Source organism: Phascolarctos cinereus, unplaced genomic scaffold, assembly GCF_003287225.1.
Source record: "Phascolarctos cinereus isolate Bilbo 61053 unplaced genomic scaffold, phaCin_HiC Scaffold_9;HRSCAF=440, whole genome shotgun sequence".
Classification (NCBI taxonomy): Eukaryota; Metazoa; Chordata; class Mammalia; order Diprotodontia; family Phascolarctidae; genus Phascolarctos; species Phascolarctos cinereus.
In genome coordinates, this window is record NW_027556402.1 from 45,004,945 (window position 1) to 45,123,580 (window position 118,636).

General features: G+C 39.6%; 1 protein-coding gene and 1 pseudogene across 3 annotated transcripts; one reads left to right on the forward strand and one right to left on the reverse strand.

Moving 5' to 3' along the window:
- Window positions 1-424: 424 nt before the first annotated feature.
- On the reverse strand, window positions 425-117,835 carry PPA2 (inorganic pyrophosphatase 2). Of its 3 annotated transcripts, XM_020974745.2 has the most exons (12): window positions 117,622-117,835; window positions 106,278-106,342; window positions 100,937-100,981; window positions 96,319-96,372; window positions 94,322-94,441; window positions 84,859-84,945; window positions 57,737-57,863; window positions 23,449-23,576; window positions 20,255-20,340; window positions 18,751-18,820; window positions 5,761-5,800; window positions 425-4,461 (listed from the first exon to the last, which is right to left on the reverse strand). In XM_020974745.2, the coding sequence occupies exons 1-12, from the start codon at window positions 117,818-117,820 to the stop codon at window positions 4,424-4,426; spliced, it is 1,059 nt and encodes a 352-aa protein (XP_020830404.1). In that variant the 5' UTR covers window positions 117,821-117,835; the 3' UTR covers window positions 425-4,423. The 3 variants fall into 3 exon arrangements, with proteins under 3 accessions (XP_020830404.1, XP_020830405.1, XP_020830406.1); XM_020974746.2 differs by lacking the exon at window positions 100,937-100,981; XM_020974747.2 differs by lacking the exon at window positions 18,751-18,820.
- Window positions 112,823-113,291, forward strand: LOC110199797 (programmed cell death protein 5 pseudogene; annotated as a pseudogene).
- Window positions 117,836-118,636: the final 801 nt, after the last annotated feature.

Here is a 118,636-nt window from a genome sequence, read left to right on the forward strand (position 1 = left end):
AGGAACAAGTTATAATTGGATTCAGGTTTTCACCAGCTTTTATAACTGGTTTGAGTTTCTCTGCTCACAGACACCAATGAATGCTCCTTTGTTACAAAAAGCAGCCATAGTGGGGCTCAGTCACTGAGCATCTAACGCTGAGGAGGCCAACACTTAACACCACACACATAATATACTTCTTGTTAGAAGATGCAAAAAGCTTTTATTGAATGAACAACTGGTCAGAGGGTGACACCATGCCACACAGTATTTAGCCAACATCAATTCCATCACCCACACCACCTGTTTTCCCTAGAATTCTGTCTACATTTTAAAATCATTCATTCAGTGCATGTTAGAAAAAAAAGAATTAAGGAGTGGCAAACCTAATTTGTTGCACTTTTTGTTTTATGCCCCAGAGGGGAAAAAAAACTACACAAACAGATGCTGGTACAAACAAAGACAGTGTCTTTAATGGAAAGAAAGGGTTTATGTTCCATATGCCCATACCGCTGACAAATCACTAACATTTGCTACTGGGCATTTCAGAGCGATAATCATTTTCACTGTCCGCAATCCACAAGCTTTCATTAGTGCAATCAATCACAAATAATGTCTTATTTCTAAATATTAACCCATTCATAACATTTCCTGCTTTTATGTCTCCAATCATCAGGAAGAATTAAACATTTCTAAGACTCTCTATGTGGCATCTATTAATTATAAACAACTCCCAAGTGAACCATATTATCTTGATTAGAAACAATACTTGAAAAAGTTGCCTGCTGGGAATAAATTTATGGCAGTCACAAGTGAATGACGTCTTTATTTTTCTGACTACATCTGACAAAATCTCAACAATTTACCTGTTATCACCCAACACTATTGTATGACAAAATGCACGCCACACAGAGACAGCTAGTGAAGTAAAAGATATTCATGCTCCTGAGAGGTCCTGCCTTGACTTAAAAATGACCCCCTGTGTTTTGTCATGAAATACATCTTTAAAATTCCAGAAAAGAAGGAAAGGATTTCCACTTGATTCAGGCAAACATAATCTAAGGCAATGGTCATTTCTGCATGTTTGTGAATGATTCATTTTTTGGATTTTTTTTAAGTAGATAAGTATATTCTGGAGGCAAAACAGACACTAATCATCTAAGTCCAATGTATCTCAAAGTACTTTTGTCCCCTCTGGGTGAGGGTGGTCATGGTAGGAATAAGATTACAGTTTATTAATGCTTTTTGCAAAGAAGTTTTAAGCATTTGCTTCAGGACAAAAATCTCTAATGTCAAAATAAAGTAAGTTCCAAATGGCTCAAAACAGTTAAAGGAAAAAAATGGGGAAATCAATGTGGGTGAAAGCACGGGATGGAAGACAGAGATAAATGGAAAATAACTGTTTCTAAAAGAAGATCTCCAGTGAAATTTCTGTATTTGGATAATAGAAAATGTTAAGAACCCTAGAATGTATTAGAACTCTCTTTGTTAATGTTAATCAGTTCAACCATTTACTTGAAATAATATATATCCAGCTGTTATCCTGAATATAACACCTATTACTGCTTTGAAAACATTCAGATCTTAAATTCCAACTGTTTATTGTCACATCTATGATGTGGAACCCAGAATGGATTACTTTCACTTTTAAATTAAAATTACTCATGGAGAATCATCATAAGGAATGCTACAACATGCTCTACCATCTTAGACCTGAAACATGAAGACTGCTGATATCAACGCCTGTACCAGCATTTACATTCGAGCCTATTTAGAGATATCAGAAGGTAAATTCTAGCCTTTGAGTTCTGCCTGGGCATATTCTGCTCTCAGAGTTTCTCCCTTCTCTATCACGCTCTACCAACAAGCAAATGAGACCAGATGCTTACAAAGTACTTTATACAAACGTTACCTCATTTGGTCCTCATAACGAGCCTGTGAGATAGGAACCACAAACATCATAAAACCCATTTTACAGATGAGGAAATTAAAGTTTAAAAAGTCTAAGTAGAGCTGGGAAGGGACAGGGTATGAATCCAGCTCTTCCTGACCCTAAGTCCAGTATATGATCCATATCCTTGAATACAAATTAGATACTCTTTGGGATCATTACTTCAGTAAGTTACTACTAGAGTCACATGACATATAAGGCTAACAATAAAGGTAATATTGCTCTCAAATTATCATCTGTACACTTGGAGTATCTATATGAATAACTCAAATAATGATAATTATTTTGAACAATACAAACATTGGACAATGGTCAAATTGCAAAAATGCAAATTTTAAAAATACAAACAGCACCTGGGAAGGAACTTTCCTAAAATGCATAAATGGGAATCTAGAGAATAAAGTAATGATATATTTATATTTGACATCGGTAAGATGCTTGTTGCATTCATGCTGGGGCTCTAGAGCTAAAGAGGGTTAATACTGAGAATCTGGAAAGGATCTAGAGAAAAGTCTCAAAGGGTAGAATCCTAACAAAACTAAAGTGCTTAGAAAATACCTCTGAGGAACAGAAAATCTATGGCCCGAGAAGAGGAAACTGAGAAGAGACTTAATAATGACATTCAGGTGTATGAAGAACTTTCAAGGTATACTCTCCAAATATTTTCCACCTCTGCTAATAATCAGATAAGGAAAATTAAGGTTAAGTTCAACCATTAGAAATTAGGTTATATAACAAATTATGTCTTAGTAATGAGGGATGCTGCATAGATTTTACAGAAAATTGCTCAATTTTTGTTTCCAAAAATCTTAAAAAAAAAAAAGACACGGTTATGATATTTCAGTGATGGTCTAACTCTCACACTAGATTCCTACCAGGTCATTCTTCCCCTACTCTATCCTCCCTCCAAACTGTCTTTCACATCTTTGTCAGCATTATCTTCCCACTGTAAATCTCTTGCCAGGTTATTCCTCTGCTCAAAATGTTTTGATGGGTTCTACTAAGTAACATTCTACCTCCTACCACTGGCAAATCAAATTTGGTGCACAATTGAGTGCCATCATGCCTTTCCATACAAATCCCTTCCATATACTCAGTGTTCCAACCAGACTGAATTCAGTTTCCTCTGGCCAGACTCAACACTTTCTCACCTCTCTACTTTTGCACTAAGCTCTTCCCCGGCCTAAATTGCCACCCCATAGCATACAGTATACACCTTGTTCAGTTTCTAACTATTCCTTAAATGCCAAGTCAACTATAGCTACCTCAAGAAGTGTTCATTGATCTCTGTGATCAGTCGTGGCTAGTCTTTCCAAAAATGTTATGTGACAATATGCTTATATCTTTCTGATGAATTTATAATGTATTATTTTATAGTTATTTGTGTTTTGCATCACACACACACCCCATAATAACAACAACCTAACATTTAGAGAGAGTCTGAATGATTCTAAAACACTTTCTTTTCAGCAACCCTGTGAGTAACTAATGAAAGTAGATTTAGTCCCATCTTATGGGTAAGAAAACTGAGGCTCAGAGAGTAAAGAGAGCGGTCCAGGTTCATGTGTCTGTCAGAGCTGTAATCTTGAGCTCAGATTTGTTGACTTCAAGACCAGAGCTCTTTCTACGACTATACTACATCATTCTCCTAGACTGCAAGCCCCATGAGGCCAGGAATTCTGCCCTCTTCTATAAACTTTACATCTCCCCTATTTTTTTAACACACAGCTGCAGTTTAATAGATGTTTGTTGAACTGAACAGGTTAGATGTGGCCTTACCTGATAATCTAGAGGACTACTCAATTTCTCTTTAATTGTAGTAGAAAGAGAAAGGAGCCAAGAGTCTGAAAACCTGGAACCTGGATCTTGATCTACTTATCCACTAGTTGTGTGACCTTGGGCAAATCATTTCAAGTGAGCCAGTTTCTTCATCTTTAAAATGGTGGTAATGAATGCCCTATATAATCCTCTTGTAAGAATCACACGAAATGATGAGTATGAAAGCACTCTGTGTTCTGTATGTGTATGGGACATAGCATTATTAGTATAAACTTGCAAGTCCTCAGATATGATCAGAATTTAGTGTGAGACATAGGACAGATGCAGGCTAAATGAGGCCCTCACCTGTTTTGGAACTGACATTTTAATCCACTCTGAAAAGAGAACAATAGTCTTTACCAGCACCTAGCTAACATATTAAATTTAGGATTCTACATTCACGCGAAGAAACAGCCATAATATCCATGGGTTTCCTTTTATGCTAATGGTTCAAGACATGTTGCTTCCAAGCTTTCCCTACAAAATCAAAATAACAACAACAAGTTTGTATTTTGAGTAAATATGAAAAGAGAGAACAATTGGGAAATCCAGTGTTTATTTGTATACTGCCTATCTCAAGAGGTGAAAAAGTGAAGCTTCATGAGGGAGGCAGCAACTGTTGCCTGAACTTGTCTGTTGTGGCCCTTGCAGATGAAGGATGATTGGAGACTTCCATCACTTCTTAATAAAATGCCACGTGTGGGTATCTTCATCTGTGGAGAAGAAGAGGGGGGGGGGAGAGAGAGAGAGAGAGAGAGAGAGAGAGAGAGAGAGAGAGAGAGAGAGAGAAATTGCAATCTAGTTCAGTTTGATACAACAAACACAGACTGTCTACTACATTCTAGGCACTGGGGATACAAAGACTAAAAATAAATAGTCCCTGACTTCAAGGAGTTTATATTCTACCAGAATGTTAAGACAGATGCAAAAATATATGAACATAGAACCTTCTCAATTTTATATTTAAACTTCCTTTTCCTTCCCATCTCCATGGCAAAACACAAGTTTTTAGTTTCTCACATTTTCACAAAATTTAAGTCAAGCCATGTCAGGAAAGCAAAAGCTCCCCTATTTTGTCCGGTGACCTTTCCAGACTATAATATCATTACCCAGTGAGAGCCCTAATGTTACCATTCAAACATTGGCATGAAAGGATTAGAAAGGCTGCGACTGCCTGTCAAATAACCCAAATGGGCTACTTTTATAGAGCAGCTATTTTGTTAGCACACCATATAAGGACCGCTGCTTGCTTTCCCATGAAATCATGTCTGTGGATGTGTTCCTTTATAAACATCTTGGAACCCATGGTAAGTAGTTCTCATTTTTAACAATTTGCAAGTTGCAGGCCATTCCCACATCTTATAGGAGCTAATGAACTAATGTGTGTGAAATCATTTAATACCTGTAAAGTATTAAAACACATATTAAGCATTATATAAATGTAAAGTATTATTATTACCAGGTAATAATATTCAATAAAAAGCAAAAAATCAGAACTGGCACATATTCTGATAAATGCTGGACATATAAGCTTATACTTTTCACTTCTTACTAGAACCTGTATTTCTCAAAATACTTTAAATACAATATTTTTCCAAAGAAAATATATTAAACATTTTCAAAAATCCAGTATAGACTTTGGTCCTTCAGTTAAAACTACTTTGTGGGTGACTTGTAGAAAAATACAAGGAAGACAAAGAAAACTTCCCCAGAGTACTGGGTATCAACGTAAATTCGTCATAATTTACTAAAACTTGTCAGTGCTTGGAAACAAAAGTCATGATATAACGCAAGCATTATTACCTTGCTTAAAAACAGTAAATGTATCTTATGGTGTTGTTGGGTTGTTTTTTTTAATGAAGGACAATGACCAAGACAGCTCATCTAGACAATTTCATAAATATCTTACAGCTCATTGCTTAGCTTCTAGAAACTTCTGAATCAATGATTTTTGGTTTTTGCTTCCACAAGTACAAACAGTTAAGTATGGGTAGGCCCTCTGGATAACATACCTTCTTTGGAATTTAAATCTTCATTCATTGCAGTCGGTGCCTATGAGATAAAAAGAAAGAGCCTATTTTTAGTGAAAACTTTCCATATGGAATCCAGAGCTAGGGCTATTCGATTGGGAAACTGTCTAACAGATAGTATAAACACATTTCCCTGACTCAAGAAAGAGGATACTATTCCCCACCATTCTACTCTACTTAAGGAATTCTCATTCTCCTGGAGCAAGGGTTCTTAATCTAGGGTCTGTGAACTTTGTTTTTTCATTCTGATAACTGTATTTCAATAAAATTGGTTTCTTTTGCAATTCTTTGTATTTTATGCACTTAACAACGTTATTTAGAAGGGTTTCATAGGCTTCGCCAGATTGCCAAACATACAAAAACGGTTCAGTATCCCTACGTTACAGGCATTGTGATGATTGATCAAGAGATTTACATTAAAGATAAAAAACCAGTTCAGAAGTTTTGTTTTAATTAGTCACAAGGAGTAACTAAGGTGTTTGCTTCTGAGCGCTGGACACAAATGGCTCTTTTTCTCCCTGTTCAGTTGCGTCCTCTGGTGAGGCACTTGAAAAACTAACTAAGTTCACAAATCGAGGTCATTTACACAGGTAATTTCTAAGAAATGGTTTCAGATGCTGGGACCGGCCAAGGTTCTCAGAGCTAATTTAATCTGCTCCAGGAGAGGCAAGTGTAAGCACAGAAAAGTTTCCTGAGAGGATTTTTCCCCCTACTTAAGTCTCTTGCATAAAAAGGGCTCTTTCATTGAACAGAGCAGCACAGATTCCTAGCAGTCTGATCTTGCTGACCCCCAATGGAGAGTGACTCAGCAGGAAGACCTAGGCCAGCCAATGTCAGCACCGTTAAAAAAAAAAAAAAGATCCATCGAAATCAGGAGAGTTCTCAAAGGTCCCCCCCCCCACTGCTCCTTTGGAGAAACAGACAGTACAGGGAAAGCCTGTTCTTTCTCCTTAAATCACGCTACAGGGAAGAACGTGACTGCACGCAAAAAAAAGCTCACTCTACAAATTACGTGCAATTCATCTCGGAGGTTTGCCCAGGGCTCGAAAGAGAAGCAGCTTTATTAAGCTTCCCTGAAGAGCAAGTTGGCCATTTGGGGGACTAACGTCAAAGAGGCGCTTGGCTGTCCTTAATTTTGCAGGTGGCAGCATTCAAAAATACGAGTGAAATAAACATCCTGTTACATGCCAGCCACTGACTGAGCCTGGAGTCACAACGGAACATATCTGACTTGGCCTGCTCCCTCCTTCTTTTTAACGAGGGGCAAGAAGAGCAGACCAAACCATATGAAGACTGGTTTGATCTCAGAGGCACGGTGCTGGGAATCCTGCCATACCAGGCTTTTTAGATAGCCATAGGGGAATTAGGGGATTCCTCTACAGCTGGGACTCTCAGGCCTGGGCAGAAGCTCACATGCCTGGCTGGGAATCACACGCCAATTCAGAATTCCCACGTGGTAAGGGTTATTTCAGGCCACAAACAACAAATGTTCATTCAGCCTTCCACATGCACTGAGATGGCCATGGGGTCCGTGTGCAAAATTCCCAGTGGGCATGAAGCTCACTACCTCAGACACAAAGAAGGCACTGGAAATGATGGAAGAATTGTTCATCTAATACCGTTTTTCTGTTGAAACAACCAATGACTTTTAAAAATAGCACTTTTCATAAACAACAGTGCTGATCCGGTGAGATCAGATTCAAAGGGACTCATTGTTTTGTAACCCACTGGAATAATGTGGGGTGTCCCATATCTTTCATGGAAGAGAGAAGGGTTTAAAAATGAGTATAAGACCATCAAGGTACACACTGGGAGTTTAAAGGAAATAACAAAGAAATTCTGTAAGAACAGGACAAAAACAAATTTCCGTATAATGTGAACTGGTATGCTGGATAACTCCTTGAACGCAGGGACTGTTTCAGTTTGTCTTTGTATTCTCAGCACCTAACTTAGTGCCTTAAACTTAGCTGTACCTGATAAATGTGTATTGATTGGGTGAATTATTTATTTCCCCCAAAGTAAATTCTACAGGAGAATTTAATCTCTCTGACTACAGGTCCAACTGTAACATCTCAATTTGCAAGTTTAGACATATTCAACACATAATTACTAAACTTGATGCCTTCAATTTATTTCCTATAACATCAAAGCTTACATTTTCAAACTTTGAAAAGAAAACAGCTTAACTTTTCAATCTTTTAAGCTTTGACAAGGGAATTACACTGGGAATTTTGCATTCTGAGGTATTTGAAAGTCTCTTGAAAAAAGATATTTCTAAATCTCTTAGTGGGTGGTGTCAAAGGATTTGAAATAAGTGGATGAGCGGAAAAGCTTAGAGAAAGTTTTTCTTCCCAGTTCTACTTCTCCTAAAAACCCTAAGAATTCTCAAGCATAAAATGTGTGAAGAAAAAAGAAGTTTTGAAGTGGTGTTTTAGGTGGGGAAGGCCTATATTCAAATCAATTCAACTACTATGTGAAAAGTTACTGAGGATATGCAAAAATGAAAAATGAAGGACTCTTTCTCCAAAGTGGCTTATAACTTAGTGGCAGTGAGACAAATATACAAGTCACTATAACACAAAACAGAATTGGAAAAGTATAAAAAAGAGGTCTAACAAAGGCAAAACCAATTAAGGAGAGGGGGGTCCAAGGAAAGGACTCACAAAGGAGATGGAACCTGAACTTGGCCTTGAAAAGAAGAGAAAAACTTCAACAGGAGGAGGTAGACAAAATGTGCCAACACATGCAAGTGGGAGCCTAGTTTTTCTAAGACATGGGGATATGAAGAGAACTGAGGATAAGGCAGGTTTGAGGCATATGAATAATAATATATATGAGAGTCAGCAGGGAGCTGAGGATCCTAAAATAGCCTTGGAGTCAGGAAGACCTGGGTTCAAGCCTCACCTCTGATAGACGATGGCTATCTGGCACTACTAGTAAGGTAATATAGGGTACAGGAGCTAGGAGTCAGGAAGACTCGGACACTGCACGAGTCTTTCTGCCTCAGTTTTGTTGTCTATAAAATGGGGATAATAACAGCACCTGTGTCATAGGGTTGTTCTGAGGATATAAAATGAGGTAACATGTAAAATACTGAGCAAATCTCAGAAAGCTCTATGAATGAAAATGAGGATTATTTTAACTTCACCTCAGTGACTCAGGTAACTCACTAAGACTTTAAGTCACCGAGTAGGTGCTGATCTGCTTTGGGAGCTGGGAGTTCCCTCTGCCAGAATTCTCTACACCACTGAAATCACAGATCTGATCTTCCCCCTGCCCCCACCTCCAATCAGTACAGATGAACCCAGCTGCTGGAGAAATATAATTTGAGAAGCTGCAGCGGAGACCACATCTGGCCAAACACAGGTAGTAAATAATAATTCTACTAGGAATAGGCAGCTTATGAAGATGAAACTTGGCCAGCGGCGCTTTAATAATGAATGCTTACTCTTTTATGTGCTGACAAAGAACTGAAAACCGAGGATGCCCATCATCAGGGGAATGGCTGACCACAGTATGGCGCATGAAAGAGATGCAATATTATTACGTTGTAAGAAATGATGCAGGGTTGGGGCAGCTGGGTGGTGCAGTGAATAGAGCTCTGGCCTTGGAGTCAGAAGGATCTGAGTTCAAAGCTAGCCTCAGACACTCACTAGCTGTGTGACCCTGGGCAAGTCACTTAACCCTGATCGCCTCACCAAAAAGTAAAACAAAAAACAAACCAAAAAAAAAAAAAAAAGAAATGATGCAGGGGACGGTTTCAGGAAGACTTGTGGGAAAGCGTAACCCAACTGATGCAAAGTAAAATGTGAAGAACCAAGAAAACAATCTACGTGGTAACAGCTATATTGTGAAGATGACCAGCTAGGAAGACTCAGTAACTCTGCTAAGCACAACGATCCTACGTAATTCCAAAGGAGTCATGGAGAAACATGCTATTCACCTCCAGACAGAGGTGATGGACTCAGAGCACAGATTAAAGCATAATTTTTTCTCTTTCTTGACTTTTTTTTTAAACATGGCCAATACACAAATGTTTTAAATGATCATACATATTTGTAATAGTTTTTATTTTTTTATTTTTATTTTTTGCCTTCTCAATGGGTGACGGAAAGGGAAGGAGGGAAAAAATTTGAAACTAAAAAAAAAGGAATAAAAACATGTTTGCTTTAAAAAATAATGTAGAAAACTAATCACAAGAAAAAAAGTTATTCATTAAATGTTCATGTGTAAAAAACAGTGAATGAATGCTTCAATGTATACATATATACATATGCATGTATGTTGTGGAGTCATTTCAGTCATGTCTAGCTCTTTGAGACCACTTTTGGGGTTTTCCTGGCAAAGATACTGGAGTGGTTTGCCATTTCCTTCTCCAGTTCATTTTATATAGGAGGAAACTGAGGCAACCAGTATAAAGTGATTTGCCCAGGGTCATATAGCTGGTAAGTGTCTGAGGCCAGACTTGAACTCAGGAAGATGAGTCTTTCTGACTCCAGGCCCAGAATGCTATTCACTGCACCACCTAGCTGCCCCCTTATCGATGGTACCTTTCAGCATAATCACATGTGTGTGTATATGTGTATGTATACACAAGTTTTCGTACAATAAACACGTATTATCTCTCTAAATAAGAGAAGGCCCAGAGCCATTCCTGCTTTTTCTAAATAAAAATATAAAATGCAACTCAAGTGCTGTACCAGACTTACCCATATCCTGGTCCCTTTGAATTATGCAGGTCTCCTATTACAAAGCCTGATGGAAAGTTAGCCTATTTAAATTTCCTGTTTAAAACCAGCAGCTGCTGGTTGCTAGAGCTGCCAAATATTTCAAAGAGGCTATATAGTGTATAAAAATAGAGTGAGAGACTTCTCATTAGCTTAAAAAGAATTACAAAAACCAAGGGACAAGCTATTACTGTATCTACAAAAACATTACGTAGCACTGTAATTTTCTTTTAAGAGGAAGAACTTTGGGATTACCTCTCTTAAAACATCTGCCTTGTTAGGAACAGAGGGCACGCATTTTCCTCATCTTTAACCCACTGAGCATCTACCCTATCTTACTCACATAATCATGTTCTTACTCCCTTTCAAACAAACTCAGAATTGTAGAGTAGGAAGAGTAAAATGGCCCTGAAGGAATTCTACCCAGCTCTGTCATTTAATAGCAACTGACAACCTGTCCCCCCACCCCCTCAGTTACCTAATCTGTGAAATCTGAAGAATGATTCCTATGTTCCCTGCTTCATAAGGATACTGTGAAGATAACACGATATGTATAAGCGCTTGGACCAAGGAGTTCCAAGGTAGGTCCTGGGCATTACCACACAATGACTATAATAAGGAACACTTTGGCATTCTTATCAATGTACATTTTAAATCAGTGACAAGCATTCCCTTAAAATTAGTGACAAGTATTTCCTTATCAGGGAACGCACAAATGCATACACACACATCCATATCACGTCTCTAAACAAAAGATGTTACAGATGCACTGCTGCTTTTTCTAAATAAAACATAAATCCAATCCCCACAGCTTCAGTCCCTCCTGGTCTACCAGCTGCTTCCCAGCTGCTTGCCAAAAGGCCAATGCCTTTCCCATCTTCAAAACCCCCTCACTTTACTTGTCCATCCCCACCCTTTCGTGGAGAAGGTCATCTACAATCTATACCCTCTCACTCTCTCCCAAACTGTCTGCAGTCTGGCTTCTTACCCACCACTAAAATGAAACTATTTTCTTCAAAGTGACCAAATTTGCCAAATCAAATGATATTTTCTCAGTCCTCAACTTTCTTGACCTCTCTGCAATCTTTGACACTGTCAATAACCCTTTTCTGCGTGATACTCACTTCTCTCCAGTTTTTTTTTTTTGTGACTCTGCTCTTACCTGGTTCTCCTTCTACTTACGTGATTGCTCAGGAAGCTAGGTGACAGTGAATAGAGTGCTGGGCCTAGAGTCAGGAAGACCTGAGTTCAAATCCAGCCTCAGACAATTACTAGCTGTGTGACCCTGGACAAGTCACTTAACCTATTTGCCTCAGTGACTGATGACATAACTCAGTAAAACATCAGTACATGTCTTTATTTCACAATCTACATCTTTTATATTCAGAACCCTGGCTCTCCCCAGAAAACATTAAACCCTTGTCCACTCTCTTCAGGAGAGGGTGCACTTCAAATGGCCCCCAAAGCACTTGGCCAAGAGGAAGCACAGGCAGATTCGTTGGTCTCCACATGCTCCCATTATCAGACAATAGATCCTTCACTGGAGCCATCATCACTCAGAGAAACCATTATGTTGTGTTCCATCATCTCAATAATCAAAGAGGTTGAATAATCCAGTCTAAATAATCCAATCCTGACTAATGAAGAGTTGGCTCTAGGGAAACACTTCCTTAAAGAGAAACCCAGCAGTGGCACTTGTAAGTAACCCAAAACTGGGGCCCCACACAAATGGTGCACGGGAATTCACGTGGAACTTCACAAACTGGGGTAGGCTAAAGGAAACGAAGAAGCCACAGCACCAACGTGGACTGCATGCCGATTCACACTGGCTTCTTCATGTCAAAGGCCCCTCTCTTTAGTGGGTCGGGTTTCAAGTTTTAAAGTTTCAAGTTCTAAAAAGAAGCAGTATCGACTTCATGACACAAAAGAAAAAATGCATCCAAGTCAACTTTTCCACAAAAAATACCTCAAAAATGTGTCAATAACATTTTATGTCCCCTTCCCCAATTCACCTGGGGATGCAACAGATATACGGAAGGGTCTTTGTTTCCTCTCCTATGAAATTGTTTTTGCGTCTCCCTCCCCCCAGTGAATTCCTAAATTAAAAATGAAAGCTTTAGGTATATTTGCACAAACATAACTACAGGTAAAATTCCACTTTAAGAAAATAAAACTTTTGTCACAGTCAAAATGGAAGCCTAGTGCTAGAGTCTAGAGAAGGAATATAGCATATGGGTTCTTGTTGTGTTTTAAATTTTAGTAATATCATCTGTTTTTACTTGACCTACATTTCCCAAAGGAAGCCCTTCTCATGCCTGAAAAGCCATCCCCCATTAACAAAAAAATAGAAAGGAGGGAGAAAAAATTAGAGCAAAAGCAAGTATTGTAACAAAAATGTTTGATATTATATTCAAATGTTCCACATCTTCAGAGAAGCAAGAGAAGGTGTCTTCTCATATCTCTCCTTTAGGACAAAGCTTGGTCATTATGATTTTGCAGTCTTAAATTTACTGTTTTGTTCAGGTGAGTTTTTCATTTGTTTACCCCCTACTACCAAATTAGGTATAATGGGCATATTTGTAGATAATAACAAATGGGGAAGGGGAGGGGAAGAAGAAAATTGTGGAAAAGGGGATATTTTGTCTCTTTCAAAAAAGCAGTTATCTGAAAGTACAGAGTTAAATACCCACCTTCCAAAACCATATGAAAATTAGCTTGTTTTTAATAAAACTTCATGTTTTAAAAATATTGTGTTGGTATGTTTTAGGCTGCAAAGTGACATTTAAACTAAACAAGGCTGGTCACTCAGGGAGTGTTTTGCAGACGCTTTGGCAAGTTGTTAAACTGTGAGGTTAAAGGTCTCAACAAAGGAACGCAGAGACACTTCTTCGTATTCGTCTCCACTCAAACCTACCATTTTATTGACTCTCAAATACCAATAACAAAGTAGAAGTCTTTACCAAAAATAACCAGTGATTTATGAAATCCTGAAAGAGGATTAGTTGTTCTCTCTTCTACCTCTTAAAGCCATAATACTATGAATGGCACTATTGTAACACTTCCAAAAGTACTTCCTTTTTTTTTTTTTGAAAAATTATTAATATCATGTGGGGATTCACATTATGTAAGAGACATAAACACTATGACCAAGGGGCCTTGTCACTAGGCAGTTTCCTTCTATGTATTGGTATTGCCAGAACCTGCCACCGTCCTTGGCACTTAATAAACACAAGTGTTAACTCATTAATTGACTTGATTAAATAGACCAATATACAGAAATGGCCTTGGGAATGCACTTGTTACTCAAGAATTCACACTGGAACAGAATTTGTTACATCCATATTAGCAGAGTAGCAACTAGGATGGTTTTCTGTTATACAGAACCATAAAGGTATTAGTTGAAAAGGGAAAAATTCTATCTGTAAGAGAAGATAAAGGGTGATAAAATGTGATTACTTTACAAGAAGGTTGAAGAATAATAATGAAGCTGGCAAATGTTTAGAACTGATAAGAATACCTTCTGAAAAATCTGAACATCAGTCCATCACTGGACCCACAAATCTGTGCATGTGTATTTTAAATTATAAATAACATACAGGAAAAAAAAAATGAAGAACACAATCCTAAGTGAAGAGAACCAAAGAAAATACCAGCCAACCAAGTAATTCATGTCAGATTAGGAGGGCAAATCCTGTACTAGATATACAGGGGTCCTAAAGAGATAGGAAGAGACAGGAAGGAGCTCAGTGTCCATCCAGCACAACTTCTTCATTTTAAAGATGAAGAAACTGAGACTCAAGGCTAATGACTTGCCTAAGATCACACAAATAGTAAGTGGCATTGGGAGGATTGGAACCCAAGCCTTCTGACTCTAAAGTCAACGTTCTTTCTCCTATATTATACATACTCCCAGATATATCCTGGTTCTTTGCTCCCAAGTAAATGTTAATATAAGACAATAAGATTCCAACTGGGACTCAGAAATAACAAGTGAATGTGGATGAGCTACTGTTTATCTGCTACAGAATCAGGCAGAGGTTCCCCCAAACCTACAGAGCCCATGCAAAGACATGTGGTTGACGACTGAGCCGATTCATTCATTTGCTCAATTGGGAAATGTTTATGAAGGCGAAACCAAAACGGTCCTTGCTTTTCAGGGGGCACATATTGGGGTGGGAAGGGTAAACATTATGAATACAGATGAGTCAAATACAGGTTGTGGGGTGAAAAGGCAAAGAAAATATCAGATAAAGTGTTCTAGGGAAAGAGGACTATTAAGTAGGGGGATCAGGAAAGGCTCCGTAGCAGAAAGAACCCTGAGCTGAGCCTAGAAAGAAGATAAGGGTTAGGAAGGGCGAGGTGTTGAAGATCATTCCACGCATGGCAGCTTACTGAGTGCGGGGAAAGGATACAGTACCTCAAGTCTGAAAACCTTCAAGCAGTCCAGTTTGGCTGGAAAACCCATTGCACTGAGGGAAATAAAGCAAAATGAGACTAAAGAGAAAGGCCGAAGAAAGACTATGATGAGATTGAAATGCCTGATGATTTGCAGTTGGCATTTTATCCCAGAGGTAATAGGCAGCCATGGAAGGTTATTGAGTAGCGGGAACAACAGGATCAGACCTGAGCCTTAGGGACATTATGCTAGAGGCCGTAGAGAGGATGGATGGGAGAGGTGGCTGGTGACAGAGAGACCAATGAGGAGGGGATTAGAATAGCTGAAGTTAAGGTGAAGAGAGTCTGACACACACATCCCATTTACAGAGCAAACGCTGTTGCTACTGGCCAATATTACATCCCGGACCCCTAGGACAATATATCGTAGTTCTATTCTGTCACCCAGTTTAAAGCATCCTCGGATTTGGCAAACACTCACTCTACAAGCATTCATTAAGTCCCTACTATGTGCAAAGACGATCACTCCAGCCATTCGTTTCCTTTTCCTATTTTTGTTTCCTTTCATAAATTTCTACAGTTCAGTCACCCATCCTTACACGTAAAGCACTTTGTAGCTGCAAAGCCCAGTGTTTGTCTAGGTGATTCTTCTTCTTCTCCTTGGGCTAAGACTCTCCTCTGAGCTGCCTCCAGATGGCTAGTTTTTCTCAAGATCAAGGAACACCAGGAAGGATTCCACACACTAAGGTACCATGACTTTTCCCAAGGGCAAAAAGTCAAGTCAATCAGCATTTATTAAGCACCTACTACGTGCCAGGCATTGTGCTAAAACACTGAAGATGCAAAGATAAGCAAAAACAATCCCTGTCCTTTCAGAACTCAAGATCTAATGAGGGAGACAGCATGCTAACACTATGTACAAAAAAAGACAGATAAGAGGATAAAGTGGAGATAATCAATGGAGGAAAGGCTCTAAGGGGGTCAGTGAAAACATCCAGGGCTGAGAGACGGAAGAGCAAGGAGGCCAGAGTATATGGGGAGAATGTCAGATGACTGGCAAGGGAAGATGAAAGGGCCTGGGTGAGGAAGGGCTACAAGAGCCCAACAGAGGCAGCGTAACATGTTCTGCCATTTCCAAACAGCGTCCTCATAGTACTCGCATTTTGCTGCCTTTATGGCTATGGTAGCACAAATTATTTTCCTAACAGACCACATTGTTGTAATTCCTTTCTCTAAATTAGGAAACCACATGATGGCTTTCTTCTGGTTCTCCCACTCCTAAAAGAATGTGAAGCCTAATTGTGTTATGATCAGTATTGCATGGTGGTTCACCCACAGATACTTCCCGGATCAGCTCCTGTTCGCCTATTCAGTACCAAGTCCAGCATGTTTCCTTTCATTGTGGGCTCTAAAATAACATCTTCTAGAAAGCAGTAATTTTCCTTATCAAAAAATCTCATCTCCACATCTCATTCTGGTCCTGCCAAGTTGTGGAGATGCAATCTCCCGGTCCCACCACCCAGCTGCCTCATGCATATTCCCAGCCTCAGAAGATATTCCCAGATCAGTGCCTTGATGGTATAACTGGGAAGTAGATACTACTAGTGAATGAGAATTTACTTCTTCTGGGCCAAGCAAGCACCCAGTAAGGCTTAGCATTTATTGTTTCCATATGGGCATAGTACTAAATGGAACCCAGTAAGGCTTGATGCATAATGTAAACATCTTAAGTTGCACTGGGAAACCATCAAACACATTAAACACGAAGGTATCTCCATGACAACAAAAAGCACGATATATGGGAAACAAGGAAGAACCAGATAAAGTTCCTTCATACATCTCAGTATTAAAGAGATGAAATGGGAAGGGCCGCTACGGGATTAAAAATACCAATGCTGCAGGACAGCTCAATGCACCAAATTTTGAAATTGTGGAATGGACGTACTAGACAAAGGTATGTCCATATCACTTATTCTGGTAGCTCTATATTATGTTCCGGAGGGCATTTACCCCAGATACTACTTTCCAACCTTGAATGATCCTATTTTTTACAATAGCGTGATTCCTAGGCAGCTGAGTGGTGCAGTGGATAGAGGGTTAGACACGAGTCTGAATCCCACCTCAGACACTCACTAGCTGGGCGACTCTGAACAAGCTGCCTGACCTGCCTCAGACTCAGTGTTTTCTTCTGTAATACGGAGATAATAACAGCACCTGCCTCATAGGGCTGCTGTGAGGATCAGATGAGACGACACACATAAAGCCCTCAACAAACCACGAAGTTGGCAGCTAAGTGGCAGGGTGCCAGGCCTGGAGTCGGGAAGACTCATCCCCCTGAGTTCAAGTCCAGCCACAGACACTTAGTAGGTGGTGCAGTGGACAGAGTACCAGCCCTGCAATCGGGATGACCTGAGTTCAGTAGAGTCTAGATGTAGAGGGCTGAGTTCAAAACCGACCTCAGACACTTACTTGCTGCGTAACCTAGGCAAGTCACTTCACCTTGTTTGCCTCAGTTTCCTCATGTATAAAATGGTCTGGAGAAGGAAATGGCAAATCATTCCAGTATCTCCACCAAGAAAACCCCAGATGGGGTCACAAAGAGTCAGACACTATTATTAATGCTATTATTATTATTATCATCATTATTAATCACCCTCAAATCCCCTTTCCTGAAGCATGAGGGAGCCAGCAGCCCAGGAATGAGGACCACTTATATTTTTCTCCATTTCACAGGCTGACACAACCAGACGATTCCTCACAGACAAGTGCTTTACCTAGGTCATCTCCTCTGATCCTTATAACAACCCTGGGGAAGGAGGTACTCTTATGATTTCCCACTTTACAGATGAGGAAACTGAGGCTGAAAAAGGTCAAAGGACTTGCTCAGGGTCACACTAAGAGTAAGAAGGCACTATCCATGACTGTCACCATCTTTTTTTAAGTCTAGAAAAATATAACAGCTTATGTTCCACTGGCACAGTCTTCAAGAAACCACGGGCACCTAGATTCCATGACAAAGCATAGGATTAAGACTTTTGTGAAGTAGTTAAAGTTTTTAGAAAATTTTAAATTTACTTGTGGGATCTTCAGCCCTAAAATTTTTCTATTTATCTCCTACAAACATACTTTTAAAAAAATAAAAAGGAAACATCTGATTTTGCCATGATATAGCTTAGTTATCTGAACATTAATCTGCTGCTGAGGGTCCTCCAAATGGAAAACTTTAAATTAATAATAAATGAACATGGACAGTATTTCAGCAGGAAATAAAGAAATCCAAGACAATCTTAAAAGCCTGCAAAAGAAATCTGTGATCTGAATTTTACCCAAATAGGAGACAAATGGCCTTTGTTAAAGAAAAAAAATTAAAATTTAAAAATATTTCACTTTTCTTACACCAAAATACATTTGTAATACACAATTCCAAAATAATAAGAGAAAATAATGGCTCAGCCCTGGTGATTAGATAGTACAGGCAGCCCAACTCAGCCCTAGCATTGGGTGGTAACTCATAGCAACACAGTATCAGAGAAGTGAGTATACACAAATAACAATTCGTCTTCCTACATGGCATTAAGAGAAACAGCATCACAGGAAATCAACTAAAAGCTAATGAGCATTCGGGAAAATACAATTAAGACTTCTCCAAAAGGGTTTGGGAGTTATGTGATTATTGTTCTGCGGATTTTTTTTTTTAGTAGATCTCAATGCTATTTTTTAAACTCAAGCCTTAGAAAAAGCCTGGCTTTCTATGCATTTCACCTCAGTTCCCTGCTGGATTTTCAGAACCTCTGCATTCCTCCCATGATATGTAAGAGGCTAAAATACGCCTAACGTTTCTATCTCTTACCGACTGCACTATGCATCTGGCCTCTTCTTTACTGCAGCAGAAAGGGCTGTCATGCACCTGCACATTAGCACTGAAATATAAAAATGCAGATCTTAAACAAGGACAATAATGAATGCAATAACCAAAAACAAGAGACTGACCCCAAAGAGTCTGCGGAACTACAAACCTTTGGAAGAAGCATGAAACTACGAAGCCGAATAACTGGACAGAGTTAAAATGTCAGTCTGTTTGTTTTAGGCAAGGTTGCAAAGATACTTTATAAGATAAATGTGCACCCCATATTATAGGTTCTTCAGGAACAGCATCTGAAAAAGGCACTAAACTTAGTCTTGTGCTCTTCTATACGTGAAAGGCTCTTACACGACGATGCTCTGTCGCCATTAATAACTGAAAAAAGGAAACTGAGAACAGATAAGCTTCAATGTAGCACAAGAGATGTACACGACTTCTAAGGAAGAATTTCCTGACAACCAGAATTGGCCAACATCATAACAGGCTTCCAAAGGAGGCTTGTACGGTCTCTCTCCAAATCTGCAGGCTGAGAACTAACAATGGTTGGAGGGGAGAACAGATCGCTCCTCCTGGCTCGAGCTCAACAACACACTGACCTGACGACCTTGACAGAAAACATTGTAGCACATTCCATGGTCAGTGACAAATGCAATCCTATTGTTTTAATAACTAAGTGTATTTATGAATGAATAAGAGGATAATCTTGAATATAGATGGTAGCCTTAGTTAGGCACAATTCGGCTGGTTCTGGAGTGCAGGGCCAGCGCACCAAGCCTGGTGCTGTCACTTCCTCCCCACGTGGTTCTGGGTAGGTCACTTGAATTTCCCCGTGAAATAGAAGAGGCATAGCCGAGACAGTCTTTAAAGCCTAGTATAGGTCTCTAATTCATATGATTCCATGACATGACCAAGCTCTTGCTACGTGTCAGGTACAAAGGAGGTCAAACCACACATGCCTGCCCTCGAGCTGCTGACATTCACCTGGGTTAAGATGAGGGTTATTTTTAGAAACCTCCTTCTGTGCACAGAGCATCCTCTAATACTTCTCACAGGATTTTGCTAATAATAAAGGAAGGCCGTGTTTAAGTAAGGAAATGAATGCTTTGCCATAATCCTGACCACCTGCACTTAAACAGACTTGAAAGTGTCACTACGTAAAAGGACAAAAAAAGCTAAATTTTGTTTTCTGAAAGAGGTTCATTTGTCGGAAAATCTGATTCCATTTTCCCCCTAAAAACACTGTCACAATTATTATCCCCACATAAAAGTTCACCAGAAATGAACATACACTTGTAATGACCAGTTATTCTATATTACGTGGCTCAATGTCATTATTATAAAAACTGACTGAATGTTGACATGCTTTTTAAAGAAAAAATATCATAGGCACGTAAGATCTTTAAAAAACAGGGGAAGGAGGGTTCATAACCATTATGCGCTGAGTAAGAAGACAAGATAGATAAAACATAACTCAATTAGGCCAGATTCTTACCAATTTATATCTTCTCCATCAGCCTTTTTATGAAGCAAAGCTTTCCAGCATTTGTGGGTAGATTCAATAACTTCAAGAGCAAAATCCTAGGTTAGCAGCAAAAGAGACATTTTGGTATGGACAGTTATTTTTTGAGCAGTGCACTATATTTATTCTAAAGACAAACACATGAGTGATTCCAAAAAGTTTGTTAAAAACTGTGTTAGCAGCAAAGTTCGTCATGTGCTAATTTTGTAACATTTAAGTCACATCATGGTCATTTTAAATTCTCTTCTACTTTTGGAATTTAATTTTTACTAACATTGGCTAGTATTACATAGTCTAACAATTCTGCAATCATGACATGTGCCATAAAGGCACCAGTAGAAGACATTGAGTCAAAGAGCACTGGAGCTTACAGAGAATTTCTCATTCTTTATTACTCTAAAACAGGAACTTATTTTACTTTTTCTAAAAGTCAAGTAATTTCTATGAAAGAGGTTTTCCATTTTTCAACATCAGTGATTCTGCCACCCTTTCTCCCCTGCTCTTAAAACCTGATATTAAAACCAAGTGAAATTTCTCCGGACGGATTTGGCAGCTCTGTGGTTTTCACAAAAACTGGCCCTTGACCTTTCAAAGGAAGTTTCATCAGGTCTATCTATATTGCCCTAACTGAAGGGGAAAGAAGATCTTTCAGGAAAACCATTTCAGATGTTCATTCTAGGAAATAAAACCCAAGCTTCCCTCAGCACACTGGGAAATTTCAGACAAGAAGCTTTCATATTAATTACCAAACTAACCAACTATTTAGAACTAGCCTTGGCATTCAATGGCATTGCCTATTTTTAAAAGTAGTGAGAATATGGATAAAAGAAAGGAAGCCATCTCTGTGATGACCTTAATTGGACAAATTATATTTTCTCCTCAAGTTTTACAGGGTTTGGAGACCACCGTTTTACACAATAATTTATCTAGAACTTAACTTCAAACAACAACAAATGCAATTAACTTGCATCGAAAATTAGTTCCAATTTTAAAAGTCAGCACGCAAATAACACCTATAACAACCTATCAGTTATTCCTACCTCTGTTCTCTTCCTTTATCCATTCGGTCTTAAGTTTATGTGCATTTTTTCCTTTCATACACTCATAGTATAGAAACATTTTTGAGGGTCTGTTTTTTTTTTCCCTTGAAGTCATTTCACATAAATGCTTCCCTATTTTTGGTCCTCATACTGGTCGTTCTCTATTACATTCCATTTGGCTACATTGATATACCAGTTAGCTCACCCATTACCAAACAATTAGATACTTTGGCTGTTCCTAGTTTTTTACAAATAATGCTGACTTAATCATCTTTAAATGATTCTTCACCAACCCACTCCCCGACACACCCTTTTTTGGGATAATGCCATTAGGATACATTCTCAATACTGGAATTATAAGATCAAACGGTATGATTAATTTTGTAAGCCAGAATACTATGAAAAAAGATTCCACGAATTTGCAAATCCACTGACAATGTAGGAGTGTGACCATTTCTTTACAATTTTCCCAGCATTTAATTAGTCATTTTTTTTATTATTTTGGACAATTTACTAGATACCATGTTATATGGAAGAAGTAGAAAGTAATGCACAAAATTACTGATCTTGCATAAAAATTATGCAAACTACACAATTTTTGCACAAAAGAAATAATGCATTATTGGGCACGTATAAAATTTAGCCTGTACAAAACATTTATGCAGACTGATATGGCCTGGGGCAAAATGGAACCATAAAATTCTCATAGAGGTTAGAGGTACTTCAAACAATGAAACATCATTTGCACCATATGGATTTAGAATTTGTGGTGACTCAAAGCTGGAATACATGTCTTTTGAGGGAAAAGTTGGAAATATTTTCTTCCTCTGAAAAGTACAAAGGTTTTCTTCACAAGTGAGGAGGATCCAGTCTAAAATCAAGGGCTTCTTCCAAACAAAGGATTTAAGAAATTACAGGCTCCTTCAATATGAGACAACTTCTACATCTAGTAATTATTTGTCATGTGGTAAAGAATTTTCAAGAGAGGAAATACAGAGCAGAAAAAAACACTGGTTTGGGAGTCAGGAGACATGAGCTTGAGCTACATCACCAACAGTGACAAGTTGTGTGATCACAGGTAAGACCCTTCACTGATCTGTGTCTCGGTTTCCTCATCTGTAAATTAGAAATGTAATGTTTATACTACTTCACAAGACTGTGAGGAAAGCATTTTATAAGCCCTATGATCCTGTCTAACTGTGAATCACTATATAATCTAGATCTACTTTTAAATGGCTTTTAAAGTGTCTCATTTATTTGTTCTTACCTCTATGTATGATTTCATTGTGGTAGAGAACTTCTGATATGGAAATTCCCTCTGCCAAGCACCTCTTCCTGATACTTGACCATCTTTCTAGTGTTGTCCCTCACCTCATTTATTAGAGCACACAGGTATATTAACTAAGATGTACTCTACTGGAAAAAGTCAAATTTATTTCAAGACATTTTCTAAGGAAAAACTTTTCAAGAATTTACTTGCCTTCCCCAGTTATTTCGAGCCAGTGAAGATGTAATATATTGCTAGGTCTTTTTCTTATGGGTTATATCAAAAAAAATAACAACTGAGGCCAGAAAGCTCAATGTTACTTGCATATCTTTATGCTGCTCAATTCAACTACAGAGGCATAAGGCCTCAGTAGAAAGTTACCTGAAGATACATGTAGGAAATGAACATCAACTCCCTCTTTGCCACACCCAGAGTAGCAAATAGAGGGTCTTTCATTTAAGAGGGTATATTCCTGTGCCATGGGAAATTGGTATGGGCGAATCTGGCTAAACATGAACAAATATATTGAAAATTAAAGAAGCAGATTTTCATGACTATGGCAGAGTTCTCTTTCTTTGAAAGGTTGAAAGAAGGAATGTCATCTCATTTCTTACGTATTTTCTATTAGAATTTTTTTTAAAAGTTCCTCTGACAATTCACTAATGAAAATTCTTTGAAATGATTCTTTAAATAAAATGACAATCAAAATATCTGCTTAAATACATATATGACACCAAAATCAGGAACACATCAAAGAGCTTTATTTGTTCATATCACATGCAGATATTCACATTATTTTAAGGAGCTGCCATCAGTAAGATGCATTATGAAAAGCATGTCAAAATGTATGCCATCTTTACCTTGTCTTTAAACTCTCCATTAAAAGCAAATTTATTTTCTGGTTTTCCATCAGGCACTTTGTATAATCGGAACCAGTCAAGCGTTGCCTCAAGGTAACTTGGTTTATGCTTCCGCACGTCATCGATATCTGTAAATAACAATAAAAGAAAGTTTTGTTTGAAAAACAATTGTCACCTTTTACAAATTCAATAAGGTGGAAATCTGGTATGCAGACCTGAGATTGAGGTCGGGTAGATGAATCATCCAGAGACAGGAGAGCAAGGATTCTTGACTTTTTTCAGCCCCTACACCTCCTGGCTTTCAGCAAATCTTTTCTGTACTGATCAATCAATAATGTATTCCTTACTCAATATGATAGGACATACCTTCTAGAGTTTACCATGCATATGTAAACCAACACAGTGCCTGGTGCAGAGGAAACACTTGCCGACCGATACGCAAGTGAGAAATAAAATGAAAACTAATTTTTCACAAAGAAAACTTGAACTTGCAATTTTTTTAATTGACACTAATACTTTTGGAATATTTCAACAGGACAAATACAGTTACCTCCCAAGTGTTCCCCACAACACCTTGACAACTACTCATATCCACCAGGGCTATACATACCCCAGTTGGGAACCTCTGAAGTAGGACCACCCTGGAATCATTTAGTGGGTCAGCATCAGCCAGGGCAGAGTAAGACCTTTTGCTAACCTTCGAAGAAACTTAAGTTTGAACAAAGTGGTCCACTTCTCTGGGAAAAGCATACTATATTTTTTGGTTGTTGTTTTTTTTTAGCAGATTGCCTTGGATTTTAATTCTGTCTCTCAAACAAATCCATTCAGTTAATCATTCTGGAAATGGACCCACCTGGCTCTCACTCTCAAACCCTAGGTAGGGCCTAGGGCTCTCCCTAATTAGAAACACCACATTATTATCTAAATTCCTAAGACATTGCAGGGGCAGTGGGAGAGCTTCGTGGGTCCTGCTGGCCCCCAACAGGGGGCTCCTGGGATCACAGGAGCTAGGCGGAGTGTGGACAGAGCTCTGGGCTCTCAGACACTTCCTAGCTGTGAGACTCTGGGCAATTCAGTCATCGGTTTGCCTCAGTTTCCTCAAAAGGAAAAAGGGGGTAGTAGCAGCACCCACCTCACAGGGTTATCGTAAAGATCAAAAGAGACAATATAATAAAGCACTTAGCATGATGCCTGGCACACAGCAGGTGTTATGTAAATGGCTTATTTCCCTTCCCCCCATCACAGAACTGTGAGAACAACTGGCTCCAATCTACAAATAACCAGACACTCTGCAAACACCATTTAAGACCTGCAAAGCCACAAATTCTGTCTCAGGCCAAAATGCAAAGCCCAGAAGGCACTTAAGAGTCCTCACTCTTGTTCACTACATAGGGAACTGATCCTGGGCAAGTTATTTGTGTTCATCTACCCTAATGATTCCTCACAAACCAACAGGGACCTTCTTCATATTCCATCTACTTCGCCAAGGCTCTCTGCTGGGCCATACTTGGCCTCATTCTGGCCCTTAGGTGGTGATATGGAAGAATTTCTCTGGAAGGCAGGAGACTTTTGAAGTCCCCTGGTGCTGAGATGGTTTAATAAGAAGATCCAAGGGCTCCAGCCTGGAAAGGAGAAGCTCACTGCAAGTAGAGATAATTTCATTCTTTGCACTTGTATTCTCAGGGCCTGGAAGAGTGCCCAGTACATAGTAGGTCTTCATAAATGCTTGGTGATTCATTAATTAAAAAGCCCAACTGAGAGAAAAGAGCTCCCACAAGGAGGAGACCAAAAGAGCCAATAAAGTGCCTCGGGAAACAAATACTTGATTGCTCTGCAAAATGGAGAGACACAGCAACATTATTTTATAGTATAAGCTCATGTGCAAACAACCAGAGACTGGGATGACTGAAGATTAAGAGCAAAACACTGAAAAACGGAGAGAAGAAAATAAGCTGGAGAAAGCTCAGCACTCTGTCCGGTCAAACAAGATCAGAATGGGAGCATTTATGGCTGACGACGGACGGAGAGGATCGGATATAAAATGACACAGACCTGCCAGTATTTCTAGAGAGATCTGTTCTTATCCTCAACAGCAGTGGAACTACCAAACCCGGACTCCAAAACCTCACTGGCTCAGGGACTATGGGAGACAGGCAGTCCTGCGCAGAAGCAAATGGTGGAAATCCATGCTGAATTCAAAGCCAAAAATATAAGCTATCTCTAATACGGAAAGATAGCTAAAGACTACTATTTATCCCCATCCAAGCCCCCCCCAAAAAAAGTGTGAACAGGAAGCCATTAGCTACTATCAATCCATAGTCTTACTTTCTCATCTCTATAAAAATTTTAAGACAACGGTTTATTTTCATGTTGTGGGTATCCTTTATGAAAACATAAGACAAGGACAAGTAGGCATTAACAGATAATTTTATATAGCTGACTGCTATATTGTCACAAAGTTAACTGAGAGGCATAGAAAATATGTGATCTTATTGGGTTTTCTGTTTCTGGTCTTTTTTTTTTTAAAAAAGCCTTTAACTCATAGGCTCATAGATTTCAACCAAGAAGGAACATCAGAGGTCATAGACCTCTGATCTTTCATTTTACAGATGAGGAAACTGAGGCATGGAAATAAAGTTAAATGATTTACCCAGGATCACATAGCTATTAAGAATCTGAGGCAGGATTTGAACCCAGGTGTTCCTGATTCCAAACCTAGTGCCTTATCCCCTAAGGTATGCTGCCTCTCAGTGGAGGCAAAGGGTGGTCTCTGGAAAATGTCCTCATGCAATGTGTCCCTCAAGCCTATGTTAAGCTCACACAAGTATCTGCGAGAGTTGCAACTGAGATAACTTTGTTCAGTGATCTCTGGAGATTAAACATGAAGCTAGACAAAAACCTGAGAAACAGCAGCTCACAGCATCACAACTGTCACAAAGGATGCCATAGCAAAGTAAACACAGAGAGCATCTATCTCCAGTGCCATGCACCCAAGTACAGCAAAGGTCTGAGTCCTGAGACTACGGCACTGAAAGTTCACTGGACTCAACATCATTTTAGAAAATCTCTCTTTGCACAAGTTCAAGCAACACTCGCTAACGCTAAAATAAGCATAAAGGAAGTGAGAAAAAAAAAAGTCCACTCCATTTGACTCTTATCCTAGGCTCTATCTAGGATTTTCTAGTATCTAGCATTTACTGATAACTCCAGAAGGTAGAGGGTATTGATGGTGTCATGGAAACACTTAGAATCTAGCCCTGTCCCTGCCACCTGGATGACCTCAGGCTTCACTTCACCCCTTCTACACCTATTTCCTCATTTCACAAAGGAGAAGGTTAGACTATCTAAGGTTCCTTTCCAGCTTAATTTAAGAATCCACCCAACCTTAAATTTCTATGATGCTACTTATCCATTATGACTTAATGTCATAACCTTAATGACTCCTGATGTCCTTTGTACCACAGACATAAAGGAAACTGATTAGCTAATGAACTTGCCGTTTATTCTTCTTTTTCTAAGAGGACCAATTATATCACAGGGTGATGTCTTGACTTGCACTGTGAATTAGATTTAAGTGAGGCAGAGTTGCACAGCCATCAGCCTCACTCTCCCTTCCACAGTCAATAAAGTCCCAGCAGCAAGACAAAAGGCGACTGGTGATGGCCCAGCATGCAGTGGATGACCTTGGCGTCTTCGGCGTCTGACCAAGCTCTAAGTGGCGCACAGCACCTGTTTCAGCTGCCTTCATGGCTGTTGGAACAAACTGTTCTCATCCGCCCATTCTGCTGAAGGAAGTCGTCACATCCCTCTAACTCACTGACAGATGTGAGGCCCATCAGTTACCTCAATCTGGTGTAGCCCATCTCTGAGACAGTTTTACCAGGGTGTGGCTATTGTGCATGCTACAGCTTCATAGAGCCCCAGGTGAGAGTTGGGTGACAGGTGAACATCACAGGTGGACAAGTGGCCCTGAAAAGGGTTCAGCAAGCCCTCCCACCAGAGATGCTCAACCTCCCTGAATACCCCATACACTCTAGCTGATAAAGTACTGAATGAGCACACATACCTGAAAGCCAACCATGTAAAATACAGAACTCACCTTCTGAGAAAAACAGAACATTCTTTTTACAGGTATGCTTTTGTTTTCAAAATACTGGAAGAATCATTGTACTTTAGAGATGGAAGGGATATCAGCCTCACCTAGTCCAATTCTCTGTTTTACAGATGACCTACCCAAGGTCATACCAGTGTTTGGTAGAAATGGGACAAAAATCTATTTTTTTTCTATTTCCCAGACCACAACCATCCTGCTTCTCAGAAAATGATGAAACATGGGTCTGCTGACTGAAGGGAAAGGATGACCACTAGATCAAAGCATCTTAAGAAAGCAAGTTCTGGGTGCATAACTTTTTTGGCTATATGATTCAATGACTTTCCTATTAATCTACAAATAGTAGAGAAAACAGAAATAGAATTAGGAACACTCAACCCCTTTGATCAATGATGATCAAAAACAGTTTTTTTTTCCTGTTCAGTGAGAATTCAAATACTAATAACAAATAATGTAAATGAAAGTGACAGAATCATATTGTGGGAAAGCAGCCTTAAGTGTACAGCATGTAGCAAAAGAAAACTGTCTCCATGTGGATATTTATCACTAAGCACTGTGAACAGAATACCTCAAAACACAGCAGAGAGAAAATCTCACACTGTCAACAAAAGCTGTAGTCTGATATGAACACACCCATATGGGGGTTTTAATTTTTCCAACAGATGTTCAGGCAAAATTATACATCAATTTTTTTCAAATGTACCACAAACAAAATCTGTGCATATTTTAGTGCCATTTAGTGGTGTTACAGTCAAGGTAAGGAAATGCCAGGTCTCTGTTCATTTGACAGCGTCCCTTTGAGATGCCTGACAAAACAATGCATTTCCTAAAATGCTCAAATGTATGTTTGGAGTCCAACATTTTGAATGTTTGGAATTTAACAAGCAGTAAATTAAACTCTGAAAACTCAGAAACAGAAGAGAAGGAGGTTTTGATGGTATCTCTAACGAACATGGGCAGCTCCATCTCCTTGTGTTTCAGCGGAGAGGAGCCTGCTAATTAAGAGGGGTGAAAAGCTCTGTCGGGATAGCAGGAGCTGCAAGACTATGTGTGGACACTAATGAAAACAGAAGGTGCATCTTTACATACTACTTTGAAAGTTCACGAATAAAAGAACTTAAAATAAAGCTCCAAGCATTCCCCTAATCACCATGGCCAAAGGCACCAGCCATGATGGGGCAGAAGACTGTTGTCACTGCTTAATAAAAACTCTGGCCCTTTTCCTTTTTATCTAAATTAGCAGAAAGTGCCAGGTTTTTCTCTTTCTTTTCAGCGTTCCTTCTATACTTTCACGAAAACATAAGGACATTACACACAACAGTCTTTCAAAATTCAAGAATAAAACTCGATGGCCATTCAGGCATGGATGCTAAAAGAAAATCAATACTTCAGAACTATTATTAATCGTCTTTTGATAGCTTAATTGTCCTTGTATTAATGCAATAAGTACATGAAAATGAAAACGTACATTGCCTTTTTATTGGCTAGTAATTTATGATAAACAGTCATTTTTTTGTGAGAAAATCTCTTATGGGAAAAAGGCAATTTAAAACCAGAATACAGTTATTGGAAATTTAACTCCAAAAGAAAAAAATAACAGAGAAGAATAAAGATTAGACCAGGATGGACTTAAATTGGATTCAAAGTGTCAAAGATGAAGGGGAAATAACCCTGAAAAAGGATAACCTAATCCAGGGAAAATGTGTTTGTAACACTAAAAGGCAATTTCTACTTTAGTCAGATTCAAAGGGGCCAATGAAACGGGGACCCTTCTGGATTTTTTTTTTAAAGATGGCATTGAAAATTTAAGTCAGAGCCGCCTGAAAATAATGCTGAGCCATAACTTTAAGTCAGAACTGTTAGCAAACTTGGAACTGTTTGTTAAGCGATTGACCAAGGTTATTTGGAGTTTCTTCAAAGGGTTCTTTATATGAAAACTAAGAATATGCCATTTAAAAGTATAATCACATCTCCATAGGAATCCATCCAGAATGTGGGGGCTTTCTGATTTGTTTTGTGAAATGCTGGCTCCAGAGTAAAGCCGATTTAATGGGGATACAAGAACAAAAGACAAACAGATCTTGAAAGTTCAATTTTCTTTTTCAACTCCAGGCTTCTTTTTCTGTTTTTTTTTTCTTCCATCCCGCTTTGATTTCAGAAGATCACAGATCTACAGCTAAAAGGCACCTCAGAAGCCATCTGGCACAGTCTCTTCATTTTACAGATGAGGAAACTGAGTCCCAAAAGGCTAAGGGACTTGCTCAAGGTCACACACAGAGTAGAGGTCAGAGGCAATAACAGTATTTGGACATGGGTCACTACAGCCAGTGTTCTTTCTTCAGCACCACACAAATGACTAATAATAATAATGCCTTATGTAACCCCCATTTCAGGCTCAGAATTCTGCCAAAATGGGCCTTGGTACAAATAGAGATGGTACCTTGGTACAATAAGAGATGATCTCTGACTCATGCCCCTCACAGAGGGTTTCCTCTGGGAACATCAGAATCAGACTCTTATTTTCCCTACGTAAGGCCTCCAGCTCCTCTGCGAGCACTCAGGCTAACAAGCATATTAACCATAGCACAGATAACAAACGGAAAGGACTCACATATGAGCCTATAGCTAAGTAACAGGGAGAGTCTTTTCCTGTCAAAGGAACCCCATTTCTTTCTCCAGAGGCTGAGCACAGTCACAGCATGGCACATAATTAAATCACTGCTTCATGAAGCGAATCATGTGCCCCACTGAATGTCTTTGCTTTGAAATGTCTTCACTCCAAAAACAGACTTAGCACCTTTCTCTTTGTTGCTTTTTTCCCTCAAGTCCCCTGGCTCCTGTGTCCCCTGAGTGGGACACATCTGGACCCATGCTGCCTAGCTGCATGTTAGGTTGGGCTCCTTGATCCACAATCTTTCATTATGTTATCTGTCTGCTGCTGGATGCACCATCTTTCCTACCTGATTCATTACCTTTAGTTGGGTCCTCATTCTACATGCTATCACAACACAGGGATGTCACCTTCTCCGTGCTTCCTACATACATGCATTTGGATGATGCTTTCCCCACGCACAAAGTGGGAGAAAGGAGTTGATCTGATGCCTGGCCCATATCTGCAACCAAGGCTCCTACCTGGTATCAATCTCTGTTCGGCTCTCTTTCCTAGACATGCAGGTCTCTCATCATGCTACAGCCTGCTTTCCACTCTGGTACTGCTGATACTTCTCAGCCATCTCCCACTGTCTCCTTTCTTCTTCTAAGTAAATGTTACAGCTCTCTTACAATGAAATAGTCAGGGCCAATATGGTTCTAGGACAGTTAACACATTTTTAATCAAGGACCATAGCTCTGCACCAAAAAATGGTCACTTTGGCCAGTTATAAAGACCTCCATATTCACCTGCCCATATCCAAGTTAGGACAAATGAATTCCATTATGCCTTTCCCATCTTAGAGTGTGAGCAAGGTTTCTCCTTCCCCTACTCAGTCTGTCTAAAAATGAGGTAAACATTCCAGTTGATCTCTTTTCATCTTGTATCTCACATCAACCCTCCCCTAACCACTACCACAGTCTGACTAGGGTGAGTCCCTATAAATTACCGTAGGGTTCCAAAGAAGCCTCAAGAGACCACTAGAAACACAAGAAGAGGAAGAGGAAAGGCTAGGGCCATCATTAGCAATCCTGTCGAAACAACGATGGACCACGTCCCAGCATGACCTCATTTACTTGGTGCTTTATAATTTACAATTGCTTTTCCGCCCTCTAAACAACCTGTGAGTGAGTTAGGGAAGGCAATATTACATTATCCCTATTGTAGGGATGATGAAATAGAGGCTCAGGGAGCTTAAATGACTTATTTTGCCCAAGGTCCCAAAGTGGAAGAGCTCGAACTTGATCCAAACTTGTCTGACTCCAAGACCAGGATATCCTAGTACGTAAAGTTCCAGCTGATTAAATGTTTTTTATTGTTATTTAAAACGTCATTTCTCTTTATTTCCATTTTGTTGTTAATAATATAAAGAAGTGTCGGTGATTTTGTGTGGATTTGCTTAGTATCCTCCCACTTTACTAAAGCAGTGATTAATAGACCTATGCGTTTATCAATGTGGTTACTCTGTTCTATGAAGCAAATCACAGAATATTTATGCTCTCTTATTTTGTGTGACTTTTTCATTTCCTCCCATAAACCCTTCTGGGGTGGAGGGAAAGGAAAAGAGAAGGCAGGGAAATCCAATCACTATAATGGAGAACTTCCTTCGAATTTGCTGACATTATGTGGGTACCAATAGAGAGTGTGCTTTATCCATCAAGTATCTCCCATACCTGCTATTAGACTGGCCCACCATCTTTTCATATATGTCTTTGATAATATCTTTTAGGCTTCTCCTTCACAATTTCTGTTGGTAATGTGCTGTGGCCTATTTGAGCCCACCATGCACCTAACTCTCTCTGTGGCCTTTTGAGTATTCTGAAATTTTAGTTCTGCAGAGGCTGTGGTATGCCATGAGTCGCAGTCACATGATATCACTGCAAGAATACTGGTGTTAAAAATAATGAGCTTCTTTCAGGGAAACGCTTAGGTCATTAAAAGTACTGTAGAGTTTTCCAAAGGTAATCCAGCTTTCTGACCTATCCGTATCCAATATGTGTGTGCATGTGTACGTGTGTGTGTGTGTGTGAGTTTTGGGGCTGATGCCCAGCTTTACGGGCTATGAGTCCGTCTAATTCCCTTTGTGTGTGTATCCCTACCGCTTAGTACAGTAGCTGGTACGTGTAGGTGCTTAATAAATGCTTATTGACTAACAGACTCATAGTTGCATATGCTAGTTTGGGCAACAGACATTCTTCAACTACTTGCCTTTTCTACTATGAATAGATGAACTCTTCTGAATGATTATGGGCTTTGCTTCCGAGGCTCTGCAATGTTTCAGGGTTTGATGTGATTATATAATGTCATTTGTGAGCAGGAGCATCTAGAGGACCTCATGACTTCTGAATAATTCTCTTTACAGGCTCTCCTGGACATCCTCCAGGCCAGCAGAAACACCAGTGGTAAGCACACATCACTCTATTTCCTGCCTCACTTATCTTATAATCAGAAGGGTGGTAAACAAAGGTTTCCCCGTTGTTTCATCTTTCAATTAATCTTATGTCTTCTTTTCTAAAAACAGAAGGATCGTTACGTTTATATGATAGCTTCCATCCATTTGCCACTGTGCAATTATAATGAGCACATATCCTGCTCTGCAATCCTCACAACAATCCTATGACGTCAACAATATAAATGTTCTAATTTGACAGATGAGGAAATTGAGGCTGAGGTGAAGTGACTTATCAAGAGCACATAGAAAATCAAACAATATGAAGAAGCCAAGAATATCCTTATTCACTGGCTAGATCCCTTTTCAGCTGAGGCAGCTAGATGGCTCAGTGAGCCTGGAGTCAAAAAGATCTGAATTCAAATCCAACCTCACACACTTACTAGCTGTGTGACCCTGGGCAAGTCACTTAACCTCTGTTTGCCTTAATCCACTGGAGAAGGAAAGGGCAAATCACTCCAGTATCTTTGCCAAGAAAAGCCCATGGACAGCACGGTTGGGGTACAGTTCCCTGGGTCATGAAGAGTCAGACGTGACTGAACAACACATTATCTCATTCATTTAGGCTATATTTCAATCATCCATATTTTCTTTCTTTCTAACATGTTACTGATGCTTTATAGTTGTTGTTGCTGTTTTCACATCACTGTCACTTCCCAATAGTACTCCCTTATCCCCACAGAATCATCCCATGTAATAAAAGGTAGCAGCTAAGGAAAACAAACAGACACATCAACTATGTCTAGCAATGCGTTCAGCATTTTAAATTTATAATCCACCACCTTTCTAGTGAGATGAAGGAAATGGGTTTCATCATCACACCTCTAGAGCCAAGAGTGGTCATTAAATTAATCTAAATTCTGATATCTTTTAATATTTTCTCCTACATTTTGCCAGCTAGGTGGCACAGCAGATAAATCACTGGGCCTAGGGTACAGAAGACCTGAGTTCAAATCTAGTCAAACACATATTAGCTGTGTGAGCCAGGACAAGTCACTTGACTACTGACTGCCTCATTTTCCTCATCTGTAAAATGGGAATAATAACACTTACCTCCCAGGGTTGTTGTGAGGATAGAAAACACAGATACCAGGATTCTACTTTTACTGATATGTTTTTTTTTGCCTTTTCTCTCGCTCCAGATGGTAGATGGTTATATAGAGATCACTTTATCTGACCCTTTCCCTTTCCATCACTACAACTCTTTGATAGGTTGTTTTTATTTCAGTGACACTCAAATACAAGGGATACTAATTTTCTTCCTCTACCCCACCCCCTTCCTCTTGAAGGTCTACTCCCCCCTACCCCCCACAAAGAGAATTTCATTCTCAATTTCTATGCAATATTTCCTCAGTGTCCCTCTTACAAGTGCAGACTTTCAAAGAAACAATGGTCTATGCTTTACAATAAATCAGAATCGTGGGTCATTACTGGTTCATTCCTTAATGTTAATTTACAGCTTCTTAGTCATTTTCTGTGCCAAAAGTCCTGCCCAAAGATGGTTTCTTTTGTAAAAAAAAAAAAGGGTTACAGGTCACTGGGGGAGGGGGGGGTTGTTTTGTTTTAGTCAATCTTTTTTTTTAATGAAAGGATATGCTCAGTTTTTCTGGAAAGGGAATTTTGGGGGTGCTGGCCAATACTTCCTTGCATAGGCAATTTTGGTACAGCGGGACCAGCACTGGAGTCATAATGATGGGGTATAGGCCCTGGAAACCCTCTCCCCCCCAACTTCCTTGAACTTTCCCACATAGTCAAGTCTCTGGTATTCGCCTGAGGCATCAACCCATCCCAACTGACCTTTCATTGTGGCCAATGCCCAATCTCCCAATTCTCTGTTTACCTCTAACCTAGCCCATTGTCTGTTACCTCTGGATCACTCCTAGCCACTTCCCACCCTTAATCCCATCTAGACCCCTTACCTCCCAGTCACCCCAGACTACTTGGCCACTCCTAGATCCTTCCCACGGTCTTTCTATATATAAGGTCCATCTTGCTCCCCCATTAAAGTGCTTAGATTCAATCTGACACTCTTGCATTAGTAATACAAATGCTCAGATTCCTTAAGAGTCTGGCCAATATGGCAGATTCGTAAAATCTCACCCATCCCTGATCAGTGTTCTAATAAACCTTGTCTTTGTCTGAAAGAAGGTCTGGGTCAAATTCATTCAACACAGAGCCTGCATTGTTATTTTGGGGTCCCAGCACCCCTAAACCTCAACAATAAGACCTGGGTTCAAATTCCAGTTCTGCAACTTACTAACTATATGACTTTGATTTTTCTGGGTGTGCATCCTCATCTGTAAAATGAGAGAGCCAGGACTAGACAGCCTCTACACTTGCCTCTCCTCTCATCTGTCATCCTGGAGAAATCCTACACAAATCTGAACCGTTGCTTTTTTTGATGCATGATTCATTTCTTTTTGGTTTCTTACAATATTCTCTTTTTGTTGCTGACTCCCTACAATTTGACAACTACATTTCTGGTTCAGTTAATCTTGGGGTTCCTCTATATATACAGGGGATATGGTTGACCACATTTCACATTCTGTCTTCAATATTTTCAGAAATTTTCTTGTATGGTTTTTCTCACATATGGTGTTCACACTCTTATGCTCTTCTTTCTTCTCTCATAGGAACACCAACTTTGTTCTGGGACTCTGGGTTCTGACAGATGAGCTTTTGCCTTATCTTGCCCAGGACTCCGCTGCCAAGTCACTTTCAAATCCTCTCTGGCCATCCTCCTTATCCCCCTCTCATTGGAACATGCAACTCTGGGTTGTTAGTTGAGTTTTTTTTCTTATCTTGCCCAGAACCAGGCTTGCCACACACTTCCTTGTCACTTCCAAACCATACCTTTTTATCCCTTTCTAGATCTCCTTTCTTTATATGCTACCTTTCCCTATTAGAAATAAGCTTCTTGAGGGCAAGAGCTGTCTTGCTTGCTTGTCTTTGTACCTTTGGTACTTAGCACTTAATATGTATCAATGCCTTCCTTCCTTCCTTCTTTGCTTCCTTTTTTTCTGGAAGACTGATAATCCTCTCATTGCCTTTCTGAGTTCTGACCTCTAGAACTATTAGCTTTATTTGCAGCAATCTAAAATCTTCCTGAAATGTTCCTTTTTGTTTTTAATTTATTTTAGGTAATTGGGGTTAAGTGACTTTCCCACACAGCTAGCAAGTGTCAAGTGTTTGGTCTGAGGCCAGATTGATCTCAGGTCCCCCTGACATCAGGGCTAGTACTCTGTCCACCACGAAACATAGCTGCCCTGATGTGCTCCTTTTAAGATTTTAATTTACCTGTTATGTTTTATCTACATTTTTTACTTCCAAAAGGGTGATTCTATTTATCAGAAAATTCAATGATTAAAAAGAGCCTCATGGTGTACCAGAAAAAAATAAAGAAAAAAAAAGTGGAATTGGCATGAGAGGCAAATCATCTGTTGAATCCTGACTAATATTTCCTACCTGTGTGACACTGGGCAAGTCACCACATTTCTGTAGGTCTTATGTTTTGTCATCTATAACTTCGGACTTAAACCACATACACAAACTTTAAGGCATCTTCTAGCTCCAATTCTGCATTTTTATGATTCATTGATGGCTAAAAGCTGTTCTCATATTCGTGGTTTAAATATTCTTTCATGGATTCTATTTCAGCTGTTACAGACACTTGGTCTTTTATTTTTCTCTCTGAATTTATTAACCAGTTTGAAGGTTTTTAAGACAGTACCACTTGTGTTTCTGGGGCTCTGATGCATGGCTCTTTCTTTTTTTCTGGGAAACATTCCTCACTTATACTGACAAAATATTCACCTTTTCCCTTACTCATTTTCTTAGCTACTTTTTTTTTTGTTTTTCCAAATGAGGTGATTTTTTTCCTATATTTCTTTTGAATTATTATTTATTTGGCATATTTACTGCAATGCTGAGGCAATGAAGGGGAAGTGGAATGAGTTATGAGCACCCACTCAGTCACCTTGCTGGAATTCCCATATGATGTTCGTTCCCAATGTTATGCAAGTAGCAAAGCAGGGATTTCAACCCATGTCCCGTAACTCCTTCACTATCCATACGACAGTCAGGACTGACTACTGACTCTCATATTTTTACTTCTCTATGATTAAATAATTATAGTTACCCCACTGAAGCTGATGTGATCAGAATTTGTTACCTATACTCTTCGATAAGTTATTGACTGAAAGATTAAAGACAACCAATTCTAAATTACAAATGTTGAATTTAGAACTGCAGGCTGGTTTCCCTCTCCCTGTTAGATTGTAATTTCCTCGAGGTAGGGCTTTTATTTTTCTTTCCATCTTTGTGTTTCCAGTGCCTAAGCAGGAGTCTGTACCATATAAAGGTTTGGTTTTTTTTTTTAAAGTTTATTAAGTTTAATTAATTTAATGCATCCATTTAGGTAGTTTTCCCCATAGTATACACACACACACACACACACACACACACACACACACACACACACAAACATTTGTGCATGTATGTGCCCATTGCTACACGCCAAGTTATGTGATTTCATTTTAATATTAGCTTAAAGAGAATATGAAGAGTAAGGTAAGCTTACTGCCCAAAAGAGCACAAAATATATCCCAATTATTAAAAAAAAGTGGCTTTGAGACAATCTGCTGTTTCAGATTATCCATGACACTACCCACCACCACTAGTTGACTTAAAGAACAAAGGTGAGGACTAACTTCTGAGGGGTGCCTCAAAAGCTCCATGTAACTAAGCAGCATTTATCCTAAGTACTATACAATTTAGCTCACTGCAGACAATTTTAGTTTACTAACAATTTAGCTTTTTGTAGACTAGAATGTCAAGGGAGCAGCAAATTAGGATGGATGAATATATATTTGCAAGGATAGGGAGAAAAATTCTATATACTGATGTCCTCAGTTCTTACCAAGTTCTCTTTCCTATGGTTAACTAAAACTTCACAGTTACAGAAACTGAGGATTTGGAAAAATAACAAACATCTTTTATTACATTGATTGTTAGACAAACAAAACACCTAAAGGATGCTCTCCCACTAGCACTGGTTAAAGAAATGAACCACATAGGAAGCAGAGGTCCCAATTCAATGAGATTTATCAGGGGAAGCGATTAAAAGACATTAGCACAAAACTACCATTTCTGTGTTACATATGCTGTTCCTCACAGAGCTAAACATGTGTACAACTAGCACTCTAAACAAAGTCTGGGGAAGCAAGGACATATGTTTTTAATAACATCTTATAAACACTTGCAGAAAACAGCCATTTCATTCCATAAAAAGGCATCCACTATATTTTCTGCATCACAAATAGAGGTTCCAGCACAGAAAATTGATTTTCTTTGAATGGTACATGCTTGGGCTCACTAAAAGAATCTCCTATGCTTCCCATAGTGCTCTACATATACAAACACATGCATAATCTACAAGCTAAAGAGCAGGATGTTTCACTTTGGATGTTTCTCTCTCTCTATTCTGTCCCCCTTTCACTCCTCCTCCTGCTACTGTCATCAAGTTAAAGCTTGTACTGAAAAAGGTTTTGAAATCATGAAAATATATTATTTCTAAGCGATAAATTAATTCACTTTCTAAAAGTTACCCAGAGGATTATACAAAGAGGCCAACAGATATTGTAACAGTAAATACCTCTGAAAATGAATTACATAAAAACTTTTATCCTATCCCAAAAATTGTTAGTTTACAAATAGGTCCATAGGTGCCCCCGCACCCAATTTTTAAAAAAAATGTGTCCATGAGAAAAGCTGTAAAGAACTAGTAGTTCACATTTACAGGATGCTTACAAGTTACCTCTTTGTGCCCTTCTGCAGGAACCAAAAGCATCTTCAGTCCTCCCATCCTATTCAAGCCAGCAAATATTTACTGAGAACCGACTGTGGGCAAGCCCTGGTACTAAGCTGGTTTGAATGTGATGGGGAACACTACTGATGTCCTTGCTGCAGAGGAGCTGAGTCACAAACAGCTGACTTGTGAACATTCTATGCATAGCAATGACTGACTCTCTACAGACTCGCTCACCTCATCTACTATGAGAGTCACTCTTGTCTTACTTTCTTTTCGCTCACTTAGGACAGCAACCACACAGTTCTGGGCTCACAGAACAGGAACATCTATGACCTAGAAGTTTTCCCCCTCCTCCTCTTTATACATGTTATACTCCTCCACTACTCTTTCACTGTTTATAATTCAGTTAAGAATACTACTTAATAATCTCTCTCCTCTCTCCCTCTTTCTCTGTCTCTGCCTCTCATTATCTCTCTTTCCTTCTTCCCTTTTCCTTCTCTCCCCACCCTCTTTCCTCTCTTTTCCTCTCTGTCTTTCTCTTTACTCACCTCTTCCCCTCTCTCCTCCTCCTTCACCTCCTTCTTCTCTCTCTCGTCTCTCCCTCCCTCACTCTCCTCTTTCCAGACACAATCCTTTTAACCTGCATTTCTCCTTCCAGTTTCTTTCAACTCTTGCTCAGTTACTTCACAAGAATCTTTATTCCCACTTATTTCACTCCCTCACTTTACTACGAGCCAGAAAATGATCCAAATCATAGCTGCAAAGCCAAAAGCAGTGTTAATGATAAGCTTGTATCACAGAAACGAAAATAATAAGTCCTGAAGTAAAATTAAATGTAATAACCAGAGTCATCAATCTTTAAAACCTTTTAAAGTAACCAGAATTTCCTTCCAGATTCTTTACAAGTCTCCATCTGCCTCTTCATCCTTCCCCATAATCAAACTTGATTTTCAAGAACAAGCATTTAAAATATATTTTGTTCAATTATGTTTTGCTTTTAATTACTCGTATTTTACCAGCACTGTTTCTTACTGTAAAAATATACTATTTGAGCCCTATTACAGATAAATGGGCTAGCCTGGGAACCTAACCACCATTTATAACATCATTTCTCTAGGAAAATGTCTTCCAAGCCCAAACAACTAACTTACAAAGGAACTTTTGGAATGTAGTTCTTTTTAAAAGGTGGGGAAGTGGGGAGGAAGATGTTTCTCTGTTCAATCCCCTTAAAAATGATAGCAAGCACTGTCTCTGGGTTTGACTCCAATGATGCGAGGGCATAAGCCACAACCAGTCTGAGAGAGGAAAGAAGCGTGTCAGAAAGAAGGGTGAAGCAGGCTGAAAATGATAGGTCTTAGTATTCCATTGAATTGGAAGGGAGCTTCACTTAGACTGGCTGCACTTATACTCCCCTCTCATAGCCTGAGCTACAACCTCACCTTATAGGTAACTTTAAAATCCTATGAATACCTCCTTTTATAGAACAGCAAACTGTTAACTCCATGACTTCCCTAGAGCTAATGTAATGGGGCCTAGAACACAGGCCTTTTGATTACTATTAACATTTTTTCCTACCACACCACATATAATCACTAAATATAAATAAAAATACAAATATAACTAAATATAACCTAATAACACTGAGAGATGAAGGAAAGTCCAGAATAAGATAGGTCATAAAACCAAATACCATAATTCAATTCCAATCTTAATCTTGAAAATTTCTTTTCCTCGGCCTAATGTACCTTCCGGTAATCAAAGCAATAAAAAAAAAAATATGTGATCCTTGGAGGAAGAGACTATTTTAAAATTAAGATCTTAATATTCTAAGGATCAGAATCAACAACCAAACAGAACTGAACACTGGGTAATAATAATGACTAAGCCTGGCTCAAAAGAAGAAAGGAGAAAACGCACCTCACGATCACACAAGTCATAAAGAAACATCAGAGCCAGAATATGAACCCACCTCCGCTGGTTCCAAATGCCGTACTCCTTCCACTACCTTGTGTTGTTTCTTCATCTATCTTTAACACGTTTGGTTTCACGTACCGTAAGATGAGATACGTATCTCCACTGATCACAATCCTTCCATGTCTTTTCAACCTGTACAATTCTCGTCCTTACCCTTTCATGAGTCTTCCACAAAGTATCTACCAAATACACATGAGAGGCCTTGCTCTGGGCCTCTTCATATGTTTAATATTTTTTGTATACTGTTGTAACACTATGGCTGTGCATGTCAATGTCCTTCTTACATTATGGGCCCACTTAATTTTCTCAGCATAAATACTCTTGAAGGCATATTCTTTCAAAGGTGTCATTGTAATATACTACAGGCCTCACAAAGCCACCTCATATTTTCCCATTGTCCTTTGTATCACTTGTAATTTTGATTATGGTATGTGGCAGAGGATGGCATCGTAAATTTATTTCCCGCTGTTTTTCTATCCAATTGTCCTAAGATTATTAAATAATCAATCCTTTCTCCAGTTTTGATTTTTCAATAATTTTTATATATTTGACTCTTTCTTCCATTTCTATTCTGTTCCACTTTTTTCTTATTTGATGCTCAATAACAAATAGTTTTGATAATAATTGCCTAATAATGTCATACTACCATTATAATATACTACCAAGTCATATTACCTTTATGACATGTTTTAAACTTTGGCGAACAAGTCATACTACTTCCATCAGCTCATTTTTTTTTCAAAAGTGTCCCAAGATATTCTTGCCTGTTTGATTTTCCATAATGTGCTTTATGATTTATCCAATTATGTTTTTAAAAATCTAATTATTTTTTGGCTGACACTGCCAACAGATCGATGAGTCTCTACAGTTCGCCTAGTGTTCAGACTACAGACAAAATCAATATTAAAATCAAATTTATCAATGAGTTTACCTTTAAAAACAAAACTTTTGTACAGATACTGCTGAAATAAATGGTTTTGTTTATAAATGGAGGGCTTTATCTAGCAAGTAAAAATTCAGGCCAAAGAGATTTAGAGTTTCCACATATTTATCTCTATCTTAAAACAATTTTACACCGAAAAAACCCATGATATGGCCTATTTAGCTTTTATATTTCCATTATTTCAATTTAAAATTGCACATATGTGCAACATATACGAAATGCAAGTCTGGTTTCGTATAGCACTAGCCCAACTACTTTTTTAAAAATATACTTATTCTTAACATAATTTATTTGTTTGAGGGTACAATGATATATCTACAGTAGCTCTGTTTGAGGCTCAGTTTTACTTTATAAGTTTTTTTTTTATTTTCAAATAAGTAAAAGTTATTGCATAGACAAAAAGCATTATTGCTGGACAATAAACAAAAAGTTCAAGACACCTGAAGATGGAAAGAAATCCTGAGTGATTTAAAAATGGAAAAAGCCACGAGGAACCCAAATCACTTCATTTTGACACAAGGTCCTTAGGCACTGCAGCCTGCTCTGAAGAGGATCAAATACCTACTGAATGGAGATTTGAAACACTGTATTTGAAAGAGATTAAATTCAAAACAATATTACAGATGCCTGGGCATTAGATTAGTATAAAAACAGCTTGGAAATGGGGGTAGCTAGGTGGCACAGTGGATAGAGCATTGGCCCTGGAGTCAGCAAGACCTGAGTTTGAATCAGACCTCAGATACTTGACACTTACTAACTATGTGACCCTGGGTAAGTCATTTAACCCCATTGCCTAGCCCCCAAAAAAAAAAAAGCCTTGGAATTTGGCTATTTCATAACTCAGGTTCTAATTTCCCTAGCACCCAGGTAATACCCTGGTAATAATTTCCAAGCTTGGGGAGTCCCTCTTTTTAAGTCATTTAGGAACCATTTAAAGCATAATTTCTCAGAGCCTAATTGCAGAGACCTAAGTGACATCCTAGTGGCCCTAAAGTATTAATGGGCCTCCTTAAGTGTCCAATTTACTCCAAGGGAGGACTGAGGGATAACAGAAAATCTGCCTGCCCATATTTTTAGATTTTCACATTGTCTACTCATCATCTCAGCCATGGAGCCTACAGATCCAACATGCTTTCCCTGTCTTACATAACTGAAAGAATAAGCAGTTGCGTTGTCTTCCAAAATCAGCAACTGGAAATTATAAATTATAAATAACTGAAAAAAAATTCTATTCTAATCAAAGTCTGCACATATTTGTAAGTACAGAAGAGCTTCTTGATCCTAACCTACTATTTACTTTAAAATGCCTGGGACAATATACAGGGTAAATGTGAAAGGAAAGATTGTCTAAAAACTAAAATAGTCATGTTTGTTTACTTTTTTCTTTTCAAGAAAAATTTAACATTCTTTTCTTTTTAAATTTTGAGTTCCAAATTCTCTCCCTCTCTCCCAGTCACTGAGAAGGCAAGCAAAATGCTATCAATTATACATGTGAAATCAAATAAAACGTATTTTCATATTAGCCATATTTCCAAAAGAAAAAGAATAGAAATAATACTTCAGTTTGTGCTTGGAGTTCATCAGTTCTCTCTCTGGAGATGCGCAGCACTTTTTCATCACAAGCCCTCTGGAATTGTCTTTGATCTCTGTACTGGTCAGAGGAGCCAAGTCTTTCACAGGGGGTCATCATTACAACATAGCTGTTACTGGGTACCCTGTCCTCCCAGCTCTTCTCACTTCCTTTCATAGCAGTTCATAGAAGTCTTCACATGCTTTTTTTCTGACACCGCTCCCCTCATCATTTCTTAGATCACAAAAGTACTCCACAATGATATGCCATGACTTGCTCAGCCATTCCCCAGCTGATGAGCGTCTCCTCAATTTCCAATTCTTTGCCACCACAAAAAGAGCTGCTGTAAATATTTTTGTACATATAGGTCCTTTTCCTTTTCCTTTGATGTCTCTGGGGCACAGACCTAGTGGGCGTATTGCTGGGTCAAAGGGGTCACAGCTTGATAACCTTTTAGGGATAGTTCCAAATTGTTCTCCAGAATGACTGGGCCAGTTCACAATTCTACCGACTGCTGCAAGCGCCTGTGTCCACAGCCGTGGTCTGATGCTGGCGGAGTGTGAAGAGCGAAGGAATCATGGGCCAGGTGGGAGCAGTGAAGAACAAACTTCGTTTATTGATCTGAGGGCTCAGGCTTATATAGTACTGGATCAAGCAGCAGTAACATTATTTTCCATGAAAAGCACAAACCTAATTAAGTGATTTCCTTATTTCCTTGTACCTTGTCTGATACTTTCTTTCCTGCGTCCTGTCCTGTAACCTGTCCATTTCCTCCCTGCATCCTATTCTCAAGAGACGGAACAGGGGGTGGTGAGACGACATTCTGAATTTACACAGCTGTCAGGCTTAGTATAATCTACAGGTAAGACCCTGGCTGGCCTAAGTCTTCCAACTCCACAGAGCTAGCCCTCAACAACCAACAATTCATTAATGTACCTATTTTCCCTCATCCCCTCTAGCATTTGTCATTTCTGATAGGAGTGAGGAGGTATCTCAGAATTGTCTTAATTTGTATTTTTCTAATCAATAGTGATTTAGAGCACTTTTTCATATGGCTATAGATAACTTTGATTTCTTCTTCTGAAAACTACCTGTTCACATCCTTTGACCACTTATTAATTGGAGAATGGCTCTTATTTTTATAAATTTGACTTGATTCTCTACATATTTGAGAAATGAGGCTTTTACCAGAGAAACTTATGGCAAATTTTTTTATATTACCTCATTCCTTTTTAGCAAAATGTAGTTTTCCTGATCATCTCTTTTAATCAAGTTGATTTTTGCTAAGCTCATGATTCTAACCTTGCCTTTTTTATTTCAGCTAAGGCATATTAGAGTCTGCTCCTGGCCCTTTATTTTAACTCTGTATGTGTCTGTTTCAAGTGTGTCTCGGGTAAACAACAGATTATTGGATTCTGGTTTGTAATCCATTCTGCTTTTAGCTTCCATTTTATGAGTGAGCTCATCCCATTGACATTCACAGTTACAATTACTGTCTATTTCCCTCCATCCCACTGTCTTCTATTTATTCTTCTCTCTCTCTCTTAATCCTGTCCCTCCTCAAAAGTTGGTTTTGCTTCTAACCTCTGCCTCCCTTAATCCACCCTCCCTTTTATTATCTTCCCTTTAATCTCTTCACCTCCTATTTCCCTATTGGGTAAGATATATTTCTATATGCAACTGAGTGTATGTATGTATGTATGTGTATATATGTGTGTGTGTGTGTGTGTGTGTGTGTGTGTATATACACACACACACACACACACACACACACACACACACATATACGCATATATATTTTTATATTATTTTCTTCTTCCTATGAACCAATTCCAATAAGAGTGAGGTTCAAGCACTGCCTGCCACCACCACTCCCCACTTTCCCCTTTACTGCAAAAGCTCTTCCTTGTGTACCTCTTTTATGTGAGGAAATGTTCCTCATTCTACCTCTCCCTTCCCCCTTCTCCCAGTATATCCCTCTTTCTCACCCCTTCAATTTTTTAGAGATCATTCCAACATAACAGACTCACACCCATGCCCTCTGTCTATGTAAACTCCTTTTTTTTTCTTTTTTGGTGAGGCAATAGGGGTTAAGTGATTTGCCAAAGGTCACACAGGTAGCGTCAAGTGTCTGAGGCTAGATTTGAACTCAGATCCTTTTGACTCCAAGGCCAGAGCTCTATCCACTATACCACCTAGATGCCCTGGTAAACTCCTTTTAAATGCCCTAATAATGATAAAAGTTTTTAGGAGTTACATGAATCCTCTTCTCATATAAGAACGTAAACAGTATGACCACATTAAATTTCATAATATTTCAATTTCATGTTTTGGGTTTTTTTATGCTTTTCTTGAGTCTTGTCAAATGTCAAATGTTTTAGTCTGCTCCGGCCATTTCATCAGGAATGCTTGAAAAGTCCTCTATTTCACTGAATGACCATCTTTCCCCCAAAGGATCATACTCACTTTTGCTGGGTACATGATTCTTGGTTGTAATCCTAGCTCTTTTGCCTTCCAGAGTATCATATTCCAAGCCCTCCACTCCTTAAATGTAGAAGCTGCTAAATCATCCGTGATTCTGACTGGCTCCATGATATCTGAATTGCTTCTTTCTGGCTGCTTGAAACATCTTCTCCTTGATCTGGGACCTCTGGAACTTGGCTATCACATTCCTGCGAGTTTTCATTTTGGGCTCTCTTTCAGGAGGTGATCGGTGGAGTCTTTTGATTTTCATCTTGCCCTCTACACCTAAGACAGTGGAGCTGTTTTTCTAGATAATTTCTTGAAAAGATAATGTCTAGGCTCTTTTTTTTTTTAATCATGGCTTCCAGATAGTCAATAATTCTTAAATTATCTCTCTTCAATCATTTTCTAGGTTAGTTGTTTTTCTTACAAGATATTTCACATTTTCTTCTTTTTTTTCTTCTTTTGTCTTTGTTTTATTGCTTTTTCGTGTCTCATAAAGTCATTAGCTTCCACTTGCCCAATTCTAATTTTTAAAGAATTATTTCTTAAGTGTACTTTTGTGCCTCTTTTTACATTTGGACAATTCTGTTTTTTAAGGAGCTCTTTTCTTTAGTGAATTTTTGTACCTCCTTTTCTATTTGGCCTATTCTACTTTTTAAGAAGTTCATTTCCTCAGTGGATTTTTGTGCCTTTTTAACAACTGGGCCAATTCTGGTTTTTTTAAGGTGTTTTTTTCCCTCAATATTTGTTTGTGCCTCTTTTACTAAGCTATTAATTCTCTTTTCATGATTTTCTTGCCTCACTTTCATTTTTTTTCCCCAATTTTTCTTCTACCATGCTTATCTCTTTCTTTAACTCTTCCTGGAATTCTTGTTGAGCCTGTGTCCAATTAGCATTTTTTTTTGAGACTTTACCTGTAGCAATTTTTACATTATCTTCTTCTGATTTTGTGTCTTGGTTAAGGTTGGGCTCTGCTTACCTGGGTGTGAGGAGCTCTGTCCCAACCTTTAGGCTTTTTTGTGCTGCCATTTTCAGCACTAGTTCCGGAGGTCTGCAAATTTTCAGTGCTTCAAAGGTGGTGTGAGGTGGGGAGAAGTGTGGTCACTGCTCTCCTGATCCATGCCCTGATCTTTACCCAGGAAGGGCCTCTGCTCCCCTGAAGTCACATGCAATAGCTCTACTCTTGGCCCTTGGAACTGTAACCAAGTGCCCTGTTCCCCTGCTGCTGCAAGTGCTCGCACTCTTCTTGGCTCTGAAACCAGGAATTCTGCTCCCTTGTGACTGACTGACAAGCTTTCCTTTCTACCCTGGAAATGAGATCCAGAACTACACATGGGCAATAGAGCTGCCAATCAGTGCCAACTGTACCCAGTGCCAGGAACGGGTCCCCTGTAATCTCTTTCTGACCAGTAGTCTGACCTCCTTACTATCTCTGGGCTCCTAAAACTGCTGCTACAACCATTCTTGCCACTGTATGTTAAGTCTGGAGGTGAATGTTGAGAGTTCAGCTGAGTTGCTGCCTCTTGTCCTCCATATTGGCTCTGTCCCTCAGCATGTTTATTTTCAAAGCAAATGAGATTATCTGCTAGACACTATAAATAAAATAGTTTGTTTGGGTGGGAGGGGTTTTTCTTTGTTTATTTTCTTCATTGTTGTTTTTTGCCTTTTACCTCAATCTTCTACTAAGAATATGAATTAATAAAAAGGAAATAAATTATCTATCAACTACAATATTGTACAGCCAGCTTATTGCTACACAGAATACGATCATAACATGACCAGTATTTTGAAACATACCCCACAAACATGTTTTATTTTTTCTAAGTCACTTAATATTTTTGTTTCATTTTCTGACACTAATGTTAAGTTTTTGAGTTGCCAAATATTTGTATTGTCACTGTAACAGAACTGCTTATTCTCTACTTAGGAGCAATCTCAACTTTCTCATCAAATATATTTAAGTTCAAACAAATACACAAAGCATTTCACATGGCTCGATTTGTGACTAAGGAACACCAAGTTATAGCTATCTACTTGGAAATGATTTGTTGAAAGAATGAGTGAAAAGGAATGGGACTTTCACATCCACAAGTGATTCTATACATATTACCAAACTTTCTGATTCCCAGCCCTTGTTCTCTAAATGAACATTGTTGGCCTATTCATTAAAGTCATCAAAATGTATTATGAAAAGTATTTCACTTTTCCCTTAATTCTGAGATTAAAAGGGATTAAGGAAACTACTTGCTTGTTCCTGCTATCATTTTTATCATTACTAACAAGTAATGACTGATATAATCTTCATACCTAGATGGATCCTAGCTGAGATGCTCACCTCTAGAATCCATATAATACAAGTTGCACTAACACAGGACTTAGGGAAACTACGTTCTTGCCATGGCTCCACCACTAATTAATTGTGTGACCTCAGGAAAGTTACTTTTCCCTGTTAAGATCTCAGTTGCCCTCATTTGCAGAATGAGTGGATCAGACTAGACCATTCTAACTGCGTAAGTGAATTTTTTTTAAAATAAAAAAAATCCACAAAAGACCATATTAAACATAAAAGCCATATACATCCCATATTTTATACAATTCCCCTTTCATTTCTGCAGTGACCACAGTACAGTAGTAAAAAAAAAAAATCTGGGCAGCAGAGGACACTAACAATCACCTACCTCACAGACACTTAAAAAATATTAATATGGTTGTTGGCACTCCCATATATTCTTTGTCCAATGACCTACCACTGACACAGTACTGGAGGAAATGAACTGTATCTATATTGACATTCTCTTGATAAATCAAACCAGAATGCATAAAGAAGGTGCAGCAAAATTAAAGACTGGCTCAGAGATTCTCCTTGGAAAAGCAGCTAAAAGAGCCGTTAGGGTTGGCTGGATTTTGTAGCCAAAGGCAGGAAGAAACATCATTTCATGGAACATTTGGTTGTCTCACAATAAAGAATCATATAACCTCCAGGCTGGAAAACACCTGAGAGACCAGCTGGTCCAACCCAGAGCTGAGAGTCCTTTCTCTACAATGTACTTGACTGCTGGTAATCCAACCTTTGGTTGAAGGCCACTATGGAGAGCAAACCCATCCTACCTCCAAGGAAGTCTATTATAATTTCTGACAGCTCTAGTTAAAAAAAAAATTTATGGATATATTTTGTTTTCAAATCAACTATACTTCCCAAGATAGCCCTCTCCTTCAACCCCTGACAAGTAGCCATCCTTTACAACAAATTAAAAAAAGAGGAGAAAAAAACCAGATCAGTAAACCTTACCAACAAATCAAAAATGTCTGACATATGCAATATTCCACAGTCATAGTCTCCCACCTCTGCAAAGAATGGGAGGAGGTACTTTCTTACATCCCTTATTCTGGACTAACATTAGCAATTAGACTTTTATAGCATTCAGTTTAGATTGTTTTGTTTTTCTTCAACTTACATTGCAAATAAAGATAACATGGAGAAACAACAAAACTGCTCATTAAAAAAGTCAATGTCAGTATCACACTGCTAAAGTTAAAGTTCACATCTCTCATTTCTATTGTTAATTGATAATCTCATGGGGGAGGGGGACTTTTTACTTTATAAAGGCATTTGTTTGGATATTTGTTTAGAAGTGTGTCTGTCAAAAAAAAAGTATAGCAATAAATTCTGTTCCCCCAAAACAAACACAAAAAAATAAGAAAATTGGGAAGGTGCTGGACATGTCAAGTACCTAAAAACATCAGAAGAAATGAAACTATGTTTTAGTGGAGAAGAAATAGCTAGTTATAGATAAGTCTCTTCACAATATGCTGTCTGAATACAGTGAAATCACTGACTAGTTGAAGCAAAGATCTGAATTAATACCAAATTAGAAGGAAGGATGAAGGGAGGAAGAAGACACTACATGTGATTACAATATCTCTAACTCAACCTAGTTAATAAGCTGTCAACTTTGAAAAAATGAGAAACAAAAATAAAGAAACTATTACTCTTTCTTAGGAAGTATTACGGGGAAAGAAGTAGCCACAAAGAAGCCAAAAGTCCCCAGAAAGTACCCCAAGTCAGAGACAATCTCCTTGCAAAGGAGGGAAACAGTGGCCAAAAGCAATGACGTCCATTTATTTAGGGTGTGAGCTCATGGGTAAATAGTATAGTATAGAGGAAATTGACAAATGATCATGAGTGGCTTTATCTCATGAAACTGCAAGATGCAAATAATCAGAAAATTAGCCTGTCAAGAACTACTCAGTTTGAGACCTATCACCCAGGTCATCGGATTGAGAACTTGAAACAGATCTTAAGAGATCCCCTAATCCAACTGCTTAACTTTACAAATGATGAAACTGAGGCTCAGACTTCAGCTGCCCAAGTGATGGACAAGCAGGAAGCAGCAGAAGCAGAGTTCAAACTCTGGCCCTTGGATTCCAAATCACTGGACTTTCTGCTACCCATTGCCAACGATCTCTTAACAGCCAAATCCAATGTCCTTTCTTCATTCCAAATCCTTACTGCTCTCTCATTTGATAGGGGCTCACCACCTTCTCCTCAAGGATATTTTCTCCCTTCTGCTTTTGTGATGTTGCACTCTCTCAGTCTTCTCCCACCTTCCTGACCACTCTTTCATGGTCTCCTTTGCTGGCTCTTCAGTGAAACATAGCCCTTTAACTGTAGGTATACTCCACAGCTCTGTACTGGGACTTCATTTCTCTTTTTATGCCCTCTTTCCTAGTGATCTCATTGGCCCCATGGAGTTAATTCTCATCTGGGCAGATTGGTGGCTTAGTGTCATTGCAGTCGTATCCAACTCTTCATGACCCCATTTGGGGGTTTTCTTGGCAAGGAGACTTTAATAGTTTGCTATTTCCTTCTTCAACCCATTTTACAGATGAGAAACTGAGGCAAACGAGGCTAAGTGACTTGCCCGGGGTCACATAGCTAGTAAATGTCTGAGGCCAGAGCTGAACTCATGAAGATAAGTCTTCCTGGTTCCAAGCCCACTGCTCTATCCACTGGACCACCTAGCTGCCTTTCTGTGTAGATTACTACAATTCTTATATGTCCAGCACTACACACTCTCTTCTGACTTTTAATCCTTCGTTACCATCTGCCTAATGCACATCTCCAATTGGATACCCCATAGGCACCTCAAGGTCACTATGTCCAAAAGCAGAACTCATTATTTCCCACAATCCACTCTGGGTTTTTAACTCCCATATTTCTGTCAAGGACATCATCACCCTTCTTTTTTTTTTTTTACCAAGGTTCACAACTAGAATGCTAATCATTGACTTTACTCTCCTTCACCCCATCTATCTAATCAATTGCCAAGTCTTGTCAATTCTACCTCTTCAACAGGTCCCCTCTGTTAGAATGTAAGCTCCTCGAAGGTAGGTACTATTCTGTGTTTTTTTTTTTTACTTTCTTTGTATTCCCAGCACTTTGCACAATGCCTTACAAGTGGTAAACACTTAACAGGTGCTTATTCATTGATTTCTCCTATCCGTCCCCTCCTCCCCACTGTACCACAACCACCCTAGTTCTAGTCTCATGAACCCTTTCCTAAACTACTGCAATAGCCTTCTACTTAGTTTCTCTGCCTCAAATCTCCCTCTCCTCCCCATCCAATACCTCTTCCATATAGCTGTCAATGGGACAGTCCTAAAGCACAAGTCAGACTGAGTTATATCCCTGCTCAAAAAGCTTCTGTGGCTCCCTAAGATAGTCTCTAAGGCAAAACAAACTCCTCTGTTGAGCATTCAAAGCCCTTCACAATCTGGCTCCAGCCTGGCTTTCCTGGATGGTCACATATTATACTCCATTATGCACTCTAAGTTCCAGCTAAACTGCCCTATTTTTGGTTCCTCATAAACTGCATTCCATTTCTCCCTTCTTTGCCCCTGCACTGATGGCCGCACTTACCCCCCATGTCTGCTCCCTCACTACTCCATCTACCCCACAAGAATGGAGCATGTTTGGTGGAGAGAAGGATGCTACGACCATATCCTGGACCATATGGGCATTTTTCATAATTCAATATACTTCCCATAGAGTCATTAGCTTCCATTTGCTCCATTCTAATTTTTAAGAAATTATTTTCTTTAGTGAGCTTTCGGACCTCCTTTTCCATTTGGTCAATTCTGCTTTTGAAGGCATTCTTCTCCTCATTGGTTTTTTGGACCTGTTTTGCCATTTGGGTTAGGCTATTTTTTAAGGTGTTATTTTCTTCAGTGTTTTTTTTTTTTCGGTTTCCTTTAGCAAGCTGTTGGCTCGTTTTTCATTATTTTCTTGCATCACTCTCATTTCTCTTCTCAATTTTTCCTCTACTTCTCTTACTTGCTTTTCAAAATCCTTTTTGAGCTCTTCCATGGCCTGCGACCAATTCATATTTTTCTTGGAGGCTTTGGATGTAGGAGCTTTGACTTTGTTGTCTTCCTCTGGTTGTATGTTTTGATCTTTGTCACCAAAGTAAGATTCTATAGTTTTGAGTTTTTTCCCACTGTTTGTTCATGTTTCCAGCCAATCACTTGATTTTTTAACTCTTTGTCAAGGTAGACCTCTGCTTCCAGTGTGGAGTGTGTACTGTCCCAAGCTTCAGGGATTTTGTGCAGCTGTTTTCAGAGATACTTCTAGGGACTTGTGAATTTTCAGTTCTTCCAAGGTGGTATGATCAAAGAAGAGGTGCTTACTCCTTTCCTGGCCTGTGCTCTGGTCTGTGAGTGATCATAAGCCCTCTTTTCTACCTTGGAACTGTAAGGAGCATTCGCTCTGCACCACCGCTACAAGTTCTACCATGACAGCGCTCCTCCTTGCCCCCCAGACCGCCACCCAGGACCGTGACCCAGATCCAAGCACCAGTAAGGCAAGAGAATCCTGCCTCAGTGCCAACAGAGAAAGCCCTGCACCATCTGTGGGCCAAGAGCTCCTGAAGCAGCCGCTGCCACAGTGGCCACTGCCTCAGGGCTGTGCTAGGGCCAGGCCTGGACCATGATCCTCTCTCACCCAGATCCAACAGACCTTTCCCACTGACCTTCTAAGTTGTCTTTGGCGTTTGTGAGTTGAGAAGTCTGGAAACCATAACAGCTGCCCATGATTCAGTCTCCTGAGGCCTGCTCTGGGTTTGCTCTAGCCCTGTCTTTGCCTGTGCAGCCCATGCTGAACTGCACTCCTCTCCCAGCCCAGTGCAACAGACCTTTCCTATCAACCATCCAAGTTGTCTTGGGCTGGAAATCTGTTTCACCCTGTCTTTTTGTGCGTTCTGCTGCTCTAGAATTTGTTTAGATTATTTTGTACAGGTATTTGGGGGGTTTGGGGGAGAGCTCAAGCAAGTCACTGCCTTAACTCCTCCATCTTGGTTCCGCCCCCAACATACTTCCTAAAGAACAAGTCTAACCATGTTACTACTGCCCTGCTCATGAACCTTGAGAGGCTCCACTACCATTTAAACTCTCAACTAATCTTTCCAAACTTATATCACATGACTCTACCTTTCAGCCAGACTGCCCTAGCTGAAGCACCACCCCCTCAATCTTCCAACCCCTACCTCTCTGCCTCTACAAGGCATTCCCCCCTCTTTACCTCTGCCTCTTACAAGTCCTAGCTTCCTTCACCATTCAGCTCAAGTCCTACTTCTGAGAAGACCTGCCTGGCCCTCGTACACAGTATTCTTTCTCTCCTCCAGTTGTTATGCATTACACTCCTCTGTGTCCCCAACATAATCTCCCAGCAAAGCAGAAGCTCCTGTATCCTCAGTGCCAATACAATGGAATAGACAAGTTATAAATGCTCACTGACTTACATTGGTTTGGACTGAGTCAGTAGAATATGACACTACTTTAAAGGCTTCCCTCACATCAGGTTGTTTGCAAGCATGTATTAAAAATGTAAGTTTCAATGACAGTTGTGACCAAAGAGACAACTCTGAGAAGTAACATCAGTTTCTGAGATGAAAGACTTCACTGGGCTGTTTGTTGGTGTCATGGAAGACGTTCTACTTCCACTCCGGGGAGAAGATCTGGGGAAAATTCTCCAAATACTCCTATTTTCACTGTACAAATCACAAAAATCTCTAAAATACAACAAAGCTTTTTCAGTAATGTTAGTGAAATTAAATTAATTTAACTATACGCTCTAAAACAACAGTGGAAAAATACATGAAACCCACATTATGACATGACGTCCCACTGAGGTAGTTATAAATACATATATATACACACGTGTGCCTATACATGTATGTCACATATATACCTATACATTTACATTTGCATGTCACATGCATATGTACCTATATACATATGTCACGTGCATACACATACACACATGCATATGTCACATGCATATATATAATATATATGTGTGTGTGTATGTGTGTGTGTGTGTATGTATATATATACACGAGAGAAGGAAGGAGGAGGAAGGAAGGGGGGGAAGGAGAGAGAGGGAGGAAGGTTCCATGCTGCAGACAGATAATAAACTGGGCCCAGAACTGAATGTGGGAAACAAGACAGATCAAATTTTGGAAACTTTTTGGAGTTTTAAATCGTGCTAAGTTGCATATTGCTGTAAAACACTTTTTAATACCAATGGTATCAAGTCCATCAATGAGCACTGATCAAGCCCTGCCTATGGAGTAGGCACTGCACTAGGCACTGAGGTCACAAGTACAACCCTTATTCTCAATGAGCTTACGTTCTAATGAAGCACGCAACACATGCATCTGTAGATCAATATAAGGTAGTTAAATACAGGGTAGTTTGGGAAGGAAAGCACTAGCAGTTAGGGGAATCGGGAAAGACTGCATGAAGGTGATGTATGAGCTGCATCTTAAAGGAAGAGAGGAATTCCAAATGGTGAAGACAGAGAGTGAATTCCAGGCCTAGGGGTCAGCTGCTGGTGTTCTGTCATTTACTACTTCTGGAATGGTGGGCAAGTCAATTGTCCTCTCCGGACCTCTTTTTCCTCAATGATAAATTGAGGGCATTGTAGTAGATGACCTATGAGATCCTTCTGTCTCTAAAGCTATGATCCCTCATGACAACGAATCTCGGGCCAGCATGTCAATGGACCCCCAACTGTGGATCCTTCAAAGAAAAACAGAAAGATCCACCGATATAGAGTTCAGCAATGATGACTTGTATATGGCAAACAGCATATAAGAAGACATCATCAAAGATCTATATTACAAGAAAGGGAGGTCAGCTGGTCACAAGAGACATGATGGATAGCTCAACTGCTTTGCTGGTAATTTCAACAAAGTTCTCACTGTAGCAAGACAATACTTTTCCACTGTAACTGACTCACTATTCCACTCAATAGAACAGGTTTTCCAAACATTCTCATCCCACCTCAGAACTCCTATGGATCCCCTACATCACCCTCTCAGCTGAAAACCTCACTCCATATTTCACTGAAAAAATTAAGGTCATTAGCCGAGAACTCCCTTCCTCTCTTCCCCTCTTCTTCATTTTTTATCACTCTCTTTTTAACTCTCTTTCCTAACTCTCTATAGTTTGGCTTCTGACATAATCATTAAACTGAAATAGCTCTCTCCAAAGTTGTCCACAATCTCTTAACTGCTAAATCTAATTGCCTTTTCATAATCCTCATGCTTCTTGACCTCTCTTCCACCTCTGACATCATCATCAATTGCCCTCTTCTTGAAACTCTCTTCTCTTTGCATTGTCATGACCCTGCCTTCTCCAGGTTCTCCTCCTACCCATCTAAACACTTCTCAGTTCTCTTTGCTGGATATTTATCCATGACATGTTCAATAACCATGGCCCCCATGTCTGGATCCTTTTCTCTTCTCCTTTCATGCTATTTTGCTTGAAAATCTCATCAGCTCCTCTTGATTTGATTATTATCTCTATGCAGATGATTCTCAGATCTATTTTTCCGGCCCTAACCTCTGCTGACCTCCAGTTTCACATCTCCAACTGCCTATTGCTGGAAATCTCAAATTGGATATCCAATACACATTTTAAACTCAACATATCCAAAAAGAATTATTTGTCTTTCTCCCAAGCCCTCCCCTCTTCCTAATTTCCCTATTATTATCAAGAGCACCATCCTCCTCTCAGTCACCCAGGCTTACAGCCTGGGCATCATCATCAACTCCTCACGCTCTCTCATTCCTCATATCCAATCAGCTGCCAAGCCCTGTTCATTCCACCTTGGTAATCTCGCTCTCCCATCTCTCCTCTGACACTGCCCCCACCTTAGTACAAGACACTTCATGCCTGGACTATTGCCGTGTCCTGCTGGTAGGGCTCCCTGCTTCAAGTCCATCCTCCACTCAGCTATCAAAATGATCTTTCCAAAGATGTCATGACCCTATTCAAGAAGCTACAGTGGTTCCCTATTACTTCCCAGATCAAACAGAAAATCTTCTGCTTGGAGTTCGAATCCATTGTTAACCCTGTCCCTTCCTAGGTTTACAGTCTTCTTACATCTTCCTCCCTTCCACATACTCTACGGTTCAGACACTAGCCTTCTTGCCCTTCCTTGCACATGGCACATTATCTCCCTACTGGGCATTTTCTCTGCATGTCAACTAAAATCTCACCTTCTGCAAGAAAGCTTTCCTGCATTCTCCTCCTTAATACTACTGCTTTCCCTCTGAGACTACCCCCAACTCATAGCTCCCTTGTTCAAAGTTGTTTGCATGCTGTTTCCCCTATCACATTGTGAACACCTGGAGAGGAAGGGCTGTTTTTTGACTCTCTTGGCATCCCTAGTGCTTAGCACAGTGCCTGGCACATAGTAGGCATTTAATAAACGATCTCTGACTTCTATAACGAACAGTCATACAATAATAATACAACAACAACTGGAAGAATACTGCTGCTAAAAAGATGGCCCTTTCTCTCAGAGAAGACTGAGTTCAGTAAAGGAATTTCCCAAAGGCAATCTGCCGTTTTTCTGTAGTGTTGGCCTGAGATATATGCACTGACAAGCCAGTTCCACAGGCAGCCCATCCACTTGCATCCCAATGTTTGGACCGCCAACTCCCTTCATTCACCTGGTTTTGCCTATGTGGCCAAACTGTCCCTTACACCCTCCCACCCCACCTCTGCTTCTGAGATCCCCATATTTCCTTCAAAACTCTGCTCAAAGGATGCCGTCTACACAAAGCTCTTCCTGATTGCTGCTCCCAGCTGCAAATGAACTCCCTCAAAAAACTTACCTTGTCTTAATTTGTGTAGATTTTACATAATCTTATTTTTATTTCCATGTTATCTCCCCCATAGAACGTAAGCTCCTTGAGGGCAGGGGCTATTTCACTGTTGTCTTTGTGTCCCCAGCACCTCTCACAGTGCCTGGCACAAAATGAGCACTTCGGAAATACTTGACGTGAAGTTAAATGACTTGCTCAAAGTCACACAATCTTGCACATTTAGGAGGAGGGATTAAAGCCCAAGAACCTCCTAACTACAAATGCGACAGTCTTTCCCCACTCCTACCATGGTGTCCTCATGGAACAAGATATCTGGCTCAGTGTACAAAGCTCGTGTCATCTGCCTTGATTTCAAGCCACTTGTCTGAGGAGCTGCTACAACACTGGGAAATACTGGCATCGTATTAACTCACAGCTCCCCAGCATGTGCCACTTTGGCAGACAATGACCCGGCACACCCGAAGCCACAGGACATAAAGGTGGGGAGGGGACTGTATTGAGAGAGGAGGAAAGGAGGAAGAAGAGAAGATGAAGTCCAGAAAAGGAAAACTTCTGAATCATCACAGTTTTGAGTACAGGGGCCCACCTCCACACCCTGCTAAGCCCTACAGATACTCTCCTGAGCAGGAATAAGGCTAACGGGTCTTCTGATATTCTTTCCTTTCATTGTTCTCCCTCTTCCCACTTTTACAGTATCCTTTACCCTTTACCCTGAAAAGAGGGTAATTTCACGGGTGGGCTAATATGCCGCCAATGTTATTTTCCAAAACTGCCCTGAGAAGTTTAAAAATTCTCATGAGCAGTTAAGGCAACACACTTCTCCTTCAATTCTTAAAACACTTTGATCTTTTAAAAGCTATAAATCCTGAGAAACTAAGCCAGCAACACAGAGAATATACATTAAGTCTGAAACATCTGCCTGCATCCTTTTCTCTTCTGTATCTCCCATCAGTATAACACAAGTCAGATACCATCTCATTACAATGACTATTTCATTTAATACAGAAACAATAAAGGCAGGCTATACAAATCTGACTCTTAATTAAATAAACTCTATGCAATAAAGGTCCCATTTCAGTTCCCAGAACACCTATCCCACCCGGATAGTTTGGCTCAGTTTCCTGAAATGGTGTAAGACTTACTATGGAACTTGGAGGCTTCTGGGTCATCCACACTAATAGCAATTAACTTCCAATCTGCCTCACCCTCGTCAATAAGGGCCAAAACTCCAAGAATCTTCACCTGGATTATGTCGCCACAAGCACGAACCTTCAGAGAAGAATTTCAGCATTAGACAAATGTAGGAAGAGCCTACTCAGGGATCTGGAGGAGCTGGTTAATCTTTTTTACACCACAGCTGAGACTTCATCCAAGCATAGTACTGCAGGTGAGGAACTTCTACTACCAGGGTCCATCGGTGCCTTCTCTAAAACTTCAGGTACTAGAGTTCTGCCTGAGCCACTAAGCTGTCAGGTCACGTGCCCAGGGTCAATATGTGTCAGAGACAAGACTTGAACCTATGTCTTCCTGACTCTAAGGCCAGTTCTCCATCTACTATGCTAGGCTGTTATCTCCCTAGACCACAGAAAATATTTTTTTAGAAGATTTTAGACAGGGCAGTGATAAAAAGCTATATGAATTCAAAACAAACCAAAAAAAGGGTACCTCACAATAACTTCACAGAATCGAGTGTCTTGGGGACATATTAACAGTCAAGACACTCGTCAAAACATTGTGCTTCCCTTGTTGCCAAAACAGTATGAGGTGATCTTAATGTTGGAACTTTGGAGACTGGATCATAGTATAGTTAAAGAAAAAGAAAAGTCAATGATCAGTGCCCCAGATTTTATTCTGCGAGTTCCATGCCCTGCATATTCACATTCTGCAGATACCCAGTTTAGACAATGCACCTTAAAAGGATGATTCTCTCTCTCGGTTATCCCCATCTCAAGTTAAATAGAGTTGGTTTAAACTTTTTAATGAATCCATGCAGTTTTCCCAAATATTTTAAAGCCTTTAACAGTGAGCCCAACAGGTCTAAGTTGCCACTGCAGAAATCTTGTCCCTGGTCTTTCAGATATAAAGTCAGCCAGGAATCCAATTCAATCCAAATGGGCAGTAGCTCAAGTCCTGGCCCTGGCACTTGAGATCATATATTTAGAACTGAAAAGGACCACAGAGGTCATCTGGTAAGCCCCCTCATTTTACAGATGAGGAACCGGGAAACAAAAAGGTGAAGCAATTTGTCATGCAGTTAGTAAGGCGAAAAAGATTAGAACCTGGGTTTCCTGGGCTAATACCCTCTACAATCTAATTTTACTGCAGCCAGCTGGGAGACATAACTTTAATGCTTCAGATATTCTGTAGCTCTGTAAAATACTGATTCAATACCCTTCTTAAAACGTGTTACCCAGAAATGAACGTAATACTTCAGATATGATCTAACCAGAGCAGAACGTCACCATCTTTTCCCCAGACAGGTGCCTCTCCCAAGTGGAACATGCACAGTAGGTGGTAAAGACGAGTCCAATGATGGCAGGAATTTGAGGCACTGATACAATTAGGCTGGAGGTAGAGAAAATGTCTGGTGCCACGCCTCAAGAGGAAAGAATTATGAGGCAGATCTGTGCTTTTAATGACCATGTCTGCATGGCTTTTGCAGGTCTAACCACAGGTACAAGAATCCTAATTACCTGAGCCATGAACTTACAGATACTAAGGACACATTTTGGAGTACCACTGAGACAGCAGCCTCCTCCACCTGACGATTCATGACGCCCCTTCTCTGCTTGGTTGGTTGCTCCCAGAACATTCCCTTCTCAACCCACTCCCCCATCTCCATTCCACCACCACCCTTCAGTTTCCTTTTATCTGCTTTCTTCTCCCATTAGAATATAAGCTCCTTGAGGGCAGGGACTGTCTTTTTACTTAAACTTGTACTGCCAGTGCTTGGCACAGTGCCTGGCATATAATAAGTGCTTAATAAATGCTTCTTGACTAAGATTTTTCTGGCTTTTTTTCTGGATTTTTCTAGCTTTTTCTGGCTGCCATATCATGCTTGTTATCTCATACTGTTGATTGTGGTCTAGACCTTTTTCAGAACTGCTATTTAGCCAAGCTGTTCTTTCAAACCTAAGTCTAAAAAGTTTTACTCTCATTACTATTAAATTGCATCTTATTTGTTACAGCCCATTGTTCTAACCTGGTAAGAACTTTCTGGATCCCAATTCTGCCATCCGACATGTCAACTATTCCTATAATCACTATGCTATCTGTGAATCTAATAAGCATGGAGTCTTATCCTTAATCCCGTTTACCTGAGTCCTCCACTACATACTAAATGACATACAATCACAAGCACACACACACACACACACACACACACACACACACACACACGCAAATCAAAACACCCAAAACAATCAACCAGAATTTAACAAAGACCAACCAAAATAAGAAGGAAAACAGAAAAGAAAGATTGTCAATAAAATGTAAAATAATGGGGATAGTTAACATTTATATAGCACTTTAAAGTCTGCAAAGCACTTTATGTGTTCTTACTTTATCCTCATGATGGCCATGTAAAGTAGATGCTTTTATTATTCCCATTTTACAAATGGAGAAACTGAGGCTGAGAAAGGCTATGTGGCTTGCCCAGGGTCACTCAATTAATGTGTAAGCAAGGATGATTCAAACAGAGGCCTTCTTCACATTATAATATGTAAATTGGCTAATATACCAGATATAAGGAATATAAAATGATATCCTAGAACATATCCATAGAAATGTTGCTTGCTGACATTTGAAAAAATTAAACAACATCTGAAAATGCTAAAGAAATCACAAGGTATATAAAGATTGTGAATAATAAATAAAATAAAATAAAAGATTGTGAAGAAGATAGAAAATCGAGCACCAGCCCTGAAGTCAGGAGGACCTGAGTTCAAATCCGGCCTCAGACCAAACACTCAACACTTACTAGCCGTGTGACCCAGGGCAAGTCACTTAACCCCAATTGCCTAAAAACAAAAACAAAAACAAAGATAGAAAATCGTATAAGAAAATTAAGTGAGAATTAAGAGACAAAAAAATGGCAATTAAGAAAATACAAGATTTTAGAATTAAAAAAACTTAGCATCTACAGAAGCAATGAAACGCAGACTTAAGGAAAATGGAATTAGGAACAATGCAAAGCACTAGAATTATTTTTCAGCTCTCCCTCCTCTCCCATTCTCCACAATCACTGAATTATCCAAACTTTCTGAAAACACATATGCCCAAGTGACAGACCTGAAAGATGGTTTATAAGGCAGTAATCCTGGAATTCCTGACATCCTAGATAAATTAGAAAAAAAAAATTCTGAATACTCTTTCAGGAAATCAAAGAAAACTGTCCAGAATTTATTTTTTTAAAAACAGTGAAATATAAAGGGGTGCTCCCATGAGACTGTCAACTTTGGCTTCAAATATTTATATTACAGAAACTATGGAGGCTGTTCTTGCCTCTTTAAGAGAAAGGTAAAACTGACTTAGAAAGCTATGAGAACGACTGTTGGGGTTGGCAGCTGACAAATGGCTTGATATCAAGCTCAAATTAAAGTTATATATAATTATAAATTACAATTATTAATGCAGAAGAGAGAAACTGTATTTAGAATGTGACTGTTATCTTTGGATTAATAATAAGAAAATGCAGAAACCCTTTCAGGATAATGATTTAAGACAAGCCAAACCCATTATAAAACTAAATGCAAATGGGCTACACACTCCAACAAAATGCAAAAGAATTATATAATGAATTGAAAAGAATCCAAAAATATGCTATCAGAAATATTAATTCAAAAAGATCTAAATTAATTGGTAATGCAAGGGCAATCAAAGATTTCTGATGCCATAGTAAAATTACAAAAAGTAAGAGTGTCTTTAATGATGTAGGACAAAGCTGACTACCAGAAAGTACTAAGAGACAAAGGAAGGCATTATATCATGTTATGTAAAATGAAGAGTATGTCAATCTTAAATATTTATATGATAATTACATAGCAAAACTCTAAAAGCAAAACTTTGGATCCTTCAAGGGACCTTGGAAGTTAACAAGTCAAACTCATTTTACACATGAAAAATTAAAGTCCAAAATATTTTGCTAGACAAATGACTTGTCACGCTGCTATTGAGGTGGAAATTGAACCTAGGTCCTCTAACATTATATCCATCACTCTTTCCATTGCCACTTTTGCTTACAATTATAACCTCTAATAATTTCTCTTATTCTGTGTTACAGCTAGAAATTCTTCACTATATAAGCAACAGTTTAGATCAGGCCTGAACAAGTTGCAACCCACCAAAAAATGTACAGGAAAACACATTTTCTGCAGGCTGCCCAAAATCCTCTGGTGAGCTCACAGGCCAGTTACAGCCCGCAGGTCACAGGTTGTGCAGGTCTGGTTAAGATGACTGATTTTACTGGGAAAATTTCTAGTGTTTCTGTATTATGAATATGTTATATATTATTTTTAGATAGTTTTAATCTTATTAAGGAAAGGTCCTTCTAGTCCTATGTTTTTACTATTTTTAAACATAAATGGGTACCATGTTTTGCCAAATCTTCTAAATCTATTGAAACAATCATTTTAAATTTAATTATATAATATGAATAAATACATTGTATTAATAAATTTAATATATTATAATATTGTATTATATATTACATAATAAATTTAAATAAACTTTTTAAATTTAATTATTTTAATGAGAGTCAATAAGAGACTCAAGGCAGGGAGACCAATTAGTAGGCTATTCCAGATGAGAGGTGTGGAAAGCCTGAAGGGCTAGAAGCTATATAAGTGAAGAGGGGATGTATTCAAGAGACGCTGTGACAGTAGAATTGACAAGATTTGGCAATGAATGGATATGTGGACTGTGGGAGGGAAAAACTTCAAGTATAATTTAAGGTTGTCAACCTGTGCAAAGGGAAAGACAACGGTGGTACTATACATAGAAACAAGATGGCTTGGAAAAATGTGTTTTGGGGAAAATATAATGAGTTCCTTTTTGCACACAGTGAGTTTGAGATGCACATGGGACATCTAGTCAGAGCTGTCCAGTAGGGACACAGCAAATGAACAACAAATGAATGAGGATGAGAGAATAATCCGATGACATGATTCTTTAACCTCAATGACAGTATTGCTACTTTAAGCAATAGGAAAAAGATATCCAGGAAGAAAAAAAGAAAAAGAATGGAATAACTTCTATCCTGGATCATGCTAGCTTGGTTCACCAGACCACATCAATTTCCAGACGTACTCTTTTTCAACTCAATTCAACATATATGTATAGATAGCCATAATACACAACAATATATGATGAGTGCATCTGAGATATGCAAAATGAGGGGACAGAAGTGGAGTCTAAGAGGAAAAACTTATTACCAACTGAGGGAATCATGGAAGGCTTCAAATGGAGGAGGTAGTGTTTCAGTTGTACTTTATTTTTTTCCTTCTGCAGCTCATTTTATTTTTTTTTTTGTATACAGTATTTTTTGAGTTCCAAATTTTTCTCTTTCCCTCCTACCACCCCCCAAGCAATCTGATATAGGGTATACATGTGTAATCTTGTTAAACACATTTCCACATTAGCCATGTTGTGAAAGAAGAAACAGAACAAAAGGGAAAAACCACCAAAAAAAAAAAAAGGTGAAAATAGCATGCATGCTTCAATCTGCATTCAGACTCCCTAGTTCTTTCTCTGGATGCAGACAGCATTTTCCATCATAAGTCTTTTGAAATTGTCTTGGATCATTGTATTGCTGAGAAGAGCTAAGTCTATCATAGTTGATCATCACACAATGTCACCGTTACTGTGCACAACATTCTCCTGGTTCTCCTCACTTCACTCAGCATCAATTCATCTGAGTCTTTCCAGGTTTTTGCTTCAGTTGCACTTTAAAGGATGGCAGGAATTCAACAGGTAAAGACAGAGAGGGAAGCATTCCAAGCATAGAGATAAGCATGAGCAAAAGCACTTATCTATTCACCCAACAATCCCAAAAGCACAGGAATTCGCCAGCGGAACTGGGAACAACTAGAACTGCATTCCTGGGCTTCGGAAACAAGTGCACAAGATAAAGCAAGAGGATTAAAGATGGAAGCGAGGCGCTTTGAATCTCTGGATGAAATCATATGACAAAAGGGACTAGGATTAGTGGAAAGCATCAAACATACATTTGGGTCTATGAATATCACAGAAAAGGATTCCAGGAAAATTGTAGCAACTGCTTAGAAAGGCAGGTCCCTGTACCTATAACCAGAAGGGCAGCAAAGAGAGAGGCGGAGAGGGAGCCCAGAGTAAGTCTCACACTCTCTTCTCCCAACCTCCACTCTGCTGACCCCAGAGAAGCTGGATGAATGACGAAGCTTTCGGCCAGGATCTGAGAGAGGACAAAACAGATTCACCAAGGAAAGGTAGCTTCTGGGAATGTGACCTGTTCAGGGTGAAGAAAAGTGTAGCTTCAAGATTTCACAAAGGCTCTGACCTGCAGAGCTAGAAACACCTCAGGAAAACTTCATGAGGACTCTCCACAAAGGGACAAAAGGACTTCTAATAATCAGGATATGTGAGTTTACTGGCCATATGAGCTCTTTTAGCTAAAGCCCACTTTCCCCTGGACACTGTATATTACTGTGAGAGAGAATATCCCAGACTTTTGGGGAAAGGTTCAACTTACTATAACTAAAATTGTTCTTACTATACCTCCTTAGTAAATAGCTATTTCTAAAAGCCAATTAACTACATCTGTATAACTGATAATCAATAAGGAGTATACTAGTGGGGGTTCATGAGCAATAGTACTAAAAACCACCCCCCTCCCCAAACCCTTCAAGGTTAACCTTTAGAACCCAGAGGGTAGGAGTGATCAGCTACCTCCCCACTGGGGTCCTGATTTACCAGGGCTAGAGGGACGGAAGAATGGGCCACAAGAGGGTGCTAAAATTAAGTGCACTCAAAGTAGATACAATGTGATGGCGATGGGCATCTGTGGGGAGGGGTGATCAGGAAATGATTCAAGTAGAGGGTAACACTAGTCCAGTCTGAAATGAAACTAGGAATTCTGAGAAATAGAAATGAGAAGTCACTTTAGTTGCTACGAAATGTTTAAAATTTCGAAACTCAGAAGTCCAAACATTTCCTCAAAAGCAGAATCGTAGTCCATGATTATTTTTATTTGGCACCAAGGAAAACTGACAGTTTAAGGAGCTTTCAAACTGGTACAAAAATCAAAGCAACTGAGCTATTTATAGGCCCTGAAATTTAAGATCTATACCGCACTGGACATTGACTAGACCAAAATAGAGTCACACACATCACTTTAGACTCCAAAGAATTCCTGCAGTAAGGGGAGAAAAAGATGTGAAATATTTTTAACTGAGGCATCAACTATATTTAATTCTGATCTATGATACCTAGTTTCAGGTCCAAATTGCTTAGCTACAAGTGGAAAATACCTTTTTTTTAAGTATGTAAAATAAACTCTGAAAAAAAAAAAAGGTCATTTTCTAATGCTTTAATGTAGAAGTTAAAACACGACCCTGAAAGACTGGGAACATTTAAAATGCATACACAAAATAGCTTTCATCAAATGCTCAACATTTTTAAGAGAATTCCAAGAAGGGAATAATGTTCTTTGTGTCACAAAAGTTATTGACCATGTGTACATACATGAATTCTATATACCTCTTTTTTTAAAAAGGTTCCAGCCATTCATAAAATTTTGCTTCAAGCTGACATTTAAAAGAAGGTGTCAGTGTGAATTTCCTAATGATTCATTCAAAATAAAAGTCCATCTAAACATTTTAAAAACACAAATGTGAAAGATAAAGTGTAAATTATACTTTTAAATGATTCTTTTTTGAGAAAAAGGAAGCTTTATTAAAATTGTACTTAAAACAGAAAATTACAAAACTAAATCCTTTCAGTATAATCATTATATTTGCAGAATGTTACTGAACAACATGAAATATTAAGTTATGATAAGTATAGAAAATAAACTAGTGTATAGAGTATGCACAAAATCTAATTTTTGCAAGATGGCTCTGACCACATTAATACAATGCCCAGAACTGTCAATCAGATAGAACAAATCATAGAATCTCATAGTTGCAAAGGACCTGAGAGGTTACTTATCCATCCCAATTGTTAAAATTGTGTAAGGCAAAACATGGATCTCTGAGACACTCCATTAGAGACTGACTACTTTTCTAGTGCATTCATTCAGTCAGATTTGAACTGACCTAGCCACAAGCACAAAAGTAGAAATCCTGAAAATAAGACAATACGTAAACAAAACTGAAAAAAAAAAACTACACAGCCAATGAATAACACTAAACTGGATTTTTAAGAGAATAAAATAGAAAAACCATTCACTAATTTAATCAAGAAAAAAAAAGAGAAGAAAACCAAACTATCCAGACAAAAATGAAAATGAAGAAACCACAACACATAGGTGAAGAAAAAGTGAAAATGATTAGAAGCTATAGTTAAATGACAACATAAATGAAAAGCTAAATGAAATGGATAAACATTTACAAAAATATAAAACACCTAAATGAACAAAACATGAAATATAGAACCTATGCAGCCCAATCTCAGAAAGAGAAAATGAAAATGCCATAAATTAATTCCCAAGGAAAAAAAACTCACATCCAAATAGATTCTAAGTGAATTATCTTAGACATTTAAAGAACAAACAATTCCTTTGCCATTATATAAACTGTTCACAAAAAGAGAGAAGGTACTATACGGGTCTCCTAAGAAACAAATACGGCTTTGACACTCAAAAGAGATATAAAGCAGAGAAAGAAACCCATGTCAATACTACGAATGCATCTGGTTGTAAATATACGGAAAAACTATTAGCAAAGAGCTGAGCTTTGAATGAAACTCAGAATTCTAGCTTCTAGAAGCTATAAGACTATACTGAAAAATTATTCACTTTGACCAATTTGCACTTGTGCCAGGAATGCAAGGGTGGTTCAAGGTCAGAAAAACTATAATTAAATGATTATATAACTAGATGTAAAGAAAGCTTTTTACAAAATATAGCATTCATTTTTGTTTAAAAAAAAACACCAAAAAGCATAGAAATAAAAGAATGTTTCCTCAAAATGATAAAAAATATCAATCTAGAATCATGGGCTAGCATTATCTGAAATGGAGTAATAATAGCAGTTTTCCAATAAGAACAGGAATAAAGCAAAGACATGTCTCTGAATATATCCAAGGTTTGCAAAGTTTTTATACATCAAATACTTCTGACAAAAATTTAAAAAAAATACATAGCAAAGTCACACAGTCACACGCAAGCAATGGCAGCTAGGTGGCACAGTGGGTAGAATGCTAGCCCTGGGGTCAGGAGGACCTGATTTCAAATCTGGCCTCAGACACTTGACACTTACTAGCTATATGACCCTGGGCAAGTCACTTAACCCCGAATGCCTTGCAAAACATACACACACACACACACACACACACACACACACACACACACACACACACACACACATACACACACCAAGTGTCATACCCTAAAGAATGACTTGTCAAAGCACATTTTAAAAAAGCTGAAATGTAAATGATAAATTATCATATGAAAAAATTATTCCAGTCACTAATAATTCAAGTTAATAAGACTTCATTAAGGACTCACTATGTGTACTTAATAAGAAATTGTGTTAGGTGCTAGAGATACAAACAAAATAAAAATAATGCCAACACTCAAGTAGCTTATGGATAACAATAAAAATGAAAACAACTAAAATTTACCTAATACCTATCAAATCAACAAAAATGATAAAGGTTAAAAATAGTCACTATTGAAGGGCTATAGGAAATCAGTTAAACTAATATGTGGTTGGCTGATCTATAAATTGGTCTAACCATTGGAATCAAGCAAGAAACTATTAGACTTCAACTCAGTGATACCACTACTAAACATAAACACTAATGAGGTCAATGACCAAAGTTTCCATATATACCAAAATACTCATAGCTGCATTTAGATAGTAACAAAAAAACTAGAGACAAAGTGAATGTCCTTCTGTTAGGAAAGGATTGAAAAAAAATGACATATGAATATAATGTAGTACTATCGTACCATCAGAAACGCCATGTATGAAGAATTTGGAGAAACATGGGAAGACTCGTACGAACTAACAATAAGCAAAGAAGACAGAATGAGGAGAACAAGGCATACATGATTACAATAACATAAATGAAGACATCAAAAAATCAGAACTCCTACAAAATGCAGTGACTAGTTCAAGAGGTAAGACACTTCTCAGAAGAGAGTTAGAAAAGTAGTGAACTACAGAGGTATAATATCACACATCATAGAAGATTCAGTTGCTGGTTTTGGTAGGTTTACTTAACTGTTTTTCTTTGTTGTAAGGGAGAATTATATAGGATAAGGCATTTATCAGAAAGTGACTGGTGTGAAAAACAAAAGGCATCAATAACACATTAAACAACACCAACAAAAAAAATTGAAGCCCTTTCAATTAAGTTTCCTGCCAGCCTCTATAATACAAACATTTTATGCTTAGAGTATTCTTTTACAAAAGAAAAAACAGACTAAGGAAACTAAAGTATAATCTTTAGCCATCTTTTTCATATGCAAGGAAGAGAAACTAATAATTGCTTAGATTTTTTCCAAAGCACATTTCATTATTTAGCTGCTAAAATTGTATAATATGATGAGGGCAATTCTGTGCAGATCATGTTACCACTTCTATTTAAACATAATTTAACTTCTTCCATTTTCCCAGACCATAAAAAGAAAATTTCAGTATTTTTCAGATATGCTGATGGTGAAATAAAAATAATAGGTGGATTCAATTCAGCTTGGCTCAAAGAGTGTTTATTGAGAGGCTATTATGTGCTTAGTATTTGTTAGGCACCTTGAGGGATTAAAAAAAAAGTTTGCCCCTGTCCTCAAGAACTTACATTAATACAACAACAAAAATATAAAATGGAAAAGGAAGGAAGGGAGAAAGGGAGGAATGGAGGGAGGGAGGAAGAAAGAGATAGATGATAGAGGTATATATAGTCAAGAACATCAAAGGAACTAATAAAAAAAATATAAAGGAGGAAGTTTAGCAGTACCAAATCTTAAACTATATTATAAGGTTGCAATTATCAAACCTATCTGGTACTAGCTAAGAAACAGAAACATATAAATGTGACCTTTCCCCAACGTTACAAAGATGTAGAATGATCTACACAAAGTATTAAAAATGACTATTAATTTCCACATACCTTGCCCTTCAGAGAGTGTCAGTTAATGAACTTTGGGGGAAGCTTGAGCATATGTATAGGTCATGCACATAAGCATTCTTAACTAAATTTTGTTTTTATTTTTAACTTGATTATGTTACTTTATCAAATGCGCAACTAATCTCTCAGTAGATATGCATTCGAAAATAGTGTGGCCTTGATCAGTGAGAAAGGGAAAAGAGTTGTTTTTTGCCTATGTAAAAATGACTCATTTGTTGGGAATCATAGTTCTCTAACTAATATTTTTGGGATATGCCTCCTTTTGATCAGGAAAAAAGATAAAATGTTTTGTGTTAAAAAAAAAGAAATAAAAACATAGATCAGTGGAACAGAGTAGACATATAATTTACAGCAGCAAACAAATATAGTAACCTTGTATTTGAAAAGTGTAAGAATTCATTATTTGGTAAAAATTGTTAGGAAAACTGGAAAACAGTCCGGCAAAAATTGGGCATAAACCAATATCTCACAACATTCATCAAGATAAGGTCAAAATGAATACATGATCTAGATGTAATGAGAGATATTACGTGCAAATTTGAAGAACACGGGATATATTCACATATTTATGAATAAACAAAAGATAAAGAGCAGTGTGAGGTGTAAAAATGGATAATTTCAATTACTTTAAATTAAAAAGGTTTTCTATAAATAAAACAAATACAGCCAAGATCAGAAGGAAAGCAAAAAATCGGGGGGAAAAATTTATAGAGATTCTCAGATAAAGGTCTCATATCTCAAATATATAAAGAACTTTGTCAACTCTATAGGAATAAGAGTCATTCCTAAATTGATAAATGGTCAAAGGATATGAACACACAGTTTTCCGAAGAATTCAAAACAATTTATAGTCATATGGAAAAATGCTCTAAATCACTGATTAGAGAAATACAAATTAAAACAATCTTGAGACCTCATTTTACACCTATCAGATTGGCTAAAATGATTGAAGGAGAAAGTGACAAATGTTGGAGGGGATGTGGAAAAACTGAGAAACTAATTCGCTGTTGGTGGAATTTGAAGTGATCCAACCATTTTGGGGGAATTATGCCCAAAGAGTTATTAAACTGACTATACTCTTTGAGCCAGCAATACCACTATTAGGTCTGCTTCCCAAGATGATTTGGAAAAAGGATAAAAAGAAAAAGAAAAAATGTTCTAAAATATTTATAGCAGCTCTCTTTGTGGTGGCACAGACCTGGAAATTGCAGGGATGCCCATCAATTGAGGAATGGCTGAACAAGTTGTAGCATATGATTGTGATGGAATACTACTGTGCTATAAGAAATGATGAGCTCAATGATCTTAAAAAAACATGGATAGACTTGCATTAAGTAATGAAGAGCAAAATAAGCAGAACCAAGATGACACTATATGCAATAACATCAATATTGTGTTAAAAACAACTTTAGCAACTAAATCATTTTGACTATTATATTCAAATTAACTACAAAAGACATATGAAGGTATTATCTGCATTCAGAGAAAGAACTGATAGATAGAAGTATGTATAAAATGGTTTTATATACATATATGTAGATATATATGTAGATATATGTATGTATATGTGTGTGTACACATTTGTGTCTAATGGCAGCCATCTCTAGGGAAGGGGTGGTGGGTGGTGAGGGAAGAAATAAAGGAAAAATGTTTCATGATAACTTTATTATATATTTAAAAGGAATAGCAAGCTGTACCTAATAGATTTGCAGTTTTGTGTATATATTCATCTTTTTTTCCATTCTACTATGCTATAGAAATGCTTGTTTTATTTCTTAAGTACAGAATAAAATAAATAAATTTTTAAAAAAGAGAGAGATAATATATACAGAGCATTTATTAAGAGCTTAGTATATACCAGGTACTGTGCTGATTACAGGGATAATAAATATCTACCTTCAAAGGACTTATATTTTAATACGGGAAAAGGACACATAACAGGGAGACAGAAAGGATAGGAGGACAATCACAGCAGCATGGTGTGGTGATGACCAGGAAGTAAAGAAAAGGACTAGTTCCAGGCAAGATAAGGCTTTTCTCATCTATCATCTTAGACAAGGAGAACAGTCCACGAGGGATGAGGATGATGGCCAAAATGTAAGCATCATGGTTTGGGCTAAAACATGTAACACAAAAAATAAGCATTCATAGCACTTAGGATGGTGAAAATGCACTTAAGACATATTGAAAATGTGTGGGATTTTTATAGCCAATAAGGAAATAGAATGGCATTCCAAACTGGGGAAAACAGCACAAGCAAAGAGGCACAATGAGGAAAGGGTGATGGTATTTGCAAAGGACAATGAGCAGTCTGGCCTAACAGGAGAAGAAGGTTGGATAAGAGTAAGAGGTAAGCTTGGATTTGCATTTAACATTCTTTCAGGTGAAAAAAACTTGATTACAGAGAATCTCAAATTCCAAAGTATCTGAACTTAATCAAAAAGGGAGCCCCTATTAAGTTCTTGAGAAGAATGAAATACCAAAGGGAGAGACTAAGTCAGGGGGGTACTGAAGTAGTCCAGATCAGGGGACCCTAATGATGATAGAAAGGGAAAGGAGGAAAAAGAAAAAGAAAAAAAAAGAAATGGAAAGGAAGGAAAAAACCCTAATCATCCTTTAACGAAAAAAGACAATGGCTTTGATGTTGGAACAGATCAGACATTTAAAAAATTAAAGAAAGAGAGAATTTGAAAGAGAGCTCTAAGTTTCAAGACTGAGTAATTGGGAGAATGGTGGCAATGTTCAATTGATGAATTAAAAAGCATTTATTAAATGCCTACTATATGCCAGGTAGGGAGAATAATACAAAAATGAAGTAATCCCTGCTTTCAAAGATGGATACAACACGTATACAGATAAGTTAATAGGTGGGGGGTGTGTGTGTGTGTACAAAATATAGCTAATCGGAAACAGGAGATTCTAACAACCAAAGGAATCAAGAGGAAAGGTCTTTTTAAGGTCAGGCAATTTGAAGTGACTTTGAAGACTGCAAGGAGTTGCTACCATAGTGTCCAGCACACTACAGGTGTACTTAATAGGTGCTTAATAGGAGCTTGTTGGATTAAACTGAATGAGGTATTAAAGTAGTATTTCAATGAAGGCCTGCTGAATGTGAAGGGCAGTTCTAAGTACAGTTTAATGGGATCCACTGAGCCTGAACAATTAGGCCCCAAAATAGATACCAACTGCAGAGCTCTACAGCTAACTTTATCTTGTTCAACATTATTTATCAAGGACTTAGATGGAGATGGAAAAATCATGCCAATTAAATTAGCGGATGACAGTTCTGAGTAGGGTAACAAATACACTTGTGGCCAAGAAAAAGAAGGTGAAATTTAAAAGGGATAAAGGTGGTGAGAGTCAGCATAATGGAATAGACAGCTAGCCTCTGAGTCAGGAAAAGCTGGGGATAAGGGTGCTAAGAGGCAGTGTGGCCTAGTGGATAAAGAGTTGGACTTGGACTAGTGTCAGGAAGATCTGAGATTTGGTCCCACCTCTGCCATATAAAGGTCTCGTACAGTCTCTTAGTCCTTCTCAGTTGCTCATAAGTTGTTGAGAAGGTGCCAGTCTACATTGGTAAAGGAAGTCTTTCACCAAGAGTTCCCTTCAATGATGAACTCACACATTTGTTGCACCTATTTTCAGACTTTTTTGATACATTGATCAACTTTACTGATTTCTTTTCTTTTTTTTTTTTCATTAAAGATAGTATTTATCATATAGGACAGTTCCCTAGGAGGCCAAAGGATACTTGGAGAAATTTGTTGAAGTAAAAAAAAAAAACATATTCTATCCCCACCAAAGAATGGCAAAATCCTATACTTACATTTAAAAAGTATTTGCACAAGTAAAAACTATGTGAAGAGGGAACAGGCTGATCTGGGTCTATTCATTAATTCCTACATTCATTACATACCTATGTAACAACATTTCATGTTACTTTTAACATGGTGGAATCTAATACAGAAAGTCCTGTAGTTAGGTTCAAAACTAGTTCATGGATATGAAATACGGGATACCCCAAGCATGTGGGATTCCTAGGGACAGGAATTAGGACTAGTCTTGTTTATTAATACGTACGATTTGTAAATGGAAGTGCACAATGAAATGTCCCAAGTTTATAGATGACACTAAGTTCTTCCTGGTGGTAAAATGGCACTGACAACTACATGAGTGGGCAAAACGAGGGGCAAGGAGCTTCAGCACAAGCGTAAGAAATCGAAACTGTGCTCACGGCATGATGGCCTCTGCCTCAGCAGGCATGACCTCAAGATCTCAGAACCTTCACAGGCTTTCCACCAAAGCTTTGACACACAGGTGGTCCTGCAGCCCAAGAGACCAATGCAATATGAGGCACCAACAGCAAGGATACAAGGGACAAAAGAAAAGATTATTCTTGTTCAAAATCATGGCTCCATATAAGGGACTCTGCATCGACTGGCACTGTGTGAAAATGGAATCAGACTGCCTTACAGGTTAGAGAGTTCCTTGACATTGGAAGTGTACAAGCACAGACTGAAGGATGGTTTATCTGGGATGCCCAAAGTAAGATGCCCCAAGTTCCATTCCAACACTAGAATGCTTTATTTCTCTGAACTATATCTGGAATTCCAGGAGCCATTCCGGTCACTGCACCTTAAGAAAAACATAAATATGCTAGAAACAAATACTTCAGAATCCAACACAGAAGTACAAATACAGACTCTTAAAAACAGTGCAGTACAGAGCTGGAAGGGAGCTCACCTGGGGCAGCTCATCTACTCTACTTTCGGATATCCTGACTAGGAAGTTTTTCTTTTATATTTGACCCCACATCTGCCCCTCCACCACTTCAAAGCTTTATGCCTAGTTTTGCTCTCCCTAATCAGACAAACGAAACCGTTTTCTCTTCTACTTAATAGACAGTCAGTTATTGAAGATAACTCATATCCCCACCACTATTCATCTCTAACCACAGAGCAAACACCCTCAGTCCCTTCTCCAGGGCAAACACCCTCAGTTCCTTCACTCAATCCTCATATTTCAAGATCTCAATGCCCTTCATCATCCTCGTCACCTTCCTCTGGATTCTCTCCAGGTTATCAACACTTCAACAGATCTTTGATCTGTTGGTACTTCCCATATTGGTACTGCCCATATTGGTACTTCTCCAGCAGTACAAAACACAATTGTCTTATCCATGTTTTTTCATAAATCCTCCATGGAGGATCAACTCTCCATGCTGAAAGCCTCCTCTAGGCCTTGTAACATTTCACAATCACCACTCAAGCTGTCCATTAGTCATTTTTCTAAGCATACATTTCCTTCAGAACATCCCTTACTTCACGCATCAGGTAGTGTAAAAGAGTGACCTCAGGATTTGGAAGACCTGAGTTACTGACCTGCTTCAGACTCAGACTAGCTGTGTGACTCCAGGAATATCTTTAACCTTTCAATGTCCCCAGATAACTCTTTAAAACTATACATAGAACAGCAGCTGCTGAACTGCACTGGTAAAAGGATTTGCCTTGCTGAGAGTTCTCTACACCAATGAAATCACAGGTGCAGACAAAAAAAACCCCAAACTCTTACATATACTACTTCTTGTATGTAAAATCCTGTATCACCAGCTGTCTCTAGGACATCTGGAATTGGAAGTCCCTTGGGCATCTCAAACTCAGAGCTCATTATCTTCTCCCTAAACTCCACCCCTCCTCCAATCCTCCCTATTTCTGTCAAACACATCATCTTCCTTTCAGTCATCCCGGTTCACAATCTTGATGTCAACCTTACTTCCTCATGCCCACTAACCTATATATCTGTTCAGTTGTTAAGTGTTGTCGTTTCTACCTCTATAATCTCTGGCATCTGTCCACTTCTCTCATATACAACCCAATACCAAATCCTACGAGCAGTCAAGTAGGCAGGAAGAGAACCAAGAGAGAGTGGTGTCCCAAAAGCCCTGAGAGAAGAGAGCATTCAGAAGAAAGCACAGCAAAGAGGTTAAGCCTGAGAAAAAGCCACAAGATTTGACAATTATTAGATCATTAGATTTATGAGGTTTCATTTGAAGAAAACAGTTGCAGCGGAGTGATGGGGTTAAAAAAAAAATAAACAGCCTAAAGAGGGTTTAGAAGAGATTGACAGACAAAAAAGTGGAAGCCAAGGGTGAAAAAAGCTTTTATGAGGAATTTGGCTGATAAGGGAAGGAGGGACTCTGTGTGATGTGCGTGGCGAGGGGTTTTTGAGGATGGGAAAACCTGAGCATGTTTACAGGCCACTAGAAAGGAAGCAACACAGAATAAGGCGATCAAAGTAATGCCAACTATAAGAAGTTCAAGAAATAGGTGATGCTTCAGTGAAAGGCACACTAGGAGAATGGAGGGAGTCACACTTAAGTACCCAGACTCATCACAAACTACAGTAGTGATAATACATTTATAAGCAGGAGCTTCTTTTGCAAGAATTGAAGGGAAATTCTCTTCCTGTGAACATTCTCCATTGAAAAGTTGTTGATAAATCTAAAAAGAAAGATTAATCTCTCAGTTAACAGTTTATAGACAACAGGAGAAGAAAAGTGGAGCCTGGGTTAGCCACGTAAATAGTTCTGACCCTCCTCAAAAAGGGTCAAGGCCTCCTGTGCCCACAGGCACCAAGCTAACTTTACAGACTTCTGGTCCCAAATCATTGTTTGTTCTTGGTGCTAAAAGAGGAGCACTGACATCACGGGCAATGTCTTGACTTTCAAGTGAACTGGATTTAAGGAGGAAGAGTTTCAAAAAGTTATCAGCCTCACTCTCTCCTCCAGAGTCATCAGAATGCAGTGGCAAGACAAAAGTCGAGATGACTGGCCATGGCCTAGGACACAGTGGGTGACTTGGGACTTATTAAATTAAGGTCTTTCCCGGGTCTCGGTTTGTCTGAGGCAGCTCCCATTCAATGACTCATGGCTATAGCTCCAAAAGGTACTTGATTACCTGCTCTACCTTGAAGGAATGCCTGTATGAAAAAGCATTTGTTAAGGGTGCTGAGCACAGTGCTGAGTGCTGAGGATACAAACATAAAAGCAAAAAGCGGTTTCCTCTTCAAGGAGCTTCCATTCCCTAATATGGGAGATAAAACATTGCCAGAGGGGGTTATTTTAATGAGGAGAGGGCCTGAAAATATAGCAGCAGGCCAGAGGAAATGGGCTGGTATACCTGAGGTGCTCATCCACAGGGCTTCTGGGCAAGAATTCAGGGCGTGGTCACTAGGCCAAGTAACCAGGTAGTAATCTGGGGAGGCAAAAGAGGCACTCAATATTAAGGAGTCCCAGTTTCTAACAACTTTACTGGAATATCAGGTAGTAATTGACTATACGCTGTACATGGCAAGCACTCCCAGGCTCATCTCCATTTGTTGAAATCCTACCTGTTTTCAAGACTCAGGTCAAATGTTATCTGCTTTGTGAAACCTTCACGGATCCTTCCTCCCGCACCCCCCAATATGTGACCTCTCCATTCTCTGAATCTATCAATCAGTAAGCATTTATTACACACCTGTTATGGAGCAAGCACTGTGCAGGTGAGGCTTTGGTGATGAAATACCAAACCAGCTCTTCCTTTCCCTATAAGGAGCTTCTATCCATGAACTCATTCACAGATAAGTAAATACCAATATGCAGTGAAGGTGGGGGAGGAGGGCCTCTGTGCTAACAAATGGAATTAGGAAAGGCCTCACGAAGGAGGTAGTAATTAAATTGAGCCTTGAAAGGAGGTAAGAGCTGCAACAAGGAGAGGTAGGCAGGGAAGCACCCAAGGCTTCAAGGACGGCCTGTTCAAAGGCACACTGCAGCAAACAGCAAAGAAGCCAGACAGTCTAACTGAAGCAAGTTGGCCAAGGTGGCTGCAGCTCGCCGTGCCTGGGCAGGAGTAACGTACAGTCAGCCTGGAAAGAACTGGCTGCAGCCAAACTGTAAAAAGCTTTAGATGCCAGACAGAGGCATTGGTGTGTGATGCAAAAGGCAACGGGGAACCACCGATGCTTCTTAAGCAGGACAGTGACATGGCCGGACTGGCACGGTAGGACACAGCTTAAGGTTAACAGCTACATGGAGGATAATTCAGAGAGAGAAGAGACTGGATTCAGGGAAACCAATTAGGAGGCTACCCCTAAAACAGTCCGGGTGAAAGACAGTCCAGGAGAAAGGGCCTGAACGAGGGTCGTGGTGGTGGGAGTAGTAGAAAGAAGGAAAACAATACAAAAATAATTTGATGAGGCAGAATCAACAGCTAGGTGGCGCAATGGACAAAGCACCAAACCAGGCCTAGAGTCAGGAAGACCTGAGCTCCAATTGCGCCCCTTCTAGCTGTGTGACCCTGCTCAAGTCATTTAATCTTGGTCTGCCTCAATTTCCTCAACTGTAAAACGAGGACCATAATAGCACCCACCTCTCAGGACTGTTGTGAGGATCAAATGAGATAATATTTGTAAAGGTGCCTGACACATAGTAGATGCTTAATAAATACGAATTTACTTCCAGCCTGCCAGCCTTGGCAAATCCACTGGACGTGAGGCATCAGTGACAACGAAGGGTCCCAGATGATTCCTGAACACCAGTACAGCATTTTATACACTCACCTTCTGCATTAAAATATAGTTATTTGTAGAGTTGTCTTTTCATCCCTCCCAGGTTGCAAATGCTTCATCTTACTCATCTCTGTAGTCCAAGCAGGGCCTTTTATAGGGCACCCCATACAGTAGGTATTCAATAGTTGTAGAGTAAACATATTGAGTTCATTATATCAACCTGATCTAAATAGTCTAATTTTATTAAATTTTTTATTTAAATTCAATTTTAAAATTAAATATTTCATGTTTCTAACTATGAGTTAAAATAATTGCACATTTATTATTCATAAGAAATATCTAATTTACCTAGGGTTGTTGTTTTAGATAAATAAAACAATTTAAATGTTTTCTAGATAATTATAGTTTCCCTTAGTACAACAAAACATATCCCAAATATCCATAATTAACTTGTTAAACTGGAACCAGATCCTTCTCCAAGTATATGACTGAAATTGCTCTGGTAAATAAAATACCTAAATCAGATTTTAAGTTCTCTCATATAATGACAGAATAACTGCTTTAGAAAATATACTATCACATTTCCAAAAATCAAATCTATATCTGAATTTTAATTTGGACATATATATATATTTTTGTTATACACAAAACAGCAACATAATATTCATAGGAAAATGACATTAAACTGATTCTTCCTGACAAGTGATTAGAACCAAGTATTGTTGATTCAGGCAAATAGGGACAAACTATAAAAATGAGGATTTACACCTGGAATGATAATAGCTAAGAAAGGGTACCACTGAAGTCTATAAAATTATGAAAAATATAGCTCAAATGAACATAGACCTTCCATCAAATTTCAACATACCAGTACAAGGGAGCATCACCTTAGGGCTTGAAAGAGGGGACATTAGTGTTAATAAAAGAGCAATAATTTTACGTGAGGTAGGAAACACTGACTTCACTAGCATATGCTGCTCTAGGGGTGGGTAACCTGTGGCCTCAAGGCTACATGTGGCCTTCTAGGTCCTTGGGTGCAGCCTTTTGACTGAGTCCAAGTTTTACAGAACAAATCCTTTTATTAAGGGGATTTGTTCAGTGAAGTCTGGCTTTAGTCAAAGGGCCGCACTGGAGGACCTAGGGGGCCACATGTGGCCTCGAGGTTGCAGCTTCCCCCACCCCTGTGCTACACTGTGGTGTCATCTTTTTACGTACCCTTCCTTTTCCCACCATGAAGCCATGGGTTCCCCAGGGGAAGGAATGTGTCTTTTTATGGCTCTACAATACAACACGAGGCTCAGTTACACATAGCAGATACCTGATAAACACTTGTGGATTACCATCTCCTCAAAGAATTTTCTCCAGTGGTCATCTAAAACATCTACTCATCCACCTTTTCTTCAATCTCTTTCTCACTACTGGCTCTTTCTCAGACAACTTAGAAACAAACTTGCTCGTGTCTCCTCTATCTAAATGAAAACCCTCCCTTGACCCTGTTACCCCCTTGAGATTACTTCCTATATCTCCCCCTACTCATGGTTACAATTTTAAATAAAGAAGGCTACACTTGAATTCTAGAAAGTTCCACAGTCTACATTCTTATCAGCTCCCATCTCTATGACAGGTTCCAGATCTCCACATGGAATCCAAATCTGGGGGTGAGGAACCTGCAGCCTCGAGGCCACATGTGGCTTTCCAGGTCCTTGGGTGCAGCCCTTTAAGTGAGTCTAGGTTTTACAGAACAAATCCTTTTATTAAGGGGATTTGTTCTGTGAAGTTTAGATTCTGCCAAAGGGCCACACATGTGACCTTCAGGCCTTAGGGTCTCCACCTGTCTCCTAAGCTCCAGTCCTGAATCACCATTTTTCTTTTGGCCACCTCCAACTGGAAGTCCCCATCTCAAAATCAACACGTTCAAAACCGAACTCATTATCTTTCCCCAAAACCCTCCCCTTTTCTGAACTTCCCCATCTCCCAGTTACCTGGTACATGGCTTGCAACCTCAATGTCCTTCTCAACTTCTTGCTCTACTTACCTCATATATCTAATTTGTCGCTATCTGGTCATTTCTACCATAGCATCTTTTGTGTGGCCTTCCTCTGCTCAGCCAGCCATCAGCCTCATTTGAGTTCTCACCATCTCCCTCTTGAAGAACAGAAATATTCTGTTCACTAGAGTCCCTGCCTCAAGCCTTTCTCCACTCTAATCCATTCCCCTCCACTCTGCAACTTGTCAGAATATTTTTCAAAAGCATAGGTCTCCACTCACCTTATGTTCCATGAGCTCCTTTCTCTTACCTCTAGGATAAGGTATTAAGTCATCTGTTTGGCATTTAAAGCTCTGCTTGACCTAGGCCCCTCTTACCTTTCTGCTCTTTTTACACCTTAGTCTTCATCATTCACTATGAGATCCAACTATAAGAGTCTTGGGCAGCTAGGGGCTCAGTGGATAAAGTGCTAGGCCTGGAATCAGAAAAACTCATCTTCGTGAGTTCAAATCTGACCTCAGACACTTACTAGCTGTGTGACCTTGGGCAAGTCACTTAACCCTGTCTGCCTCAGTTTCCTCATCTGTAAAATGAACTGGAGAAGGAAATAGCAGACTACTCCAGTATCTCTGCCAAGAAAACCCCAAATGGTGTCACAAAGAGTTGGACTTGACTGAAATAACTGAACAACAACATAGTGGTCTATTTGCTGTTCCCTGAAAGTGACACTCCCGCTCCTGTCTCTTGCCTTTTAACTGGCTGTCCCTGATACCTAGAAGCCCCTGACCCTTCATCTCCACCTCTTCACTTTCTTGGCTTCCTTCCACATTCAGCTCAAAACCACTTATTTTCAGGAGGCCCTCCTTGGTTCCCAATTACTAGTGACTTTCCCACCCAGATTACTTTCCCTCTACTACTTGGTGTGCATCTTGTATGTACCTAGTTATCTGCCTGTTGTCTCCCCTATTAGTAAGTGAGCTCCTTGAGGGCAGGCCAGGTTTGCGGGGATTGGATTTGGGTTTTTGTTTCGTTGTTATTATTTTGCCTTTCTTTGTGACCCAGCACTTAGCACTGTGCCTGGCACATGGTAGTTGCTTAATAAATTACTGTTGACTGATACTGCTTACTTTTACTTCTTTGTCATATGTTGTCATCTCTTAATTACCAAGTCCAAGCCACTACACCAATGAAAATCAGTGGAAAAAGTGTTGGATTTAGAGTTCAAATCCTGCCCCTGAATCTCACTGTCTATGTCTATCCTTGGATAGGTCAATGAAACCTACCTGTATACCGTGCCAAGTTCCACATGGAATACAAAGCAATTTGAAGGCACAGTCCTTGTCCTCAAGGAAGTGACAATCTAATTATGTCTTTTAAAATGGAAATAACTTAAATTTGAAAGAATTTGTTTTAAAAAATTTATTCTCCATATAATCAGTTAAACTAAAAATTCCACATAGAATATTTTCTTAGAACCAGGGGCAACTGAACTATGTTGCTAACGAATATTATTTTATCAAGTGTTTAAATTTCTTTTTTTTTTGAAGGCAATTGGAGTTAAGTGACTTGCCCTGGGTCACACAGCTAGTAAGTGCCAAGTGTTTGGTCTGAGGCCACATTTGAACTCAGGTCCTCCTGACTTCAGGGCAGGTGCTCTATCCACTGCGCCACCTCGCTGCCCCAAGTGTTTAAATTTCACAGGACAACTCTTCCAGGTTATGAAACACCACTAAACTGGCCTTGGATAGGGCAATGAAACCTACCTGGGACAGTTAGCTCATACGTAAAATGAAAGGGCTAGGCCACTATAGGTAGCCCCTAAATCTATGACCCTTACATCCCATACTCATCCAATTCTATTAGAAGTAATGTTTCTAAAGGCAGTATTCTCTGTCAAGAAAAGAGGCATTTGGAGCTGGAAGGCCTGTGCTCATATCCTTCTTCTGCCACTGAGGAAGTAAGCTTCTTAACCTCTATTTGAGCTTCTAGATCTAAGCCTGTGATCTTACCTACTGACTTCATTTCCTTACATCAAAATTCATAAGGAAAGCCATTTAATCTTTCTGGATCTCAGTTTTCTCTCATATAAAATAGGGATAATTACAGTTATACCACCTCACTGATATAAAAAAAGTTTCTATAAGAAACTTTGATTAAAAGGCATAAAAAATTCTTTCCTCACAAAAAGTCTGTGAGTTAAGTAGTACAGCTATTATCTCCACATCACATAAAAGGAAAACACTATCTATGTGAGCTATAATACTATTCATTGTTAGCATTATTATTATTATTGTTCTATTCAGACATAAAGTAACTATATTCCCATAATGTATAGAGAAAGACCTCTTAAGACCCAGCTTGCCATCGCTGCAGAGAAGTCACAACAGGGAACACCCATTATCCACCATGTATTCCTTGGCACCAGCTCAGAAGCGCCATGGTGTGGCCAACTCAGCTACATTTTTATATGACTTGAGGGGTTAAACCAGCAGAGCCACATGTGTGAGAGAAGTACAGCAGCAGTACTGTTCACAATTAAGTGACTCATGATGAACAAATACTTTCCCTTTGGTCTTGGGTCTGACCACTTGAAATACAGACTTTCCCCATGCAATATTCCACCAGCTTTGGTCAAACAGTTCTTCTAGTGACACTTCACAGATTTGAACTTTTGAATTTTTCTTGTTTTACCAGACCTATGATGTCAGTACAGGATGGTCCTGGTGAGGAACTTCTTCTATCATGCAAATAGGGATCCATTCTGGGATTTACAGTCTTAGTTCCCTGTGGTACTGGGAGACTGGTATTGGACAAGTGGCCTACTCCCAGTCACAAAGCCAGTCTGTCAGAATTAATATTTGAACCTAGGTTTCCCCAGCACTGAGGCCACCTCTCTATCCATTAAGCCATGCGGCTTCTCAATTGGGTGATACGGTTTTGAATATATTACAGGAGGAAATCCTAGGCTACACATGCATTTTGGTCATACACAAAACAGTAACATAGCTCTCCTCGCACTCATAAGAATCTACTGGAATCACCATGTTTAATTATTGGTACCACATTTTAAGGTGACACAAGCAAACTTTGAGCATGTTGAGATGAGTGAGGGTGACCACAGTGGAGAAAGACAGAAAAAAATCATGTCATAAGGAATGATTAAGAAAGGGAGCAGGGATGTTTAGCCTGGAAGACAGAACACTAAAAGGGACACACAAATAGCTACTATCAGATATCTGAAGCCACTGTGTGACAATGGACTAGACATTCTCTGTAACTCTGAAGAAAGAACTGGAAGCAACGGGGAGAAGTTACAGAGGCACAGATTTTTAAGCAACAAAAAAGAAACTTTTACACAATCTCAGAGTTAGAAGAGACCACAGAAGCCGTTTGGTCAAACTTTTTAGAAATGAGAGCCAGTAAGAATGGAATGGATTGTGCCAGGAGATAGTGTATTCCCCATCACTGAAAGTGTGAAAGTAGAAGATGGATGAGCACTTTTCAGGAATATTGTTGATCAAAAGAATTGAAAGCTATTAAAATACACACGAAAGACTGCTCCAAATCATTAATGATGAGAAATGTGAAATAATGTGAGACACTGTGAACTGGTCTATCCGTTCTGGAAAGCAACTTGGAATAATTCAAAGAAAGTTATGAAAACATCCATATTCTTTGACCCACTGACTACCCTGCTAGGCACATATTCCAAGAAAGTCACAGACAAAAATAGTGGTCACATACCCAACAAACAGAAATAACAGTCACATACACAACAAAATAGTTATAGCAGCATTTCTTTTTTGTGGTAGCTAAGAATTTGAAACAAAGTTGATGTCCATCTATCAAACAATGGCTAAACAAGTTGTGTTACATGAATGGAACAGAATGTTGCTACACCATAAAAAAGAAAAGATATGCTGAATTCAAAGAAGCACATGATTTATATCAACTGATAAAGAGTGAGGTAAGGCCAACCAGGAGAATAGTATAAGCAAGTATAGACACATAAGTAGAAAGGGAGTTCTCTTGGAAAAGATACTGGAGTGGCTTGCCATTTTCTTTTCCAGTGGACCAAGGCAAACAGAGTTAAGTAACCTGTCCAGGGTCACACAGATTGTAAGTGCTGAGGCTGGATTGGAACTCAGATCTTCCTGGATTCCAGCCCCAGCACTCTATCCACTGAGCCACCTAGCTGCCTCAGCACAGAAACAGCACTACTGAAAATAACTGGTTCCCTTATGATGTTATTTCTTCACATGATCCCTTCCCAAAGGTTTGAATGAATTCATTAACTTGTAATGACCCTGATGAAGTATCCCAAAGAACCAATACATCATGTCTAGATTCGTGTAGTTTGGGGCGTATTTAATCAATCACTCACTCAAATGCTAGCTGTATGCTAGTCCTCGCTCTAGGCCCTAGAGTGGGGTGGGGCAGGGAATGGGGGAGAATGGGGGAAGAGTTGAGAGGGATCTGGCCTTTCATTCAAAGAATGAAACTATCCCTACTCACAACGAGATTTCCATCAACTGAACTGCATTGATTTTAACTCTTTAGTCTTAAAAGCACTTTATAATGTGACTGGGAGCCATCGAGACTAGCTAACTCGCTGGAAAATGGAGGCCTTCAGCCTAATTTAGCTTTCGTGACCATTAACACTTGTCCCTATGTCTGGTAACAAGTGTTGGGATCAGAAAACAGCAGCAGCTCAAGGGTTCTAGACCTTGTGTGCAGAAAGTTTAGACATTTAAGTTGCTAATGGCCCCCAAACTCCACCTCATATAAAACCTCATGTAGTGAGGTGCTCAAAGTAGGCAAGTTGTGGATGCTGTGATGTGATAACAGTAACCTCAGGGCCTGCAAAAGATAAGCTACCTCACTTATTCAGAGGCTACACAGAGAGAATACTAACACACTTAGAGAGCAGAACTCAAAAAGCGGATCTGATTTCAGTGAGTCACTTCTCCCTAGCTTCCAAAACAAAAGAAGAAAGCCTTGGGCTATTCCATGTGACACCCCATGCTATAGCCAATCAGCACGGTGGGTTAGCGCTGGGGTGTGGCGGGAGTATGTGGCTTTAGTTCTTGGTCCTGATCTGTAATTGCACCTGGTTAGGCCCCTCATTTGGTCATCCTGAAGAGTTGCTGGGGGTCCAGGCAGATCAGATTGACTTACCCAGCATCACATAGCTAACAGGTATCAGAGGCAGGACTCCAGGGCTCACCTCTCAAAGTTTTGTTTCTTATTAGCTAAAATGCACCACCGTAAACCTGTCTGACTTCCAGGTGAGTATCCCAAAGCTCTCTTTTCTCACCATCGCCCTCCTCTCAATTCCTAGCAATTTCTGCACAAATCAAGGAGAACAAATATTGGAAGAATTCTTCAAATAGAACAAACCTTTGATCCTATTTCACAAACATCAATGGGATCGTTATCACCGCAGCAGCTGGTGGTACTGTCTTTATGATGAGGATCTTCCCAAGTCTAAACAGAAAATCAGAAATGTAAGTTAATGACCAAACTCCCACTCCAACAACCTCTCCCTTTGCCCTGTGACCATGAAGTTTTGCAGGTATCCACAATGTGAATGGAAAGATTCTCTTCCTTTGAGGCTTCACATAGGCTCAAGGCCAATATGCCAGTACATCCATAACTCCTACTACAATTGCAGCAGATTTTACAATATTTCCTCCTCAGACTGCCATTTGTCTGTACAATCACATCTGGAAGTGGGTGGTGTTCCCAGACACACACGTTTCTTCAAGCTTAGTCAGCGTCTAAACTTATATTCTCGTTTCCAGTTCCCATACCGTGCCCCTGCCCTCCTCTGCCAGCCAGAATTTGGACTTTAATCAGTCCCCGTGTAGCAGTAACAGCTGAGCTGGCACTTTATTTGAGTTGAGAGGGGGTAGGCTTGGAGGAGAACAAACTTTGTGCCTTTTAAATATCTTGTACCAGAAGAAACCCAGTCTTTCCTTGAGTAATATGAACTAAGTAAAAGCAAGACCACATCTATATTTTTCCCCCATTTTACTCCATTCACAGAAATCTTCCATCTCTACCCCCGTGTCTGCTGGAGGTTTTCACGCGCCTACAGGACATTCCTAAATTCTCTGGTTCTTCTAAAACTTGAGAAAAGATTGCATCCTGTTGGTCTCCAAAATTATGTGTGTGCACATTTTTGCTGTTTGGTGCTCGAGATTAGAGATCTCAAACATGCAGCCTGCAATACTCCCTGCGGCTTGAAGGAGATTAAAATGTAATTGAGAATATTTAACAAAATAAAAAAAATAAAAAAGAAGATAGATAATGTTAATATATGGTTTTCTAAGTCAATATGCAGCCCTGCAGGGATCCTTACACATGGTTTCCTTTCTCTTTGAGTTTGATACCCCTTCTCTAGGCAGCTATGACAGCAAGTTATAGAAAAGTGGCTAACAAGCATTGTTAGAGGGAGTTTCCTCACCTAACACTCAATGAAATCACAGGTCATCATCATCATCATCATCATTAATAACAATAATTACATTATCCTGTTAATTTAAACTGCCAGAAGACAGGGACACGCACAGATTCAGAGCTGGAAGGGGCCTTAGAGATTTTAGAGATAAGAAAACAGGAAGTGCTGGTGCCAGAAACTTCAAACTAGGACTCCAAGTCCAATTCCAGTGCCCTTTTCATTTATCAGGCCTATTTAAAATTCTGGATTCCATATATCACTGTTCCCTCCTTTGGGACTGATAACAGATTCCCTGAATTTTAGAAGCGGAAGGCACTTTACAGTTGGCATCTAGTCAGCACCTCCGATGAAGAAACTGAGACCTAGGGAAATCCAGTTACTTGCCCAGGTCATACAGCGGGTCGTAGTCCACTGTACTTTACACATTGCACATTCATATACATTCTTAGGTATAGACAGAATTTCTACCTACTCAGGTATCTTTCCTACAGACTACTGTGGAACAAAATGGACCCAACCAATCGAAACAAAATCAACCAACCAATTCCAATGACCTATATTCCCCACACCAAATTTTCTATACCCACTCAATTCACATCATTCATCTCAAAGTCCTTTATCTAATCTCATAATCTCGAGCAATATCTTTCCTGAGAAAGCCTAATCATTTTCAAATCCTCTATTTGGAGGCAAATCATTTACTCTCCAAACGGCCTTGGGCAACTCATGTCACCTCAACTTCCTCATCTACAAAATGAGGGGGTTGAACTAGACGACCTCTAAGATCTCTTCAAGCTCCGTCTATAGCCATGCTCTTTGTCTTTCCATTGTTTCTTTCTCTTTGCTTCCTTCACTTTTCAACGACCAAGGTGAAAATGTTATAAAAACGTGACAAGTTGGAAAGGACCTGAAGACTCATCTAATCCACATCCCAGCCAAAGCAAAGATTCCCTCTACAATTTCCCTGAAAGATGACGTACAAAGTCTGTTTAAATACTCTCAATGGAGAGGAGTTTGCTACTTCACATCCCATTGCTGAATAGTAACAACTGTTATAAAATGTCTTCCTTAGCTTGCAACCGAAATCTACTTAACTTCTCTTTCACTTATCAGCCCTTAACTTTTTACTTTTATCATAACCGCTGATGTTGTGCGTTTCTTTAGTGATGTTCATACAAAACAGACTTGGAGACCCATATGTTCAATTTTTGAGTACTGAACTCAGCCTTTTCACTGCTAAGCTGCTAACTCTTTTTCTGCAAACTGACATAATGGATAGACACTAAGCTCGGAGTCTAGTGGACATGGGTTTCAATCCCATCTTATACGCTTCCTTGGCTGTGTGACCCTAAACAACCCACATCACCTCACTGTGCCTCAGTTTCCTCATCTGTCAAATGAGAAGGCTGGCCTCTGAGTTCCCTTCCTGATTGTGCGATCCTCTTTCTCTTTTCTGAATTTCTGCCTTTTGTCCACACCTCAGAATGGGATTATGGAAAGAAAAGTGGCCTGGCAGTCAGGAGACCCGAGTTCTAGTCCTGATGCAGTCACTAACCCGTTGCGTGGCCCTGGGCGCCTCACTTCACTTCTCAAATCCTCAGTTTCCCTATATCAAATGAGGGTACTGGACCAGATGATATCTAAGGACCTGAAATTGTAAGGTATCTGAGTCTCCAGGGCAGGGACATGAAGAGAATCAAAAGCTTTGCGAGCATGCCCTCTTGTGGGAAATGAGGGCAAATGTAGGCCCTGAAAATCAGGCCTGACCAACTGCCATTGGCCAAGAAGAAAGCCGGGGCACCTCTGGAGAAGGAAGCTCCGAAAGACTGTCTGGAGGACACGCTTTTCTTCTCACTAATCCGCAGATGCCAGCGTTTCCTGCCCTCTACCTAGCCTACATCTCTAATCTAAGTTAGCTCCTCAAGTTACGGCATCAGCAACTTCATGGGATCGCAGATAGAGTTGGCCGGGATGCCAAAGGCTCGGACAAGTTTGACCTCATTTTGCAGATAAGGAAACTGAGGCCCACAGAGATTATGTAACTGCCCAAGGTCACACAGGTAGTAAAAGCTGGGCCAAGATTTGAATCCAGGTCTTCTGGTTCCAAATCCAGCACCCTGTGAATCATGCCGCCTTTCCTGGTCTTCTGTCGTGATCATCATGATGGCTATTACTTCTTAGCTCTAAGTAAATGTTGGGTGTCTGCCTTCCCTTCAGTCTCGACCTGCTCCTTCCCATGTTTGTTTAATGACAAACATCTGTCGCCCTCTGTACTTTTATGTCTTCATCCATAATGCTGCTTTCCAATCTAGTCCTCCCTTCAACCTGAAATGCCTTTAGCTTTTCACGTAAGACACTATATTTATTCAAGAGGAAATATTAGGATTCTCAGTACCAATGGAGGAAAATTATCATGTGGATTCAAACAAGATTTCCCTTAGACAACAGACATCTGAAGCCATCCTTGGGTATCATCTAATCATCTAGCTGGGGGGGGGGTCTCCACTTAGTGAGGCTCTTTAAGCACTTACACAGAGAAGTACAATTGGAAGACAATTAGTCACATGTGGCTAATTTTAGTACCTCAGGGAAAACCAAGGATGATTTTTGGCCAATGCTAGCTACAACTTTGGGGAGATATTACTGTTTCAGCAGGAAAAGCTATTACTTCTGAAGGTCTAAAGGGCTGCGAGTTTGGGATAATGACAGCACGCTGGTGAATCACAAGTTAAGTGGAGAGACAGCCACTTAAGCAGCATTTCACTGCTTGAGCGTTCTGCTAAGCATGGTTGGCTTGGTAACTGCTCTGTACAAATTTCCTCCCATTACGAGCCAAATCATAGGAGAAGAGCAAAATCCCGCACCAAGTATAACATAAGCCAAGACAGCTGAACACAAAGTGTTACCTGAGTAATAAATGCATCAAGCAAAGAGAAACAGCTACCTGACTTCCTCAAGTGACTGTCTCCAATTAATAATGATAATAACATTCATGGAGCGCTTTAAGGTGCACAAAGCGCTTTCTTTGGGTTATTCTTAAAAGCCTTGCTCATCATTAAGCTATGCTGTTCTTGGCCTAAGCAAGGAGTGCCCTACCGAACATGGCCTGGGGAACAAGAGGAAATGCAGCTAACGGCCTTTCCATATTCTAGAAGTCACTTATCTTGCATGTTTTATTTGGTAATACTTATATGAGATTCTACCTAGAGCAGACATTGTTCCTGCAAATTATGAATAAGAGGGATGGATTATTTAGGATTGGAAAAGACTCAAAACATCCTTTAAGCCAAAACCAAAGTTTCCTACTAACCAGTGACTAAAGGTAGGATCATTGTAACAAAGAAATATCCTATACTAAAAAAATACCCAATTAAATTTCCCCAATACTGAGAGTGCAGGACTACCTCAAAGTAGAGAGAGGTGTCGAAATGGTTCCCCCCATATTGTTGTTCCATGTGGCTAACATGTTTCACTATTCACATTAGTAGAATACCGGGACTAGCTTATCACGGCAGACTATTCTGCTCAGTGTACCGAAAGTTGCGTTTAAATAATTTATACTTGGGTAACCCTCTATGGTTACACCGAACTTTGCATCCAGTAGCTCATTTGCTCCCCAAACAGCAGGAAGGGAGCGCAAATATTTTTTGCCATTATTTTACAAATGTGGCAGTGCAGGGTAGTGGGCAGAGAGCCAATCCTGAAGCCAAAAACACCTGGGTTCAGGCCCTGCCTGACACATAGACAAATTACATGACCCTAAGCAAGTCCCTTCACGTCTCAGTGCTGTAAGCAACTCTTTAAGCCTATGAGGCAGCTAAGTGGTTCAGTGGATAAAGTGCTGGGCCTGGAGTCAAGAAGACCTGAGTTCAAATTAGGCCTCAGATATTTCTAGCTGTGTGACTCTGGGCACGTCACTTAAACTCCGTTTGTCTTAATCCACAGGGAAGGAAATAGCAAACTACTCCAGTATCTTTGCCAAGAAAACCCAATGGCCAGTATTGGTGGGTTAAGGTCCATGGGCTTACAAAAAGTCAGATAAGACTGGACCACAAGACTCTGGCCTGGAGCAGGTACAGATCTGCACTGATAGAGGGAATGCCATACCATTAAAATCACAGGTCCAGTCCATACCCTAGCCCTTTACAAATGACAAAACTGAGGTTCAAAGAAGTTAGGATTAGCCCAAGGACCAGCAGTGGTATAATGGGGCTTAACCACATTTATAATACTGTTTCCATGTGACAATGCATTCAGCTGTGCAGGGCAAGGAGGGAACACCAAAGTCTTGTGAACTCATCTGATGGCTCTCCTCACTTCAAGTCTCCCCACTCCACTCCATCCTCTACTCTGCTACCAAAGGGATGTGCCCACGTCACCCTTCCCTCCATATTCAATAAAAACCCCAGTGGCTCCCTGTGACCTCTAGGATCAAATAGAAAATCCCATACTTGGCTTTCAAAACCCGTCACAATCTGACCCCTTCTTGTACCTTCCCAGCCTCCAGAGATTCTATGATTCAGTGACACTAGCCTCCTTGCTGTTCCTCTCATAGGACGATCCATCTCCCAACTCCATGCATTTTCACTGGATGTTCCCGATCCTTGGATTGCTCTCCCTCCCCATCTCCAGCTCTTGTCTTTCCTGGCTTCCTTCAAGTCTCAGCTAAATTGTCACCTTCTACAAAAAGCCTTTCCCAGTCCAGACACACTGGGCCTTCTGTCCCCCAGGCACACCCTGCACTCTTCTGCCTCCACTCAGACTATCTCCTACGCCTGCAACACCCTCCCTGCCTCTTTGCCTCTTAAACTGTCCTCATCATTTAAAACCCAACCCAAATGTCATCATTTCCTCCACAAGGCTTCCCTGATATCCCTTCTCCTCAAGCCTCAAAGGCAATTTGTTGGGCAACTCTTTGATAAGCAAACTTGGGTAAATGCCTTGTAGCTATCTGTGTTCATATCCTATTCCCCTCCTCAAAGATAAACTTGAGGAGCACAGAAACCTTATCTTAGGTAAGCTCTGTATGTCCCCCAGAGCTCGGCAGAGAGCTCTGCATGCAGCAATAACCTAATAAATGTTTGTGTTTACATATATGAGCAGCACTGTATGAAGAACAGCACCTGTTTGGAGAGAAAGAACCTGGGTTCAAGTCTTGGCTCTGCGACTACATTATCTGTAGGACCCTGAGCTTCAGTCTGCTCATGGGACTAACAATATTCAAGCTACCAACCTCACAGGACTATTCTAAGGAAATTGTTTTGCAAACTCAATGAATTCAAGTTCTTATTCTTCATGAAGTGTAACTCAGGGATTCCCTATACTGATTTCAGACAAGGCTGAAGGAGAAGCTGCCATAATCACCTCCATTTTTCTTTGAAAACTATGCTCCTTTAGTTGGAGGAAAAAAAATTATATGTATGTATATGTAGATAGATAGATAGAGGGCACAGGGTGAGTTGAAGATTAAGGGGTCATATCTGGAGAATAAAATTAAGGGATGAGAGAGGATTATACTCGGAGAAGAAGAAAGGGAGAGGTAGAATGGGGTAAACTATCTCACAAAAAAAAAAAACAGAAAAGTCTCTTACAGTGGAGGGGAAACGGGGGAAGGTGAGAGAGAATGAGTGAATCTTATTCTCATAGGATTTGGCTTAAGGAGGGAATAACAAACACATTCAATTGGGTATAGAAATCTGTCTTACCCTACAGGAAAATAGGGGGAGAAGGGGACAAGAGAGCAGGGGGATGATAGAGAGGAGAGCAGATTGGGAAAGGGAGTAATCAGAAGTAAATACTTCTGAGGATGGACAGGGTCAAAAGAAAGAATAGAATAAATGGGAGGGCAGGATAGGATTAAGGGAAATAGAGTTAGTTTTTCACAACATGTCTACTATGGATATGTTTTGCATAACTGCACATATACAACCTATATTGAGTTGCTTGCCTTTTCAATGAGGGTGGGTGGGGAGGAAGAAGAGAGAAAATTTGAAACCTAAAGTTTTAAAAACATATGTTTAAAAAAAATGTTTTCACATGTTACTGGGAAATAAGAAATACAGGAAATGGGGTACAGAAGTCTATCCTGCCCTACAGGAAAATAGAAGGGGAAGAGGATAAGAGAAGGGGAGAGAGATAGAAGAGAGGACAGACTAGGGGAAGGGATATTCAGAAAGCATGCCATCTTGGGGTGGGAGGAGGGGGGAGATGGGGTATAAATTTGGAATTCAAAAACTTGTGGGAGTGAATGTTGAAAGCTAAAAATAAATAAATTTATATAAAAAAATGAAACTGATAAAATGTTAAAATATGTAGTCATTGAAAATAATAATAATAAAAAACCCATTATATATTAAAACAAACAAAAAAAGAAAACTATACTCCTTCGCTATAAGCAACTCTGCGAAATTACTTGCTATATAAAATAAAAAATATGATCACAAAAGCCAACTTACTGGCTTTGAACTCAGAGTAGACTGAGTAACACAGGGGGAAAAGGTTCATATTGCACCTCCTAACATTTTTCTACCTGTGACTTCAAACAAGCCACTTAACCTCACCGGGTCTCAGTTTCCTCAACTGTAAAATGAGGAAGCTGAATAAGACAACCTCTAAGGTCTTTCCAGCCCTAAATCCTAGGATATTCCCAGCCAAAGCAACTCCTTCACATTCGATACTTAAATGCTAGTACTAGAAGTAACCCAGGAAAAAGTCACATATGTCAAGCTATGAGACCCTTCACCTAGAATCCCAGAAGAATCAAATGCAAAAACTACACGATACTGGGCAACTTAAGAGTCCATATTTCCAGGAGGAAAAAAAAAAAAAAGCAGCACCTAATTAAGTTAACAGGAACAGGGGCTAGCTAGCCTTGTTATGTCACTGGTAAAGGGAATTTCCAAAGGAGGAAAAACCTTTCACCTTCTAAGTAACTTATAATTTTGGAAAGCTGCTGGAGCTCTTTGAAGATAAAGAAAGGACTACTCAGTGTCACTCAATCAGGATGTGTAAAAAAAATGGGACTTGAACTCAGGTCTGCTTGGCTCCAATATCAATGAGCTCTCTACCTACTACCTGCCCGGGTCTCAATTAAATTAGTATGTCAGATAAAAATGCATTAAATGCAAATGTTCCCATAGGAGAATATCTAATTGACAGGATTTAAAAGAGCTAAGTTGCCTGAGTTTATCAGCCCCCTTCCTTCACGCATTCTTCTCCTCCTACATGGTGTTCTGGCCCACCTATGTGATCAAGGCTGCCCCCTTCAGCCTTTCACAGCCCCTTTCACTTACTCATAGGTCAACCAGGCTGCATTTTCAGGCCGCAAGGCTGACAGAGAAACCTGCTATTTCCATGACTTCAGTAGGAATTCTAATTCCTTTCAGCACACCATTTTACCCTAGAATGTATCCACGTGGGTGGCCTGACTGCATCAAAGACAGCCTGGCTCTTCAGAAAATTGTTTTCTCTTTTCTTTTCTTGTCAATGTTTATTCTACATGGGCAGCTGGTCTTAAGGGCTGGAGAAGGCAATGCCCCATTCTCAGATATCTGCTAAATAGCATCTTGGAATTTTATACAGAACTTCAAAAAAAAACCCAAAAACTCAGCGACAACAAACAAAAACTCCCATCTCCAGACAGACGGGGGTTCCAATGGCCTATGTAAACACGGAGGCAGATGTTTCTAGGTCCAGTAGGGCTCAACTCGGTACATTTTCATTTTTATTCATTCTTGTGCTCTGGAAGGAGTCACCTCCTCATTGGGAGGGAAATAGCATGAAAGGCAAGCAAAGGAGTGTAGGAGACAAGAAAAGAAGCAGGGAGAGAGGGAGAAAGGCAGATGCTGCTTTCCCATTACTCACAATGCTACCTCAGTGCTCATTTCCCTCCTTTTCACTGTTCCCCACTTAAAGATTATAAACACCAAACACTGAACGGTCGAAGTGAATAAGTTTACTAAGCTAATTCCTAATGAGGTCAGGGAAAGAGAAAAATCAGTTGAGAAGAAAACACACCACTCTCTGTCAAAGATGTAAAAAGAATCTTTTACATAAATATATTGCATGTTTCACATTCAAAGGGAAGACTGTAAATAAAATTTGGCTCAAGCAGTTTTGACTAACATGGTAGAGTCATGTCCAAAACAGGGAAAAATACATATAAAATACCAAGTTGGAGTTTTCCTAAATGCTTAACTCCATGAAATTGTTTGTGGAAATACACATGATTTAGAACAAAATTTATTGATATAATAAAACTTTGCATTAAAAAAATCAAATTTACAAATCTCTCAAACAGATATATCCTTACAGCTGATTTAAATTCACGCAGCACACAGGATTTATAAGGCAATTTACTCAGAAGACAGAAAAGTTTCGCCATTATAACAAAAATGTTACCTGAGGGAGGGCACCATAATTCCATATATAACCCTTGTGAGGAAAGATATTTGCCACATAACGTAGCTTGCCTTTCTTTATATCTTGTTTAATGGGATTCAATGGCTCCTTCGTGGCAATCTAAAGAGATCATAGGAAAAAAAAGGAAAAAAAGTCAAATGAATAGCAATTAATCCTCTATCCAAGAGGCTGAAAAGTTCTTTAAAAGTCTGATATTTTTAGACTAACAAAGTTCACATAATCTATTCATGTCATAGGCTAAAAAAAAAATCAAGACTATTCATTTACTACAAATTTACAAGCTAATCTTTACAGGCTTGGAAAAGAATGTCTGAAAAAGAAATGTTGAGATTTTACAAGCCTATCAATCTCAAAAATCCAACAAGTAGGAAGATTGGGATGGTCAACAGAGTAAGATTAGTCAACTTACTTTTTCTGTTGCTCATCTTAAGCTTTTTTAAATCAATGTTATGATAAAATTAGGAGGCCATGGTCCAGCTGGCTGGTTCAAAGTCACATTTCTACTAAGCTTCACTAAAATAGTTTCAAATTACTGAAAGGGAAAAAAATTACCCATGATATCAAATCAATAAAAATAAGCATTAGTATGCTTGATGGAGAAAATTATTTACATTGGGTGAAGTTTCAGATTTTGGGATCCTGTGACTTCCTTTACTAGGCAAAGGAGGAAAACACTGTGAAATATTGCATAAAGAGAGGAATAATCTAGTGTTGTTTATTATTATTATTATTATTATTAAAAACCCTAATAACCGCTGATCATTATAAACAGGTGCAGGAGGTGCCGGCAACGGTTGACTTCCATACATTCTGAGAAAAAGACCTACAAGAAACATCCCTAATTTAAAAGCTAGAATTAACATTAACACTAGAAATACTAGAAAGTAGGAACGCTTTGGATAACTCAACAGAAACAGTTGCCATAAATTACATCCTACTTTGCTCTGCAAGTGGTCTTGCTGAATACTTCATGAAGAGTGTGAGGGGAAGCTCTGGAGGGGCCTTGGTCTGAACATCTTCTAGGCTCACTTCTTGTGAAGAAGATTCAAAATGACTAATCAGCAGAAGAGCAGATGTTCTTAGATAGTCATCGTAAATCAAGCATTACCCTGGAAAACTCCATCACTCCCGCATGAGCAAAATCTAAAGGGAGAATTAAGTCCTTGGAAACCAAATCTGGCATTACTCCCAAATAAACAGATTTCAGGGCTGTCACTGAGCTAAATATAACTCAGTGGCTGCTCAGGTCACCCTTGAAAACAGTGTTTGCCATTTCTCAAGGTGGAGGGGAGCATGGGGGAGGAGAAGGGTCAGTTCCATTCTCAGATACATAGGTCATTTACTATACAAAATTAAGTTAACAGATTTGCGCTGGAAAAAAAAAACAGATAAGGACAAGTGCAACTGCACCTACCTGATAACTAAATCATAAACTTTTTTTTTCTTTAATGTATCCTGGGGCCATTTTTAGAGTCCTGACAACCTGGCTTGAGGTTCTGCCTCTGGAAAATATTAGTTGTGTGACTTCAGGCCTTCAGTGACACTTTAACAATATGAATTTCGAGGGGTTACAGATCTGCAATGGTGGATGGAGTGTCCACACTGGAAGTCCTCTATCCTGATGACATCACAGGTCACAGGCTCCTACATGCAGAGCTGAAAGAGACCTCAGAGGCCATCTACTCCAACCCCTTCATTTTACAAATGAGGAAATGGAGGCCCAAGGGGGTTAAGTGATTGGCCCAAGATTACATTGGTAGTTTAGATCAATAGAGTTTTTTTTTAACTAAATGGAAAATAAGTCCAACAAAAAAGGTTCATAAATTGTAACTTTTGTCCTCATTAAAAAAAAGCAATGGCCAAATATATTAAATTTTGTGGGAAGCTGCTTAACTAAAAGACCACATATGTTTTGGATGCTTAATAATGAAGTTAAAATTTCCTTTGATATTAGTAGGATACATTCAATCACATACCTCCATTTTGGCATTTGTCCAACGAGGTACTTCTACAACCATATTAAACACTGCCTGTGATAATAACAATAATAAAAGAATTTAAAACCTATCAATTCATAACACCTCAATTTATGTACTTCAAAATATTCTTCAGGTTTTTTTTTCTCCTATGAACATTAACCTCATCTAAGAAAAATTCTTACTCCAATTCAATGAGCCAAAGTCTTCAATTTCCTAAAAACTAAGAGGAAAATAGTGTCTAAAAAATATAATTACATTCTCCAATTTTCCGTGTCATCAACCACGGGAATTCAAGTCAGAGGGCCTCAAGTCAAATTGTAGATTTGTCATTGAATACCTGTGTGACCCTGAAAGAGTCACTTACATTCTCTGGATCTCATTTCTTCATCTGTCAAACGAGGAGGTCCTTAAAGGCCTGTTCTGACTCTACATCTATGATGCTATGATGAGAATTCTAGAAGATCTGAGCTAGAAGAGACCTAAGAGATTATTTTGCCCAATCCTCTCATCTGACAGATAAGTAAAATTAGGTAGAGTGAGGTGAAATTACCTGGTTTTGTTTGTTGTCATTGAGTGTTTTTTTTAAGTTCTATATGAAATTCCAAGATGCTATTTAGCAGATATCTGAAAATGGGGGCATGGCCTCATCCAGTACTTAAGACCAGTTGCCCATATGGAATAAACATTGACAAGAAAAGAAAGGAGAAAACAAATAGTCACATGACTACTAAGTGGTAAAGCCAGCATTTGAACGCTGATCTCCCTTCTCCCAATCTCCCTTACTACAGAGAAAAGTTACATCTGGAAATGAATCCCGTCTGTGGTGCAGTTTAGTGGATAGAGCTGGAAGGCATGGGGGCTCCAGTCCCATCTCCATTTAACCACTTCACCTTCTCAGGCGAAGTTTCTCCATCTTTAGGTAATAACTGTCCACTTCACAAGACTATCTCAAGGATCAAAAGAAAGGAAGCTTGGGGAAAGTTGAAACTTGAAAAGTATAAAATGTTATACCAATGTACAAATTATTATTATTAAATGTAAAATTAGTAGAAGTAGTCATTAAAATTTGATCTCACAGGCAGCACAATTAAGAGTAGTCTCAGCCAATGTATTGCCAAACTCTGCAAGCCAGAAGGTAAGAGACCCTAGAGTTAGCTGCAAAACAAGCACATTGCTTCATTTACCATTTCTGAACTTTATTCATGCTCTGCATGGTTATACAAGTATAGCTTCAATCAAAAGTGGCTCTAGGAATATGGTCAGTTCAAAAGCCTCCTCACCCCCACCCCCCACCCCCAGGGGTCCTATCAAGAGAGCTTCTCAAGATAAGGCTAAGTCACTCAAAGGAAGTGCTCTAACAGCCAATCTCATCATTGCTAAATAATGGCTTAGATAGAGCTTTCTTAAGCCATGTCTGAAGTTTCTCAGAGGCTGAAACAAAGAAAGTTCTTTACTCACAATTAAACGGAACTACAAAGAAACACAAAGGCACTGAATGGTGTTTTTATGAAGCTGCCCCTAGCTGTGGCTCAGGGATTCATATGGCAGGACTGCCACATGCTAGTTATAAGAGGGGGAAGGCTAAACCTGAGCCTGGATTTCTCTTCTTGCTCTAATTCTCAACAATTATTCCCCCAGAGCATGTCTCATCTCCCGTCTCAAGCAACTGCAGACACAGCCGCACCATTATGTTTCATTTTCTATGCTCTTTCGTGAGGCACCTCTGCACCTGTTTAAATATGTCTGAAGTCATCATTATAAAGGAAAACCTAAGTAAATGGCAGATGTTCACATAATTTATTCATCTCAGAACGCCTGGTTACTAGAGAACAAATGCTTTGGATGAATGCATAGAGGGTAACAGAGAAGACCACACTAGTGACAAGAAATGGAGTTTTATACAATGCTAACTACCATAACCACTCACAGAGCTCAGAATGAGGCCAAAAGGACCATGGATGAGGGCTGAATTTTAAGCTGGCCAAGCACAAGCTTCCCCAAAACCTCTCTCATTCTAGTTCTCATCACTGAGGACTTATTCCCAGCCTGCCTACTTGCCCTTCTCCAGTAAAAGGCATGTGCTTACAACAAAGGTAAAAAAATGACATTTTTCTGATCTGTTTTTCCTAAAAGTTCATTTTTAAGTTAGTTGTTTGGAACTCTGAATGTATTTGCCCACTGATCAATCAATGAACCAATGAATCAATCAATAAACACTTACTAAGCACCTGCCTCATACTGGGCACTATGTTAGGGGCTAGAGGCACAAAGACCAGAATGAAATGGTCCTTGCTCTCTATATTGTAAGATGCAATCCTTTAAACGACTGGTTAGCTCACAAAAGCCTCCTTACCACATAACCCAGTCCACTCCTGAAACAGTACTAACAGTCAGTAGCCAAGGGCACTCTCCCCAAATCCCAAGCCCCCTTGAACTCTCTCAGTCTGAGTCCTTCAGCATCCTAAGCCTGGGACCTGCAGGTGGGGAGAGACAGCAGGAAGAAGGGGAAGACTGTGTGCACACAGCTCCCATAGTGGTGAGGACAGGGCTCTGAGTACGTGGGGCAGCAGCCAGTCCTCCGGCACCTTTGGGTGAGGACAGATTAGCCAGGTCTCCATTCATCCAATTTACCTGCAAAACTGCTCTCTTATCTCACCTGCTGCTGGTCACCAAGTACAAAACATGTTTCTCCATCTGACTTCAGTGTAATTATTTAACAGAAGATGCTGGAGCTCTTTCCCTTTGCTTCCGGATAGCATGAAGATTCAAGTTCACCCACAGTATAGGTGCCATGAACTGAGCAGTAAGAGGGGAAGGCTTCCTTCCCCTGCTCTCCTCTTCTACCTTGGGGCCCCCAGAAGCCAGCTCTGGGTAACTGGTTGTCCTGTCTCATTTGTCCTTTTCAGTTTTGGGTGCATAAGGGTAGAATTCCCACGGGACATGGAATCAAGCCCTGGGGACCCTGAAGCCAGGATTCCAGGCCCAGGTGTTGTAGCCAGGAGGAAGCCCTAAGAAACCAGGGTGCCGGGGACGCCAGCCCAAGAAGGGCTTTGGACATGGAACACGGGACTGTGCAAAGCTGTGAACCTAATTCCCTTCCCCTCCCCAGTGTATGAGATGGTCATGGGGTGGGATGTGGGGTTTAATGTCCCCAGGTTTGGGGGGGATGTTTGTATGTTTGTTCTTGCTATTCCTTTGTAAATGTCCCTTGGTAAAAAGCAAAAGAAGGAAAGGACAGGAAGGAAGGAAGGAAGGAAGGAAGGAAGGAAGGAAGGAAGGAAGGAAGGAAGGAAGGAAGGAAGAAGGGAAGGAAGGAAGGAAGGAAGGAAGGAAGGAAGGAAAGAAGGAAGGGAGGGAGGGAAGGAGGGAGGGAGGGAGGGAGGGAGGGAAGGAGAGGAAGGGAAGGAGAGGAAGAGGGAGAGAGTGAGAGTGAGTGTCAGGGGGTTTTAGTATGAATCCTAGCTCTACTACTACTCCCCATGTGAGGTTGGCAAGTCATTTAACCTTTGGGGGGGCCTCAGTTTCTAAAACTGGAAAACAAAAAGATGAGATCTCTCAAGATGACCCTTTAGCTCTAAATCTGTGCCCCCAAGTAGTGCTTTAAGAGCCACAAAGCATTTTTCTCACAACAACCCAGTCAGGTAAACAGTTCAACTCACATGACCCTAATCTTACAGAAGATGAGACAGGGTCCTTGAGAAATGAAGTGACTTGCCCAGGGATCATTCAGCTGGCCTTGGGTCAAAGCCAGGTCTCTCCTTCAGAGGTCAAATCTAGTGAATGCCCCTTTCCATTACACCATGTTGCCTCCAACAAAGGAAAAAATTAGCTGAACATCAATTAATAGATCAGGAGGCATTTATCTAGCACTTATGTGCACCATATATGAGGCTAAGCACTGGGGATACAGAGAAAGACAAAAGACAGGCCCCACACTCTCAAGGAGGTCACAGTTTTTACATAGTGAACATTTTTTAGATAGATAGATGATACACATATGTGTGTATATCTACACACACACATACACGTATAAAGATATATGTGTATGTATGAAGTACAAGTGTATATATGTATACACACACGTATACAGTCACACAAATACGTATCTATTTTATGACTCCAGCCAGTAGTAAAAGTCATTACCAACATGTACATAATGCTTTTAAGTTTGTAAAGCTCTTTACGTACATTATCTTATTTGATTTTACAGAAAAGGAAATTGAAGCTCAAATATGCTAAGTAACTTGTCTAGGGACACAAAGCTAGTAATGTGAGGTCACATTTGAACTCAGATCTTCCTGACTCAAGGCCCAGTGACTTATCCACTACTAACCAAACTGCTTCTCTCAGGTTCTTAAAATAAAATGGTTTCCTCTAAGGTTTAAATATAAGCCCTTACTCTTTGACCAGAACAAATCAACCTGTTTCTCAGGTTATTCATCTACAAAATCGGATGACAACATTCACTCTACATGCCTCACAGAACTATGAGAAGCACAAAATCAGAGACACAAGCAAAAACATTTTAGAGCACTATACAAATATCAGGCATGATTGTTATGATGATCTTAAACAATGAAAGTTATCTACAAAAAACAAAAGCCTCTAGACATACCTCATGCTCACTGGTCCGAGCTTTCTTTGTAGGAATGCCATTCTCCTATGTATGATGAGGGGGAAAAAGACACTTATGTTTGCACATCTCTTTACAAAAGATCACCAACTATTTCTGGGGCATTTCCAAGTGGATGTCCTAGAGGCATCTGAAACAACTCTTTATCTTACCCCAAACCCCACTTCTCTCCCTAACTTCCCTATTTCTGTACAAAGTATCAACATCATCTTAGTCACCCAGCTTTGTAACCTCAGGGTCATTCTCAATTCCACACTTTCCCTCAATTCTCCCCCATACATCCCCATCGTATGCCAAATCACGTGGATTCTACCTTCACAACATCTCTTGCATCCGTTCCTCTACTTGGGCCAAGCCTTTAAACTTTGTTTCCAGGACTCTCCTGATATCTCCCCGATCGGTGTCTCTACCTCAATCTCTTCCCTCTCCAATCCATCTTTCATATGGCTTCCAAAGTCATATTTCTAAAGCACAGGTACAGCCTTGTCACTTCCTTACTCAAAAACTTCCAGTGGTTCCCCAGGGTCCAGCCTTGTCACTTCCTTACTCAAAAACTTCCAGTGGTTCCCCAGGGTCCAGCCTTGTCACTTCCTTACTCAAAAACTTCCAGTGGTTCCCCAGGGTCCAGCCTTGTCACTTCCTTACTCAAAAACTTCCAGTGGTTCCCCAGGGTCCAGCCTTGTCACTTCCTTACTCAAAAACTTCCAGTGGTTCCCCAGGGTCCAGCCTTGTCACTTCCTTACTCAAAAACTTCCAGTGGTTCCCCAGGGTCCAGCCTTGTCACTTCCTTACTCAAAAACTTCCAGTGGTTCCCCAGGGTCCAGCCTTGTCACTTCCTTACTCAAAAACTTCCAGTGGTTCCCCAGGGTCCAGCCTTGTCACTTCCTTACTCAAAAACTTCCAGTGGTTCCCCAGGGTCCAGCCTTGTCACTTCCTTACTCAAAAACTTCCAGTGGTTCCCCAGGGTCCAGCCTTGTCTCTTCCTTACTCAAAAACTTCCAGTGGTTCCCCAGGATAAAATACAAACTCCTCCAGTCGGTTTTGAAGGTCCTTTACAATCTGCCTCAAGCCTACCTTTCTAGACTTATTACACATTACTCCTCTCTGCTTACTCGACAGTCTCACCAAACTGGTCCATTTGGGGTTACTCACACACATATTCCATCTGTTCAGGCTGCCTCTCAGGCCTGGAATACACTCCATCCTCACCTTTGTCTCTTAAAATCCTCACCATCGTTTAAAGCACAGCTCAAACACCACCAGAAATCCCCTTGTATTTACTTTGTACACATTCTGTGTGGTTTAATGTGTATATAATGGATGCGTGTATTTTTAATTTATCTGTGTATCTCTATATTATATAAATATTCAGCTATATAGATATATCTATATATCTAAATTTGTATTTATCTATATCTGTATTTATATAGAGATCTATATCTATATATCTATATTTTTATATTATATATCTATCTATGTGAATATCTATGTCTATATAAATATCTATATTTATCTATACATCTATATTTTTTACTTATCTATAATTATATATCTATATAGATATATATATCTATACATGGGGGTGTATATACATATACACATATGTGGGGTCTGCATATGTATGTTTATGTGCACATAGGTATGTGTACATATGTGTAGATATATAGATTTAGATATACGTTCACACACATAATGCAAGTACCCAGAGGGCCGGAGCTGTTTAATTTTTGTTACTGCATGTCCAGAGTCCAGGCCAGCGCCCTTAATAAATGTCTGGTGATCACTGTGATAAAGACATGCTTTCTGAGTGTTGCTCTAGATTGCCTGGCCAGAAGATTAAAATAAAACTGCAGGAAGAGGTGATAACAGAACCAAACTGCAACCAACAATTAATCATTGAGCACCTACTGCATGCTTAGAACTGCCAGTATATTCACATGACACTGATATCGTCTATGAATATGATACCAAGTGTCTTATGGATCAAATGACCTACAAGGCTAAATCCAAAGACAGCATAAAAAAGGGATTTTTTTAAAATAAACTGCAAACCATTTAAAACGTCTGAGTGGATTTGTTTGGTGTGTTCTCATACGTCTAAAAATAATTTTTAAAAAACCAACTCTATCAAGGGTCTTTTTCCCAAGTCTCTCTTCAAGAAGCAAATCCACTGCTTGAACTAAAGGCAAGAGCAGCAGCAGCTTCCAGTGATTACGTATAAAACAGTCATTTCATGATCGAAATGAAACTCCAGGGAGTGTGACTAACAAGACGTGAAAGTACGCGGCTGCACCCCATGCTTGCAATTCTCCAAAGGTGCGATTACTGCTCCTCTCTTGAGCATCCTTGCTGGTTTTAAATTAAAACAGCCTCTGGGATGGGGGCGGGAAGGAGAACTATGCCCCTTACGCCACCTCACACGTGTACATTTTGCACAGAAAAACAACCCATCATAAAGGAAATGGACATAATTTAGGAATAAATGTAGAAAAAGGGATTGTTATAAACCAGCCCTAAAACATTATTTTTGTCTCCCAAACAACCACACTCCAAAGTGCAAATAACAGGGGTTCTAATCACTATTGGCTGCATGAGGAAAGCCTATTTGTGTGACCCCCATGGGACTGAAAACTGCTTGCAGTCACCGTGACAATCTAAGTGTGCCATTACCCCTACCCCACTGCCAATCATCCAGGCCTCACAGGGCTTCTCCTAGCCTCTGCCTTGTCCCAACCCTCATTCTTAAGTTAGCTATAATCAACAACTCAGGCCTCGGCTCACTGTAATGTCAAGAAAGTCCCAATCTCAAGCTAAAGTTTTCTGTGTAACACAAAATTGGATTCCGCCCTCAAACCCACTGCTGTCACCTCCTAAATCACTCCTCTCAAAAGGAAGTCATTTTGATACTGGACCCAATACGTCTGTATTTTTTTAGTCACATGACATATTCAATTTAATTCAATAAATATATACTAAGTGCCAACTACATGTGGTGCTAAGTCACTTCACTTTGCTGAGCCTCAGTCTCCTCACCTGTGACAAGAGAGTCTTTGGACTAGACGTCTTCTAAGCCTCCTTCCAGCTCCAGCTCAGTGAAGCTATGCTCCAGATGTCTTTCTGCACATTCTAAAGGCCACCACGCCGGCCCCAATCAGTACTTCCCCTCTCGCTTCTACTCCTCCAAGCTTACAATGCTCCTAAGTCCCAATGCTTCACCCTGCCCCAGAGACGGCAGCCACACTACGAGCTAGGACAGACACTCTAGCATTCCGTGGTTATTGTTGTTGTTCACTTGTTTTTCTGTCATGTCCAACTCTACATGATGCCATTTGATGTTTTCTTGCCAGAGAATGATTTGACATTTCCTTCTCCAGCTCATTTTACAGATGAGGAACCGAGGCAAATAGGGTTAAGTGACTTGCCCAGCGTCACAGCTAGCGAGTGTCTGAGGCCAGATTTGAACTCAGGAAGATGAGTCTTCCTGACTCTAGGCAGGCACTCTATCCACACACCACCTGAAGAACAGCTGTAGTACAGCCTGTGACTGGTAGAAAGCCTATTTCAGAGTCTACCTCATTACGGCTGGCTTTGTTCTCTAAATCAAGGCTCCTCAACTTGGGGCACATGGACTTTTTAAAAAAAATATTTCTATAACTGTATTTCAATATAATTGCTTTTCTATAATGGTAATCCTGTGTATTACTGCATGTATTTAAAAACACCCTTCTGAGGAGCCCATAGACTTCTCCAGACTGAAAGCCCCTGCTCTATAATGAGGAGCACTAGAACCTTCAATCCACTGCTGGTGCTGCCATCAGCACCAGACATTAGCATGGGATGCAGCAGAAGGCTTATTCAGCTGCTCCACTCCATTCTGCTCAGTCTGACAACTACAAATAAATCCAGCTGAGGGACCTTCAACTAAGTTCACCCACTTACAGTGTTATACCAGGGCCAGCAGTTCTAGATCCTGCTCTGGAGAGGATTCTTGGAGCCTTTCTTTGCTTAGGAAACCTGATTCTGTAACAAAACCATGTGCCTTACTACCCACATCTACTTCCCCATCAGGATACAGTGAAGAATGCTGGATCTGAGCACCTGAGTTTGAATCTTGAGGCTATTTTATCTGTGTGGCCTTGTGCTAATAATTTAATCTCTCTAAGCCTCAGTTTCCTCATCCGTAAAACAAAGAGTTTAAACTAGATGATCTGTAAAATCTTTTTCAATTCCAAATCTATGAGCCTATGACCCCATCACCACCAAAGAAACAACCATGACTGTGGCCCTGAGGTCAATTTCAACTCTATTAATCCACATATAATTCTTTCACTTACCCAGGCCTTCTCCCCAAGATACTCCACCATCCTCTGATTCCTCACCCACTCCCTCCAATTCTGCCATAGTACATGGAGCAACGGACATAGAATCGGGAAGACCTGAGTCTGAATCCCATCTCAAACATTTCCTAGCTATTCTAGGTTTGGATAAATATGGGTAATTCACTTAACCTATTTCAGTGTATATAGAGCAACAATCTCAGTATGTAAAATTAATACAATCTTAGCACAAGGTTGGGGACACTTTGCACATCTTAAAGGACTACATATGTCAAATATTTTTAATTTGGAAGGCCTCACTTTCAGTCGATTTCCTTCTTTTGTAACTAGGACACTCCAGTTTTTATATTATCAAACCTGAGACCAAATATCATATCTAAATTTATCTTTTAATAGTGCCACCAAAACAAATTATTGAAGCAAAAATTCTGTGATGTTGGTAGTAAATGAATGTATATTATTCAATAAACCCTTTTTTTTAACATTAGTTACCTATATACTTTTATGGGCTACCCACCACTCAGAAACTCCCCTTTTCCCAACTATCAGCCCTGCCCTCTATCCCCATTCATCTCTGCAGTATCGAAATTCCTACAGTTTTGGTGTCTCTGAAGCTTCATTCCTTACTTGATAGCAAATTCTAGGAACTCCTCCCCTACCCCTTATTCCTTTGACAGACCTTCTCCTAGAGATTACTATCTTCAATTATCCTGTCATGGGACTATATTCCAGACCTTACCGTCCACCTTCTTAAACCTTAGCAGTACTTCCCAATCTTGTGGTCTTGTTATAATCTTCTCTGTACATCCGAATCTGTTCCTTGATGCTGTTAGGACAGTCTTTTTAACCCCAAAATAATTAAAAGTAATACCTCTTTAGATTTAGCCTTCAGAGGAATGTCATGGAAAGGGGAGATATACATCCGAATCTGTTCCTTGATGCTGTTAGGACAGTCTTTTTAACCCCAAAATAATTAAAAGTAATACCTCTTTAGATTTAGCCTTCAGAGGAATGTCATGGAAAGGGGAGATGTAGTGACCAGCTACATGCTCTGCAAGATAAAAACAAACAAAAAAAAACCCATTAAAAACTGAGGACCACACCCTATGTCTAAGCCATCAGGAACTGATGTGTGTCAATGAACATTTTTACTCAAAACACTGTTCTCTGGAAGTTAAGGCCAGCTTTAAAAATCTGCTCCAACCTGCTCAGTTAGAAAGCAACTCATAACAAAGCAATGGCCCGTTTCCAAATCTTTCATTCAGCCCCATCACATACAGCTCCATGGCAGAAATCCTATGCAAATGGTAAATCAAACCAGAGTTTGAAAAAGTACCTCAATGGCCCAGCCAGAATGTATAAAAGCCCAACTGATTGAATCTGCCTGGTACTCACATCTCCTCAGTGCCCTCTGCCCCTCAATGGACCTTCTGGCTAGACAGTAGGACCATGAGCTCTAGGGCCTCTGAGGAGGGTGCGCAACACAGTCTCTTCCCATTTCCCAACAGCTGCACTGCTTTTGGACTTCTCTGGATGTTCTCCATACCATTCCTACCCACTCCGGGCTGGATAATAATAATCATAATAATAACAACAACAACAAACATTTATATAGAGCTTACTACTGCTAAGTGCTTTACATTTACCATCTCATTTGAGCTTCTCAACAACCCTGGGAGGTCGGTGCTATTTGTAGCCATATTTTACAAAGAAACTGAAGCACAGAATAGTGGGCACCTACCCTGCCTTTTTCAGTTTCCTTTTGTTTGTTGTCTTTCTCTATTAAATTATAAGCTCCTTAAAGACAGAGACTGTCTTTTCTTTTTTTTTAATTTTTATTTTTTTAACTTTTAGGCAATTGGGGTTAAGTGACTTGCCCAGGGTCACACAGTTAGTAAGTGCCAAGTGTCTGGTCTGAGGCCACATTTGAACTCAGGTCCTCCTGACTTCAGGGCTGGAGCTCTATCCATTGTGCCACCTAGCTGCCCTTGTCTTTTCATTTTTTTAACTTGCATTTGTACCCCCAGCTCTTAGCATGGTGCCTGGCACACAATAGGTATTTAATAAATGTTTATTAACTAAGTGATTTGAAATATTGGAGAGGAGACAGCACTTCATTCACTTCCAAGTGAACTGAATTAAAACTGATGTAAATGGCTGGAAAGCTTTAGTAGGTAAGTAATTTCATGAGAGTGGCTGTTCCCTCCATGGCAGCACATATCCATGACCTTAGAGGAGACTTATGCGTTAGGGAGCCATCTGTCCTCCCAGAATCCACATGAAGAGAAAAAGGAAGAAAGGTACAAGTGGAGGTGCTATAATATTCCAAAGAACAATCTTGCAAATAACTCTCCGGATCACCCCATAGGAGAGGATATGACCACAAAACATCAAGTCTGAAATATCTTTAATGATCCCAATTTTTTTTCCTTGAAATTGTGGGCTAAGAAATACATCCTATATACCATCAATGCATAGACTTTTTAAAAACAATACTTTTAATTAGCAAATCATAAAAATGAAAGGCCTAAATTTGTGTCCTAGAATATTTTAACTTTGGAATTTCTCGATTTAGGGAATGTTTCCCTCCAATTAATTTTTTAACATAGTTTTCAAATTCAGTCTTACAAATGTTTAAACTAACAAGGAGGATAGTGGTGAAAGGATCAAGCTACTTCTTGGCTTTTTATCTTGCTGCCAATGACAACACCATGAAAAGGAAGGCAGTTGAAAGAATGGCTACTCTTGACAGGCCAGGGATAATGATGAGAAAGAGACCATCTTATCAGGGTGGTCTGCAATATTCTCCAGAGTTCAGAGTTGTGGTGGGCATTTTACACATGTTCTAGCCCACTCTACTCCAACAAAAGAGAAATAATGGAGAGGAGAATCAAACACTTCTCAACAAATCATCCATAAACATTTATTAAGTACCTACTATGTGCACAGCAGTGTGCCGGGTGCTAGAAAGATAAGGATGAAAAAGAGCCAAGTGAATAACCCTCAAGGAGCTCACAAAGTAAGAGAAAATGAGACAGAGAATTGGCTTTGGAATCAAAGGCCCTGGATTCAAATTCTGCCTCTGATGTGTACCACCAGCGTGAGTTTCAGCACATCACTAACCTCAGTTTCCTTGCCTGCAAAGTGAATGGTTTGAACTAGACAGCCTCCAAGGAGGCCCCTTTCAGCTGCGGATTTAATGAGCTTATAATGGGGTGAAGAGTGGAGGGTGGGGAGAATAAGAAGAACGATGCCAGGGCAGGATGGGGTAAGAGCAAAGAAAAGACCCAAAACCCACAGGAAATTAGGGGAGGGGGCAGTCACTTTCAGCTTTGATGATCAGAAGCTCGCTATCCGGCTGGACTGCAACAAACCGTGCATGCCCTATTTATCTCGTCATTTCCCAATCGATGGGCCCCCATTCTGTTCTCATTTCCTTGCTACCACCAAAAGCACTGTTATAAAGAAATGAGGATATATGGAACATTTTTCTCTGTCCACAGACCTGCATGGGATAAAATGGCCAGCACCAACATGTCTGGGTCAGGGGAATAAACAATTAAGTCACTTTTCTAACAGTTCTGAATTATTTTCCAGAATGCTGGACCAATTCACAGAGTTCCAGTCCACCCACAGACCCTCCAGTATTGATCACGGTACTTGTCTTTTATTACCTCTGTTAATTTTCTAGGTATGAGGTAAATCACCTTTGTCAAGTTCTGAAATAAATCAAACTCACAAGTGGAAGAATAAGGCTTCTTTAATCAGAATAACAGAGCAGCAAACCGGCCACTCTAGAGCACGTCCCACCAGCAGACTCACAGGAAAAGGTTCTCAGAGTTTTAGGAGAAAAGAGGGAGGGGGTCACATTATGTAGCAAGACCTGGTCATGAGATCCTGATTGCCCTTGGCAATCTGGGCAAGAATAACCACTTATTCTGGTTAATTTACCCTTCGTTTAACTCACCATAAATCTCAATGAACAGGACATTAGGAAATCCAGCTCAAGCTAAGTTCCTTTACAAGGTAAGATGGAGAGGGAGGACTTAGGTGTGGTTCAGCTCCCCCTAATGGGGAGCAAATATCTCAAGAGTAGTAATGCAATGACATTACTGAAATTCTGACATTACTAGGATCATTTAAGGAGTGGCAGGTACATTTGGTATTAACCATTCTCTATCATTACATTAACAATTTTTCTTTCACCTTAATTTGCACCCTAACAGCAAGCCTTTTTTTCCATATTTCTGTGGCTCATCTGCATTACATCTTCTGAAAACTGCTCAAGTGGTTTATCTTTTGGGGGGTAGTTGAATAAACTATGTAGTGTGTGAATGTGGCAGAATATTGTTACATAGCCAAAAAAAAAAAACACAAAAAATATGGAGACTTCAAAGAAACATGCAAACTGAGGGGAAAAAAGGCAAACCAAGAAAACGTTACCCATAATGACTGCAATAATATAACTAACTGCCCTAAAAGACGTCAAAATTCAGGTTAATGCAATAATCAAGCTTGACACTAGTATATGGATAATGAAATGTATCTCCCCCTAGTGGTAAACTACACAGGTGGCATTAGGCACGTGTCAAACTTGGTCTTTGTTGCTTTGTGTAATTAATAAACCACTTGTTGCTTTGTTTTGTGTAATTAATAAAACACATTTTTTTAAAAAGCTAATGAATGCTTAGTAGGTTTTTGTCATTCTGGTCAAAGAATACCACAGTTTGTAGAGAATGAATGTTATAGGGCGTGCAAAAGGTGACAGAAGCACATGGTAGATAAAATGCATTAAAGTGACCACTGAAAAACTGCACAGAACAAACAAGGTAAAGCTGTGCAACCTGAAAAGACGGGCCAGTCTCGTAGCAAGAGACAACATGCTCCACCAGTATCTACACAGGTCAATTAAGGACTTCAGCAAAGCTGCAGAATATAAAATAAACCCACATAATTCATCAAGGTTGCTGTATGTTACCATATAATAAAACACAAAAGGAAGAGAGAGACACATTCCATTTAAAATAACATCATGTATAAAATACATGGGAATCCACCTACTAAGACACACACAAGAACTATATGAATACAACTACAAGACACTTTACAGAAATATAGACCTAAATAATTAGAGAAATAGTAATTGTTCATGGAGACCAAGCCAATATAATAAAAATGACAATACTACTAAGTTAATTAATTTATTCAGTACCATACTGATCAAACTACTTACTTTATAGAGCTAGAAAAAATTATTTAAAAATTCATCTAGAAGAAGAAAAGGTCATGAATCTCAAGGGAGATAATGGAAAAAAAAGTGGGAAGGAAGTGGGTCTAGCAGAAACACATGAATCCAGCTACCTAGGGTTCAATAAACCCAGCTACTGCAAAAAGACTCAGTCTTTGACAAAAACTGCTGTGAAAACTGGACAGTACAGTGGTAGAAATTAGGTTTTACACCAATACTTTAATCCAAGATAAGCTCCAAGTGGATACATGACCCAGGTATAAAAAGTCACATCACAAATTAGAGAAAGAAAGAACAATTACCTTCCAGATGTATGGATAGGGGAAAAGATCATAACTAAACAAAGAAATGGGAGGTTTACACAAGATAAAAGGGACAATTTTGATTACATAAAATTAATGAATTTTTTAATAAACAAATCCAATACAATTAAGATAAGAAAGGAAAGTTAAGTGGGAAAACAATAATTGTAGAAAGTTTCTCTGATAAAGATCCCATTTCTAAGATATATATAGAATTGATTCAAAGTTATAAGAATAAGAGCCATTCTACAACAGATATATGATGTAAGGATAACAAATTGGCAACTCTCAAGGGGGAAAAAAAACCAAACTGTCTATAGCCATGAGAAAAAAAAAACTGCTCCAAAGCACTAATAATTAGAGAAATGCAAATTAAAGCAACTCTGAGGTTCTACCTCACAACCGTCAGATTGGCAAAGCTGACCAAAAAAGCGACTAAAAAATGTTAGAAGGGATTCTGGAAACAAGCACATTACGGGAAGAGACGTGAATTGGTCCGGCAGTTCCTGAAAGCAATTTAGAATTATTCCCCAAAAGTTACCAACCTGTGTTTGCCTTTTGACCCAATAATACAATTAGTAGGCCTATGTCCCAATGAGATCAAAGAAAAAAAATATTTTATTTGTATAAAAATATTTATAGCAAATCTTTTTGTAGTGACAAAGAACCAGCAACTAATAGGATGCCCTTCAACAAGTGGATAATGGCTGAACAAATTACATTATCTAATTTTAGTGGAATACTACTGTTCTATAAGAAACGAAGACAGAGATGATTTCAGAGAAACTTGAGGAGAGTTACATGAACTGATGTAAAGTGAACCACTTACCCAGTAACATACATCAATGTTGCCAAAATGAACAATTCTGAAAGAGTTGAAAATTGTGATCAGTGCAATGATCAATCCGATTCCAAAGAACTAATGATGAGGAATGCTACCTGAGTCCTGAGAGAAAAGATGACAGACTCATAGGCAGGATGAGAAAGACATTTTTGGATGCAGGTAATATGGGTACTTGTTCTGCTTGACTATGCAAATATGACATGAGCTTTTTTGTTTCCCTGTTTCTTTTTTTTTCCCCAGTGGGATCCAGTGGGGTCACGAGTCAGACACAACTGAAACAACTAAACAAGACAACAAAGGAATCTGCATACTAGAAACGGATGGGAACCACCAGAATGTCTGTCAGCTCCCAATTTATGATATGGCTCTCATAGAATCTTTGAGGAATAAAAAGCCTCTGTTGTTCAGTTGTGTCTGACTCTTCATGACCACACGTGGGGTTTTCTTAACAAAGATACTTGAGCAATTTGCCATTTCCTTCTCCAACTCATTTTACAGATGAGGAAACTGAGACAAATAGGGTTAAGTGACTTCTTCAGGGTCCCACAGCTAGTAGGATTCTGAAGCCAAATCGGGACTCAGGTCTTCCTGACTCTAAGCCTAGTGGTCTACTCACTATGCCCCTAGCTACCTAGGTGCTGTGGTACAAGGCCAATGAAAAAATGACTTTTGGATTGTACATGTCATTTACTCTCTTATAGATAATCAAAAGCTAATAATAAACATCCTAAGTGTAGGAAATATCATTCTCCCTAGCCATAAAGAGAAACCTAAAGTGATTTTAAACAGAGAATTTCCAGGCAAGAATCCCAAGCAATATGTCCAAGAAGTCACGGATGAGCAGGGCTAGGCCTTTAGCCTCATGAATGACAGCAGTAATGAACAGGGCTCTGGATTTGGAGAGAGAAAATCCCATCTGGGTTGAAATCCCATCTAGTCCACTGAATAAATGTGACCCTGAGCAAACTTCTCTGTACCTCAGTCTCTTCATCTGTAAAATGAGAAGGCTACCCTCAATGGCCTCACATGCCCCTTCTAGCTCTAAATCTATGATTCTATAAATTCTAACTCCATTGTGATTTCACAATTACAAGACAGTACAATGTAACAACCAGACAAACATGCTTAGGGGACAACAGGACACTTCATTTAAAATATATATATAATATATATTCCCTCCTTGGTGCTATTTAGTTAGCTCATCTTCCACCCCACTAGACCCACCATGGCAGACAAAGACCCGGAGGCCCTGCGGAAGCAGAGGCTGGCTGAACTGCAGGTGAAGCACGGGGACTCTTCCGGTGACCCAGCACAACAGGAGGCAAAACACAGGGAAGCAGAGATGAGAACCAATATTCTGGCTCAAGTTCTGGATCAGCCAGCATGGGCCAGGTTAAGTAATCTAGTACTTGTAAAGTCAGAAAAGGCCAAAGCAGTAGAAAACTACCTCATACAGAAGGCAAGATATGGGCAGATAAGTGGAAAGGTATCACAGCAAGGACTGACAGAAATTCTTGAAAAAGTAAGCCAGCAAACAGAAAAGAAAATAACAGTTAAGTTCAACAGAAGAAAAGTAATGGGTTCTGATGAAGATGATGAATGCTGAAATTTAATGTTTAAAGACTCATAAACTCCTTGAAAAATTTCTAGGAAAAAAATAATACTTGGTAGAGGTAAAGAGTTAATTAAATGGTAACTTTGCTTTCTCCATACATTTTGAGAAAGAAGGGCAAATAAAAAGGACTTGTTTATGTAAAATTATATATATATATATATATATACATATATATACATACATACATATATATATATATATTCTCCCACAGATAAGTGACCAAAGGATATGAATACGAAATGAAGAAATGAAGAAATACAAAGTATTAACTACCATATGAACAAATGCTTCAAATCACTAATAATCAGAAAAATGCAATTATAAACAACTCTCAGGTTTCACCTCATACCTATCTGATTAGCAAAGATGGCAAAAGAGGAAAAGAGCAATTTTTGGAGGCACTTTGGGAAAACAAGTATATTTAGGGCAACATTGATATTGGTCTAACCATGCTAGAAAACAATTTGGAACTATACCCAAAAAAGTCACTAAATAAAACAAAACCTTTGACCAAGAAATACTACTATATTAGGCTTATGTTCCAAGAAGAGCAAGAACAGAGGGAAAGAACCAGTAGCCATTTTCTCAATCTGTGTATTTATATCCCCAATGCCTGAAATGCATTAGGTGCTTAATAAAAGCTTGTTGATTAATTGACCCAAGTGTGCAGAAATATTTAAAGCACTGCTTTTTGTAATACCAAGAACAGCAAATATAAGAGGTACCCATCAATTGGGTATATGAATGTAATGGAACAATATTACAACACAAGAAATGAGAAATATGATCAATTCTGAGAAATTTAGGAAGACCCATACAAACTGAAATAAAGTGAAATGAGCAGAAAGAGAAAAATTTACACAATAACAATGATAACATGAAAGGAAAGAATTTGGAAAGACTTCAGAACTCTGATCAAAGTAGCAAACAATAGCAACTTCAAAGCAGGATGATGAAAAATACTTCTCAACGCCTTGCAAAGTAACTGGACTAGAGATACAGAATAGGATATGCATTCTCCGAAGTGGCAATGCTGGACTATACCTATTTGTTACAAGGAAGGGCTTCTGTTGGGATGGAGGACCTTGTGATGGTAGATTAGTAGGCTGTGATAAAATAACAACCAAAAAAAAAAAGCCTGACTTTTTAATGCACAAAAGAAAACTTAAAAGCACAGAAAGGAACACAAATAAAGTAGTTTGTTGCTGTGTATATACTTCTAAAAAAGGAAACAGAGCTGACAGAAGTTCCTAGTTTCTGATATGAGTCTCTCATTCTCCTTTATGTGCTGAAATATTTGTTTTTGTTAATGATCAGTAAAGTCACAATGAAAAAGAAACTTTTTTAACTTAAAAAAGTAAAACACAGAGAAACTGTCCAAGACAACAATTTGCATCAGTCAAAGTACTTTGTTTCCCAGTACGGTTATTTTTCAATTAGTCATTTATTATGTACCTAGTATGTGCTTGGGCACTGTACCTCATGTTAATATGACTTCCATATAGGCAATTCAGTACTAATACAAAGCAGAAAGCAGACCATTTAGCAATTATTCTAAATAACAGTGTAAGTAAAACCACTTATAGTTCTAAAATTTTCTACCTCCTACTCCATTATCCTTTCAAGAAAAATATTCCTGGATGTGAGAAATATTTCTATTTTAAATCTTTTTTTAAAAAAATACTCCTTATGGAAGCAGTGCTTTTCCTGTGGAAATGAGTTTAAAGTTGCATCACAATACAGTATATAAGCATTGTAAGTTACAAACACCTAAAGTTTGTGCGAGGACAACTACTCCCTCCAACTACTTAAAAACACCTTGAGGTACAGAACACCGCACAGCAACAAAGCTGTACTGAACCAACAGCACCATCTGGTGGTAGCTAATATGAAGAACTGTCTGACCCAACATTTTTCCCCCACTAGCTAGCTCCTTTCTTCGCCCAGGCAGAAAATGTCATGGTCCACATATTTTCCTATCTTCTTCAGCTCACTGCTCAACTGATTTTTTTCTCAGGTAATCTCGTTCTCACATGAACAATCACATCCTCTTTAACATCCTCCTCACCCTGCTCTCCCATCTCCCTCCTGGTTAACTCAGGAAATCTTACTTCATTCTGCTGGGGCAAAAAAAAAAAAAATGACCCTAATCATAGCTGGTAAGCTAAGAGGAGTGTTGGTAATGTCTGACAGGAAGAAAAGGAAAACCAGAAATAAGAAATGAAATTTGACCACCTCATAAACCTTTCAAAATATCTGAAATTCTTCATAATCTACACCAATCTCCATCTGTTTCCCACTAATTAAATCAGCCTTTCTTCAAAAAAAAAAAACAGCAATTGAGTCAAAATTTTAAGATTATTTTATAGTCTTTTTTTGTATTTTTAATTTATAAGTGTTGTTTGTATTGTAACTTTACAATGGTGTTTGCTATTTTATTGCAAACCCACAGTATTTAAATGTGTGATGGATGGATGGATAGAAGGAAGGAAGAATGGATGGATGGATTTATTAGGCACTCAATATGTGCTAAGGCAAATAGGACAATTTGAGACACCAACCACAATAATACTGCTTCTGTGGAATATATTCTCAGTGTCAAAAAACTAACTCATTACATTTTTGCGACATAATCCATTCATTAAAATCTCAGAAAACTGTCCCCTCCCCTACCCCCAAGAAAAACAAAGTCTGTGTACTTCTTCCTATCCATTTGGGCAACCTTCACCAAACAAGGATACCAATGTAAATGATTTGCATCCAAATAAAACCGCAACAGTCACTGTTTTTACTCCACAACAAGAACATACTATCAAGATTTTTTTTTAAAGCAAGAGAACCAGCCAGAGACATCAGTTCCTACCCTAAATCTGGCATAAATTAGTTTGTGACCTTGGGCAAATACTTTAACTTCTAATTCAATTTCTTCAAATGCGGCTGGATTATCTCTAAAATCCTTTCCAACTCTAAATCCTGGCCTACCACCAAATGATCTCTATGGTCTCTTACAGCCCTAAGATTTTTTCAGTTAAGGGGCAACTCACACAAATAGATAAACCCTCAGTCTGTGACCCCCAAGAGAGGCAAGATGGCAAATTGGACAAAAAAGCCAGCTTCCTAAGGAAGATGAAGGGTCAAATCTTGGCTCTGCCAAGAGGTATGACCCTGACAGAACAAGTCACTTAACCTCTGTGTCCCAGTCTAAGACTATTAAAATTACAGAGTAGGGCTGATTTTCGTTAGTAGTTTCCCCCAGTGAAATCATTAACCCAATTTTTAAAAAATTCATACCCCTTATTAGGAGGCAAGACTATTACGCTCCTCTTTCTACCTACTTCTTCTCCCCTTACTCCCTTTTTATCTGGTAAATTGTGCTGTGAAAACAACAGAAGCATGTCACAGCATCACAGAGCCTATAAAATAGGAAATTATACATATTTCTGATGAATTTCACATCCTTTCCTTCCAGGGAGGTTGGCAGACTGCACAGAATTGACTTCATGCGCTGTCTATATTAGTCTAGCTTAAAAACTGGAGATCAGAGAGTTGCCATCACGCCTTCATCTCTGCAGTGAACACCCCTTCCCCCCAAAAAAAGGAATGTGACCCCTCTGTTCAAGCAGCCTTTCCCAAAAGAAAGCTGGCCCCTGCCCCCAAGCCCAGGAGAAAAACTGGGAACTAATCCCTAGCCCGGATCTTTTCAACCTGGCAGTCTTTTAATTCCCTGAGTGATTTCTATGCCGCTAAGTAGCTTGGGGAGGGACAATCAGCTCTTAACGGCGTCTCCCTGGGTAAAGAGAGCAGCTCGGCAGGGCTTCGGGGAGGGCAGCGGGGAACCCACCAAGGTGGTCCTAGGGACGGCGTGACCTTGCCGCAAAGCCCGGAGGAGGGCGGAGGTGGGGAGGAGAGGAGGGGGGAGGGAGCCTAAGGGCGTGCAGAGTAAATGGAAGGGGTATAAATACAGAGTCGTGCAACACTAGACGGGGGTACTTTGGAAGGGAGGGTGCTTGTAATGCGAGGGTTAAAAGGAGGGCTGGTCATGTAAGAGGTGGGGGTGAGGGGAAATGAGAGGGAGAAGAAAGGAGGGAGGAGAGGAAAAAGAAGGAAGAGAAGGTGGGAGGGAGGAGAGGAGAGAGGCGGGGAGGGCACGGGAGGCCTAGGCCGGGAGGGAGGCGGGGCCCTGCGGGAGGCGGGGCCTCTGCGGGGGCAGTCCCCGGCCCCGCCCCCGGCTCGGGAGGGGGGGCGGGGGCGGAAGCCCCGGGCAGGGCCTATCGGCTGGGCCCGGGGTACAGGCCGCGGTGGCTGCGGCGCCGGTACTCACTGAAGTAGACGCGGTATTGGGCGGAGCGCGGGCGGCCCCGCTCTTCCGTGCAGTACTGGCTCATGGCTCGCTGCGGCGGAAACGGCCACGAGCGGCCCACCCAGGCCGCGGCCCGGGCGCCGGCGTCCCGCAGCGGCAGCCCGGGCCTCGGCACCCCCGGCGCGGGCCGTAGCAGCCGCAGCAGCCGCAGTGCGCTCATGGCCTGCTAGCAGCCGCCGCCTCCGCTCCTTCCTCTTCTTCCTTTCCCTCCTCTTCCTCCTCTCCCCTCCCCCTTCCCCTCCGGGTCCCCGCGGCCCCTCCCCAGCCACGCCCCCGCCTCCCGGCCGGGTGCCGGGGGAAGCCGTAGGTCACGGAGCTTTGCTTTGGTCTAAATGAAGCCCAGGTGCGACCTTGAGAGCTTCAACTCCCCAGCACAAAGTTCCTCTTCAGGAAAAATATCATTCTAAAAAGGCACCTACTATGTGCCAGCTGCTTGCTAAGCACCTTTTACAAATAGTAACTCACAACAAACCAAGTAGCTGTAGTCATGGTCTCCATTTTACTAGAAAACCAGCAAAATGGGTCTGGTGACTTGCCCAGGGTCGGATGCAATGACCTGAGTGCGGATTTGAATTCAGGTCTTCCTGACTCCATTCCCAGCAACACTAGCCACTGCACCACCTAGCCACCCCAGGGAAAGACAGACAAAACTGTCTGGCAGAAATTAGGTTTGCATCCACTTCCTGCTCTGTACCAAGTTAAGCTCCAGCTGAATACACGACATAATATATAAGATATAATAATATACAATCATTACACGACATAAATATAAAAGGTCGCCTCATAAAACACATTAGGGGAGCAAAGAGGAAATTACATTTCAGATCTATAGATAGATGAAGAGATTATCACTAAACCCAAAGGATCAGCAAGATGAAATGGACAATTTTGATGGGGTAAAATGAAGAGTGCAGCACAAATGAATCCAGCAGAATGAAGATTAAAAGGAAAATAAATGAGGCCAGGGAGGAATCTT

Bases quoted from the DNA above. Each gene is read 5' to 3' on its own strand.
- PPA2 (XM_020974745.2), bottom strand. From the start codon at position 117,820: ATGAGCGCACTGCGGCTGCTGCGGCTGCTACGGCCCGCGCCGGGGGTG. The intron at 84,946-94,321 runs GTAACATTTTTG...TTTTCTGTTTAG, and splicing joins ATTATGGTGCCCTCCCTCAG to ACTTGGGAAGATCCTCATCA. The intron at 5,801-18,750 runs GTAAGAGATAGA...TTTATCTCATAG, and splicing joins CCAGATGCATAGTGCAGTCG to GCACCGACTGCAATGAATGA.